Source organism: Periplaneta americana, chromosome 13 (genome assembly GCF_040183065.1).
Source record: "Periplaneta americana isolate PAMFEO1 chromosome 13, P.americana_PAMFEO1_priV1, whole genome shotgun sequence".
In the NCBI taxonomy this organism is placed as follows: Eukaryota; Metazoa; Arthropoda; class Insecta; order Blattodea; family Blattidae; genus Periplaneta; species Periplaneta americana.
This window is the reverse complement of record NC_091129.1, coordinates 43,271,860-43,416,038: the sequence shown is the minus strand read 5'-3', so window position 1 is coordinate 43,416,038 and position 144,179 is coordinate 43,271,860. Positions and strand designations below refer to the sequence as shown.

General features: G+C 35.3%; 1 protein-coding gene and 1 long non-coding RNA gene across 6 annotated transcripts; both read left to right on the top strand.

The window, feature by feature from the left end:
• The first annotated feature begins 24,058 nt into the window (after positions 1-24,058).
• Positions 24,059-103,965, top strand: LOC138711830 (kinesin-like protein KIF23). Of its 3 annotated transcripts, none has more exons than XM_069843089.1 (14): positions 24,059-24,149; positions 36,362-36,916; positions 37,736-37,897; positions 38,466-38,664; positions 46,966-47,104; positions 49,279-49,478; positions 55,010-55,117; positions 65,813-65,880; positions 66,281-66,411; positions 75,122-75,225; positions 76,894-76,998; positions 85,021-85,167; positions 91,702-91,908; positions 101,570-103,964. In XM_069843089.1, the coding sequence occupies exons 1-14, from the start codon at positions 24,136-24,138 to the stop codon at positions 101,660-101,662; spliced, it is 2,232 nt and encodes a 743-aa protein (XP_069699190.1). In that variant the 5' UTR covers positions 24,059-24,135; the 3' UTR covers positions 101,663-103,964. The 3 variants fall into 3 exon arrangements, with proteins under 3 accessions (XP_069699190.1, XP_069699192.1, XP_069699191.1); XM_069843090.1 differs by having other exon boundaries at positions 24,104-24,149; positions 36,365-36,916; positions 101,570-103,965; XM_069843091.1 differs by lacking the exon at positions 91,702-91,908 and having other exon boundaries at positions 101,570-103,965.
• Positions 103,966-132,263: 28,298 nt separating this feature from the next.
• LOC138711829 (uncharacterized) lies at positions 132,264-137,485 on the top strand. Of its 3 annotated transcripts, XR_011335484.1 has the most exons (5): positions 132,264-132,339; positions 133,304-133,811; positions 134,074-134,199; positions 134,421-134,628; positions 134,899-137,485. It is a non-coding gene; the product is annotated as an uncharacterized lncRNA (long non-coding RNA). The 3 variants fall into 3 exon arrangements; XR_011335485.1 differs by having other exon boundaries at positions 132,274-133,811; positions 134,077-134,199; XR_011335483.1 differs by having other exon boundaries at positions 132,274-133,811.
• The last annotated feature ends 6,694 nt before the right edge of the window (positions 137,486-144,179 follow it).

Here is a 144,179-nt window from a genome sequence, read left to right as displayed (position 1 = left end):
ATTCCATCCGACACTCCAGATAATATGCTTTACTCACCTAAGAAATACAAAGGATTTCGTCTTTATAAAGCAAGCTGGGAAGCTTTTCTAGAGTTTATCAACGGTTGCAAATTGCTTGCAAAGACAAACAACATATATGTTTCAAATACACGTGATTTGACCAATGAAATACAAGCAAGTCTGTATAAACTTGGATTGGTAAATATTGACTCCTCTGATCAGATAAACGTACCATCTTTACGAAAATTCCTACGAGACAAAGAATTTGAGTCCTGGTTTATTATATTAGAGTGCTTTATTTCTTCTAATCTTCATATACTTTCTTCTGTTTTATCACCTCCCTACCATTTGTTTCTTTGATTGCCAACATTTCAAACTACAAATTCTTTACGGTACTATAAAACATACTTTACTTTCGTCATTTGTTTACCGCATAGATAGTCAACTGAAAATGGCGGTTTCGCTCAAACGTTTTGAAGCTAACATTAGTGAAATAGAATTTTAGTAAGTCAATATTTTTTATTGTATTAGAGTAGTTTATTTCTTCTAATCATGTAATAGTCAATTAAATCCCACTCGAGTTTTATTTTTCTCTAGTCATATTACTGTTGATTTTATTTTAGTTGATTATTTAACGACGCTGTATTAACTACGAGTTTATTTAGCGTCGATGAGATTGGTGATAGCGAGATGAGGCCGAGGATTCGCCATAGATTACCTGGCATTCACCTTACGGTTGGGTAAAACCTCGGAAAAAACCCAACCAGGTAATCAGCCCAAGCCGGGATCGAACCCGCGCCCGAGCGCAACTTCAGACCGGCAGGCAAACGCCTTAACCGACTGAGCCACGCCGGTGGCTTTTACTGTTGATAAAGACTGCTACTACGATGACCTTTCCTACAATTTAAATTATTTATTAGGTCTAATCTATTCAATTAATTTATTTTTACTGGCAGAGTTAAGGCCACAAGATGTTTTCTTCCAATCAACCAATATAGAAATATATACGTTCTTCTTCTTCTTCTTCTTCTTCTTCTTCTTCTTCTTCTTCTTCTTCTTCTTCCATGGCGCTACATCTTATGGCTGAGATCCGGCCTCCTCACGAATGTTGAAGTTTCGTAGCATGGTTCTTTTTACGACGAGGGGTCGCTAGTCCCTCGGTCACCTTCCATCCTGGAGGGCCAGGGATCCTTCTGTTAGGGTTACCTTCCCTTAGCCGAGTAAGTCTCGTTTTAAAGCGCGAGATACTCGCTCTCACCCCTCCCCTTATAGGGCTAGGATTTGCTAGTCGTGTAGGCTGTAGGCAGGTGAAACCTGCCAACTTGAACATTTCTCGACATTTAGTAGAGGCCCTTGTTCGGCATAGGGACCTCCATCAAGACTCAATGACCAGCCATTCACCCACCCCATTTTTCTGGGCTCGGGACCGGCATAGAGTGGGACTAAAATGCCCCACTCCATGGCTGGGTTTACTTACAGTACTTACTTACAAATGGCTTTTAAGGAACCCGTAGGTTCATTGCCGCCCTCACATAAGCCCGCCATCAGCCCCTGTCCTGTGCAAGATTAATCTAGTCTCTATTATCATATCCCACCTCCCTCAAATATATTTTAATATTATCCTCCCATCTACGTCTCGGTCTCCCTAAAGGTCTTTTTCCCTCCGGCCTCCCAACTAACACCCTATATGCATTTCTGCATTCGCCAATACGTGCTACATGCCCTGCCCATCTCAAAGTCTGGTTTTAATATAAAAATACATAGCAAATATGAATAACAACAATATATAAAACAATGAAATAATAATAATAATAATAATAATAATAATAATAATAATAATAATAATAATAATAATAATAATAATGATGACAAGAGCAAAATGTAAATGTGTTCTGTTATAGTCGTGTCGCTGTTATTTCCGGTGTGACTCCTCCCCTTTGCTTACATCTTAGGAAGTGAAGGCTCTATAAAGTCTAGGTAGGTAGTATCGTTCGCCATATTTGTTCTTTCGTTGCCGAGCTACCAGATGAGGAATCTGTTTGCTTCACCGTTAAACATTGTCATGTTGTAGCTCCTATGATAATGAATCAAACGCACTGTAATTGAGCAAATAATTGAGCGGCAAATAACGTCCTCGTGTGATTTCTGCGAAAGCCAACGAAAGAGCCAAAATAGCGGGCGATTATATTAAGTATTTATCGAGCCATAGGAAATTCATTACATCATCAATAGCGAATGACAAGACGCACACGTTTAAATGTAGCCGCCCTGCAACGTGATTGGCTGCCGGAAATAAGAGCGACGGGACTATACAAGTAATTATAAGAGTTAAACAGTTACAATTTAGAGTTAAATAAGATAATTTGGACCAAAGAAACGATTAATATAATGAAGGAAAATTTGTTAGGCTATATTAAAAATAAAAATCATATTCAGCAAAAGTAATATCTGAAGACAGATCATATTCTAGAGACGAAAGCATTCTTTTTGACAGTCAGCTTTTAATGTAGTCATGTCTGACGGCTTCTTTATATTTTGTAAACTAGAATAAGCTATTTTTATATTTACATTATCGTAAAGAATGTAGGCTTACATTAATTGAATATATTTACATTATTATGTACTATTTACAAAATAAGTAGGCTATAGTATTATGAAATAAAATACCTTGCATTAAAATACGCAACACTGCACATGAGCATAATACTGTAAATCATGTTGATCAATGTCGATCTACAATCTTTATTACAGTATAAATAGTAAAAATAGCGTATTTTAGTGTACATAGTGTAAGTATTAGTGTAACTGTTAAAATGGTCCACGTTTTGTTCTGCCCAACTTCACCAAACAGAAATGCGGCAAGCAATCAGTCAAACACTTCGCTTGCGAGATGCACGCTCGTCGTCGACTTAAATACTTCAGTAATACTTAATCTTGTAGCTTCGTGGAAAAAAGTACAGTCCCTAGTAATAACTAAGGAGCGGATTCCTATGTAATTAAATATTATTTTTGCGTGTGATAAAACACAATTAACAAAGTAAAAAATTCCGTACATGAAGTTTCAAGTTTAAAACCCGAATTTTATTTCACATAAAAACACATATTTTCACAAAAAAATTATGTAAATACATATTTTTATGAAATCTATTATAAACACATAAATCTTGGAGTTTTTTACTTAAATAATTTTTTACAATAACTTTTAAACATTTTAAAACTGAAGCAATTATGTCACTCAGAAGTACGTTAACTTTTTAAGAATTCTTGGTTGCTTCGTGTTTCTAAGCGCTGTGTGGTGTATCCGTGATCCATTTTTGTAATAGTATCGCCACAAGTTCTGAGAACTGCTAGGCAGCATATCAGTGTTATTATAAGAGAATAAATTAACATGGACAAGGAGGAGGGATCTTGCAAAACATAATTAGGAATGTTGATTGTTGCTGAAGATGATTTCATTCCACGCTTTGTTTGTGAAACACAACAGATAAGAGCTCGGGTATGAACATTATTAAATGTAAACAAATCTCTCGCCTCTCGCTAATGTCCATAAGTGAGGCAATACGTCTTGTTGTGATTCCCAGTTATCGGGCTTCGTCAATCGATATCCTTCAAGATACACTGAAAAATGGTTGTTTGAAAAACGATTTGACTTTCCTATTAGCAAATCTAAGCTTTTTGTGAGACACCATAAAAAACTCGAAACATCCAAAAACCTGCTGTCTGAAACAAGGAGGTGCGTGCCGTGAAAATTAAACTAGATTCGCTGCCAGGTTCAGAAGTATAAGTACTAAGGGACAAATTCCAGAATGTGTTTGGGAAAAACAGTGGATATAAAAAAATGTGTAAATTTGCTCAAGTATTGGGGGGTGTGCCTGTAGGTGAAATTGACGTTATTCAGAGATAATCGGCATGCATTTGTGATGGAGAATTTGGAGATGACCTTTGTTGTTCACTGCAATTCTCGGCCAATTATTAGCACTCAAGTATAGTGGGTGAGTACCTAGTAACATTTTTTTTTCCAAGCTAAGTAAGGTATTTTTGTCATATTTAAAAGAAATATATATTTTTTTATTTTTAGCAAATATTTTCGTACTTTTTAGCACATAAAAAATAAATATATTTAAATTTTTTAGCACACAAAAATCCGCTCCCTAGTAATAACTATGAATTAGCTTATTTTATCGTCCTATTGTGCTCCCTCTAAGGAAATCGTTCCATCTCCGCCTATGGCAGCGGTGACCAAAACTCGAGCTGCAGTGATTACATGCGACAGACAACCTATTAAGTAAGGAGACCGAGCTAAGGTACTTGGCATGAAAACTACAACCAGTGGTTGTTCCTGTGCTAACATCTTGATCAATCCCGCCGATAAAAATGTCAAGCTTTGCTGTATCAGTAATGTCACTGCTGTCGTCAAGAGCCAGTGGATAATAAACGATTTTTCTTGCTTCTTTTTCAATCATCCTCTTGAATATAATCAGGGATTTTCTAAATTCTTCTCTCGATACTTGGTCGAGAAATTTGTAGTTTTTCAAAATTAAAAACTTCCTATGAACAGGTCATTTAAGCTATTGTAATCATTACTCTTTTGAGAAATTCTGTTCTATTAAAAGGCTTTAGTGCACGAGATATTTCATACCCCATTAGGTAGCTGATTTCCTTACATTTATTTATATCATCTTTCTCTTCCTGGCTATGATTTAAAACATGTCAGTTCCTGGCGTTTAACAGTTCATGGCACATAATATTGAATCAGTTTTTCTACAATATTATTATTAAATGAATTACTAATAAATAGTTACGCTCATCTAAAGATTAAGAAGATTAAAATTGAGATAAAACCTAATAATTTTATCCTGTTAGGGAGAAGATCTAAAAATATCAATATTCATGTACGTACAGAAGAAATCTAGAAACACATACTTAGTGGCCAGTAATAATAATAATAATAATAATAATAATAATAATAATAATAATAATAATAATAATCATACATTATTTAGCGTGGCAATTAATCTTTCTATATACTCTTAGTTGAACCGTTGAGCAAAGTAAACATATTACATTTTGTCCGACAGAACAACAAAGAAGTTCTCATTCTTTACGAAACCACCTCTTACTGCTTGTAGAGTGACATGATACCGCCACTGCTTGCCTTCAGTACGTGAATGAAACACACAGCAATATACAGAAAACTCCTCGTACCCGTTTGAATGTCTGTGATTACACGATGTAATCACGACACCCGCTTTGGTCACCGCTGGCATATGGTGAGTGATTTCTACAGCTGCGACGTACACTCTCTGCGCAAACTAGCAGAGACCTTGCAGCGTCGCCTCGGACCGATTCGTCCTGACAGATTTGTGCGAGGCTTCTGCAAATCTTTTTTATCTCAAAGATAAAGAAACAATGGTGCGTTGTAAAGAAGAGATGTAGATTAGACTTTTTTCCATTGTTCCATTTTAAATGAATTCACAACGTTTCGAAGATTTGGTTCTATCTTCGTCTTCAGGTGAGAAAAAGGCAGGATGAGAAGTACAGCCTACTTATTGGGGTCGTTACAAACAGCTGTTCTACTTGACTGTTCAACGATAGATTGCAGAGAACGGAATATAATATACGTAAAGTATTGAAGACCAATATGAGCGTTCACAAGAACGGATTATGAAGAAAATAATGAAGTATCTAGAACAGGCATGTCAATTGATGCCCACAGGAGCAAGCGCTTTAGAGCCCAGGAGAGCCTGAGCGCTTTACAGCGGAAAGGAAAGAGACAGACGAAAGAGGTGGTATATGCCGCTTGGTCGAGCTATATTCAGGGATAGCCAGCACTGATTCAATAGATAAAGGGAAGAGAACTTATTAAAACTGTATCCATGTTAATTTTTAGATTTTCCTGAGAAGCATAACTGCATTATAAGAATGTAAGTTTTAATTTTAATGCTCATTTTTTACAAGTTTGATTTTTTTATTCAAAAGAAATATTTCCTCAACTTTCGTATAGAAAAGTGAAATTTTCAGGTATAGGCCTATTTATTTAGTAGCATTACAGAATGTTTTCGTAAATCTAATATACCATATATACGTATTACTGAAGATAGTGTATTGAAAATTTTGAAAATATTCGCATGGAAATTGTTTGTAAGGAAATGAATTAACAAAGCAACTACTGTTACATCATAAGCAAAAGATACGTGCCCATGTGTTGTAAAAATGTCAGCTCTATAGCTTCAGCACATTTCGAGAAAATAATTTAATATTCTGATGATAGGAAGTTGCTGACAAATATCACCTTAAAAGCATAATGCGATAGAGTTTTGTTATGTAATATTAGTTACACTTAAAATACATACAGTACCTAGGTAACTTTTCTTTGTACTGTAATATTGTTTTGATTAGTTTATTGATTACTTTTATAAGGCTAAAGATACCATCAATATAAATTCAAACTTATCATGTCATACTCAATCTCTTTCTTTGAAATATCACTTTCTTTATGAATGATGTGTTTCATCCACTTAATACAGTATAATATTATACTACTATGGAATTTAAGTGAATATTCCTTCTTAACTCTCTATTATGTTATTAAGATTTAAAACACAAGTGCAATATTAAGAAATCAGTGTTAGTACTTTTGTTTTACAGACAATATAGATAATATTAAACAGAAAGAAGCCATATAAAAGTAACGACATAAAATTTCACGTTCCGCTTGAAGTTTGTGCACCACTGTTTTCTTAATCCAACAGGTTGCTTATTCATATACACAACCCTTCCTCTTTCCATACTTAGCGCTTGCTGCCCGCGCACGACGTCAAGGTCAGAAAAATGCGCTTGCTTTGACATCACTGATCTAGAATAATAATTAAAAAAAATAGAATTTATATACTGTACGTGGAGTAGCAAAAGACGGTCTACTGGTCGTAAATAACTTTGCATCTAGCAGTAAAACAGTAATCATTCATTCATAATTTTCTGTCCAAGAGCAGGTCTTTCACTGCAAACATAGCATTCTCCAATTTTCTCTAATTTCATCTTCATCATTAGCTTCCTCTTTCAAAAATAGCAAACAGACTGCGAGATCAATTGGTCACAACATGCTTTCAGCTGCTGATGCATGCGAACTCGCAGCGTGAGAACCCATAAGTCTCTTCTCCCACTGCGGTGGATGAGTAGTCAGATCTGAGTCCCCGTCAGGTCTGGAATGGCCTGCTTGAAACCTGGATACGCAGCAAACCTTAGTGTAGTCAGCCGTGTGGGTTTGAGAATGCACCAAGCGTGACGGTTAGCACAATAGATCGTGAAAGGTTGCAGTGCTGGATCATAGTGCCCCCGCTCGAAAATTTAATTCCATTTCATAAGCCTCGCTGTGTCATTGCGAAGATGGTACGCAGCCTAGACCGGTTTACATTAGGACAGTAAGTGGTAGATTACACTAGACTACTATTTTTTCTCCAGAAAACTCTACTCTACCACTTTTGTTAGTGGTTTGGTAGGGAGATTAACAATGGACGTTGCACGCCGTCGCACAGTCCAAGCAGCTAGCCGGCCAAAAATCATATTTCACAATCCTGTTTTTAATGCTCAGTTCTTGGATAGGCGTGTTTATAACACTCTACAACATATAATATCGAAGTGGTAAATTACTTTTTCGGAGAAATGCAACCTTCGCTCTCTTGTCAGGGTATTATATCAAATGTAAGCATTTGTCTACACTTGTACAAATAGTATCATATGCATGCAACCCTTCACAAACTCTTGACTTATGGAGAGAAGATCATAGGACACTCTATTATATACGTATCGCAAGTACGGATTACCGACGGAAGGAATGCGAATCAAACACTGCGATAGGGAAGAGCGGGCGATAGGAAAGGTCACGAGATAACTTCAATGATATTCAAGATTACAGTCGACTCGGAAGAGAAATGACATCGATAGAATCAGTCTTGCGTTGTGATAGTTACATTACGACTTTTGTTTGTTCCATTGCATGTGAATTAGAGTTGAGCTTAAACGATATTTTCAAGTATCTGTGACAACTGTGACTGTGACAGTTAAATATCTGTGACTTTTATCTGTGATTTTGTCACACCGATATTTTATATCGTTAAGTAAGCACAATATGCATGAATTATACCGATATTTTGTCACACCGATAAAAATTAACAGGAAATATTGAAGAGCAGTGCAATGTGAATACGATTTCTCTGTACACGCCACACTTCAGTGGTTTATATGGGAAAATCTAACAAATAAATTATGTACATGTACCATTAACAAATAAATAGGCCTACTAATCTAACTGAACAGTAACATGTAAAAAGTTAACCTTATATACCAAGAGGTTACATCGTAGTTGATTGTAGATATGGAATCAGTTGATAATTTTTAATGTAGTTGGGTACGGAGAAATTGAGGTTATGTGATTATCCTAATCGTTTTAAAAATAGATCCTTTTTATTGTATATAATATAATCGATACATTATTTTAAGTCGTGCATTAACATTATAATATTGAGTCAGAATAAAAATTAACGAAACATAAGTATTCGGAAAAACAATAGAAAATAATTACAGAACAAGACAGTTGTTCAGACAGGATTTTACACAAGATAAAGTATTGGTAACCAATGGTATTATTATTATTATTATTATTATTATTATTATTATTATTATTATTATTATTATTATTATTATTATTATTATTTAAATCGTGTAATCACTATATCATTTATAATAAGATGGTGAAACTAGCGCTGAAGTAGTTTCGGCAATTTCGGATGTGAAAATCATTGCATTTATAAGGAATTTTTTTGTGGAGAGACAGTTCCTTAGGTTAAACTAGCGCTGAGGTAGTTTCGGTAATTTCGGAAATGAAAATCGTTGAATTTGATTGTTTGTGGAGATGCAGTTGATCGTATATCCAAGGCATAAAAAACCTAAACTAACCAAACCTAACCTGTCACAGATTCGTATATGCAAGGTGTATAAGGGGAATATGAAGGAAACTACCTCAAGGTTAGTTTAGCCAAATAAGTTTTATCTCGTTCGGTTTTAATTCTATAGGTGCTGTTGTCGGCTTGTGAGAAATGCTTCGAAAGTTCGGAAGAGCATAACGTTCAGTGACACGGAGTGAACTAACATGATTTACGTTTGATACCCCTTATTTTCAAATGTAATTAATTATCCCATTTATGTGTAAGTGTAGGTCTATTTTAAAAGTGTGCAAGGGCAATGAGAACGATTTGTTGGAGCAGTGTCTGCTAGATGTCAGATCTTTTTGGAATTTATAAAATTGACAATTTTTGCTAACTACCCCATATTATTATATTTAAAAGTTGAAAATTACTTACAAGTTGATGATTTTAACAATATCTAGATAAATATAACTAAATATCAAGTTTAGAACACTGATTAGGCCTATCAATTGTGTGAAATAACACCCCACACGAGTACCAATGTTAGAAAGCACTGTGCGATTTCCTAAGAGTTAATAACCATAAACAACATACCGGTAATGAACTTATTACAAATAATTTTATTTTAAGTTTAATTATTTTAATTAATACTACCCTGCACTGTTCGTGTCAGAGCTGTACATTAAAACTGGATCATACATAAATTAGAAAAGTACATGTGAAGTTATTAAAATAATGTAGGCTCCTGTAACTATTCTGTTTGTAATTAATAGTATAACTAAAAAAAATATTGTTACTGCGTAAAAATTGAGTGGAAAATACTTATACATTAATATATATTCACAGTAATATGAAAATGTGAAGATCTCGGGTGGATATATAAAATATTTATAAAACATATATTCAGACTTAATATGAAAACAAAATGTCAGGTTCATGATTATATTATTATAATGCCGCTAATAACTTTGCAACACATCATCACTTTGAAAAAAATAATATTGAACAAAATATCACGAAAAAATAATCAAATACCACCGCCCGATTGCTGTTATTGTCGCCCGATTGCTGTTATTGTATCATGCGCATGCGCAAACCCACGACGTAGAGGAGAAAATATCAGTCGCAGACGTTGCAACAGTCACAGAGTACTGAATACGGAGCAGATTTCGATAGCGATATTTTGTCACAGATATTTCGCGTCATCAGTCACAGGTTTATCTGTGACAAAAAAACACCTGTGACAAAATATCGGTTTGTGAAATATCGGCCATCTCTAATGTGAATACGTGTCTTGTATCGCACGGTATTATTATTATTTCATTCGTGCCATTAGGAAAGTTCAGGATAACAGGCAGGGTTTGGAATTGAACGGGTTACATCAGCTTCTTGTCTATGCGGATGACGTGAATATGTTAGGAGAAAATCCACAAACGATTAGGGAAAACACGGAAATTTTACTTGAAGCAAGTAGAGCGATCGGTTTGGAAGTAAATCCCGAAAAGACAAAGTATATGATTATGTCTCGTGACCAGAATATTGTACGAAATGAAAATATAAAAATTGGAGATTTATCCTTCGAAGAGGTGGAAAAATTCAAATATCTTGGAGCAACAGCAACAAATATAAATGACACTCGGGAGGAAATTAAACGCAGAATAAATATGGGAAATGCCTGTTATTATTCGGTTGAGAAGCTCTTATCATCCAGTCTGCTATCCAAAAATCTGAAAGTTAGAATTTATAAAACAGTTATATTACCGGTTCTTCTGTATGGTTGTGAAACTTGGACTCTCACTTTGAGAGAGGAACATAGGTTAAGGGTGTTTGAGAATAAGGTGCTTAGGAAAATATTTGGGGCTAAGTGGGATGAAGTTACAGGAGAATGGAGAAAGTTACACAACACAGAACTGCACGCATTGTATTCTTCACCTGACATAATTAGGAACATTAAATCCAGACGTTTGAGATGGGCAGGGCATGTAGCACGTATGGGCGAATCCAGAAATGCATATAGAGTGTTAGTTGGGAGACCGGTGGGAAAAAGACCTTTAGGGAGCCGAGACGTAGATGGGAGGATAATATTAAAATGGATTTGAGGGAGGTGGGGTATGATGATAGAGACTGGATTAATCTTGCACAGGATAGGGACCGCTGGCAGGCTTATGTGAGGGCGGCAATGAACCTTCGGGTTCCTTAAAAGCCATTTGTAAGTAAGTAAACATATGTTGCGCGTTTAATTAGCTTCGAATTTTTCTCTTGCTACGTTCTTTATTTCCACAGCGATGTCCTCATATGTTCATCTTCAGAGAAGAAACAGTACTTCCATCGGCCCGTATCTCTCCCCCCTCGGCGTGCCTACATACACACGTCAAAACAGACAGCAACGCCATCATTGCTTTTCGGTACGTAATCGTTTCTTGCGCGAGCTATACCTACTGGACAACTACATATTATCTGAGAAAACCCAGAAGACGAGAAACAAAAATAATAGATGTTTCAGAGAAGTCTTCACAAGAAAACATCAAGAAAGACACAAATACCGATATTTTCCATAGGCTACTTATTTCTTCGGACCCTTATATCACAAACTTATGGAAATTAAGGGGACAAAATCGCGGTCGATTTCAAGAAGAGCAACAATTTACTCTCCCAGCCTGCATTACCCCGTGCTGCCGAACGAGAAACTGACAGCGAGGATTCAGATTCTGATGGCGATGCATGTGACTTCTGAACGAGTATGGTAGCCTACATAGGAGTATTCCTTCCTCTTACTCTTTCAATTTTAGGTGCATACCCCATTATGAATAGTAATTTATTTTTTCATTCAAATCGAAAAAAATATATCTATTCTTTTACAATAATTGCTATTTTTTTGTAGAATCAATTGTTATTTTGTTTAAAAACTTTACTCACTGTCATTAATTTAGAAGCTGCACACCAAATTTTATGAAAATTGAGCAATTAGTTTTAGAGAAATGACTTTTGGCCGGCTAGACTCTCTAAATACACTGTGCGTCATCGTACAGCTGTATTGTTCTGAGTATTAACCGGAGATTATACTTTTTATCCATAAAACGAGTCCCTCAGTGCAAACCACTATATGCTGGGAACGTACTGCATATAACAGCCGAGCCACTCCCAGACTTATTGGCTGTATTTTTTTTTTTTTCATTTGTAAAACCTCTTCGTAATAAGTGCACCTCATTTTTTTTATTTATATTTCAGTTCAGCAACACTAAAGTCTTTTTTTGTCATCTATTAACGTGAAACGTTTTATGTGCTTGACATTCGAGAAATCTGGTCACACCACAGTATAATTTCTTCCTTTGATGTTATTTGAAGTCCAGAGTGTATCAGGATAAACCATAGGCGGAGTTATGGGGGAGGGGGCATAGGGGGGCATAGCCCCCCCCAAACTTGTCTTAACTCCTTTGTTTTCTAGGAAATATTGAATTCAAAAGATTTTTCTTGCTTTTCTTTATAATTAAGTTTCTGTCTGGACTGTAATAGGCCTACTGTATTTATTTTAAATTTCTGAATGTGTGAGAATTTCTGTACTCATTTGAGAAATGGAAGCACTGCAATGTGTTTTTTTTTAAACAGACTATAATCAACAAGTGTTACAAGTCTGTAGGTGTTCAGGCCGCCACTTGGAGAAATATGAATGACATACTGCAGAACAATGAATACGAAAAACGTTAGTTCGCTGATCATCCACCGGAAGCCCGCGCTAAGAATGTCTATGAATATGACCCTTAGAGTTTACAGTAGCTTCAGATAAAAAAGTTTCTGTTAGCACTGTTACATTGTGTTATTGATGTAGCCATACAAGTTTTTGTTTATGAGAGAGAAAAATAGGGAGACTGCTTTAAATTATACTCTATTATAATTTGTAGTAGACCTACAGTTCAAGCCTTGTACAACTCGCTCCAAAACATCGCGAATATGGCTGTCACACTGTAAGAGATATGCCCCTCGAAAATACCTTTATTAAATGATTATATTCCGATATACTGTACCACGGTCAAGCTATAACGGGGGGAGAAGATAAATAATGACCCCCATAACCTTGTTATATCGGGATTCTATGGTTTTGCTTTGTTCCTCTCTCAAAGGAAACTGTTCTCTCTTCGCCTATGGGATAAACGAAAAAATACTGAAGATCTAAAGGAATAATTATATATGAGATGGAATATGTGAGTCATATAACTCTGACAATGGACTATTTTCGTGATAGACATTGTTTGGCTGTGAATGATTCTCATTTTCAGTATCTCTTGCAAAGTTTGGTTAATGATCGTGTTTTGTTTAGTTTTATGGACGACTCAACATGATTTTGCATACTTAAATTTGTCTCAAGTTTATTGACCATGAAACAAGTAAATGAGTAAAATTTATACATATTCTTACGTAAAATTTAATGGAGATTTGTAATATGCAAATCTTAAAATAGAGTACCATTTAAAAAAATAAAGTTTACTGTCACATTCTGTATGCCTGAATAACTTTTCTCGAACACTTGTATCATATTCTATGGTTTATCTCCAACGGCTTTTGTATAACACAAATAAAATTTAAGAAGTTATGAGTGATATTCCATACTTATTGAACACTCTGTATAAAAATGATATTCTTTATGAAATTCATTGATACGAGTAGCCATTCTCCTCTTTGTATAGCGAAAAAATATAAACTATTCTTTATTTTTGCAAACATAATATCTATGTCAGGTTCCAAATATTAAAGTCTGTATAAATTTTGTTCTTGACCGGCGCGACGGCAGATATTTCATATCAATAAATGCAACAGGCGATAATTATATCAAATTAATCCTCATGCAGTCGACTCAAACTCGACACCGCTATAATGTCGGCGCGTTATAAAATACTTCCATTGTTGAACATACTTTGATATAACCGCGGCGTACATAAAACCTAGAGCTCAAGATGATAAATTATAACTTGCATGGTAAGTGTACTCACGATATAGATTTCCAAAGCATCTTTTTCCCCTTTAAAAATATATTTCTTTCATATTGTAAGCCAACGACATGCTGAATGAAAAATAAACCTAGTCTAAATGGGACGAATTAATCGTTAATTTTATTTTAATTGTAGATCAACATTATTCTTTCTTTCTTTCCCTTAGTTTAGCCTCTCCCTTTTATAGTCGCGACGCTGTTATTCCCGGCGTGACTCCTCCTCTTTGCTTACGTCTTAGGAAGTGAAGTCTCTATAAAGTCTAGGTAGGTAGTATCGTTCGCCATTTTTGTTCTTTTGTTGCCGAGCTACCATACGACGAATCTATTTGCCACGCCGTTAAACATTATCATGCCGTAGCTCCTATGATAATAAATCAAATGCACTGTAATTGAGCAAATAAATTGAGCGGCAAATAACGTCTTCGTGTGCTTTCTGCGAACGCCAACGAAAGAGCCAAAATGGCGGGCGATTATATTAAGTATTTATCTAGCCTTAACAAATGAATAACGTCTTCATAAGCGAATCACAAGACGCACACATTTAAATGTAGCCGACCTGCAACGCGATTGGCTGCCGGAAATTAGAGCGACGGGACAATAGGTTCATTTACACGACCCACGCCACACGGGCCTTACAGGGCCGCGACCTGCCGGGAGAGGAATTAATCTATTGGATCACATACATACTTTTTTGACCACACAAGGACATGGAGGGCCTCCCCGGACGAGGGATCATCTCAATGCCAGGGCCACCTCCGATACAACACAAACATTTAAGACATTACACATCATTCACTCACACATATGAAAGGATTAAGGGAAGGATCGCCGTCCATGGCCGGACTTTCAAGGGGTACAATCCCGGCATTTGCCTGGAAATAACTGAGGAAACCATGAAAAACCTCAGTTAGGATTACCGGCCACTGGAATCGAACTCCGGACCTCCCGAATACAAGGCCAGCCCTCTACCACACCGCTAGCCCGCTCGGTGGCCAACATTATAAGTTCCAAAATAATATCTTCCATAGGCGCTGATTTGAGAGGACAAGGCACTTTCTGTCCCCTCAACTTTTATAAAACCAGGGGCGTTGCCCCCATTGATATTAATAGAGGGGTCTCGCCCCTCAAAATAATAATTGGAAGAGAGATTCTTCATTTAAAAAATAATTAACTTGTTTGAAAGATAAACTAATACATAAGCCAAAAATGGTTATTTAAAATCCATAGAGAGGACCAGCTATCGCAGTGAACATGTTAGTGACGAAACTCACATTGCTCCTTCCTTTCTTTCTTCCTGCATTTGGATAAGCTAAATGCTAAATGCTATGTTTTATTTAACGACGCTCGCAACTGCAGAGGTTATATCAGCGTCGCCGGATGTGCCGGAATTTTGTCCCGCAGGAGTTCTTTTACATGCCAGTAAATCTACTGACATGAGCCTGTCGCATTTAAGCACATTTAAATACCATCGACCTAGCCCGGGATCGAACCCGCAACCTTGGGCATAGAAGGCCAGCGCTATACCAACTCGCCAACCAGGTCGACTGCATTTGGATAAGTGAATCCCCACAAGATGCAATGGTGCCCTCATTTCTTTGTCTATGATTATCATTAAAGTCTCATAGCGTACTCCCAGACTACCAAGAAAGGTTACATAATTGATCCTACCATAAGGATTGAAACGGGGAGCAGCCAGCCGGAGGATATCAGTCAAGAAAAGATCAACATTTATCTGCCAACAGTTGATTACTTCAAAGCAAAATACCAGCTTGAAAACATTGAGGTGATTGGTCTTCTTATTGGAGCTCGTGGTGTGATTCCCAAGTTCTTTGAAAGCTTCAGGAAGACTTTTGAACTACCACTGACACTACTGACATCATAACTTCAGTTTTGAAACGGTCTTGCCAAATTCTGAGTCATCACATTCGCTCTGTTTAATTTCTCTTTCTTCACTTTATAATTCATATATGTTTATTTTAATTTTCTGTCAACAAATTTATGTAAACATTTAATATTTTAAAATTCATGTAGGAGAGTATACGGAGTTCTTCTGGGCTACCTCTAATGGGAGGCAGTTAATTTTTTTTGACATACGAAATAATTCTACACAATATAGTCTAGGCCTATACAACAGAGTATTATTGTAACAAAAGATCTCCAAATATTATATGACAACAAAAACTTAAAAACAAAATTTAAAACAAACACAAAATTCTATAGAATTGCAGGAGATCTTTATATTTTGGTTTTTGTGTAATATACATTTGATGATCATGTTGTAGTGTTTCCAATTAAACATTTCTTCCCTTTATTAGAAAATGCTTTTATATAGAAAAACTCCTATCAACCTCAAAAATTAGCTGGTACAAACTAAAAATGTGGAATATCAGATAATTATGTCTCTATCCTTATACTATTAGATGGCGATGTTCCGCGGTAACATGACCTACGAATCTCCCAGTTACATCTGTTGTTTCGTATGGCGAAACCCATATTTTCTTATCTGTCATAACGTTATTTATGTGAGTTAAAACATTTTTATAGCAGAGAGCGAAATGTTTACGCACTGTTATTGCACAAGGAGGTTTTCTTTTAGAGTGCTTCTGTAAATATATTAAAATTACGATTTTCGACTTCTTAAAATGAAATATTAGCTAAAACATCATGTTACACAAGTCCTTATAAAGGGACATCATTTTATTTTTACTTCAATTTTTATTGTACCGGTACCTGAGTTTCTGAATGTACTTCACTCCCACCCTTCTACTAGTAAACTTCCACTAAGGCCGCATATGCAGTCAAAGTCGCCTTACGGTCACAGTATACAGTACTGAATGAGTATAGTACTTCCAGAAATATGGTCGCATTTTCCAGTGAATAAAGTGCATTCATTATTGAATCATATTTTCGCACAGGTACTATGTCCGTTTGGTTACGTCGCTTCCCAGTTTCCTCCACACGTTTCTGCTGGCCCCTTTGTAGAGCTAGTGGCTGGGCTGTTAGCTCTTTTCTGAAAACATTTGCTGTCAGGAATAGGACGTCTACGTAATAGTATACAGTTGTTTGAAATAATTTAAATAAAAGGGCCTCGTTAAGTAACTGTCACGTAATTTCCCCCCTTTCTACGACCCTGCGACGTAACTACTTGGACGGACAGTACATAGCAATCTGAGTAAATTTATCTGTGCGAATCGGACAGAAGTGAAGATTGAATTTACAATAGCCTACGTAAGTTAGGTACTCTGTTATAGAGTAGGTACAGAATTATTTCAAGAGGTACAGGTTTATGGTCCCCCATGTCCACTGATGCTTTGCATTAGTATTTCTTGGGGTTACTGTAAAACAATTGTGTTTGTTAAACATCCTACAACAATAAAAGAATTAAAGAATTACATTCCAGAAACAATACGTACATTCAATTTCAGAAGATATGCTTAAAAACGTTTTCGATAATATGTACACAAAAGAACTGAAGCCCGTATAGAAATGAACGGCTATCATTTTCAACAATTTGTTTAAATATCCAGATTTTGATTATTTTTCAATTTAAATGCACTGTCTATATTGTATGCTAATGTGCTGTAGACAGTGTACTGTACATTGCATAATGAATATGTCCGCCTGGATAGTTCAGTTACTGAGTAAAACACTTATTAATTATAATTAATAATTAATTGATAATTAACAATACTGTACTGTATTTTGAGTAAATAAAAACCTAACGAAAATTATCAAACTGAAAATCGTAATAGTTTCTAGTTTATGTAAATGGATGCACTACTTTTCTTTCCTCCTATACCTAGTAAAGTGATTTGTTTATATTTTACACTAGCGTCATCAAACTCCGGTCATGGAAGGGGGTAACGTAGTGTTTGCTGTTCTCAACCGTTAATCGAAAGGTATAGCCAGGTTAATATTAGAAATGTTAGTAAAAACAAAATGACGACCCGGTAGAATATTGACAGTGTAGCAGCAAAATATGAAAGGAAAAAAGTCTGTTTTGAGTCTCCTTGAGAAGTACCTACTACTTTTGTGCGGGGTTTTCAGTGCTTCTGTGTAAAATATCGTTTTTCTGCTGTAATTTCAGAATGTGAACTGTTGTTAACCCTTTCGAACTAAAATATTGATTCTAAACTCTTCTATCAGCGAGTTAACTTCCAAATGTTTAGGATTCTTACTTTCTGAATAGTCACTATCTTATTTGCTGATATGCAATTCTGAACTGATTGTAAGTTGGAATGAGTAGATGGTTGTTTATGAAGTAATTTGATAATAGTACGATTAAATTTGTCATAGATATCCACAGCTTCAATAAGTCTGAGAATCGGTTAGCTTTAGCATAAACGAAACGCACAGAAAACGCTACTCGGCTATCAAGATACTATCATACTTCACTATACTGTATCAGAAACTGACTGTACTGACTCTGCAGCCTGTATACTTTGTACACAGCTAATCGGGCTCTGTGACCAAACGCTGGGCTCTACTCATGAGTGATGCCTTCTCGGTGTTTCGAGGTTCAAATCTGTCTTCGAACAGTTGACTATTGCGATCGAACAGTAACGGTCGTATTACCAAGCGAAAATATTGCGTAATTAATAATTAAATTACCTCTGATTGAGATTCTGACTGATATGTACATCTATTATCACTTATCAGGTTATCAGTATGGTTCGGATGAAGTATCTGCATCAGGATAGATACTGCACTCCAACCAGGAGAAAGTCTCAGGGAAATGAGACGCAGCGGAGTAATGCTGTGAATGAATGTTGACGTCATAAGATGTCATAAGGTCACACACGTGGGTATACGCATCTCCATTGGCTAACTCTCAAAGCATAAACGATACACACATACGTCTTATACTACCCTAGTTACAAAATTGTATCACGGTTAATCTCCTGGTTATGGTTTGTGCTTTGAGAGTTACTCAGATTCATTATATTAATATTGTTTTTATATTATGTATGTATGTATTTATTCACACTGCAATGGGTATATACCCGATGGCAGTGGTAACTAATTACACTCAATAATGGAAATAATAAACTTATTAATTAAAAATATAATTAATAATAATACTAATAATTAATACTAATAATAATAATAATAATAATAATAATAATAATAATAACAACAACAACAACAGGGAATATACTAAATTAAATGAAACGATCACTTAAAATAACATTTGAAATATTCTAATTTGTATCTTAAAACTAAGATCGAACTAAAACCCACGAGTATATGTTCATATCTGCAAAAGTCCTTTCAACATTACACTCATTTCGCTATCAACTCACTCACTACACTGGAACTACGACACATTTCCCTGATTCTATCCTGATTTCACTAACACTTCAAAAACATTTCACTGTTCAAATTCTTTGCACTGCCACTATAAACTATAAAGCTTCACTGACAGGAACACGTTTCACTTACACAGCACACTTCACTGACAGGACATACTTCTTCACTGATACAACACACTTCACTGACACAACATAATTCTTCACTGATACAACACTTCAATAACAACATATCATTTACACCCTTTAAATACTGTGTATAATTACCGTCTATTAGTAAGGTCCTTAAGCCTATTTTTAAATGCATTTTTGGTTGTTGGTAAAGCCTTTAGTAAGTCTGCAGCTAAAGCATTCCAGTCCCTGATAGTACGATTGAGAAAAGAAAACTTTCCAGTGTCCGTCCTCTGCCTTCTTTCCCTCAATTTATATGAGTGGTCGTTCCAGGAAGAGTAATTTGGCGGCTGCAACCTATTTTTTTATTTCTCTCCAGGCAGGCTCACCTCTGTATGTTTTGAACAGTGCGCATAATCGAATTCGCGTTCTCCTGTCCGTGAGTGTGTCCCATTTTAATGGTGAATTTTTCCGACAACACTTAAGAGCCCGTTTTTTAATCTTTTCCAGTGTCTTAATATGTTCTAATCTGTAAGGATCCCAACATGCAGCACCATATTCCATTACTGGACGTACTAGTGATTGATATGCAATCTCTTTGGATTTATCAGAACCTTTTCTTAGTACCCTCATCACAAAGTGTAACGCTCTCCATGCTTTTCCCGCTGTGTCTGTAACGTGTTCCCCCCAGCCGAGATCGCTGCTAAATGTTATTCCGAGGTATTTACATTTGTTAACTTCCGGAATGGTTTCACCCCCTAACGTATACGATGCGACTATTTTATTTCTTTTCCTTGTAAAGCTGATGGCTTTGCTCTTTAGAGAATTTATTTTCATTTTGTTGGCTATTGCCCAATCGTTTATTCCATTGAGGTCATTCTGGAGAAGAGTAGTATCTTCATGACTTTTTATTTCCCTATATACCATACAATCATTCGCGAATAAGCGAACCCTAGACAAGATATTAACTTCAGATCATTTACAAAAGCCAAGAATAGAAGAGGCCCCAAGACACTCCCCTGCGGGACCCCGGAAGTAATTTCAATTGGGTTCGATAATTCCTCCCCTACCCGTACTCTCTGAGTGCGACAAGTTAAAAATTCCTTGATCCACTGAAGCGCTCTGAAGTCAATCCCCGTTGATTGTAGTTTAACCAACAATATATCGTGTGGGACTACATCGAATGCGCGTGAAAAGTCAATAATCACTGCATCTACTTGGCTATTGGAATCTATTCCGTCTTCTAAATCCTGATATACCGTTACTAATTGACTCTCACATGAATAGCCCCCCCGAAATCCATGCTGACAGTTATGTAACCAATTTGAGTCATCCCAATGCTGCCTTAGATAAGCTGAAATCAAGTGTTCCATCTGTTTGCAAACCGCAGAGGTGAGGCTGACCGGTCTGTAATTTTTTGTATCTGAGCGAGACCCTGACTTATAAATTGGCACCACTATTGCATCTTTCCAATCTCGCGGGACAGTACCATTGTTAATTGATATTTCAAATATACGCACTAGATAGGGAATCATGGCTTCCCCTCCCAATTTTAGTACGTCTCCGGCGATACCATTAGGTCCTACTGATTTATGAGTTTTCAATTTAGAGATCCTTCTCCTTATGTCCCTAGGCTTGATAGAAAACTGACCCGTATTTCCCACAGAAGCTAAGTGTGGTACTATTGTCCTCATCCCAAAAACAGTGGCATAATAGGAAATTAATTTTTCTGCTTTTTCGCTGTCCTGTACAATAAATTGATTGCGGTCATTTTTTAGGGGGAGGCTCGTATGGTTTTCCTTGCGTCGTCTCTTCACATATTTATAAAATTCCCCCCACCCGTTTTGTTCACCTTTGAAAAGTTTATTTAGATAATTTTCCTGCGCTATCTTCTTCGCATTAAGCAGTTCTTTCGATAGTTGTGTGAATTTTGTTTGTTTTGCAAGGCTTTCCTTGCGCTGTCTGTAGGATTTCCTTAGTTTTCTTTTCAGTTTCCGTATGTATTTAGTATAATATTCCGGATCGGGATTGTTTGATAAGCGTTTAACCGGGATAAATTTCTGTATTCCTGTTAATATAATCTGCTTGAACTCCGCCCAGCATTCTTCTACACTACTGCCCTTTATTATATTATATTATATATTATACCACTCTTTTAATCCTTCCATACAGAAAATAACATATGCAGGAGAGCGTACGGTATGTTTTTTTAAACTGACGTTATAACAGTAATATTATCTATCTACTTCGCTCCAATAGATGACGCAATAGTAAACACATTCCATTCACGGTCAATCTCCTGGTTGGAGAACAGCATCCTTGGTCCGTGCGTTTTGTTTACAAACATTGACTATAGTTGTCCGTGTCCCCCAGACAGTTCACTGAAGTTTTAGCTAGGGGGTGGGGGAGGGCTTTTCCCAGAAGGTAGAGTTTTAGTTAGTGGAAGGGGTAGTGTTCTGAAGACCCTATCCTATACAGCTATACAGCCTATCCTGATACAGCTACTTTATACGAACCTTAGTTATCATTGACGATATGTGTCAGAGGAAGAACAATATTGTTTGTATACATCTAAAGTCTGATTAGTGTAATATGTAGCTAGTCGGCGTTGTATGCAATGGAGGGGGAAAGGAACTGGCCACACTACCCCATTATCTCCAGGCCTAGTTGCCTCATAAGTGGTGTCTTCTTGGTATCACTTGTGAGATTCAGACCTGTCTTCGGACAGTTCACTAAACAACTACTGTATAGTTCAATAATATTAACAGTGTATTTGACTGTAATAACAAATTATTATTGTTTAGCCAACTGTCTGAAGACAGGTTTGAACCTCATAAGTGACACCAAAAGGTCATCATTCATGAGGCAACTAGGCCAGGAGATAATGGGGTAGGGTGGCCAGTTCCTTTCCCCCTCCATTGCATACATCGCCGACTACCTACATATTACACTAATCAGACTTCAGATGCATACAAACAAATTTGTTCTTCCTCTGACACATATCGTCAAGTGAGATGTACTACTGATAACAGATAAAATTACTATTAATGTCCAATATTTTTCATAAACAAATTTGTTACAAAATTTAATAGTAACTGTTATTAACATTCAGTTTTAGTGACCTTTTCTTATGATGATCGTAGTTTGTGTGTATTTGTTAAGTGATTAGCGATTGATATATAACTATTGATAATAGATCTAATTGATAAATACCCCAAAAAAAAACTGCTCAAAATAAAACTGCAGTAAACGGGAACAGAATCATAAATTGGGGTTGTAGTAGTGACAATGAAACCCCTGATCACACACACACACGCACGCACGCAACAGTATGATCAGATAGCTCATGTTTATCATCGCTGCAAGGATCAACGAAGGATAAATGAAGTAGTGAAAGGGAAAAAGTATCGCAGTTTTCAACTCGCCATCTTTTTTTTTAAGTTATCTTTGTTTTCTGTTTTCATTTGTTTCCTTTGTTTTTACTTACACTAATACAAACACAACACCCATGCCCGAGGCGGGACTCGAACCCATAGCCCTTCGGACCAAGCGATAGAGACATTCCGTGCCCCTATCGCTTGAGCCATCCGGGCCGGCATCTATCTCGGTTTAAGCAATTTCCATGGATATTATATGAAAAATCATACAATGTTATTTTCTGTAGTCCACACCTGTGGAGTAACGGTTAGTGCGTCTAGTTACTTGGTTGAGGGTTTTTCCGGGGTTTTCCCTCAACCCAATATGAGCAAATGCTGGGTAATTTTCGGTGTTGGACCCCGGACTCATTTCACCGGCATTATCACCTTCATCTCATTCAGACGCTAAATAACCTAAGATGTTGATAAAGCGTCGTAAAATAACCTACTAAAATAAACTTTCTGTAAAATATATAAGGACTTTTTTTTTAGCGGGGCCGTTCGGCTACCCAATAATTCACAGAATAGGAGTGGTAAGCACAATAAGCCTCAGGCTGCAGTGTAAGCCTTCGGGTCGCTCCTCCGTAAAGAGTGGGGAAAAAGCAGTCATATCCCCCCCCCCAAATATTTCAAAGCAGTCAATAATATTTGAATGTGATTGTATTCAGTTATTATCGAAGAACTCCGTTATTTTTTTTCTACTGGTTTAACTGTTTGTTATTCATTTCGCCTATTTTATAATACTTTGTCAATAATAATAATAATAATAATCATAATTATGTAGCTTTCAGGAGTTAGGCCACTGTTGACCTGATCCGATCTCAAATCAGATGTCGAGGAGTCTCTTCAATGGTCTTCCTTGGTTTCTTGTGCCTGATGGGGTGTAGTTTTTAAGTAATCTAGGCAATCTATTGCGTGGCATGTCAATAATAATTGAATGTGATTGCATTCAATTATTATTGAAGAACTCTGTTATATTTTTTTCTACTGGTTTAACTGTTTGTTATTCATTTCGTTTATTTTATTATACTTTATGTGGCGAGTTTATTGCGTATATTTATAATTTTAATTACTTGTTCTGTATTTAATTATAAATGGATTTCTTTCAGTAAATAGACGTATAAAATTGCGTAGAGTTCGGTGTGTGTGGCAAGCCTGATTTTGCTACAATGTAAAAAACTCTCTCATTCCTGGTCTGCTTTAAGCTTCTCTGCCGACAACAAATGCGGTCTCCTATTGGCTGTTAGGAGAGCGTAATTATTGAATACTTCATAGTTATTGGTCCATTTTGAAACGGATACTTCAAATGCGCAATGGCGATAGCGGGAATTGTTCTGCTTCTCAGTCTGTAATAAATCGTTGTGTGGAATACTTTGGGTAATAAGCCAGTAATGACAGCAATGATGTAAGTAAGAACAATAGTGCAACTTATTTTGATTGTACAGTTTTCAGATATAAATCCTATGAACATAATTTCTGTTGAGTTTCGGAAGGTTATTAAATAAAGAGTAAAACTTTTACGTCTAAATGTTTTACATTAGTAGGCCTACTTGTCCGTAGTGAATTTCAAAATCCTAATAAAGTAATAACCATCCTATTGATGTGTTATTAGTATTTTTTCATTACATTTATAAAATGATTCGGACAAATTTAACAGATTCTTATTTAATAAACATTGCAATAAAACAAATTAATACAAATATTATTATAAAAAACCCTCGAACGCATGCGTTAAATTGAAAGAAACTGAAGTAAGCCTATAATAAAACAGACGTTTTAAAAGTGCCTTAGTTTTAAGCAAGTATTTATTGTATTTAATATGTGTTATATACATTAATAGGTCTGTTGTTGAAAGTTTCGCAATGCTAATTTTATAAATGTACAATGTTTAATTTTCTCTCATCTTCTTTGATATCCTTCATCTGCTAGCAGAATTTTTAAGAGTAGGCTAGGCCTATAGGCATACATTTACTCCTAACATGCGCCCGGATTTTTAGACATTAAGATTTACTACGTTTTCATGCAGTATTCATTTCGATCTGAATACGATCCCTGTTTTCATGCAATTTTCGATACGTATTGAAAACGATCTGAGTACGGAAGCTGAAGCTTCGAAAGTAGTTACGTTGGTTAACATATCCTCGACATATTAGCGTGTTGGTCACTCTGTAGACATTAGCTATAAACAGTGTTGTGTTTCCCAAATGAGACGCATGGAAACTTAATAATCTGGTTGTTGATGAATAATGGTAATATTGACTTTTAGGAAAACACGAAATATTATGTTTTACAACTCTTTTTCAACATAAATACCTGCAGTGCTTGGGAAAAGTGACGTGTCAGTTTTCACAAATCTTTTTTGATAATTTATTGACAACTTACGGAACATCTGCTCGCTTGGAAAAAAATTACATAAGTAGGCCTATTTCTCCCATTACAATAATTCATACAGAAAAAAAAATAAAATCGACATAAACCAGTGTAAGTCAATAAATTATCAAAAATGGTTTGTGGAAACTGACTTATGTCACTTTTCCCAAGCACTGCAGATATGTCCCTCGCTGTTGGTTAAACAGCTGACACATCAAACAAATGACGATCACGCGCTTAGCGTATTGAGATCGAACTGAATACGATCCGATCCCACTTTTTAGGTGTATCGACCTTGAGACTCAGATCGAACTGAATCCCCGTTTTCATGAAGATTTCAATACGGTAAGTGTATTCAGTTCGATCTGAATACTCCATGAAAACGTAATTAAGTCATAGTTTTAAGCGTTTCGTATGTCAGAGATGCACCAACATAAAATGTTCTTTATTAATACTTACGGCATAAAGATTGGCTTTAGATAGGTCTATTTTAAACAGTTAAATTAGTTTATTTTAATTATAACATGTTTCCTTGCTATTAAACGACACTTGCAAACCTGAAGAGTATTTATACTGCTTCCTCTAGCTCTACAGCAATCTATCAAGGCACATTGAAAAATGAAATATAGCTACACTACAAATGAGTATGAAACTGAAATAATCTTTCACAGACCTCGGTCTATCACTTAGCTATCTCTATTTAAATCCACTCTAACCTTGTCAAAAACTTCGACGGAGAGCAGAACAATGTTACCTTTCATTGCATAGGTTATTGAAGTGGTATGACATTTGTGTTAAGATGTGGTGATATTCAATATCCAATCCAGTTTGTTACTGTTTAATTTGCCTAACTACAGTGCTTGATTCCTATAAAAAAATTAAACTTGAAATCTTTTCATCGTCGTTATTTCGTACGGACGTAAGTACTAGCGCCAGTTTGCAAACATATAGGCCTAGGTTGAACAATTAGAAAAACTTAAAACAATACGGAAAAATCAGAATAAGGGAAAATCTAAACAATAGAGGAAAATCAAAACAACAGGGAAAAAACCAAAACAAACTTCAAATTTTGCCAATAAAATAGTTTAAATGTACAGTAGAACCTCGTTAATCTGAACTAATTGGGATCAGTAGTAGTTTGGATTATCAAATACACATCACTGCTGGTAGAGAGATCTTCATTGAGTCTTTTTCCCCAACATTCGTTTTCTGTACTTTCCGGTATTGTACGAACATTCAGTAGTGCGCCTAAGCCTACTAATGTAACAGTAGTAAAGCGACGCAAGGATAAGGACACCGAGTAAATCAATCAAATTAAGTTGGTCAACCACCGTGCTCTCCTGAGTTGATTATAGTTTACGATGCGCACACTAAGTCATTTGTGCCTAGATACTACAACAATTTATGAAACCCTGGGTTGAAAAGCGAAGGCATGTATGTGAGAATATTGCGTGCACGTAGCCTATGTGGTAGTGTAATTTTTTAAAATAAAGTAAGACTGTATTCAGTTTAAAAAAATAGTTTAATTCGGTAGAAAACTTAAGTCAATATGACATCAAAGGCATCGAGGATCAGTGACAGGTTAAGTTTGGTTTGTTGAGGTTTTTGGTTTGCATTGCATATTTGGGTAGGCGTACCAAAAACCTGAACAAACCAAATCTAACCTATCACGGATCCTCGATGTCCGCCATACAAATAGGCGGAGTTATGGAGGGGGCAGTGCCCCCCCCCCAAACTTGGCCGAACTTTTTTTTTTTTTTATTAACGTTACAAAATATTGAATTCAAAATATTTTTCTTGCTTTTGTTTATGATTAAGTTTCTGTGCTTAAATTGACGAATTAATGTCTTCAGATCATGTGCCTGGACTATAATATTTATTTTAAATTTCTGAATGTATAAGAATTTCTATACCTCATCTGAGGAATGGAATCACTGTAATGTTTCTTTTGTAACAGCCTTTACTCATGTGTTAGAACTCTGCAGGTGTTCAGGCCGCCTCTTGGAGAATATGAATAACATACTGCAGAACAATGCAGAAAAAAGAAAAGTGATCCCGGTATAATGTGTAAACTTGACGAGATTAAATAAAATAATTAGAGTTCCTAGTAAATCTTGCTAATAAATAAATAAATTATTGGCCCACCGCTGTGGAGTATTGGTTAGCACGTCTGGTCATGAAAAGAGTGGGCCCATGTTCAAATCCTGGTTGGTACAAATTACTTGGTTGGGGTTTTCCTCAACCAATTGAAGCAGAATTGCTGGATAATTTTCGGTGTTGGACCTCATTTCGCCATCATTAATTCACATATCATCATCCATACAAAAGCCTGGGTTAAGTTCACGATGCGGCGTGCTGTACTTGTACAAGAGCACGGCCGTTCGGCTACCCAGTCATTCACAGAATAGCAGTGTAAGCACAATAAGCCTCAGTGCAAGCCTTCGGGTCCCTCCTCCGTACAAGAGGGGGGGGGGGAAGTAAAATGGTCTGTATATTTTGTTACAATTTTACTTTATTTTATAATACCTTTATTAAATGATCATATTGCGATATACTGTATCAAGGTCAAGCTATAACGGGGGGAGAAGATAAATGATGTCCCCCATAATCTCGTTATATCGGGTTTCTATGGATTTGCTTTGCCTCCCCCCCCCCTCCAAGGTAACGGTTCTCTGTCCGCCTATGCCGCCATATTAACTAACGTTTTCTACCGAATTACCAAAAATAGCTCTCAAAATGTGAAACAAAACCAAAACCGTATGTCAGAATCAATGCTTTAAGTTATTTAGAAATAACTGTTTGTCATTTTAGATAACACTAGTGGCTTGTGCAGCAAATGCTGCTGCAAACTAAGTTCGTTAAACGTTCAAATAAAAATTTTTCAGATTTATTTTCAATGAAGAATACTTGTCTTTTTGATAGTTATTTGCTTCCATAATAATGAAACATACTACCTCTCAATTGATTTTTTTAGGCCAAATACTTTTTCTTGAACCTGTCCAACTTCAGTTTTTGAGTTTCAACGCTAAAACGCAAGTATCAATGTCGGGACGATAGCAGTAGCTATTTCAGGTCATTGTGGATGTAGGCAAAAGTTTAAAAAAATGTCAGGTTTGCTAAGCTTTCGAACAATAGCATTTTCGTATAACTGCTGCATGTAGAACTTGAAATGTAGAGCGTAAAATCATTTTATCCTACTAAGAGATCTTGCTGAAATGATCTGGAGACTACAAAATTTTCTAGGCCTCTTATTTTATCAGTAAGTAATACCTTTTTATCTTTCCTTAAGAACTGTAATTTTTAGCGCTCTCTCTAGAGCTAATACTGAAGACAATAACACATATCAATATCTACACTACACCGCCATTAAGTATATGAAAAAGACCCAACCCCACTGGTTTAATAAGTATAAAAATATTTGATTTTTAATAACAATATTATTATCTTAAGTTTTGTAGTTATATATAGCAGTCACTCAGTAAATTATAGAAATTAAGATCTAAATTAAGATATTCTCTACATTTACTTACATAACCTCAAAATGTTTCTCTTTCATGTCATCAATATAGCATCAATATTATGTACAATTAATGAAGAATAGACGCATCATGATATTAACTATAATAATATTTAATTTCTAATGATAATAATGTCATCAAACCACCTCAAGTTTCGTAGATTTGAATATCCAATACACAGCTGTACTCAGAAAATTATACACTGCAGAATCAGTTTTTAATAACAAATTGAATTGAGCTCTAAATATGTGGGCAATCCTGCAGGTCATAGCCTTCGTGTAATAGCCTATTGTTGATTGTAGTGTGTGTTTTGTTCTGAAATTCAATCAAGTCGGCCGTGATTCAATACAATTAGTTCTCAAAACTGACAACAGGTGGATTTTGGAAAATAGGAAAATTATGTAGGAAAATTGACATTTCACTGAAAACTACTACTTTTCCGAAAATCTTTGGATGCTAGGCATGAAAATGAGGGGTCACTCATTAAAATCCGTTCAGCCGTTTTCCCATAATTTCCATTACCAGTTCAAATTATTTATATAGATATTCTCATGTTTTGATCAACCGTCAAAGTCGATTATTTAGGTCACTAGTTCCCAAGCTAACAACTGCAGACCCTCTGTTAAAAATATAAAATAGATGCCATGCTAGACTTTAGTAAAAATGTGTAAAAATTTCGTAGCTATTTACCTGAGCACATTTTTTAAAGAAAATGTGCGGTAGCTCTTAAGTGAAAAGAAGGTAAAATGTAAATGAGACAAATTTAATTTTATTAACTTCTATTACAAATTAACAAAATGTGGCTTGTCCAGCATTCACTCCATCTAAATATGAAGAGACAAATTGTCTCTTTTTGTCCCGAACAATCACTTTCGTATTCAGTTCAGTCTGTCTCCAATCTGGATCAACATCGAATCAATTTCTGTGTTCGTTCTTCATATAAATAATTTTGAGAATATTGATTTGTTCACAAGATATGTTGAATAACAGGACCCTACAGGTTTCAAGATTCTACACAAAATTTCATTCAGGAAAACCTTTAATTCAAAATTAGTCTAGTGTACAGTACATTATTTTTAAAATGTTTTATTCCTCACTACGTTCATTTATGGCTAAATAGGTTAACTTTTCAACTTTCCTGTTAGTCCATGATAGAATGAGCATTGATAATGCGAATAAAGCCAACTCGTTAAATAGGGGTTTTCCTCATGCATCCCTATATTGTGTTTACTTCATATTGTTACTTATTGTTCCATTTAGTGACAATATTTATTCCATCGCAGTTGAGTGGAATCTGTCGGAAGTACCCATAATACTCCAACAATGATATCAGATGTTCTTTCATTCTGTTCAGATTGTGTTTCACAGACATAAGAAAAAATAACTTCTACATTGTCTGGCCCGACGCGTGGCAGTGGTTGTTTCAATAAATTTCATTATCAGTAATGCTGTTATGAAATTAACATTGCGTTCCCTGATCAGCTGATTTTTGTTATCTTTTCCGGAATGTATTTAACATGCAGCCGTAATAAAAATTGTTCAACAATTTTTCGAAGATGTAGTGTAAATAATAGAGCTTCGAATCTAAATAATCTATTAGCCTACATTATCTTTAAATCTATATCTACAGTGTAGGTAGGCCTATACTAGTAATAAAATTGTAACCAAAATTTCTCTAGTATTTTTTTTTTAATTGATGTTAACATGTATAATATATTGACTATCCTGAGACCGAAAACAATTTTTGAAATTTTTGTTTGTTTATTACCTTTTCACGCGATAACGGCTGAACCGATTTCCATGAAATTAAGTTAGGTACCACTTAGAATTTAGGCTATTTGGCATTCAAAATACTTCCTTTAAAGAGAGATTATACGGGGGACTGAACCGAGCGAGGTGGAGCGTTCCTCATGAGACTTGCATTTCGAAGGTCCGTGGTTCGATTCCCGTACCGATCAATCTGACTGGTTTTCTGTGGTTTTCCACAGTTATTTAGGCAAATGCCGGGTTGGAATTTTCATTGTCATGGTCCATTTCCCTTCCCCTCCTGTTTAGGAAAAGAATTTAGATTTCATATCATTCGTCTCTTCATCTCATTCCATAGACATAGGCCTATTCAGGTCAAGACGCATGTCTTCGTCTGCTTACGAGGAGGGCGTACTCTCCGCAACCGTCCCTGGGTTCCAAGCCTTCAGCAATATCTCTGTCAGTCGACCTGGTTGGCGAGTTGGTATAGCGCTGGCCTTCTATGCCCAAGGTTGCGGGTTCGATCCCGGGCCAGGTCGAAGGCATTTAAGTGTGCTTAAATGCGACAGGCTCATGTCAGTAGATTTACTGGCATGTAAAAACTCCTGCGGGACAAAATTCCGGCACGTCCGGCGACGCTGATATAACCTCTGCAGTTGCGAGCGTCGTTAAATAAAACATAACATTTAACAATATCTCTGCCAGGATTCATTCGTCAAGAGCACTTCCAAGAGCGCTTCGACACCTTGGAAGGGCCGTTGGAATAGATTCCTGTGCTGCTTGGTCACTTTGGCGGTATGAACACAGTAGGGGGGGGAGATAGGGGGCCCTCATTGGGTGAGGGGTCACATGCGGCCAATGTGCTGGTACACCTCATCCTCATTCAGTCCATAAATTCGGGGTGCACATTCCGGCACACCGGCGACGCTGATATAACCTCGGCAGTTGCGAACGTCGTTAAATAAACCATAATTTAATTTTTAATAGGCCTCAGTATGGTGGACGTGCAAAGGGTCGTCCCTAACGCGCCCCTAGCCACTGTTACCTAACCTAACCTAAGGGGTCTGAATTAAATAAATCGAAATATATCAATATTTTATTGTATTACAAATGTAAGTCAGAATTTAAAAACTGGAACTGTACTGAATGGAAATCGGCTGTATACTAATGCTCTAAGCTTGACGTTCCTTCAGCTTATTTCCACACAGCGCAACACTTCCTATGCTCGATACAGGAGAAATGTACAAATTACCGATATTTCTTCAGAAGTATAACAGTAAAAGACCAATGGAATTTACCAGAAAGGAAACCTGTTTCCAGGTAAAAGTTCTATTATATAAATCTGACCTTAAATTGGTTTGCAGCACCAACACTTACGAATGTAACTGTTTAAACTTTTTAGTTTACTATAAAAACTTTTCAAAAGTCTGTTACGAAATGTACAGGGTGTTTTTCATTTTTGCTTGGGCAGCCCAAATCACAGTCGAGACATGTGGGAGGTATTTAATGATTTCGTGGGCGGAATCAGGGGTGGGTATAACGTTTACCGACATGACCACGTGAATGTTACGAATATTAGTCTTTGTATGATAATTTTATGTTAAACACATGCTATCAATCTGTTATGTTAATTTTCTTTTTCCTTTCCAACGCTTATTCCTGTCTTGGATAATGTTTTATCGAGTCATTTGCTCTCCTATGGTTCCTATAACATCATTTTCTTATACTCTAGTTATATCCAATCCTTCAAATTAATTTGTTTTGTTTCATTCGGAATAAGCAACGTATCTTTAATGAATAACAGCGCAGAATTTTAAAATGGTGTATTAATTTATTTCAATATATTTTGAATGTCACGGCTAGTGACACTACCGTGAGAACGTCGAAACCTGGGTAAAAAACCTGCAGGAAAAGTTGGATTCAGATCGTGACAAGCCAGTGGTCTAAGACATACGAGATCGATAACAACCGCATTTAGATGGACGTTGTTGACGTAGTTTGCTTGCTGGAACATCTTGTAATATTTAATTCTTTTTCCGCTTCTTTCACTTTTGCTGTTACGAGCTTTAGATATTCAAACCGTGAATGATTACCGACGGTAGAATTCGAGCTTTTATAGCTACTGCTCTGGATCATTCTGGGTCACATAATATTGCGATGGATTGCATATTTCCATTTTGAAGTAGTATTAATTAGAATCTTATAGAATCACTTGGAATCGAAGTTCGAAATTAAAAAGTACAAAAGGAAGAACCGGATTTCGAATCCTCTGACAGTCGAAACATTCTTATGAACACATCACTCTAGCTAAGGGCCATGAACTATCCTCGAGAGGTCCGCGTATTTTAAATGTTTTTTTCTTTACTCAGACGCATCGTATGAATTAATAATTAATGTATCAATTAGTCCACCGAACCTATGTCTGTTTATTATTTTAGCCGTTCTCAATCGTTACTGAAACTGAAATAAAAGCGCTGCGAGTTACAGAATTTCAACGACGAAAAGTATAGTGTGTCTAACCCTAGTCGTGTTGTGCATGATGCCTAAAACATTATTTATGAACGGCTTGAGTCAGACACACTGTACGTACTGTACGAACAAAATACTTAATATGATCAATAGGCTCCGTATTCCAGCTACGTATAAACTGGAATGAAGTTGCCTGATTCAAAGTATATGTGACGTCACAGCGCAGATACAAGTACGTTGGTATACAAAATAGTTACGCATCCTCTGCCCTCTTCCTCTAGAACAGGTATGCTCATTCTCTGACTCCCGATTACGTTCTGTAATCACAACCTTCCAGTGTAGAGCGTGCTGTTCCTCGTTCGAAGCTCGACGGATGACTGCGGAAGGCAATTCAAGTACTTAGTAAACGCACGAACAGTGCGGGACAATGACACAGTCAAAACCTTCTGTAAGCAAACTATCATTCCGTACAGTGTGGGAGGAAGACTATTTTTGTTGTGCTTTCGGTGAAAACGTAAAGTGTTTACTATGTTGTAAAGTACTGTCAGGAATACTACTGAGCAACATAAAACAACATTATAGACTCTGCCACCCAGAACATGCCGACGTAACAGAGAAGCTGTTTTCTGTAATATGTATTCATATACCAACGTTATTATTATTATTATTATTATTATTATTATTATTATTATTAATATTATTATTATTATTATTATTATTATTATTATTATTATTATTATTATTATTATTATTATTATTATTATTGTCATTATTGTAGTGATTCTATTCCAGCAGAAATACATGTTTTGATAAAATAATTTTTCAGGGGTGCAACGTGCACAATTATTATTATTAGTGATATTAAGCCCTTACATATAAATAATAGTAACAGTGTAACTGCAGATAGATTTAATTTTGGAGATGGTGTCTTTAAGATATGTTAATATCTTTGGATTTTTTTATTCTTTTCTTCTACAGGTTTAACTTTTGTTATTCTTTTCGTTTATTTTATTATAGTTTATGTGGTAATTTTAATATATTGAGTATATTACAGCTTCAAGAATTGAAAGCACTCAATGCAAGGTCAAACATTGAAGAGAGTCGAACAATTCAGAGTCTGTGTTTAGGAGCAAGTTATGTAGTATGTTGGGAATTAGCTAAGGCACTAAAACCCTTCACGGATGGTGAACTTGTAAAGAGATGTATGGTGCCTGATCAAAATATAGTTAATTATATCTCTGTAGCCTACTGGAACAGCTCAAATGTGAATTCACAGAATATAGATTTAGTGATTTTGAAGTATGGAGAGTGTCTTTTTGTTAATCTTTTCATAGTAAATTTAGTACAGTCCGTGAGAGTGCAGTTCCAGGACGAGTTAATTGATCTACAAAGTAACGCAGAATTATTCTGAACTAAATGCAGAGAATATGACTTGACAAGCATAGGATTGTTTAAAAAATGAACAAAACGAAATATTCCAAGATGAGCTTATTCGCTGCAACTATATTAGCTACCTTCGCCTCGACATATGTTTGCAAACAACTGTTTTCGAGAATGAAGGTTGCTAAATCGAAACATAGATCCCGATTAACAGACGAGCATCTTTTGAGCTAGCTGCGCATTGCAGTAAATTCTTTGGAAATAGATTTTCGATTATTTGCAGAAAAAAATGCACATGTTGAATAGACCGCAATGTATGGTGCAATATGAAAATAACATTATCTATGATATAATAATACCATAACTATATTAAATACTGTGTAATAAATAATGTAATAACTGAATATTACAATGTATACTCTTTCCTTCTTCAAATTCAGTCTATTATCCGTATTTGTAAGAGTGTAAGAACTATGCCACTGGCGGTGCTGCAATGTACAGTACAGTACGATGCAATGTAGTTGCGGAGCCCAGTCCCTACACTGTGTGTGTTTTGCAGTGCAGCATCATCCGTGTAATCGGCGCTTTTACAATTTTGAGCATACCTGCTCTAGAAAGTCAAAATCGGGAAGCAGTCATAGTGAGTAGTCTTATTGATCACTGCCCTTACTAATCGCATTAGGGCTATTTAAATAACTACACCTTTGTGGCTGATTGAAGGTTCATTGCAGACAGTGACGTCGTTAGGATCAGAGCAAGGGGGGTGCGGATGGGGTGCGAGCTGTAAAAATGTGGTACATAAAAAATCCAAAATATTATTTCATACACTTGCGCGTATACTATACATCTGTTTATCATTATTATTATTATTATTATTATTATTATTATTATTATTATTATTATTATTATTATTATTATTATTATTATTGCTCATCACATCCATTACGATACACTATGAAACGTAGTTTTTTCACATCCAAGAAATTGTTCGTTTGTTTTTTGTTCTTCAAAATAATTTATGCCTAGTATTTTGTTAATAAATTGCCCTTTGGGGTATGGAAAGGGGTGCTCCGATTTTTATGGGGTGCTTACGCACCCTTTTGCACCCCCCTAGCGACGTCTCTGATTGCAGAGCGGGGCATAGTTGAGGATATTTGAACTAATATTTTTACTGTCAATATAGAGAGCATTACATATAAATTGTGTAAAATAAACGTAAAAGTGACAAAAAAAAAACAGTGCACTGAAAGACACTGAAATACCAGAAGTATTAGAAAGTGTGTTAAACGTAATAAAAAAGAACCAGCACCATAAAAATCTCAAAATTATGAAGATATTAACTCGACGTTTAGCATGGATTTGTGTAGCTCAATGCACACATCTCAATTAATAAATTAAATAATCTCCATTTTAGGGAATTTCTAGAAAAGTACATAGAAAATTCAGTGATGAACGAGATGCAATGTCCTAATGAAACACGAAAAAAGATCATACAATAGGAATATCTTGTACTACATCATGCACCAATAACGTCAGGTGCTATTGAAAGAATTTCTTGCGATATAAAATTATTTCAAGTAATATCCGCATATGTTCAAGTTCCGTAACTTACGAATGCACGTTATTAGGCCTATTCACTGTAAAGATCACGACGAAAATGAACATCACGGCTCAAGCATGTGTTTACTAGTATAGCTTCAGAATGTCGGGAGTTGACTGTACCCCACGAACACGCAGCGACGATGTGTTTTTTTATATCCTTATCCGTTGAATCATCTGTGTTCGACGTACTATATACCCAATGTGTCTTCAACTTTAGCCTTTAGATAGCTGGAATACGAAGCCTAATGATAAAGTTAGGGTACTGCATTACTCGGTATTACTCATGGGAATATACCGTATCCATCATAAATACTTTTGCTTAAGCAATATTCTAAGCTCTAGCTTTTAACTTAGAGCTACCATATTTCATGCCTGCATGCAATAAAACAGAATATAATGAGTTGTAGATTATGAACTATGTGTTAGCAGTACAATACACATGGTTATAGACGAACTTTAAAGGTTAGTAAAAATACTTCGTGCTCCATGCAAGCAATAAAACAAACCTAATACACATTTCAATTTATTCCAGTAGGAAGACTCCTGACATGAAAAATGTTGAACATCTCCGACAAGCAGAAGAGAAAGATGTGGTGAAAGTATTTTGTCGAATTAGATCACCACAAGATGAAAATTACACTTCTTGTCTAAGAATTTTATCTGACAAAGAAGTTTCTCTTATATCACACAATGCTGCTAGTTCCCGAGCAGGACCCAAGGAATTACACTGTACTTTTCGCCAAGTGTTCAAAGGAGATGACAGCCAGCAGACTGTTTTCAAACAAGTGGCTTTACCTCTCATCAAGAATCTCTTCAGCGGTAGGAATGGTCTTCTGTTTGCATATGGAATTACTGGAAGTGGGAAGACCTACACGATGACAGGGGATTCTCAGGATAGTGGTATAATCCCCCGTTCACTTGATGTTATATTCAATAATATCACTCATCTCCAGGCAGATAAATATATTTTCAAGCCTGACAAAATGAATGGATTTGAGATACAGAGTGATAGAGACGCCTCGAAGGACCGTCACCGTGAGTTACAAACATATTTGAAATCTGCCAGATCACAAAAAACTCCGAAGAAGTGAGTATTAGAAGATCATATTAGTTTCTTGTTAAATTTACAGTTTGGGTAATAAAAAAAATACAGGACAGAATACATTTTGCCATCTGTTTCAGTATATCTCACCACCGTGCGCGCGCACACAGGTTTTGTGTGTGTTTTTGTATTTGTGTGTATGTGTGTATGTGTGTGTATGTGTGTGTGTTTGTGTATGTGTGTGTGTTTGTGTATGTGTGTGTGTTTGTGTATGTGTGTGTGTTTGTGTATGTGTGTGTGTTTGTGTATGTGTGTGTGTTTGTGTATGTGTGTGTGTTTGTGTATGTGTGTGTGTTTGTGTATGTGTGTGTGTTTGTGTGTGTGTGTTTGTGTTTGTGTGTGTGTGTGTGTGTGTGTTTGTGTATGTGTGTGTGTGTTTGTGTGTGTGTGTGTGTGTGTGTGTTTGTGTGTGTGTGTGTGTGTTTGTGTGTGTGTGTGTTTGTGTGTGTGTGTGTGTTTGTGTGTGTGTGTGTGTTTGTGTGTGTGTGTGTGTTTTTGTGTGTGTGTGTGTTTTTGTGTGTGTGTGTGTTTTTGTGTGTGTGTGTGTTTTTGTGTGTGTGTGTGTTTTTGTGTGTGTGTGTTTTTGTGTGTGTGTGTTTTTTTGTGTGTGTGTGTGTGTTTTTGTGTGTGTGTGTTTTTGTGTGTGTGTGTTTTTTTGTGTGTGTGTGTGTGTTTGTGTGTGTTTGTGTATGTATTGTGTGTGTGTGTGTGTGTGTGTGTGTGTGTGTGTGTGTGTGTGTGTGTGTGTGTGTGTGTGTGTGTGTGTGTGTGTGTGGGCGCGTACGCATATTGTTTTTGTTTCAGGAAGGATGATATAGATGAATTCAAGAATATTCCAGAATACATACAACTCGAAGATGTGGATGAAGACAACAGTTACGCAGTTTTTGTCAGTTACATAGAAATTTACAAGAATACCGTCTATGACTTGTTGGATAGTAACATAAATGATGCAGGCAGATCTAGGTGAGAGAGCAGTATTTACATCGTGTAGCCTGTAACATTTCTCCCTGTACTCTAATAATGAAGTTCAGTTTATGAACTGGACGAAGTTTGCAAAAAACTATTTTTGTATGAAATTAATCCATGCTTTGTTGGCGATGTGTAGGGGACAGGTGTTGATGAAATGTCATTCATTATTTTTCTTTTAACTTTACAACCGTGCCCTTGAATGGAGTAATTTATTTTATGATATTATAAAACAAATACATTATTGTATAGCCTAATGAGCCACTGACGTAGCTCAGGCGGTAGTGCGTTTACTCACTAACGTGGTACTATGCATTGGCACGGGTTCGAATCCCGCTTGGACTGATTACCTTATTGGCTATTTTCCGAGGTTTTCCCCAATTGTAAGACAAATTTCAGGTAATCCCATGATGATTTCTTCAATCATCTCGCAAAATATAATTTTGATATCAACTCCGTCAAATTTAAACAACTACACAGCTGATACAGCGTAGTTAAATAACATTAGAAATTGAAAAAAAAAATCCCCTTTTTTAATTGATACATAAGAAATTTTTGCTTACAGAAACCTACAGGCAAAAATAGTTCGGGAGGATAGCGCTCACAACATGTACGTCCACGGAGTGGTGGAGGTTGAGGTGAAGTCTAGTAAGGAAGCATGTGAGGTGTTATACAGTGGCATGCGCAGGAAGCGCGTTGCAGTTACCTTACTCAATTCTGGCTCCAGTCGCGGACATGCAGTCTTTACCATTCGTCTCGTTCAGGTTGGTGAGGAATTTCATTCTCCTTAAAATTACTTTTTTTAAGTGTAAATGAAATTTGTTGACTTATCTTTAAACTTGTAGATTTTTTAAAGATATAGCCTATGTACAAAGGGATGGACAAATCCTGGCTGCCAGGTTACCATGGCGCCTAAGTTTTTTTTTTTATAATCAGAATTGTTTAAGTTTTTAAGACTTCGATTTCTTTTATGTTGCTGCGACTAATGTCATAACGTTCACAAAAGTGATCGCAGGAAGAAATTCGAGTATGCTTTTTAGATTAATAAATTGTTATATTTTACATCTTGATTACACAACTTTTAACACTGTATCACTTCGGAATATGTATGATAAGAACTTTCTTGTGTTAAATTTTAACGTACCTCTCAACACACAAACAACACAAACAAACAAATACAACCACACAGGCGTATACAAACTCAAATGTAACACCTGCAATAACTTCTATATAGGACAGATAGGCAGATCATTTCAAACACGTTACAAAGAACACATCACAGCCATAACAAAATTACAAAACACCTCCACATATGCAGAACACATCACAAATGCCAACCACACCTACAGAGACATCAACGCAGACATGGAAATACTGCACATCCAACCAAAAAGCCAGAAACTCAACACACTAGAACAATATGAAATATACAGACACACGAAAACACACCCCAACGATATTCTCAACACACAACTCAATTTCAAAACACACACTCTTTGACTCTACACTACGAACGCACCCACACAGGAAACAAGAGGCGCCAAGACCAACAACGACCAGTTCCGAAGATGACCGAAAATAGGTCGAAATATGTTAACAAGGTACGTTAAAATTTAACACAAAGTTCTTATCATACATATTCCGATGTTACATTTTCTTGCGCATTTCAAGATAATTGTCACTATATAGCTTCAGTGAAGAGCGCAGAGCGTCTCTGAGAGCGTGGTTTGCATTACATATGTAGATATTTAATATTGTTTAATACAGCATTTCTCAAACTATGATCCGCGGACCATCTGTGGTCCTCGAGTTCTGTCCTTGTGGTCCTTCAAATACAGAAAAAATAAAATTCAAACGAATTACGTATCACACTATAGCTGAAAATCTCAGACTTTGGAAATTACACATGGCAATCGCCTTTCACTTTTTCTACTAATAAGCTATGAAATTTCTTACGCTACCCGTCTACCTACTCCCACTCTACTCTCAACAACAAAAGAGGGATTTAAAGCACTATGAACGTGGCGTTTCGCGCCATCTTTTCCCTGCATATCTGGTGCCAAGCCTGTAACTCAGCCAGGGACCACCCGAATTCATAACAGAGGACCAAAGTACCGAACCTTTTCATGTATTGATGACTTTCTTAATAGTTTTGCCGACACCCAGTCTGCACATTGAAATGGGCACGTACTGTAGGTCGTACACCAATAATAGAACATGCCAAATTACATCTTTACTTGTTGAAAATCGGACATGTTTCTGCATTAATTATTTATTTGATTTTCCAGATGACGATGTAAAAAATTTTATACTCCGCCTATTTTAAAATCCGAAAGGTTTACTTTTTACACTTGTTGTGTTTCGTTTGTAAGTGCAGTTTCAATTTCGCGGGTTTCATACACTCATTTGACAGCATTTCGTAATAAACAACGCACCGAGGTTCTGGTTCACTCTCATTGCCACACCAAGTAAATCCAAGTTTCAAATAATTATTGTCATATATATGAAAGTATTTTTTCTTTGAATAGCTACCACTAGGACTAGATATTTCTTTAATGGCACTATAATTAATATATTTCTTCACACACAGCTTCTGAACTATTAGCATTGCCTAAATGAAGCTTATCATTATGTTCCTTTCTTTTCAAAGATCCGGATCAAAGTCAGTTTTCCATTATTTATAATGGGCACTATTTAACAGAGACATCGACAACTACTAGCGTGTACCACATAAGAAGAATAATTTCAAACAACTAACTGCTAACATGCAAGCGATGAATCAACAATGCACAGAATTTGTTATAAGTTACATGTGATTGGTTATAAAATATAATTACAAAAGTATTATAATTAATTAATTCTATTTTAAAATATAAGTATACTGATATTAAAATATGCTACAAAAAATGATAAATTTGTTTTGGAAGGAAACAAGAGTAAGGTGGTCCGCGGAACTGTTCTGACTTAAAAAAGTGGTCCGCACTTCAAAAAAGTTTGAGAAACTCTGGTTTGATATATTTCAGTAAATAGAATGATAAAGTCCTAAACCACACAGACAAAATTTCACAGGAGAGCTATTAGGTGCAGTATTATTAATTTCTTCGGCGTATACTTACGTCATTCGTTGAGTAATTTTTATAATATTTTACTAGTAGTTTTCCCATATGTGTAAGAAATTAACTCTCACAAAAAACACATTTTTGTTAAAAATGTGGCTTTGGACTATCTCATTCTAATCCCTTCATATATTTATCTTTGTTCGAATATATTCTCATTGCATGTGTTGGTAAAATATGCTGACTCCTGAATATTTTGGAGTTTCGTCTATCCCTGTCGTCTGTGTATGTGCTTGCTTGCAGTGTTCAATAACCGTATTTGCATTCAATTTTGGTACCTTTCTTTGCCAATATATGAGCTGTTTCATTGCCATTTATTCTCCAGGATTGTTTCAAAGATACAAATTTGCTAATTAAAATGATTGAAAACTACTAATGATAGTTCTGTTACAGTATTAAACTTTAATTGTCACATATTAATAAAATAAAAAAAAATAGTGATTTATGTAACTAGTGTATAATTTTGGTAATTATGACACGAGTGAATGTTCAGTGCGTGAGCGTAAACGAGCGTGCTAATTTTCACGAGTGTTTATAATGAAAATTATACATTTGTTACATACAACGCTTTATGCTATTCTAAGCATTAAAATACTCGTATGTAAATAACTGTTATGAATTTATAAAATGTAATGTTATGACATAGTATACACGAATACTGGATGTGACGTAATATATTGCATGGTTACTAAATAACTGTTTCTAAAACAGTTATTTTGTTGTTTTCAAGCTTTTTCTTACAGGTACGTTGTACAGAATATCCGTGAAATAAGTAACTATTTTCATGAAGTAACTAAGTCCATGTTATTTATATTCATAATACGATTGTACACTACAAACTCACTCATACACACTCATTGGTTCCTTTCCACATGTCGTCCATTGATGTCCGTGCACAATTCCCATCTGGACACGGTTTCACGGAATGCATTTCGCAGAAACTGTGGTGTGATTAGTGACACTGCATCACGAATTCTTTGTTTCAGTTCATCGTTACACACTTTTCTTGTGTAGACTTGGATGCCCTAAATCTGTACGTTGTCTTTCGCGTCTATTGCAAATTCCGAAATCAACAGTGTTCAAAGTGCTGAAGTTCACCTTGAAGCGTGCATATCATTTGCAAGTGTTACACCAGTTGCATGAAGACGACCTTGCAGAACGGATGGCGATGTGCATAGATTTGCTGGATTCTGTGGAGACTGATGATTTAATGTCACACGTGTTCAGTGATGAGGCAACATTCCATGTAAGTGGACAAGTGAACCGGCATTACTGTCTGATTTGGGCCGACAAACCTCCAACGGATTTCATTGAGCATATCAGAGACAGTCCAAAGACCAATGCAGACAAAGTTCTATGGATCATTTTTTTTTTTTTTTCAGAGAGAAGACCATTACTGGTGCCTGTGTCCAGATGGGTACTGTGCAGGGACATCAATGGACGACATGTCGAAAGGAATCAATGAGTGTGTATGAGTGAGTTTGTAGTGTACAATCGTCTTATTAATATAAATATCATGAACTATATCGTTTTCATGAAAATAGTTACTTATTTTATGGACACCCTGTATAAAATTGTGTTGTGAAGGCGGTGATGACGTCAATTGCTAGATACCTAACCTTTTCTGGCACCAGTGCCAGAATTGGGCCAATTTTGCACGATTTATATTGTCATAACAAGCGGTTTTTAATGCTAGGATTGTATAAAATGTATTTTCAAATACAATGTGTGTCTTGTATTTGAAATTACTATTAATTGTGTAGATGTTAATATGATGTATAATTAGGTGTGCAGATGTTCCAAGCTTCTGAAACATCTATACTAATAATAAATCTGTAGCCGAAATTTTTCTGGTAATTTTCGATTTTCCAAAAATAATTGGTCCTAACATATATAATTAACCACCCTGAAACCGAAAATCGCATTTTTGAAATTTTTGTTTGTATGTCTGTCTGTATGTTTACCCTTTCCCGCGATAATGGCTGAACCGATTTATATGAAAATTGGAATATAAATTAAGTTCGTTGTAACTTAGATTGTAGGCTATATGGCATTCAAAATACTTTATTTAAAAGGGGGGTTATAAGGGGGCCTAAATTAAATAAATCGAAATATCTCGCTTATTGATTTTTGTGAAAAATGTTACATAACAAACGTTTCTTTAAAAATGATTTCCGATAAGTTTTATTCTTTACAAAATTTTGATAGGACTGATATTTAATGAGATAAATGAGTTTTGAAATTAAAATAACGCCATCTAAGATGGTGCAATGAAATAACAAATGACTTCGTCTATAAGGGGCCTTGGACAACAACAATCGAAAAAGGGGCCTTGGACAGCAATAATCGAAAGCTATTAAACTTAGCCTACAGACAATGTTTCTGTGTTTGTATGAAGTAATATCGGAAGCTAAATTAACCGATTTGTATAATTAATTATTATTTCACCATTGGAAAGTGTAGTTTCTCTAGATGGACATGCTGCTATAATTTTATTACAGTAACTTCTTAGTAAATCGAGGACAGGTAAGATTAAAATAGCTTCCTATGCACAGAAAATTTGATAGGCTTTTTTGTACATTCGTTTTCTGTATTTCTTAAAATAATATTTATGTAGACACTCATTTTAATCTCAGAGAATTAACGAACAACGAGTGTGTATTGATTTAGTATGCAGTAATAGTACGTTAGCTTAGCAATCCATTATTTTATAATTCAAATTTTAACTATGCTCAATCGAATCGTGTTAAAATACATAAAATAGACTATATATGCAATAAATGCAATGCAAAAAAAAATTGGGTAATGAGCCAAGCAGATTATGTTGCGCTGTTGTAAAAGTTTTGCTTCTGAGATTCAAGAGCCTCCACAACAAATTAAAAACTTTCTTATCGGTGTACATCCGTAATAAACGCACTTTTAATATAATATAATATAATGTAATGTAATGTAATGTAATATATATTAATAATAAATATGTAGCCGAAAATTTTCTGGTAATTTTCGCTTTTCCAAAAATAATTTGTGTTAACATGTATAATGATTCATCCTGAGACCGAAAATCGCTTTTTTGACATTTTTGTTTGTATGTCTGTCTGTCTGGATGTTTGTTACCTTTTCACGCGATAATGGCTGAACGGATTTCGATGAAAATTGAAATATAAATTAAGTTCGTTGTAATTTAGATTTTAGGCTATATGGCATTCAAAATACTTCATTTAACGGGGCCTGAATTAAATCGAAATATCTCGCTTATTGTTGCTTTTTTGTGAAAAATGTTACATAAGAAAAGTTTCTTTAAAAATGATTTCCGATAAGTTTTATTCTATGCAAAATTTGGTAGGTCTGATAGACTTTTAAAATAACAATACAATACGCTTTCACCGCCACCTCATATTGTAGCGTTGTTGTTTCTGCAGTAATTCCCATGTGCAAAATATAAAATTTTTGAGTAGGAAGAAAAAACACATTTACTCATTCCATGGCAATGGTACATAGGAGATCGTGAATTCTTACATTTTCGAAAGAAAGAAATATAATTACATATCACTGTTTATGCTGTATCACTATTTAAGTTATTTGAAGGTTTCAGAACCATAGTGGGCCAAGCGCCATTTATTGAAGACGTAAAAAACAAGGGTTAAAATTACGTTATTACCATAATTCAATGGAACCATATAGCAAGTAATATAAAGTTTACACATTAAAACTAAATGATATGTCAATCTTCATTAAACTATAGTTGCGTGTAATAACAAATAAGAAACATGTTAAAGGAATTGTCATTGCACCAAATGAGTACTCTCTGAACCAAAATGATCGCAATTTAATTGTTTAAATACAATTTCAATTAAATAACATATTAAACGATTTATCCTTCTAACAAACACGAATGTTCCCTGGATCAAACGTCCTATTTTAATTATGTAATTACTTTATATTTATTTCTAACAGGTGCAGCTGAGCGCACGGGTACGGCTAGTTTAAAATAATTATTTTAATAAATAAAGCCTCCTGAAAGAAACAAAGTTTTCGAAACATAATAGCGCAACATGCTATTATAAGTAAGAATAACAATTATAGTGAACTATGTACGGGATGAACTTTTTATTACACTGTAGTAGCAAAACCGATCAGGTTAAGTGACCCATTCCACCGCTTAAATGTACCGTGTTCCATACCATTAAAAGCACAAAAGAAGCTGTCATTTGATTTTACTTTATTGTGTTCTCGGTATGATCCGAAACGTTTAATGTAATCAGAAAAAGTAGTGTAAATGTTAACATATTAACCATGGCCACAAGACTGTACGATTGAATACGAATTGCTGCTCGATTGGATGTGTGTGGCAGTCCTCAATTATGGTGCAGAGATGGTGGAGAATGGTGAAAAGAAGAAATGCGACACTGGACTATAAGACCATCAAGCGACTTCACACCAACTTGATTCGCACTGGCTCAATTACGCAATAGAAGGGTGCTGGACGACCAAAAACAGTGATTACAGAGGGTGTCAAAGCAGCAAATACTGAGACCTTCCAGAGAAGTCCTAAGAAATCCATTCGACAGTACCAGCAGGAATCTGGTGTATCCTGTGGGTCCGTGCAGCAGTTGCTAAAGGAAATGAATTGGCCATGGTTTATGCAAGCTCTGTCGTATGAGAACTGTGATATCAGAATGGAGTTTGTGGAGTCTCTACTAGCATGGATTCAAGAGGAACGTAACCTTTTGCGACACATTCTATGGTCAGACGAGAGGAGTGTGGCCAGGTGCCAAATGAAATACTTGTGAGAGCCGTACAGAACGTTCAGCCACGTCTGGAAAAATATGCAGCAAATGCTGATGCTTACATCGAATTTTAATATTTGTGAAATTTTAAGCAATCCTAATCACTGGACTATTAGTTCATGCTACTTTGATCCTTTTATGTTAATTCAATTACTTGTGATAAGTGAATAAAAAGTTGGACATAAATATGGGTAAGTTATATACAGGATGTTTCCGAGGTGGTGTTACAAACTTCCAGGGATGATGGCGAAGGGCACATGTATCAATTTGAGATAAGGAACCATGGTCCAGAAATGCCCTGAGTCGAAAGTTGTAAGCAAAAATAGTTGTGTGGAAATGGAATTGTAATTTGGCACCACGTGTCCTTCTTCCCTTAACTTTTGGAACAGTCGTGGGAAAATGATATGGGCTGGATGTCTCCTATGTGGGTACTTGGTCCGATATAATCTGTGAACTTGTCTACTGTTCCCATTGGCTCATCCGTATTCGAAAATCAGGTCTGCTTATTCCACTCTCGTGTACTCCTCCATTTCACTAGGACTGGTCGACTGGACACTGCAACTTGTACACATACACTGCTGTCTACAGACGTGCATATCAGGACCGACCATGTCTGTTACACATTACGCTATCTGCATTGCTTTAGTGTAGTTTCCTGTCCCCATCCCTCAGATAGCGCATTGAATGGAATACTGTAAGTAGACAACGTAAACAACGTCAGATGAATACAGTATGTGTAAGATGTACAGATAAATACACATAAACAAGATGTACAGAGGAATAAAATTATTTCATTTCCACAGAACTATTTTTGCTTGTAACTTTTGACTCGGTCATTTCTGGACCATGGTTCCTTATCTCAAATTGATACATGTGCCCTTCGCCATCATCCGTGAAAGTTTGTAATACCACCTCGGAAACACCCTGTATAGATTGAAATTATATAACTAATTGGAAATAAGAGATTACAGTGTGAGTGAAGTATAGCTAGATTGAAATTATACAAAAAATTAACAAAGATTATAAACAAGAAACTACTCGTGGAGTGAAATTATACAAAAAAATTAGGAACAGAGATTACAGTAACCATTAAAATTCACCTACTAAATCTACATCAAATTGTAAGAAATAATCCAATTAAATTAAACATATTCAATTGCAGGCCCCATTGGATCGATATGGAGAGTTTCCGATTCATGATAAACAAATTATTCACGTAAGTCAGCTTTGCTTGGTGGACTTGGCAGGCAGTGAGAGATCTAACCGCACTAAGAACTGTGGGCAGAGACTAATGGAGTCAGGTAATTTTGTGTAAGAAAAGTGAAAATGTTTGGATGTTGGCTACTATCTTCACATATTGCAAAGAGCATACTAGCACTGTCTACTATATACAGTCACGAAGCTTGAGTTTTGAGGGTGCTAGAAACAATAGACTGTGCCGATACTATATTGCATTGCCTGTAATGAGGCGATATTAGCGATCCTAGTGGTGAGCAACTATCTAATGTTTGCATATTTACTACGTATTGAGCTTCGTGACTGTATATACTAGACTGTGATACTAGTATAGAATACAGATACATTTACTTTAAATTATCTTATTACCATCTCACAGTAATAAATTCTATTCAGGTTGTTTCTAAATAAATATTTTCTCACACCTTTCCTATTGTAAATATACAAATATATTGTTCTTTACTGTATTAATTATGAGTGAGATACGGTTTTTTCTTGGATAGTTATATTTTCTTTTATTTTTATTTAGGAACAAGGGCCGATGAATTTGGTTCATGTCATAACTCGGTAACATCTCGCACACAAAATCAATTTTTCACATTTCATTTCCTATTGCCATTTGTTACAGCAACTATTAAAATCCACCTACAATAGGCCTATCTATTCGTACATTAAATTGTAAGAAATAATACAATTGGATTAAACAAATAGAAGTAGTGATAAAATTTAATTTCATCTTTTTTTCAAGTAGGTAGGTTAGTTTATGGTTTCTCGCCAATGGGGCTGTCACTTGAGCGCACATACATGAGATTTGTTACTGAACAAAAGAGATTGCGAGCAAGATTTTTTCTAATAATTCGCCTTCCATTGCTCTTGGCACTATAAACCTCACATTACCTTAAAGGGTCATTAAAAATAGATATACTTGATAGCCGTCCCAACCAGGGTTTATAATAGGCCTTCTAATCAGTTCTCAATGAATATTTGTATTTAATTGAATTCTTTTTTGTGTGTTTTTTTTTTGTTTTGAAAACAATAGAAACCCTAGTCAGGTAGGCTATCATTGAAAAAATTATTGAAAATACAACAGACAGTTTACAATACAAATTATATTTTATAACGAATATAAATAATGGTTAATTATGGAAATTTGAATACTATCTATAAAAAATAATTTTCAGCTTTATCTATTAAAAACTATAAAAATTTTTCTATCAGGAAATGGTATCAATTTACCTGATCCTCTCTTTTTTAAGTGCCTTGACGGACATTTTAAAAATATATGCGCATTGTTAAAGATTTACCTCCTTTGCTATTTTCTCAATTTCGAAATGTTTCAGAATTTCAATATGTTTTAAATGCTCTTTACAACAGTTATTATCCAGGTCAGGTGAAAATGTCTAAGAATGTTTTACTAGAAATATAAGTATTAAAACTTTCTATGGATTCTCATGTCCATTGAGTTTTATTATAAATTTTCATAAGTTGAATTATAATAACAATGTAAAATCAAAATAATAAAAAGAAAAGTTTTCAAATTTGTGGACATTAAAATATACATACGATATTAAAAGTCGAACAATTTGTTTACATATGTGTAAGGTATATTTTAACTAACCTAGCACTGAGGTATTTCTCTTCTTACTCCGCTAATACACCTTGCATTATATGAATCTGTAACAAGTTAGGTTTGGTTAGTTTAAAATTTTTTGTTATGCCTTGCTATACGCGATGATAAACTGCATCTCCACAAAAAATTCCTTAAAAATTCAACGATTTTATTTCTGAAATCACTGGAAGTAACTCAGCGCTAGTTTTTTCTTAAAGATTTTAGCTCTGTCTGATTAAAACTGTTACAAGGGAATTTTGTATCGACACATAATTAAAAGTAATAAATGCTAATAACTTTAGAACTAATGAATCCACATAATCCAAATTCCGTACAACATATAGGCCCTATTGATAAGTACATGAACTTGTGGTAGATGTCATCATGATAACTTCAAAGCAGTAAAAGTTTAAACATTCAGTTATGAGTCATGCTCTCCAATGAACCAGTAACTCTATGATATATCTATTTATTTATTTATTTAGCTATTTCGGGAGAAAAGCGACTTCATTTTTCAGTTCTAAAGGGAGTTACGAATAAACTTTTAGCTACCATAATGCTAAATTGTTTGCTTGTATTTTAAAATTATGTGGTTAGCAGTAATTGTAACAATTTCTTTTTTTCCTCCAGGAAATATCAACAACTCTCTAATGACACTGAAATCCTGTCTAGAAATACTACGGGAAAACCAGTTACAAGGAACAAAGAAATTAGTACCTTACCGTGACTCAAAACTTACTTATCTTCTCAAAAACTACTTCGAAGGAAAGAGTCAAATTCATGCTCTTATTTGTGTGAATCCAACTGCTGATGATTTTGATGAGACAATAGTAAGTACTGTACATATTATCATTTTTTTAATGGAGGAGGACCTGAGGCTTGTTGTTTACCACTCCGATTTGTGAGAATGATTGCTTAAGTCTGAATAGTCACTTTCCTGCAGGTATCGTGAATCAATCAGTTATGTGATGCCATGGATCAAGTTTAGCCATGTAGACTCAGGGTCGAGTGAAGTCCCTCTACAGCATCCCATGTAGAGTACTATGCCTCCTCAGTCGACGGCATCTGTATACTAACGACAATACTAGATGCTATTGAAAAGATAATTTATTTATGTCTCTAATAGGGCAAAGCCCCAATTACAATAGACAGTACAGATATTTAAGTAATTGATTAACTAGCGGACTTACTCGTGTTAATTATGTAAGTCTGTGTGGCTTACAGCTGTTTCGGTGTTTCATCACACCATCCTCAGAGCCTACTAGATCTCGGCGTCATCTCGAACTTCTCTGACTGTTATGTGGGTGCAGTTGATTGTTGAAAGGTGTTGAAAAGTGGTGTCGAATAGTGTGTGTGTACTGAAATTGATCTGTGTGTTGAGAATTTGATCGAGGTGTGTTTTAGTCTGCTTGTATATTTCGTATTGTTCTAGTGTCTTGAGTTTTTGGTTCTTGGGTTGTATGTGTAGGATTTCCATGTCCGCATTTATGTTATTGTATGTATGGTTAGCATTGGTTATGTGATCGGCGTATGTAGATGTATTGTGTCCTCTGGTTATTGCTTTAATGTGTTCTTTGTAGCGTGTTTGGAAAGATCTGCCTGTCTGTCCAATGTAGAACTTGTCGCAACTATTACATGTGAGTTTATATACACCTTTATGGTCGTATTTATTTGTTTGTGTTTTTTGTGTGTTGAGATGTTTTGCAGTGTGTTTTCTGTTATGTATGCTATGTTGTATTTCTGCTTTCTGAATGAAGATGCGATCTTATGTGTGCTTTTGTTTTCATATGTTAGTGTGATGTATTTCTTGTGTTCTTGTGTTTGTGTTGTGTTTTGCGTGTTTTTGTGTTTGTTAAGTTTTTGTTTTGTCTTTCTTATGATGTTGTCTATTATGTTTGGATTGTAACCGTTTTCTTGTGCTATGTACAGTATTTGATTGTGTTCACTTCTTCATTGTAGTGTTGTTGGCTCATGGGCAACATGAGTAAGTCCGCTAGTTAATCAATTACTTATATTCAAGTGTTAGAAGTAGTGTACACAAGATTCAAAATGGAATATACAGATATTTGTTTAAAAAACATAGAATTGCATATACATAACATGAAAAAAGAGATAAAACAGATACAAATGCAAGATACATGTGTTTTTACAAATTAAAAATAAAAAAAAAAATAGATACTACCTAAATAAAAGACACAGATATAGATATAAATGAAAAATACCAAATAAAAATAAATAAAAAATAGTTAAGTATAGATATCATAGTCAAAAATGTAAAATGTAGCTATAATTGGCAATTTACAGAGTAAAAACACTATGTTAATAAATTCAATATACAGTATTATATAGTAGGCCTAACGGACAGTGACAGTGGAGTGATGGAAACGGGAGAGCCCCGAGAAAACCACTCAGGAATTTTGGCTTTGTTTATCATAAATACGACTCTGCATATGCCGGGATTTGAACTTGGGTCTGTAGTCATCGTAAGTCAAGGCTCTGCCAACGCTCCATAATTTTCCTATAAATGCATTTCATATTTGATCTGTCTCCTAAGACAGCGTGTCCATTTAGTGTAGTGGCGAGTGGTGACATTTTTCAGGGGGGACCAGCAGTAATGGATCTGTCATGACACTATTTAACAGTACACAGAAGAAATATAAAAAAAAATGTGAGCTGGTACATATTACAACGAAAATAAGACTTATAAGTTACCACTTTCATGTGTACATCAACGGAATCCTCCTTTCTCCTTTTTGGGCAAATTTTTCTATGACATCATCGTAAATATGTCTTTGGCTTTGAATTTTGTTCAGTAGAGCCTTTTCGATAGTTAACAGTGAAAGCCACGAAAGCCTGTCTTCACACTTAGTGTTTCATACGTAACTCTTCACGTGTTTTAAACAGGAAAACAGGAGGTGCTCATTGGAATTGTAGTTTTTAGGCAGCATATTTTATAAACTTCTGGAAATGCTTCTTCTCCTAACTCGGTGTCCTTAAAAAACTTTGCTATCTCAGTCACTGTCCTGCCTGAAAAGTCTGACAACCTATAAACAGCCACTAACTCACTTCGCAAATTTTCGAAATGAAACCAATTTTTGTAGCCTGATTTTAGGGACGTTAACAAAATTTCGAGAAATCTGGTTTTGAAAGATTCAAAACTTTTTCGAATCAATTAGATTGATAAATTTTAGTTCTTCTAAGTCATGAAATCTGTTTTCCATTTAGCTAACTATCGTGTTAATTATCTCGTTGTAAAGACGCAAATATCTCATTCTGGGATCGTCCAATTCACCTTAGCAGAGTAATTAATATTTTTTAAAATAAAGGAAATCTTAGGCCTCATAGAATGCTTTAAAAACTTCAAATTGCAGGTCATTCCACTTTGCAAGTAGTTACAGGGATTCTACGTGTGTTGGACAACCAGGACTTCAAATTTTTGCTTGCATTTTCCCATCATTTTACTGTGATGTTCCGAAGTAGATATGATGTTTCCGTGCAGGAATTCTGAATTACCATATGGTAAAGAATAGGTATAATGGAGAATTCTACTGGCACCGGGATTCGAATCCGGGTTTTCAGCTCTATGTAATTAGGCCTACTGACGCTTTATCCACTAAGCCATACTGGATTCAAACTCCGATGCCGGATTGAATCCATCTCAGTTTAAGTTCTATGTCTTTGTTCCCCTTTGGTGGCCTACTTTCATGTACTGGGTCACAGAATATCAGATTGTCTCATTTGGATATTATACAACCAGCAGCAGCATCGTAATACCAACTCCACTAGTGTCTATATTTCTTGAGGGAGATCGGGAAAGAATGAAACAGACTTTCTTCCTCACCCAACAACACGAATTTTCCTCCCGTGAAGAAAATGAAAGGAGACTTTGCATTGTCTTAACTTTACAAAATAGGTGTGTATATCATTTGTCAGGCAGAAGTAGGTTTCAGTGCACATCTGTCTGCAGCAGAATTCCTTGTAAAGCGTGAGACGGTTCCTCGTATAGGATGAGGAGATTTTCATTAGATTAGTATTTCGTGTTAATATTCTTATATGGATAGGATGCGCGGACGTGTAAGTTAGTTTCAAAATCTGAGACGGAAGTAACAGGTGGACAGGAAGACCGAACCCAAGCTAGGGGGACAGGAAACATGTGTCCAGGCGTGGAGTTGACTGATGAGGGAATGTATGGACTTTGCCTGCGGGTGGTCAGTAAGATGACGCCAAGCCAGGTTCCAAAAGAGATGATCTGGTATATGTCAGAGAATTGTCAGGACGCCGGAAGTAGGAGATGTTCTAGTTAACGAACAATTTTTGAAGAACGCGTCTTAAGTGACGTAAGTGTAATCATGGCCAATCAGGATTCTTAATAGAGACACGTGATATATAGATAGGAGGGCGAAATTCTATGTTTGGTGGTTGAAAGTAGAGGGTAGATTTCGCAGATAGACAGAAGGCATATAGAACGCGTACGGAGAAGTTGCACTCCACATATTCTCGGCAAACCTAACTCGGAAGTATAACAATTTACGGACTTAGAATTTTTTAGTGGGTGTAGTAAGAAGTCGTGTGTTGCATTATTATTATAAGTCTGAATTCTTTCCTCTCATCACGTTATCAACTGTCCGTTATATTACTGGTGTTTTATAGTACAAAAGATATAATTACGTGAACTCAGAAATTAGTATACCAACTTGCGGGAAGTGAGAGCGAGATATTATACACTTGGACGCGCATTTCTGCTAACCTGAAACGAACACTTAATAATAATAATAAACGTTTTCATAGTTCTTACCAACAACTTCTGGTGTGCGCCTACATCATTTCAACCTACGAGCACGTCTCCCAAACCCCATGTCCCGACCGTTTTTGCAGCTGACCTGGGAATCTCATACCTCTACCGGAGTAATCTCGAGGAGGCTGGCGCCCAAATTAATCAGTGTATATAATTAATTATTGACATCGACGTGCCATCCTCGAGATACTTTCCATATTTCGGAGCTGGCAGCCGAGGGCGACGACGACCAACAACGACGACGACGACCGCATCAAGCGTAGCCATTTTCAACTGTGTGCCGCCAGTGATCCTCTGGTGTGCTGGCAGAGGATGAAATAGTGATGGTTGTCATAGTAAAAATTAGGAAAATAAAAGTGAAAAGAATAGTAAGTAAAAGTGAGCCCACAAAAGTTAGCTTTTTGTGAACACGACACTGTCAACATTCAGTACACACAGTGAAGGTGTGCAAGCGGCAAAGACGAGAATGACTGACGTGCAGCCACGGTTGCCAGATCAGTAATATTAGAATATCGTACCAACCTTGAATTGAATTTTGATGTACTACGATCCATCACTGCAATCTGATTAAATCTATTGAGTTGATCCTCAAGCTATGTGTATTTTCAACCCCCACTAGCAGACCACACTAAGGTTTGCTGCTTACCCAGGTTTCGAGCAGGCAACCTCACTCTTCCCTAGGCCAGTCCCCTCCTTACGTCACCAGCAGGCATTTGGGGAATGCTACAAAATTATGACGGAATAGAGAGATGTTGACGAAATGATGTAGATGCCTAATATGGGAAAATAGTCACTATGAACCAATTTTAAAAAATCGTATTTTACATGTTTTTATGAACCATTCATGTATAGATTTATGAGCTTGCTGCGGAATTTTAAATTACAACTTCAGTGTACCATGTGTTGAAAGAGGTTGAAAAATGCTGGTATAGCGTTTCGTAACTTTAGTCATAGTATAAAAATAAATATAATCTTCAACACTATCAGCACCAACAAAAAGTGCACCAAAGATTCGTTATAGTTTTAATTTCAATAGAGGTAAATTGCTCTGTGATATTTGATAATAATTTTATAGAATGAAATTTCTAGTCCAGCCCTACCAAACAAAAATCTTAAGAGCAGCTGCTACTGGTTGGGATCCTGATCCAAAGCTCACATAATCTAGAAGAAGACTTTATTTTTGGGTTGCCTTCCTGTTGACTAGTTTCTTCATTATCGGTATGACTTCAGTCCTAACTCAAATAAGGATTTTGACTAGTCTGCTGAGACCGGAATTCTTCATAAAGAGAGTTCATCAGCTCATCCTCCTGCTCCCTGGAACCATGTAGACCTGAGATTTACTTAACAAACATTTTCCTTTCATTTTATATTAATTCAAGTTACTAGCTCGATCTCTTGGCCTATGTGTTGGCTTTTGCCTGTAAACATAAGCAGTTCGGGAATTATTGCTGTAGTTCTATAATTAACTTTTAAATAAATTTTAATTGTATTTTTTATATTTTCATACCGACTCTGATTTACTGGAAACACTTTCATTGTTTTTAAGATATCGGTGCTTGGTTTCAGCATGTTATGAAGTTTGCAGACGTGACCAAAGAAGTGCAAGTTACACAGCAGGTGGATTCTGCAAAGCATAACCTGAATTTTCCAGTGGGCAGAAGGAAAGATAATCAAGTAAGCCATTTTTTGTTCATTTCTCATAACCTTGTGCTGTCTCTAAAGCAACCACACGTACAATTTTTCTTGCATATTATTCTGTTCTATAATTAAGGAATATACATTTTGAGTAAACTTTACTCACCAGCCAAAATAGTCTCAGATTATACAAGGTGTTTCATAATTCTACCAAAAAATTTAGAGGATTCTGGAGGGGTCCTAAGTAAGTGTTTTGAGACAGGAAACGGGGTATGCCGGTTTGAACTTGCATGTAATGGCGTGAAATATTTTTTGGGGCAGTATGCCACTGATTGAATTTGCATGTGGCATAGCGGTAGATTTGGAAATGTGTCTGATACAATATTGCTATGTCTCTGTAGCATAATCGGTAAACATGTAGATTGTTTCTGAGGCCAAATGTTCAAACTTCAGCAGGTACTTTTATTTTTACTTAAGGTATGTTACTTAAAACTTGTATCGTAACATTAAAATGCCAGCTATAGTTATTTTGTAATATAATGACAATAATTTTGTTTAGGAGAGTGAAGAAATAATGTAGTTGGAGAAATTCATATCCATTACACTAGACAAGTTTCAATGTGTTTATCAATTAACTTGTAATTGTGCATACCGGTATCAGTTACATGTTTAATAGAAAATATAACAACAAAATGGATAATCCATGTTGAAGCTTTCGTATACTACTTTTAACACTTGAATATAAATAATTGATTAAATGGCGATCTTACTCGTGTTAATTATGTAAGCATGTGTGGCTTACAGCTGTTTCGATGTTATTTGACACCATCCTCAGAGCCTACTAGATCTCGGCGCTATCTCAACTTTGCTGCCTGTTGTGTGGGTGCATTCGTGTGATGAAGAGTTGTGTCAAATAGTGTGTGTGTTCAATAACATAAATACAGACATGGAAATCCTACACATACAACCCAAAAACCAAAAACTGAACACACTAGAACAATATGAAATACGAGTATACATACACACTAAAACACACCCTAATCAAATTCTCAACACACAGATCAATTTCAGAACACACACACTATTTGACACAACTCTTCATCACATGAACGCACCCACACAACAGGCAGCGAAATTGAGATAGCGCTGAGATCTAGTAGGCTCTGAGGATGGTGTCAAGTAACACCGAAACAGCTGTAAGCCGCACATGCTTACATAATTAACACAAGTAAGATCGCCATTTAATCAATTATTTAAAATGGATAAATGAGAAAAGAAAGAAAATTTTTCTTTTCGTCTTTCTTAGAGCAAGTAAGCAATAAAATACTGGTAAGAGGTTGTTGTTGTTTAATCATCTGTGTCCACACCTGTGGAGTAACGGTCAGCGCGTCTGGCCGCGAAACCAGGTGGCCCGGGTTCGAATCCCGGTCGGGGCAAGTTACCTGGTTGAGGTTTTTTCTGGGGTTTTCCCTCAACCCAATACGGACAAATGCTGGGTAACTTTTGGTGCTGGACCCCGGACTCATTTCACCGGCATTATCACCTTCATTTCATTCAGACGCTAAATAACCTAGATGTTGATATAGCGTCGTAAAATAACCCATTAAATAATTTAATCATCTGTCCGAAGACAGGTTTGAATCTCATAAGTAACACCAATAAGGCATCACTCATGAGGCAACTAGGCCAGGAGATAATGGGTTAGGGTGGCCACTTCCTTTCCCCCTTGGAAAGAGGTATTGGGATTAAAAGAAAACTATACTAAGATGGTGGGACTAGAACATACTACCTTTTGAGATCCAACTCTTTATCCATATACCACAGCTTCACGCCGATAATTTTCTTTAAAATAGGTACAGTAACGAAAGTAAATGAGGGTGAAACAAAAAGCAGTGCAGTGGTGTACTGTCCCATTATTTACCTGCAATTTTACAGATTCTGTAAAAGCTTAATTTTGAAAACACAGTTAGTTAGTTCTTAACAGTTGGTCTTCATTTAATTCCTAATAAATTCCGAAACTATTCCATATTCTTATTTCATTATAATATGTACCAGTACTGGATTATGATTTTTTTAAATATGTAAACTATTTTAACAGCTGGTCATTTGATAACTCAGATATTTTTCTATTTTTCGTCGGAGACTCTGAGTTCCCTATCTGAAATTGCTTGTCTACAACCCCTCTATAACCAGATAAATTTCTTCAGTTGAATTCTGAAACATCCCATATATTTTTCTAAATTATAGACGTCAGCTCAAAGAATTTGAGTGACGACAAGGGTCCTGAATACAGTAAACGTGTACAATAATATGTGATGTGATACATTAAAGAAAAAAAAAAAAGAAAGTTAATTGTTGAAGGCAAATATAAGTGGATTAATTGAAATAGAGATGATGATGTAATACTTGAAGAGAATCCTTGATAATATTTATAAGGACAGACATTACATAATCAAAAGGAATTTGAAGTTCCTTAAGATAATTCCATGTGAATTTTCGTAATTAAACCTCTACTGCCAAACAGCAAACCAATGACAGACCATTGTTTAAAAGGGACGTTGTACTTTTGAGAAAGATACGGCAGACAAGGTTCATATATATCTCAGACAAGTATCTATAAAAAAATAAGATCCCAGCCAGTCACAGTTGGAAGCATGATGACACTCAAATGGGCCAGTTCCAATGAAGTACAGGGATATTGATTATAAGTAGTTATAAAAGACTGATTCCTTATTGGATTGGCTTCCTATTCATTGCAGTGGGATAATAGCTGAAATTTTAATAGTTGAAATTTTAAATGTCACTGCGACATACGTTCTATAGATCTGCTTCACTATTTCTAATATATGGTCTAACGAAAGAAAGCTTTAAAAATCAATGTAGAGTAAAATAAAAGGGGAAAAAAAACCTGGAGAAGTGCCTAAAATGAAATTGTTCTTGTGTTGTGCATTGGTCATGATTAGAGGGCGGATCTGTGTGCGGTTAGAAAAGAAACAATGTATGAATGAATGAATGAATGAATGAATGAATGAAGTGCATTTATTGATACACAATTATACAAACGCATGTACATAAGATCCTTCGCACGAGCCTGTATGGCCATTCGAGCTGTAACTGTGCCCAGTTTGCAAACAAAAGGATACTACTAATAATAAAATAGTAAAACAACAATTATTGTTATCATTTCTACTGTTACCATTAATTATCACAATAATAACTAACCTAATTTCATACCAAATTTCACAAAAATAATCTTCTTCGTCTTCTTCTTCTTCTTCTTCTTCCTTTCAAGTATTAGGCCAAATGGCCTGTTATGATCTCACAGTTGAATTTTCAATTCAGCGCTTCTTTGGACGACTGAGAGATCTCTTCCCGTTTGGACGATAGTGGAGCATGACTTTTGGGATTCTATCTCTACGCATGCGATGCAGATGATTTACCTAGTTGTTCTGATAATGTTTCACGTGATTAATTACAGGTTCTAGTTGTAATTCTTCCATTACATCTTCATTGCGTTTGTGATCCCATTTCGTATATTCCGCTGTATATCTCATAAATTTTACCCTATCAAATGCTTTTTCCAAATCAATGAAAGCAATATGTGTTTCTAAGTTGAATTCCCGGTGTTTTTCCATCAATAATTTTAATGTAAAATATCCATCGTAACATGATCTTCCCTTTCGGAAGCCATTTTGTTCTTTTCCGAAAAGTGTTTCATAATGTTTATACAATTTGTTCTTGATTATCCTGTATTTAATAGACTGATCCCTCTGTAGTTGTCATACGATTTTACGTCTCCTCTTTTGAATATAGGAACTATTATTGATTTTGTCCAACTTGTTGGTATATCATCTCCTGTCCATATCTTATTTAGAAATTGAAAGAGTCTATTTATAAATGTCTGTCTTGCATATTTAAACAATTCAGCATTCAGTAAATCCTCTCCTAGGGCTTTATTGTTCTTCATTTTCTTTAAAACTTGAACTAGTTCAAATTTGGAGATAGGTTCAATTTCAGTATTAGCAGAAACTGGTAATTCAAGAGGTTCAACAATTTGGGACCATAATTTCTGAAAATATTGTAACCAATTTTCTAACTGAAAAACATTTACCCTAACATTTTCTTTCACTTCGTTGTTTAAATTCTTAAGGATTTTGTATCACAAAAATAATAAAAATAAAATAAATATAAAAACGAAACAGGTTAGATGCGATGCGAGCAGTAGCAAAATAGTCCATGCATACTAAACTTCAGGGACAACACACACAGATCCGCCCTCTAGTCATGATTGTCTTGTCTCATATTTCCATTGTATTTAAATTTTTTACCTATACAAACTGTTCTGTTTGCAATTAACACAACACAGTGACCACTCTTCTGCTTAATTCTTACGAGTAAATCATTGTGCGAACAAAACAGAGCAAGTGAATATTTATTTTCACATTATTTTCTCTTCAGAATTGAAGTACCAATATTATGTACTTATGTTTGAGCTGTAACAATGTCAGGTTTCTTACCCTGCAAAAGAAATAATGCCCCTCTTTTAGTAAAAGAAACGCTACTACTTTCCACTGGTGGTTTCTCAGAATTATTGAAGTCTCTACATTAATACGGATATTACCACAGAGATTTTGTTCTGTGGAATATCAATACGATTACCGATACCTGAAATTTGAAAATCTCCATTCACGATGTGTGTTGATGTCCATTGTAATATACAAGTCAGCAGGAACGTCGCCAGCTTCCAAGGTGGGGATGGGGCACATTAAGATTTTAAAGAGCTTACAGGAAAAGATGCAGACATAATAAACTATAAACATTTGTATTGATAAGAAAATAATTGATATTTAATTCATTTTTATTTTATTAATAGAATAGGAAATACAATACAATACAATACAATACAATACAATATTAAACAATGAAAAATTCACAATACAGAAGAGTTGCAAATAATTTATAGTTATTGAAAAAGTAATTTTCTTGGGTTCATGGCAAATTTTTCAACTATTATTTGAATAAAGTAATTGTAGTTTTCAAATACAAATTTTTACGTACACTCATCACAGCCAGTCCATTTAATTGGTCCTCTCCCATAGTGCTTCATAGTCATGTCTTGATCCTTCGCAGACTGCTGAAAGAGCTCTATACTGTACTGGTGGTGCATGGCTGGGCGAGAATATCAGCAGAGCCTTTTTCGTCGCCCGAAAGAAAGGTTCAGGCTCTTTTAGACTTGGGAGACTACAAGGTCTTTTAGTTCTTCACTTCTCAATTTCTTGTCCTTCCATATTTTGTACAAAAATTCCAATTCTTCTTCTAGGCCCTCCAAATGGTAAAAACTATAGAATGAATCTGCCTTTTCATGAGTAACATGTGCGAAGGATATGTTGTTGTTGTTTTCTAATGCCAGGTGTTTGATGATAGTCATTTGACCTCTTGCACTCTAATATTTTTCAAAGATATTATCATGGTCAGCCACTGAAGCACAGATTTTGAGGTGTTACGAATCCATTTCTTGGTTTGAGTTGCACAATGGGCAGTTAGGGAACTGATTTATTCCAATTCTATGCAGGTGTTTGGCCAAATAATCATGGCCTGTTGTCAATCTAAATGCAGCTACAGACGATTTTCGTGGTAAATCGGGAATTAACTGTAGATTATGACGCAGAGAGTTCAATTTTTTCCCTTGAGATTGTGTTATCAAATTTTGTTTGTTGAAGTCTAAGCATGTAGATTTAATAAATATTTTCACAGAGTAATACGTAGATTTAGTAACAGGTCTGTAAGTAGCAGTGCTGCCCTTCTTTGCTAAAGCATCTGCATTCTCGTTTCCCAGGATTCCACAATGGGATGGTATCCATTGGAATACAATTCTTTTATTGAGTGATATTAATTGAGAGAGCATTTTAGTTATTTCTGCTGTTTGAGATGAAGGTGTGTGTTTAGAGAATATTGATAGAATAGCTGCTTTGGAGTCTGGCAATATAACTGCATTCTTAAATTTATTGATGTGAAATAGAAGATTCTTGAGACTTTCACTTATTGCAACGATTTCTCCATCAAAACTTGTTGTTCCATATCCAAGAGATCTATAAAGTGAGAAGAGACAGCACGTAACACCTGCACCGGCACCTTGTTCTCTGGAGATCAAGGATCCGTCGGTGTATAAATGAAGCCAGTTTTGTGGAGGGTACCTAACATTAATTGTCTCTAAAGACAATTGTTTTATTATTTCAGTGTTTACTTCTGATTTCAGTATTTCTCCTGTTAAATTTAGATCATATTCTATATTTAATAGAATTAAAGGGTTTGGTTGAATTTGTAAGTTTTCTTTTAAATTCGGGATATTGATTTTCTGTTTTAATTCTTGGATATGAAACTTTTTTGAGTTTTCAATCTACAGAGGGGACTGTATGAATGCCAATTGTTTCCTGGTAATCTGACAAGTTTTTCATATTGAATCAGTGCTTTTTCTTCTATTATCATTTTGAAGGATATAGATGTCAATTCAAAGACAGGTGTAGAAAACCGTAATTCTAAAGAAGAAATAATAGAATTCATGTTGCTGCGGTGCTGCTGCCTACCAAAAATTCGTGGTATATTCAAATCAAGTCTCAGTTGCTCGAAGATTTGATTGCATTCTTTTAACTCTTCATCGGCGATTTTCTTCTTGATCCTCGCGATGGTGCCTAACAATTTCCACAATGCGTCAAAAAATGTGCTGCAGGTTTTGACGATATCCAAGATCTTGGATTGGAAAGCAATCACTACTGGTTCTAACACTGTAGAGTACTTCGCGATCAAAATGACAGCCATGATGAATAACGACTTACAAGCCACTGAATGCAAATGAAAGGCGCTTTTTCTTGTGGCGGCATTTTCTTCGATGGAAAGGGTTTCTAATGACTGCATTATTTGTACCAAGTACTTCTTAACCACACTGATGCCAGTGGCGGCTGATTGGCTGAGGCAAGTGAGGCCGGGCCTCAGTCACTTTGCTTCCTTAAACTCAAAATTTTAGTGGTGTTTAGTCGTATATAACATATTATATTAGTTATTTCAATGAAGCGTATAGAGTTATAGAAGTAGAAAACTTTGTGATGTATATAGACCTGTCTTGCAGTAAAATTTGTTCCTTAGACCAGAATCACTTGTGCCGGGTCTGACTTTTGCATTTCGTATGTTTCCACAGGTTTTAAGGTTGCACTCGGAAAGCTGAAACTGAGGCACATTTGTTGTGGCCTAACAGGTTTTCCCCCACCCATCAGCCTTCACTTCTCCCATTCAGAACCCGGTCTTTTGTCAATGCCGGTCTCAAGTGTCGGTTAGGATGAGAATAACAGTGGTGAATCGTCATGTGATCCACTGTTATATGTTTCGGGAAAATAGAAATCGAAAGAAATGCGAGAAATAATTATGATAATAATAAATTCATTGTTAGAGTATTGTTATCGGTAGGAAATAATATTGAAAAAAAGGAAAGTTTTAAATTAAGACTGACCTACGCCGTCACTGACAATTTTTCAGAAAGATAATCTTAAAACGCGAGCTTTCAATGCATCCTGGTGTGAGTAACATAAATGGGTCTTTGGTAATGTGGTGGGAAATAAACTTTTCTGTTGGTCGTGCTTGCATAGTATAGTATATATTAGCTGTCGTTATAGCAAAAGCTAATGACATTGTCAAATTACGCTGTCAAAAAAAAAAAAAAAAAAAAAACAGTGTGTCTACTGAAACTTCAGCAACTGAAAAATATTTCCAGGGGAATTTCAACACATGCTTTTTTAGTTGAGCATAATATTCGTTGCTTTATAAAAATTAAATAGTTAAGACTTCTGAAATCAACTCACAGCATAGCCATTTATTTGAAGATTGACATATTATTTTTCAATAATAATAATAATGATGATGATAATGATAATAATAATAATAATAATAATAATCTTCTTCTTCTTCTGCCAATACACAGTTTTGGGTTGTTATCCGTCTGTGAACTACAAATGGAATTGGTCCGTCCAACTTCGTTGAGGTCTGCCTAAATCTCTTCGTCCTCGTGGATGGTAATGCAAAAGTCTCTTTGGTAAACGATTTTCAGGCATCCTAAGAAGATAGTTTCTCCATTTACGTTGATAATGTTGGATGTCTGCGGTCATCTCCTCAACTTCCCACTGATTTCTTATGTCTTCGCTCCTAATGCGGTCCCGCAAGGTAACTTCTGTCAGTGATCGTAGAAATCTCATTTGTGATGCGTTGATTCTATTTATTTCCTTTTGCCGCAGTGTCCAACATTCACTGCCCTATAACAGAGCTGGTTTTGATATTATGTTGTGAAATCAGATTTGGACCTCTTTTCGCATTTGTTTTCCAAAGTTCCTTCTCAAGATACCATTTAATTGATTATATTTCAATATATTTTTATTTATGTCTTTTTGATAATTATACGAAGAAATATGACTTCCTAAATATACAAAATCTGTCACTTGTTCTATTATTTTGTTATCAACCACTATTTTTGCTCGTATAAGATTTTTGCCAGAAACTGCAATAATAATAATAATAATAATAATAATAATAATAGTAATAATAATATAGTAATAATGTCAATCATAATAAAGTATCATCAATAATAGACATTTTATACGGAAGGTAGACTGCTTAAACTACTTACTACAGGCCTCACAGAGGATTTCGGTCACCAACCGCTACTTCTGATGCACTTGTTTTTCAAGCAATCTGGTCTCTCATAGGTGTGGGATGTTTGGTATCAATTTTCTTCTCAATACCGACTCGCGGAAAACGTAATAATGTCCTTATGGTTCCTACAGCATTGCAGATTTCCGGTATTGTGTTCAGATCATTTACGATCAGATTTAGTTTGTGTGAAGAGCAATGAAAGAACAATGCGTTTTAATACTTTTCCCGTCATATTGCTTGGACCCCCACATTCTTTATCAGACATCATAGAACAGCCATCAAAACCCGAGCCCACGGATTTCTCGGGATCCAGTTCTTAGTTTGTGACAAATTGTTTTTGCATCAAGCACTTCCAGTTCAAGAAAGTCAACAAATTCCTCTTTGATTTCATCAGCCTCTTTGTCAAAATATCGCAACCCTATGGATAACTGCTTCTTTTCCGAAATATCTGCTGTTTCATCTGCTAATAAGCTATACATACACGCTTCTTTCACTTTAATGACGATGCTCTCTCCTTTGTAGTAGTACCACATAAAGAAACGATTTGATTCTGAATGTGAAGTGGCATTTTTCAATGATTGGTCTATTCGTGAACAGCATACATCTTTCAGCACTCTCTCGTCATTATGCTTATCCCAAAGCAGTAAATCGTTCTCCATTTTTGTTTTTCCTTCCATTTTTTTTTTTATCATTAAGTTGTCTAGGAGGACAGCTGCCCCCTTCTCTCTGGTCCCTTCTCTGTGATGACGCCCTTGCGGATCAATTCAGATAATCCATGTTGAATCTTTCGTACACTACATTTTAACACTTGAATATAAATAATTGATTAAATGGCAATCTTACTCGTGTTAATTATGTAAGCATGTGTGGCTTACAGCTATTTCGGTGCTACTTGACACCATCCTCAGATTCTACTAGATCTCGGCGCTATGTGGCTTACAGCTGTTTCGGTGCTACTTGACACCATCCTCCGAGTCTACTAGATCTCTGCCCAACACACAGATCAATTTCAGAACACACACACTATTTGACACAACTCTTCATCACACGAACGCGCCCATACAACAGGCAGCGGAGTTGAGATAGCGCTGATATCTAGTAGGCTCTGAGGATGGTGTCAAGTAGCACCAAAACAGTTGTAAGCCACACATGCTTACATAATTAACACGAGTAAGACTGCCATTTAATCAATTATTTAAATTCAGATAAATTTGCTAATGTTGCAATTGATACAAAGAGTTTGAAATAACATTACAGTGGATACCTAGTCATTGTGGTATACCTTGAAACGAGAAAGTCGATAATATTGCAAAATAGGCAACATGTTTGCAACCAAGACCTCTTCAAGTGATATCTCTATCCAGTGCTTTTGCTTCAGTAAAGTCTCTTTTACAAACCTGTGGATCGACAATTGGCTCTCTTCTGACAAAGGAAAAATTTTACAGTCTGTACAAAAGAAACCAAATGACCTGAACATGTACAAAATCTTGCCCAGACATGTTCATACATTTTTAACAAGAGCCAAAACAGGTCACATTGTCACACATTGTACCTACACCGATTTCACATTTCTGATAATCCTACTTGTCTGTGGTGCAGTAATCATGATGAAGATCTGGAACACATTTTTCTATACTGTCCATCCATAAACCACAAAAGAAGTAAATTAAAATCATCAGTACCAGTTGCAGAAGACACACCCCTGCAGTATTTTGTTCGGTGTTCATTCATGTTGAATCTTTCATACACTACTTTTAACACTTGAATATAAATAATTGATTAAATGGCGATCTTACTCGTGTTAATTGTGTAAGCATGTGCGGCTTACAGCTGTTTCGGTGCTTCTTCACACCATCCTCAGAGTCAATTATTTATATTCAAGTGTTGAAAGTAGTGTACGAAAGATTCAACATGAATGAACACCGAACAAAATACCCCTCATTTCTCGTGAAAAACAACTGAATTAGACTACAGTGGACTTATGTTGTCAGCAGCTGGATACATTGAGAAGATTGATACAAATAGTTTGTAATATTTCAGATGCATGTGGAGGAATTTCGAAAGGCAAATCAACACATACAAGAAAGGAGCACTGATGAAGAATGCAGGTACATTGTCAAATACTGTTTATTACAATAGAGGAATAAATTTAACATAACATATAAAATTAATGAATACTAGCTTAGTACAGTATTAAGCACATATTAGAAGATAAGAGTATTACAGGCGTTGCAAAGAAAATGTTTTAAGGGTACAAATTGTATCTGTATATTTTTTTCTTCTTTGAAAGGAGGACTTAAATGAGTTGCTTTTTCTTTAAATATGTTGTTGACATATTGTTAACTGACTCTGTTCTTATATCAATATCTGCTTAAGGAGGAATCAATAACTTCGAAAATTAACTATATAACAATGACTACAATAAAACCGCTATGATCACTTCAAATCATCACAACTTAATGTGTTGTTTCATTAAGTCCTGTAATTTAATTTTTTTGTATATTTCAGTGTGGATGCAGCCTTCCCTTCTTTAGAAATGAAAGAGCCAGGAAATAATAATTTGATTCCTGATTTGTTAAATTTTCTGGAATTAAGGAAAACTCAGTATCAATCAGTGAAGAACAACTCTGAATCCAAAGGTAAAGGTTATTCAATTATTTTATATGATGTTTTATTTAATTCTGACTTCATAAAATATTTTAAGCAATGCTGCATTGAATGTAACCATTTTTTAAACTTAAAGTTTTTTATACTTAATTATATGTTCATCTTAAATTTAACTGATGAGTACAATGGAGTACAGTATCTTACGTTTGTTTACAGCAATACTAGAGGTCCATATTGGATAATAAATGAGATTTAAAATTACTCCTGTACCTAATAGTTTGAAAGTTTTGAACAACGGTCACTTTCCTTCCTTCTATTTCATATTGATCTTCTACTACGGTAATTCTTAGAGGAATATGTCATAAATATCTTGAAGGTGCTAATTTTATGCTAAATTTCTTAAAAGACTAAGAATACACACTATTATGAATTCATTCAACAAGTAGAAAAATATAGTATATAAAATTCTAAAATACAGCTAAAAAGTTACATTTTTCTATACAGTATATTAAATATGATGAAAGATTAAAATTCCTTAAACTAACAACTTTTAAGGCCTACATACTGTACTGTGTTAGTTGTTGAAGCTTATGAGATGCAAGTGAAAACATTCGAAATCTCACTTTTAATTTTATCCAAGTAATACAAATAAAATGACATACTGTAAGTTTTTTTTTAAAAAGTTGTATAAAGTACAACAATTTAAAATATTCCATTTTTAACTTCGTCATAGTAAAAATAATGTAGTGTACTGGTAATATTTTTATGTATAAAAAACTATAAAGACATATTTTAATTATAAAGAAACAAGTTAGAATTTATAAAACAATTATATTACAGGTTGTTTTGTATGGTTGTGAAACTTGGACTTTCACTTTGAGAAAAGAACACAGATTAAGGGTGTTTGAGAATAAGGTTCCTAGGAAAATATTTAGGGCTAAGAGGGATGAAGTTACAGGAGAATGGAGAAAGTTACACAAAGCAGAACTGCACGCATTGTATTCTTCACCTGACAATTCTTCTTCTTTGGTTCTACAGTCGGGTTCCAGCCTTGACCACCCCAACGATGCTTTTCCATATCCTTCGATCTAACACCTTTGTTTTCCATCCTCTAACACCTGCTGCTATTATATCCTTCTCCACTTCATCCAGCCATCTTAGCTGAGGTCACCCTACTTTTCTGGTGCGAAAATGTATAGTGAGAGTCAATTTCTTGCAAGGATCATTTTCATCCTTCCTACAGATATGGCCCAGCCACCTGACTCTCCTAGCTTTAATTTCTCTGCAAACATCTGGTTCTTCAAAACGTTGGTATAATTCATAATTATATCTTTTCCTCCAACTGCCCTCATCATTTACTGGTCCGTATATTGTCCTCAAAACCTTTCTCTCAAATATACTCAGCCTACAATTGTCGGCACTGCCAACTGCCCAGGTTTCAGATTCATAAAGCAAGACTGGTCTTATTAATGTTTTATATAATTTGCACTTAGTGTTGAGGCTGATATCATGTGATCTTAACTGCTCCTGACATAATTAGGAACATTAAATCCAGACGTTTGATATGGGCAGGGCATGTAGCACGTATGGGCAAATCCAGAAATGCATATAGAGTGTTAGTTGGGAAACCAGAGGGAAAAAGACCTTTGGGGAGGCCGAGACTTAGATGGGAGGATAATATTAAAATGGATTTGAGGGAGGTGGGATGTGATGGTAGAAACTGGATTAATCTTGCACAGGATAGGGACCGATGGCGGGCTTGTGAGGGTGGCAATGAACCTGTGGGTTCTTCAAAAGTCATTTGTAAAGTAACACAGTACCAAGAACAGTTTTTTAATAATATGTCATTTAGGACAGGTTCCTCTGGAAGCAGGACTCTGCGGAGACATTCTTGTTTTACTCCTGATTTGTTTATTACCATATTGCCCCTCGTTAGTAAATTGTCTGTACTTATTCTAGCATATTTTGGTAAAGGCTTTGGCTTGCTTTATCATGTAGCTAGGAAATCTACTATTTATCATTATTGACCACAACTTATTATGTAATACTTCGTCAAATGTCTTTTCGGAATCCACAAATAACATGAAAATATGTACCGGTATGTTTAGTAGAGTCCGAAGACTGATTGTAACCTTGTAGTTACAAGTTAAGGTCACAAGTGATACCATCGATTGTTGAATAATGAATATACTGTACAACCATAACAAGAACAACCTCTTCTGAACTCGTGTTCTAATATTTGTTTGATATATGTTTGCTAATACTGTAATATATAATCTTCGCATTATGATCCTTGTATGTATTTTGTATGACGCATTTAACAAACTAAAGCCCCCTTAATTCACTGGTCAACAGCCAAAATGTGAAACCAAAGAACTTCGACTAATTTTAGTTGCTAAACATTAAAAATGACTTTAATTTTGTATGATTGATTTGCATTTCAAAGATATTTATACAAAGCGGTTTTGCTCAATTTTTGTTATTGTAATAGACTGTATACTTCTAAAAGAGCTGATTACAGCCTCCACAAGCGTGGAGAAAGTTTTATTGCTTCCTGTAGAGCTAGTCATCATCTTTCATCAGGTAACTGTTAAATAATATATTTAACAGTGTTGCCAAGTCTCCTGATTTTGCAGGAGATTTCCCGGCTTTTATCCAAGTCTACTCCTCTACTGATAAATTAAAAGTTTTCGGCATTTCTCCATCTTTTTATAAAATTCTATATTCCCAGTTTTTATTATTAATCTTTATTTAATTTTTTAAAGACATTTGCAATAGACTACCTCTATTAGATTTCATACTTGTACGAACCTGTATATTCTACTGCTGTAACAGTTTCGGTCATAGACCTGATATTTTTAATTGTTTGAGGATTTGAGCTCATGTATGGTTGGTCCCTATCACTACAGGTAGCGGATAGAGGAGACGGCCTCCAGATATGGAGTAGCTACGAATATATTAAACAGTCACAGACAGCCGGTAAGAGGTGGTCCTCCAGCTTGGGGGTGGAGCGAAGGGCTAACAACCAATCACCGTAAAAAATAAGGTTGTTACGAAACCACAACATAAGTCCCGGAATGTGACTGATTCATTGGCACGACCACAGTAAAGGAATAAGGTTATGAGATTTGGTACTTGGAATGTTGCAAGTCTATATAGAACAGGAGGGGTAACATTAGTAGCAAAGGAATTAGCAGGGGCGTATTTTGCGGGCTACCGGGGCTACCAGCGGTAGCCCAAGGAAATTACAAAAGAAAAAGCTTATAATATAACATAATGTAATAATTTTGTATTATTAGTTTTACCATAGTAATTAAAATTAAAGTAATTGTTAGATATATTTTGTGTAATAATAGGGTCAGCGGTAGCCCAAACCCTTTAACCAGTATACGCCACTGCTAGATATAGAATAGACTTCATGGGAGTACAAGAGGTTAGATTACATGGGAATGACATATCACAAATAGGAGATTACTTGGTGTATTATAGGGAAGGAAACAATAATCACCAATTAGGAATAGGATTCTTTATCCATAAAAGAATAAAAACAGCAGTAGAAAAGGTCGAATTTATCAGTGACACGTTATCATACTTGGTACTTAAGTGTGTGTGTGTGTGTCTAATGCTCAATATTTAACAGTAAAGTCATTCTCCTCCTTGCTTCCCAATATTTAGATGTAGATCCATAAAATTTTCCAGAGATTCACAGATTTTTAGATTTTCCATGTCCATGACCTCTTCTTTATTGCACAATAAACATTCAGCAGAGTCCGATAAGCTGATTCGATGTAGATGTTTTGTAAGATAGTCATGAGCAGTAATCAGTCTGACCAGTATTTAAGGATAGATGGTGCGATATCACAGTTATAAATGCCCACGCCCCTACAGAAGAGAAGAACGACCATAAAAAGGATAGCTTCTATGAGGAATTGGCGTGGTTTCCCTTGAGCAATAAGACAAATGTCGGGATGAGCCCTAAAAGAAATGGGCCACGGACCACTTCCCTTCCCCCACTCTTTCTCTTCTACTATCACAAAGAACTTGCTAATTTCTTAGATACCAACCCTGAATTATGATAATAGGGGAACATAAATATATTGTAAGTTCACAGGGCTAACGGCTTCGAAGCTGGGTACCTGGTTCTAATGAAGTGCACTGGTAGCAATCTAAAACATGGGGGCATGAGATAGTTACTCTGCCTGCCATTAAAAATTCACTTCACTAAATCCCCAAGGTAAAAAAAAAAGGAATTGGAACACACTTTTGATCAGTTATCTATATATCACATGAAAATTTTATTGGGACATTTCAATGCTAAAGTAGGATGGGAGGATATTTTTAAACCAACTATTGGAAAAAAAGTCTACACGTAACTAGTAATGACAATGGAGTTAGGATAGTCAACTTTGCCACATCAAAAAATTTAATTGTCAAACGTACAACATTTCCCCATAAGAATATACATAAATATACTTGGACTTCTCCAGATGGATTGACACACAACCAAATAGATCACATCTTGATAGATAAACGGAAACATATTAGTATAGTAGACATTCGAACTTTCAGGGCGGCATAGTGTATTCTGACCATTATTTGGTAATTGGAGAATTAAGAGAAAGACTATCAGTAGCCAAGCGAGTAGAGCAACAAGTTACTAGTAAATTCAATATTCTGAAATTAAAGGACGAGGAAACTAAGTGACATTATCAGATCGAAATTTCGAATAGGTTTGCCACTTTAGGAAGTTCCGACGATGTTGAGGTAGAGTTAGATGTTAATAGCATGTGGGAAAATATCAGAGATAGTATCAAAATTGCAGCTGAGCAGAGCATAGGTTATTGCGAAACTAATAAAAAGAAGCCGTGGTTTGATGAAGATTGTTGCATGGTAATAGAAAGAAGGAAACAGGCAAAATTGAAATTCTTACAGGATCCAGTTGAGGAGAATAGAGATAATTATTCCAATGAAAGACTGGAAGCAAGTCGTACACTTAGGAATAAAAAGAGAGGTTACTTGAAGGAAAAACTGAATGAGGTAGAAACAAATAGTAAGAATAAAAACATTGAAGATTAATATAAAGGAATTTAAGAACAGATATCAGACAAGGATAAATGTGATCAAGGATGAGAATGGAGACTTGCTTGCAGACATTCATTCAATCCTTAACAGATGGAAAAACTATTTTGGGCAACTACTAAATGTACATAGGCCAAATAGAAATGATTGGGAAGAAATTCAAATACAAACTGCTGAGCCATTTATACCCAAACTCACACTTTCTGAAGTCGAGATTGCGATAGAAAATTTGAAAACTTACAATTCTCCAGGTACTGATCAAATTGAATTAATACAAGAGGGTGGGAGCGCCTTATCTAGCGAAATTTATAAGCTTGTACTTACTATTTAAAAAAGGAAATAGTACCAGAACAATAGGAGTCCATAAGTGTACCTATCTTTAAGAAGGGAGAAGTGCCTAACTGTAGTAAATTTCGAGGAATATCACTTTTATTGACGTTGTACAAAATTTTGTCCAATATTCCTTTGAGAAGATTAACTCCATATGTAGATGAAATTATTGGGGATAATTCATTGCAGTTTTAGGCGTAATAGATCGACTATTGATCAGATATTTTTGTATTTGACAGATAGACCTATTCGAGGGAAAATGGGAGTATAAGGGTACAGTACATTAGTTATTCAAAGATTTCAAAAAGACATATGACTCAGTTAACCCTTGAGAGCTCACTCACGGTCTTTTCGACTGGGTGTGATAAACGTTTAGCTTCTGCTTCAAGGTCACTTGAGTTCTGCCGCTCACCCCTTCAGTACCTTTCATTCGACTCTTCCAGAATAAGATGTGATTGTTGTCATGCACTTTGCTATTGGTCAATTTGATTTGAAACTGTTGTTATACAGACCTGGTCGTTTCAACTGTGTGCGAGTCATTACGCAACTTCGTATTGTTTCACTTGGTGTATATGTATAATGTAGTTTTTTCTTGTATTTATAACTTTTCACATATACGTACGTTTTTGTCAGTGTAATACTTTATTTTCACTACTGATCCCCGTACATTGCCGTGTAGAAATATGGATGAAGAGGGAGAAAGGATAAGGAACCTTATTGATAGTGTAGAAAAGGAAATGGCCCGGGAAGAAGAAACAAGAAGGGAAGCTGGTGCAGTCAGAAGACAATTGTTCCGTGAAGAAGAAATTATCAGACCAATTGATAGCATTGAATCGGACGTTGAAGAAGAAGATATGGTTGAAGAAATCGATCATAACACAGACTCTGCTCAATCAGCAGATGAGGAAGTAGACCTTGTTCCAGGTCCAATTTATACAGAGAAAGATGGAGTAACAACATAGGAAATGCACTGTGCACCACGTAACAGACGTGTTGGCGAACGAAATATAGTAAGGTTTATGCCTGGTGTAAAACAGGTAGCAAGGAGCGCATCGACTCCATTCCAGTGTTGGAAGTTATTTTTTACTGACACTATCATTGATGAAATTGTTAGACATACAAATGAAAAAAATTGAAAAAGTGCGTCCAAATTACAGCCGCCCAAGAGATGCACACAATACAACGAGAACTGAAATGGAAGCTTTTATAGGACTTCTTTATATGGCTGGAGTTTTGAGAGCATCTCATCTGAACCTGTTCGACCTTTGGTCTGCTGATGGGACAGCTGTTCCTTATTTCAGAACTTGTATGAACCGGATACAATTCAAGTTCCTGGTGACAGTTTTAAGATTTGATGATTCAAATACTCGACAAGAGCGCAGAAGTGTTGATAAGCTTACTCCTATTCGATCTCTCTTTGAGCAAATTGTTCAAAAATGCTCCGAGAATTTTACTGTTAGTGAATACGTCACTATCGACGAGATGTTGGAATCTTTTAGGGGAAGGTGCAGTTTCAAACAATTCATAAAAACAAAACCGGCAAGATATGGAATAAAGGTATTCTCTCTGGCATGTGCAAAAACCTTTTATACACTGAATATGGAAGTCTACGCTGGTAAGCAGCCTGAAGGGCCCTACCAAGTTGATAACTCTGCTAAATGTGTTGTGAACAGGATGGTGCAGCCAATCAGTGGATCCAGGAGAAACATCACCACTGACAACTGGTTCACTTCAGTGCCGCTTGCTGATGAACTTCTAACAACTCACAAGTTAACATTAGTTGGAACGCTGAGAAAAAATAAGAGGGAGGTGCCCCCTTTATTTTTGCAAAGTTGTTCAATGGAAAATAGGACAAGACCCTTCTGTCCTACTGTCCGAAAAAGAAGGTGGTGTTGCTGTTATCCACCATGCATCATACCGATGAAATTGATCCAGACCCTGAAGAATCTAGAAAACCTTACATGTTGACGTTTTATAATTCAACGAAAGGAGGGGTGGACATGGTGGACGAGTACAAGGCTAGGTATTCAGTTGCAAGAACCAGTAACCGCTGGCCTCTAACTCTGTTCTTTACACTACTGAACATTGCAGGCATCAATAGCTTCATTATACTGAAACACAATATTCGCCAATTTGACATTTCGAAGAAAATTCCTACAAACACTCGGCAAGGAGTTGTCTAGAAATTATCTACTTGAAAGACTGCAACTAGAAAATCTGCCACGTAAACTGAAGAGAAACATCAGAGAAATTACTGGAACTGCCGAAGAAAGAAATCCACCTCCATCTGGAGAAGATGAGGGTCCAGGAAGGTGCCATCTCTGCAATTGGAAGAAAAATCGTAAGTCTAAGACGAGGTGTAATGTATGCCGCCACTTCATCTGCAAAGAACATACACAGTCAACTTGCACTTTTTGTGCTAATCCTGAAGAAAGTGCCTATGGTGATAGTGATGAAGATATATAATACGTGTGAGGTCATGTGACTAAGTGAGTTCATCTTCTAATACTATTTTCTTCCGTGTTTGTTGAATTTAGGCCTATTTCACACCGATAATGACTATAATGAATAGGACAAGTAGAAATACCGTTATATTTTTGTGTTACTCATATACCAGGCCATGACGATGATGAAAATATTTAACATATAATGTGATTTATACATTTTTCACAGTATAAACAACACTCAAGGTTACTTGGATATTGGCATGTTCATCTTCTTTTTAATACATAATAACAGTGATGTTAATGAATAAAATACAGTTAAATAATGTTTTTGTAACTTTTGTGCTAACTCGACCGTGCGTGAGCCACGACGTAAAGTTTCCAGGCTTGAGCTCTCTAGGGTTAAGGAAGAAGTTTTATATAATATTCCTATTGAATTTGGTATTCCCAAGAAACTAGTTCGATTAATTAAAATGTCTTAGTGAAGTGTACAGCAGAGTCCGTATAGGCAGTTTCTATCGGATACTTTTCCAATTCACTGTGGGCTAAAGCAAGAAGATGCACTATCACCTTTACTTTTTAACTTCACTCTAGAATATGCCATTAGGAAAGTCCAGGAAAACGGATAGGTTTTTGGAATTAAATGGGTTACAGCAACTGCTTGTCTACGCTAATGATGTGAATATGTTAGGAGAAAATCCAGAAACGATGGTGGAAAACACTATTCTTCTATAGCTTATAAATTTCCGTAATTTTTGTATATTGCACCTTATAAGGTTAGGATAGGGCTCAGTTATATTAACAAATTTGCTGTATTTTAAAATGTAGAATAATTTTAAATGAACCAGTAAATAAAATGTTTATGGTCCTTTCCTTAATCTAATTGCAGAGAAAGAATTCAGTGATAGGTTGAAGTTGTTAATTGAAGAAAATATTTTACTTCTGCAAGAGAGTGCCAATTTGAAAGATACTTATTACCATGAAAAGAAAAAGGTAATTTCTATTTCCACATTTCTTTTTTTTCTCTAATTATGAGGCGCATCCAGAAAGTAAGTTTCCTGATTTTTTTCCCCTTGAAAATAAACGTAATTAGCCGTGTCAATTGCGCATGTGTAACAGATCTATGACGTATCAATCATATGCCAGCCGGACAGGTCCCGCCTGGTGCCAGTAGCATGGCAGCAGTGGCCGAAATGGAAGCTCTTATTCCTTCTCCCGTCGCCTGCGAGGTTCGGTCGGTGATAAAGTTCTTTAATGCACAAAGCATTGCGCCAATTGAAATTCATCAGCAGCTCTGTCAGGTCTATGGGCCGAACATCATGAGTAAGCAGATGGTGCGTCGCTGGTTTAGGCAGTTTTCCGAAGGTCGTCAAAGTGTCCATGATGAAGAGCGCAGTGGGCGACCATTCCTCATCAATGATGATCGTGTTGAGCTGGTGCGGCAGTGCATCATGGAGAACCGTCGCTTCACGATTACAGAGCTGAGCAACCATTTTCCGCAGATATCGCGATCCTTGTTGCATGAGATTGTCACTAATCACCTGCTGTTGAAAAAAGTGTGTGCTAGGTGGGTGCCGAAAAACCTGACACCCGAACACAAAATGCAACGTTTAGGAGCAGCACTGACATTTCTGCAACAGTATCACGATGACGGCGACGAGTTCCTCGACAGGATCGTCACGGGTGATGAGACTTGGATTTTGCACTTCACCCAGGAAACCAAGCAGCAGTCAATGCATTGGCGGCATAGTGGCTGTCCGGTCAGGATGAAATTCAAACAGACGCTGTCGGTACGGAAAGTGATGTGCACGGTGTTCTGGGACAGGAAGGGCATTCTGCTCATTGAATTCCTTCCAAGAGGTGAAACAGTGAACGCTGACCGTTACTGTGAAACACTGCGAAAATTGCGACATGCCATTCAAAACAAGAGGCGTGGAATGCTTACTGCAGGTGTTGTGCTCCTCCATGACAATGCTCGTCCACATATGGCTCGGCGCACAGCAGCTGTTTTGACGGAATTTGGCTGGGAGTTGTTTGATCATACACCCTACGGTCCTGATCTTGCTCCCAGCGATTTTCACGTTTTCTTGCACCTCAAGAAATTCCTGTCCTCCGGTGAGCATTTTGGTAATGACGGAGAGCTGAAGATGTCTGTCACACGCTGGTTCCATTCACAGGCGGCAGAGTTCTACGACAGAGGGATACGAAAGTTGATCCCACGATAAGACAAGTGTCTCAATTCTGATGGTGGCTATGTTGAAAAATAACTGAAACATTGCTGTACCTGTTGCCAATAAATGTTTTCCTGAAAGTGTGTGTTCTTTTCTTTTTAAAAATAGGGAAACTTACTTTCTGGATGCGCCTCGTACTATGTGAAGGTGTTGATGAAAGTAAGGCACTTGAAAGCAAGTGTTGTCTAAATATTAAGCAGTATGAGCAATGAACTCGTGTTTAATTATTGGAATGAAACACGGATGTTGCACAAAAAGAAATAGAAATAAGGGTGCATATAGAATAGTTATGTGATATTTGTTCAGATCTTGTTTTTAGTGACATAAATGGAATAACATTAAATGACGCTTTACTCTTAATTCTTATGAATTATGATAGCGAGACATAGGTACGTTAAGTACAGCTTGTGATTGAGATATGTGTTTCTAGAGGATTAATCTGGAATTGAAACTATGCAGAGTGGATTCACGCATTCAGGAGCTCCAGCAGACCATCAAAGATCAGAACGAGGATATAAAAGCTACAGAACAAAAGGTAAGACTTCTCTCTGTGTACACAAAGGAAAATGTAGAATGATCTGTAAAGAGTGGATTGAAAACTGCAAGTACTGCCCGTGTCTCACTTCCTGAGTTGTTTCTTTGAGGGGCGATACGCAGAGGGAGAGAGTGGGAGGTTCTGGGTACCGCATGTGCCTACTACCCTACGTTCAACACATCGGCCTTTTCAGGATTGCTGTCGTCAGCTATGGAGCAAATTCAGTCATGGACAAGTGAATGTATAGGCTATCCCCTCACAAAACAAATTATGTCCTTTTCATAAATTCCTGTAACTAAACACTAATACTAGTGGTAGACTTCAGTCTCTACTCGAGATTATCGACCTAATCGCGATCACGGTTGTCATGTGTACACATCCGTAAACTCTTTCCTCTATGGCATTCTTTCTCAAGCTTTTTCCACCGCGAAACCCCTTTTAATCTAAGTGTAACTGCGGAATCCTTGTAATATTTTATTAGTATTTAATAATTAACAGACAAGTGAAAGCTAGTATCTCAATAATTCTGTTCAGTGGGACGCATGTATTTGCTTTTAAGCCTGCAATCTGGTTTTATGGCGAAAAGTTCTCTCATTTCTACTGTACTTCTGCATTTTGTCTTTTCGGTATTTTGTTTTAGTGAACATATACGCAGAGAATCCAGTGATGAAAGTGATAAGTATTATGGGTATTTTCCGTTTTAGATGTTCATTAAACATATTATTACGCATATTCTTGGAATAATAATAATAATAATAATAATAATAATAATAATAATAATAATAATAATAATATCATCATCATCATCATCATCATCATTGGTGGTTTCATGTTATTATTGATTCATATTTTCGTAACATTTATATATTTTTATAGTATCCACTATGTATAAAATAGCCATTGGAGCAGCCCAGTCGGGTAAGGAGCTTGCCTATCGATCCAGAGCTGCGCTCGGGCCCGGGTTCGATTCCCGCTTGGGCTGATTACCTGGTTGGATTTTTTCTGAGTTATTCCCCAACCGTAAGGCGAATGTCAGGTAATTTTTGGCGAATGCCCGACCTCATTTCGCCAAATACAATTTCGCTATCATCAATCCCATCGATTCAAAATAACCTAGTAATTGATACAATGTCGTTAAATAACCAAGTAAAAATGTATAAAATAACATTTAAAATCATATAGGGCTCACGGAACCCCAGAACATACTTTGAGAAATGCTCCTCTATGGTAATTCAGCAGTTGTCCAGACTGAACGAAGAGTGGCCTAGTGTGTACAGCTGTCAAAAAAAAAAAAGTGGCCGCACTCGTGAACAGCGAATATTTTCAAAGTCCACTTCGGGTCGCGGCGATGTTACACAATGCATGTGCTTGTACAAGCAGTTCCCGAACTATGAAAGTGTTCCATGTCTGCGCCTCGTAGGCCAGCGGTAGAGTGCTTGTTTAATGATTCACAGGTTGTGGGTTCGGGCCTTCTTCAAGTTTTAATTTTATTTTTTAATCGTTCTTTAGTGATGTAAATGCTATTCAAAATTATCATTTATATCCAGTTATCGTTCTTTATGGATATCACGTTATTTATATTTTGTTATCGTTCTTTAGAGATATGAATAAAATTCAAGTCATCATTTGTATTCTGCTATCGTTTTATAACGATATGAATAACAATTATTATTATTATTATTATTATTATTGTATCTCCAATGGTGGTTAGCCCTATTTTACATATGTATGTTAGGGCTATAGTTTCATACACAAAAAAGATAAGCATAAAGAGAAATAGAAAAGAAAATTAAATTAGCTTACGCGATGTAAACAAAACATAAACAAACCGTAAATTAGGCATTGCGATTGCAAAATAAATATCAGGTATCAATTTGAAACATACAAAAACATTAACAACACACATACGTAACACTTCTATAACACAAATACGCAGCTTTCCGTACCATACATCATAAATTAATACACAATAGTCACACAATCAAACTATAATTACGACATTGCGACGACATCAAGCATCACATAACTGACTCACATACATAACAAATCAAGCATCCGTTACAACACATACACTTCAACATAGTAACCACACTTTTAAAAGTTACAAATTTGGCTCCAAGAAGAATAAATAGGACACTGTTACTAATTACTATTCTTCTACAATTTCTTAAATACATCTGTAATAAATCTGTGAAATTCCGATATGAATAATATTCACGTTTTTTATATTGTTATCGTTCTTTAGCGATATAGATAATATTCAAGTTATTTATATTCTGTTTTCCTTCATTAGCATTATAAAATAATATTCAAGTTATTTATATTGTTATTGTTCTTTCGCAATATAAATAATCTGTATTTTATGTAAGTAATTATTATAACACAAATAACCATCTTTCTTTGTAAAATAGGTTATTTTATTTAGATAATTAAATAAGTATTATATAATATCTTATATTAATTAAACAAACTGATATTTATCATTTATATTGTTATCGTTCTTTAGTGATACTGTATAAATAATATTCAAGTTATTTATATTGTAATCGTTCTTTAGCGATATAAATAACATAAATTTAATTTAGGTTTGGAAAAATCCAGTTGCATAATACTGCTATTAGTTTTTTCTTTTTGTATTATTACATTATACTATCTTGAACCACAATAAAATGAAAAGGAGTAACGAGGAATTGAACCTGAGACGTTGACATCTAAATTTCGACGTTCGTCCACTGAGCTACGAGGGCAAAAGTGTGGAAACATTTTCGGAAAAATTGGCCCAATCACACTCTAAGATTTTCTGATGATTCGTAGAAGCTAGTCCAGGATGCGGGGGGCAAAGGCTAATTGAGATTTCCCGGTCTCTGATCGGGTCAAACATCCTGATAGAATCACCCTTGCCGTGACTTTCGGTGAAGTCCGGAGGGCCCAATTAGTCAAATCCACTCTCCTCATCTCCACGCTTGGGTCCCCTGGAATTTAATAAGATGCGAAAGAGATAGTGGTATGCGGAAAGCAACGGGATGTCACCGCATTTAGGCCTATCCTTCCCAAGAAAAACTGCAAACATGAACAAAGGAAGCTTTTAATAGAAGAAGGATATTCTGCGGACCTCTGGAAAAGAACTAAGGAAGAGACCAGTGAAGTGCTTTGTGTGGAGTGTGGCATTGTATGGGGAAGGAACATTGACATTACGACGAAATGAAGAGAAACGAATTGAAGCATTTGAAATGTGGATGTGGTGAAGAACGGTGCGTGTGAAGTGGACAGACAGAATAAGAAATAAAATTGTGTTTGAAAAAGTGAGTGAAGAAAGAATGATGCTGAAACTGATTAGAAAGAGAAAAAGGAATTGGTTGGGTCTCTGGTTGAAAAGAATAATAGACGACATTAGGATATGTGGATCATATGCGGAGATTAAGAGGAAGGCAGAAAATAGGAAAGATTGGAGATTGCTGGGTTTGCAATGAAAGACCTGCCCATGGACAGAACACTTATGTATGTGGGTATGTTCAGAATGCCTGGAATATCGTGTCTAAGAACAGTCGCTATTTGCAAAGACTAGTCGATTCCATGCCCACTCGACTGCAAGATGATCGAGATAAGAGGAAGATAGACTAAATATTGAATTGTGGCTTTTTGTTTTGTTTTTTGAACGCTTAATTGTTTGAATGTTTTAAGGCCGACGCCAGTAAATTTGTTTTGTTTATGCCACGAAAGATATTTTTATTGAGAATAAAATCTTGTTTCTTTCCATTTGCAGCCACAATATCATAATGATAGTCATGGCATAATATACAGTATTAATGAACCTGATGTTAATTACTAAAATAATCGTAAAGGAGAAAGGAGCCATTATGTATAGTTTGTCTCTCTCAAAAACCTAACAAAAAAGAACATAAAAAGCACGAGGTTGTAGTCGAACATAGGACCTCATGAATAAGAGGCCTGAACGCTACCATTACGCTATCGAATCACAGAGGGAATACTTCAATTATAACTGTAGATATCAGGCAATGTGGTCCAACAACATGTAACATCGCCTGTCTCCGAATTATAGCGAAGATACCGAAGGGAACATTGTTTCAGGAGAGCGGCCACTTTTTCTTTTGACAGCTGTACATACATTTTAGGAAATCGCCGTCAGAGATAATAGCGATAGTTGTAACCACGATTAGAGTCTCCAGTATTATAACCAGTAAAGATCCCTGCGATTGCATAGGATAATGTTTTCAGCACTCTCGGCTCAGGACGTGAGACACGGGCAGTAAGGCGTCTTGAACACAGATACCTGCATAAATAAGTTACGTATCGCTATTTGTAACTTATTCTAAATGCTTCATATTACAAGATTTGTACTGCTCTTATTAACCCATTAATGCCCGTAATTCCCTGTGTGAGATTTTGGCGTCATATTTCTGTTATGTGATCCTGGAAGAACCCTAATCACTATAATTTTATTTCATTCATGTACCTACAACCAAAAAGTCCATTTTAGGCTGGCAACTTTAGTTGCCACTGGGCACTTGCGTGTCTGATATTTGTTATTGTGAAATAAATGCATCTTACTTCACTAAAAAGCTTTTGCTTTATTTAGCACTTACAAATTTACACACTCTACATAACTTTAGACTATTACTTTACACTCTGTCCATAATTTTTGTGTCAGATATAAGGGAAAAGTCGATTTTATTCAATACCAAATAGTCCTTATGCATCATGAAATGTTCTGAAACACTAATCAGGATGAAGCGCAGCATCACTCTTATTGCAAACGAATTTTGTACGAGAACCACATACACGACATCTTAGACACTTGGATAGATCTTTCTCGACTATATGGCCTTTATCATCCTTAAGCACTTCATCCAGCACTGCGGAAAATGATAAGGAGCGATGGATTCCTAGCGAGTTTGTTGTATAACCATATGACTTCAGGAGATGAATGACGCATTGAAGTTTGTATTCAAGAAGAGAGACGTCATTCCCAAATCTACGATACAGAAGCCATCCTTGAACACATGTTAGTTCTTAGTATGGATGCTGTAATGTAAGTAGCTATAAACTGATCACCAATATCAACACCACCCATGTTGTTATTATACTGCGCTACAGGTCCTGGAACGTTGACAGAAATTTTCTTCCTATCAGCTCTGGAATATCTGCTTGACTTTCTCATGGGATCAACAGGATGATAGTTTGTGAGAACTGTAACGACACTTGATATTCCATTGGACTACCAGCAAATCGTTGCAAGTAGAGGATGCCATTTCACCTCGGGATACTTTCTTCCAGCTTTTTTTTATCAGGCAGATTCATTGAATCAGTGATTCTGTTTTCCCGTAGAGTTCCAATGGCTCCGAACCTTCTGTTAGTAAGTCCTTGCATCAGTCCAACAGTTGTGAAGAGATTATCGAAGTAGAGCTATATTCCTTGTGGTAACTGCACATGAGCAACCATTCCCAAAGGAACATTACTTCCTTGGCCAAGACCTGTTTCAGGAAGGCGAGTTGAACTTCCACAATATGGTTCAGCATGAAAGATAAATCCAGATGGATCAGCAGCAACCCACAATTCGAATCCGAAGCGCACAGGCATTTCCCTTATGAATTGACGTCCATAATATGGAATCATACTTCATCAATGCTTACACATTTTCCAGGAGACACCTGTTTGAAGGAAGCGTTCAGTATATAGAAGAGTTGTCTCACTTTACAGAGAGAATCAGGACCGTCTAATCCGTCATTATTGGTCAGGTGAAGGAATCTCAGTAGTTCATCAAATCGGTTGCGTCGCATAAATTCTGACATTATTGGCACATGAACATCCGGTTTGCTTCTACAGTAAGGCCTTCTTTATGGCAGTTTGTGGTACTCAGACAGAAGTAGAATACCGATTAGAGTAAGAATCTCTTCTCTTGAGGCATTCAAATTATGCATAAAATGCTGAGCCACATCTATTGGTTTCCATAACTATTAATAAGCTCAAATAATTCTGTAGAGAAAAAGGTTCTGAGAGCATCTAAAGGAGACTTTACTGTTTCTCTAAGTAGATCTTAGTTAGCAATGGTAAAATTTTGAAGAATATGTAAAATGAATAAACAAATAATCGTAAGTGCCCACTGGCAACTAAAGTTGCCATACAAATTCAAACCACTCTAATGAAATTGTGGTAAGTTGTAAATTAAAAACCTGTTAGTATAATAAAATTGCACATATTCTTATTAGATTTATGTAATTGAAATTGTTGTGCAGCAATTTTTAGATATAATTTTACTTACATTATTGAAGGAATGTGTAGCAGTCCAGAATTTAGTGTGTGCACTACTTATTAATTTCTTCTGTACCGGTACTGACGACGTAACGAACGGATGCGATAAAACTCAACTCGAACTAGAGGAAGATAGTTGAATATTTACACCAATTGTTGTGAACAATGAACAAATTTAAAACTGACCAATCAATAAAGCTTTATTGCCTTGGGAACTTTAGTTGCCACTGGGATATAATGGGTTAATTTGTTGTTCGTAGCAAAATAAAAATACTCTTCATTCAATGCTACCACACTCACGTTCACATTTTTCTACACATTTGAGCGAACACTAATGCATGTTCTATAGGAGGGACATGACACTCTACATTTGATTTCATGATAGGAAACAGTCCAAATATACAGGGTGATTCAGACCACTCATAAGTCACTTATTTCGGAAAAAAGTGCATGAAAATTTTCGAGACAAAAATATTTATAACTAAACCATATGTGAACTTTCACTTGAGCTTGATTTCAGCAATCAGCTCTAACAGGAAGTAGGCTGATTGATGTATCACTTTAAAATGGAGTCGGGTCAAATAAGGTAAGTTGTTTGTTTTGAAGAGCTCTATCAAATGGTATCCTATTTGACCCGACTTCCATTTCAAATTTTAAAGTGATACTTCCTGTTAAGGCCAATTCATGAAATCAAGCTCAAGTGAAAGTTCACATATGGTTTAGTTATAAATATTTTTGTCTCGAAAATTTTAATGCACTAGTTTCCGAAATAAATGACTTAAGGGTGGTTTGAATCACCCATTGCCTTGTCATACGTTTTCTCATTGAAAGAGTACGAATTAATAAAAACGTTTCCTATGAAAGTTGTTCGTTTTGAAAAGCTATATAAAATGGTGCCCTATTTGACCCCGATTCCCATTTGAAACTTTAAAGTGATACGCCACTGACCCTACTTCCTGTTAGAGCTGATTGGTGAAATTTAGCTCAAGTGAAAGTTCACATGTGGTTTAGTCATACATATTTTTGTCTCGAAAAATTTCATGTACTAGTTTCCGAAATAAATGACTGTTGCAGGTGGTCTGAATCACTCTGTATATCTAAACGATATTGTTATTTCCATTTGTTAAGAGTAGACATCGATGGTTCGTTCATACGAATTTCGTGTTTTTGTTACTGGTTAGATTATTTATTTAAGTTGTCTTTTGTTTTTAGTTACTTCATTATGTCAAACTCGTATTTGTGATATAAACGCTAACTATTGGATACTGTAAATGGTAAAGTTTATATTACTTTGCTTTAGAGTTGTCAGGTCCCATGTTTTCCCCTAACTTTTGCTTTTTCTCCTAATTTTACCGTACGGCTTATGTTTTCATTTTGACTATAATAATTTATTTTCTTTCACACCCGTTCATAGAAACATTTAAACTCGTGACTTTGATGAAAGATAAAGTTGAACAAAGAGTAACAGATTATTTCTTCGGAAATGCGGACAAAAAAATTTTGAAATCTGTCGCAACTCTCATAATAAAATTGTCAATGAATTTTGCCAATTTACTCTGTCTATTAGTAAAATTCCAAGAGCTAGTCTACAGGACTGGATACCAAACATACGTAATACAGTTTCCATTTTCATTGCTTCCCCAGACATTTGTGCCTAGGTCTGAAACATTGAGTTTCATAATGTAGGCCTATCATACAGGCTAAAATTTCTAAAAACTTCACATTACACTTGTACCTTGTTTGCTGTTTCAGCTTGCAGAAATAAATATGCAAATAAATCAGCAGCAGTTGGATACCAAAGTATTAACACAGAAATACAAGAAGAAGTTTCTAGCGGAGGTAGAAAAAGGTGAACGCGAAATGAAATATATGTTACATAAGCAAGAGGCTGAGCTGAAGGTTAGTAAATACGGTACCTGTAATATCTCCACTTATGAGAAAAAAGAATTGAAACGTAGGTATCCAGTAAAGGAAAGGATGGAGAGTCCTTACACATGTATATATATATCTCTATTTGTAACGAACAACATAGTTTTTTCAGAGAAGAGAGATTAAGCAGCTTTTTTTTGTCTGGATAGCCATCTGAAATATACGATGGCAACATCCAATTTAATAACAATTTGTATATACATCTTGATTACACAACTTTTAACACTGTATCTCTTCGGAATATGTAAAGAACTTTCTTGTGTTAAATTTAACACAAAGTTTTTATCATACATATTGCGAAACCATTTGTACTTGAGTCATTGAAACCTCAACTTTCACTAGGTGCCGTACCTAAGTCTGGATTTTGACTCCTTCAGAAATGAAAAGTTATTCTTGAATTTTTTTAACGTTGCAGTTGATTGTTAGGTTGGTAATATTAAATCATTTATTGAAAATGAATCGGGAGTAACTTATTTTATAATTAACATTATAAGGAATGTAAAACACTTGGAAACATTTCTTAATTTCTAATACTTTCAATAATCCTATAGCATTATTTCCATAATATTCGAGACAGATAATTAATATTCTCATTAATTATGCTTTTATTAGTTTGTCAACAAGGTGATGCTAGATTTAACATTGTTAAGAATATGTTCGTGAATGAGTCAAGAAACTGAATAAAGCAAGTCGTCATAGATTATTTTCTAAAATCGTAATGAATTATTCCCGAACAGCTGAAGCTTAGTCTTGCTAAAATTTATTATGCCCATGTCGAATCTTTCGTACACTACTTTTAACACTTGAATAAAATAATTGATTACATGGCGATCTTACTCGTGTTAATTATGTAAGCATGTGCGGCTTACAGCTGTTTCGGTGCTACTTGACACCATCCTCAGAGCCTTCTGTGTCTCGGCGCCATCTCAACTTCGCTGCCTGTTGTGTGGGTGCGTTCATGTGGCGAAGAGTTGTGTCAAATAGTGTGTGTGTTCTGAAATTGATCTGTGTATTGAGAATTTGATTAGGGTGAGTTTTGTGTTTTTGGGTTGTATGTGTAGGATTTTCACGTCTGTATTTATGTTATTGTATGTGTGGTTAGCATTAGTTATGTCCATTTTGAATCTTGCATACACTACTTTTAACACTTATCAATTAATCAATTAATTAGTTATGTGTTTGGCATTTTGACATATGTAGATGTATTGTGTCCTCTGGTTATACATAAATACAGACATGGAAATCCTATACATACAACCCAAAAACCAAAAACTCAACACACTAGAACAATATGAAATATACGGACACACTAAAACACACCCTAATCAAATTCTCAACACACAGATCAATTTCAGAACACACACACTATGACACAACTCTTCACCACATGAACGGACCCACACAACAGGCAGCGAAGTTGAGATGGTGCCGAGACACAGAAGGCTCTGAGGATGGTGTCAAGTAGCACCGAAATAGCTGTAAGCCGCACATGCTTACATAATTAACACGGATAAGATCACCATTTAATCAATTATTTAATTTATTACGATAAAGAAATTGGACAGGTGATCTAAACGTATTTAGATATCCCACAATATATTCATTCAACTATTGCTCCATTATCTCCATTTTATTGTTACAATGAAAACAATACTTAAGAAATGGATTGGGCAATAGTAGTTAGTGATATAAAAAAGAAAAGGACCATTGTCACAATGGTGAGATAGATTAATCGTGTATTATTGTCAATGCAGTGTTTAGTCTGTACAGTGTTGTCAACTGTATCTTATATTGCACTCATTTTTCGAGATATCGGTTTGAAATAATTCTTTTTGTAAGGATTAATTTTACCTCTCTTAGGCAAAAAGGGCGTGAGCTCCACTCACTCCTTTCCTGCATCCACCTCAATCATCATGCAAGAACTCCTACTACAAAAAAATTACACTGATGAAAGATCATAGGATTTAATTAGAATTGACGATTACTGTATGAGCGATATGGTGGTTATAGATATACATATAGAAATGACACATTTACTATGTAACGGTACAGGAAAAATGCACGCTTAATTCCATTTTAATATAATTAATATATCGAAAGACAGCATTTAAAAAAAAAAAGTTCTTGATGAGGTGGGGTCAATTTTTCGTGAGTCATTCCTTGAATCCATAACTTTGCATTGTTCCCTCTAGACTCTAGAATGATTATGTAATAGGCTACGAAAGTTTTTTTTTGTCTGTACAAATGCCATAATCTTCTGAAACGTCGAAAATAAAATTATTATTGTTGATATATAATCTTCTGGAACGTCGAAAATAAGATTATTATTAATAATAGATTAAAATGGCGATCTTATTCGTGTTAATTATGTAAGGATGTGTGGCAATATGAAATATATAGACACACTAAAACACACCATACAAATTCTCAACACACAGATCAATTTCAGAACACACACACTATTTGACTCAACTCTTCATCACATGAACGCAACCACAAACACGGGCAGCGAAGTTGAGATGACGCCGAGACACAGAAGGCTCTGAGGATGGTGTCAAATAGCACCGAAACAGCTGTAAGCCACACATGGTTACATAGTGTTGGCGAGTAAGATCGCCATTTAATCAATTATTTATATTCAAGTGTTAAAAGTAGTGTATGAAAGATTCAACATGGATTATCAAGATTATTATTGTTGATAATATGTTAATGTTGTTACATTATTATCATTTTTATTGTTATTGTTGTTATTGTCATCATTATTTTTCATCATCATCATCATCATCATCATCCTTAATAGCAGAGTTGCAAAATACAAACAAGAATATAGGCCTACACTTCAGGGGATCCCCCCACACTGTGGAATTGAGGGGAGTGAATTAGCTGATCAACTAACAAAAAGGGTGTTCAGATAATAGCTATACCTAAGCAACCCCAAGCATTCCACAATGTGAAGCTGTTTATCAATAGAAAATTTAAAGAAGTGCATCGAGATCTTATTAACCGAAGCAAAGACACTATTGCCAACCAAACAAGGAAGGAATCTGTAGCAGCATTCTGCATAGCAACAGTCTACGATCTTTTAGCAGAGCATCTTCATTGACTCTCTATTCTTTCCTCACAAACATGTGTTCTGTGTAAAGATTCCAACGGTGGCATGAGCTGGGATCATTCAGGGTTGTTTCCGATCTCTGATAACGAATTTGAATGACATGTGCCTCAGGAATCACCAGTGGCGTAGCATGAAATTTTGAGCAGGGGAAGCTAACTCAAGTTGTCTTTCATGTACATATGAGAAAATGTATTACAAAAATATAGTCTTAAAATAAATAGTAGTCAATGTCAAGCCAGCAGTCCGAAGATTGGTTGGAACCTCGTAAGTAACACCAGTAAGGCATGACCTCAAATGGTATGTAGTAAAATATGATTTCATGGTTTACACATATCTCTAACAAATAGACACGGTCATTTGTTTTTTAAATCACACTTTTGTTCGTAAGTCAGTCTTGATAACAGAATTGTCCTAAAAATTCAAGTAAATTGGTGTCAGGAACTGTTATTTCATTCATTATTTATTATATCAGCCACAATGCACACTAACACTTCAACTGAACACATGTCACGAAAGGGATAACTCGGAAACTAAATTATTTGCGATGTCTTGCGAGCCTTGCGACCAGGGTAGTTTAGTTAGAAAGGGATGGAAAATCTGCGGGGTGGGTTACACAGAAGAATGAGTGTAAGAAACCAGTCTGCTTGGAAGCTGGTGTGTGCAGGCTTCTTGTTTACTGCTGCATCACAAATCGTCCTGAGCTGTCGCATCACAATATTTAACGCATAAATATAAATTAATATTATGGAAATTAATATTGAAAAAATGAAATTCCCTGTACCAAGTAAAATCTGTTTGAATAATAAAATAATAGAAAGAGTAAATACCTTTACTTATCTTGGCTATACACTATCACCTTATGATAAAGTAGATATTGCTGAAAAAATATGTAAATATAATAAAACCATGGGGATCATTAATAAAATCATGAAACCTTCACTAGTACATACACACAAGAATAGGCTTGTATAAAACCTTAGCACAGCCAGTATTAAGCTATGGTAGTGAAGCGTGGACTGTGAAGAATAAAGATGTCGGTAGAATAACAGCAAGTGAGATGAGGTTTATGAGAGCAACAGCTGGATATACTCGCTGGGATCATAAAAAAAAATGAGGACATAATGCAAGAACTTCAAATAGAACCCATTATGCAGTTCATCAGCAAATATCACCTTCAGTGGAAGGGTCATCTCGAACGAATGAATCTATGCAGAATTCCAAAAGCACTGTTTCATTACCATCCGTATGGCAAAAGATCTCTAGGCCGTCCAAAGAAGAGATGGACTGAAAATTCTAGTTTGAGATCGTAACAGGCCACTTGGCCTAATACTTGTTAGGAAGACGACGACGACGATATAAATTCTATTAAAATTAATAAATAACTTTGTTCATAAATTGCAGGTTTATTATGAAATTATTATTAACTGGGGAAGCTGAGCTTTTTAGCTTACATTGACGCTACGCCACTGGGAATCACACAGACACCTGAATTGTGACGAGAGATGACAGACCAGTACCAGTAGTGAGTGATTTTATAATTAGGGTGCACAGTGTATCACAGTAGCAATGCCCGAGAAAATCAAGTCTTTTTGAGAGGGGTACATAACAACTCTTTCTGATACATACAGTTACGTGAAAATCATATGAGCCTATAAAAAACGTGGTTTTGTTATTTCCAAGAAAGGCATCTTGTGTGTACCTAATAAGACTGGCAAAGCTCGGGGTGGGATTAATTCCAGAGAGGAAAAAGCAAGCAAATCCACCCCCTGTCACAAGTCACCGCACCCCATGAGATGATACAAATTAATAAAATTGCATTCGAGCTTTACCAATCTTATTAAGGACACGATGCCTTTCTTGGAAATAACGAAACCTCGTTTATTGCAGGCAGTGGCGGTGCGTCAATAAGAGCACAAGAGCACGTGAACACCTTGTTTCCATTAATGCACGACTAGTTTTATTATTTAATACTGTATTGAAGTAGTGGGAATGTATATCATCAGAATCGAGTATTTTAAACTTCCCGCATTTTGCATAAACTTCTTATGTAAACTTGGCAACATCCGTTCACGTACAAGCCGTGCTCTTTCCAAGAAGGTTACAGGAATTTCACGCATGCACGGGAGAAAATTGTCTTTCGCTGGCCGCTTATGACTCGTCAAGAGCACGAAGTGTTAAAGTGAATAGTGAATCTATCCTACAGATGTCAGGTGCATCGATGCTGTTGTTCACTTGCTATATCTCGAGGAAGAAATTTAATAGTATGTATTCTAGCCTGTAGGTGTCAGCATGTCACTGTCGGAACATTTACTTTATGTGGATGTGTGTACAGTGCTGCTGCAAGAGTGTAGTTTGTGAATTACTATACATCAGTGTCAGCATAATAGCATAGTTTAGCTTTCAAACACGTGTTGACTGAATGTAGTGGTGGAATGAATTTAAGTACCTGTATGGTAGTGTATAATATTTAAGAATAATATTTACTGGCATGTATTTATAGTAATCAATCTATGCGAATGGGATTACAGTACTGGTATAGGCTATAGTGCATCAGTGTGTTGTGAACCAAAATATATTACTGAACACACGCTTTTGTAAATAACGGCATTGTGGTATGTATTCATTTTTAACAAATGTAAACAATGAACTCTGTTCAAGTAATTTGGAACAGTAAAGAACTGGGTAAACTGGCTTACCAGAAAAAATTGGAAATAAGAAGACTGGGTTTCATCATTATTATTGTTATTATTATTATTATTATTATTATTATTATTATTATTATTATTATTATTATTATTATTATTATGTAATATGTTCTTTTGAATTTATATACGGTTTTTTCGATAGTCAAACATTGGAATCATGACATTTTATATTAGGCTAAATGTACGATTTAAAATTCTCTTCGATTTTGGAACACAAAATTGTGAACACATAATATTTTATCACGAGCCGCCACTGATTGCAGGCTTCTTTTATTTTCACTTAACTGTGCTTGGCATCTGAAAGGGTCGTAATGTACCCCTTCCAAAAAGGTTGGATTTTCTTGGGAATTTCTGCTGAGTTGCCGTGAACTCTGAGATAACTCACTACTGGTCTGTCACCTCGCGCCACAGTTCAGCTGTCGTGTGACTCCTGACGCACATGATGTCATTCAAATTCGTTATCAGAGATCGGAAACAACCCTGTATTAAACGTGTAGTGGTATGATGAACTTTAAATACAAGCCTACTGAAGAATTGTAGTGGGAAGTACAAAGCTGAATGGTCTTATGTCAAGTGTGTGGGCAATAAATTAAATAATAATAATCATAATAATAATTTATTATTATTATTATTATTATTTATTATTTATTATTGTTGTTTATATCATCTGATACTAATTGCTTTCAGGAATTGGCAAAGGAGACTTTGAAACCACTTTCAAAGTTGAAACGCATTCTAAATAATGGGTCTGCATTCTCTTCTACAAGCTCATCTGATAGTGACTTGTACCAACATGGCCAAGGAACAGTTATTCGGTCCATATCTCCCATATCTCCTCGAGCCCTTTCCACAGTCCTCAAACAGTCTTCTTCTTCTTCTGAGGAATTACTGAAGGTAAATTTGTGATACAAGTTTTTGCATAAACATTATATTGCATGAATAATCCAATTACTCGCTATTGTCTATATCAGTTTGTCTTCCGCATACCTCCAGTTGTTGGTGCAGAATTGAAGTTGTGCGGAATTACATTTAAAATAAATTACTAATAAATCCAAACTAACTTATTAATTCATAAGTTTTAAATGACAACTGATCTAAATGACATTGAAATTGAAGACCTGAGAATGAAAAGTGGATAAAGACCATTTTCTATGAAATTGAGATTTTAATGCCAAACGCAACTACTGGGTGTTCAGTTCAAAGTGTGTCATGGCTCGCTGTATGCCGTCATCTGGCTAGTCGATGAGCCTAGAGAATTCAATCTTCCTACACTTCCGCAGAGGTGTATAACCTATGTGTCAGAGAAGTTGCCTAGCAAGTACGACGTTCATTCTGAAGAATATGTATGGTAACGCCGGTAGTGGCAGGAATGTGAACTGTTTGGAAACATGTACTGAGGTGGGTTTTTATCCTTACTGTCAGGATATGGGGAGAGAGTTAAGATGATTAGGGTACGTACACGTTGGAGCAACGATAAACGATAAAATAAACTACATAGCGACTCTTTGGTATTATCAAAGAATCAAGTGTTCATATCGGAGCAACGAGGATGCGGGAAGCGAACATTTTGATTTATCAATAGAAAATATTCTATGCATCCACTTAATGAAAGAAGATTATAGGAAATACCAGCTGCTAAGTTCAAGGTTAATATAACTTAAATACGTATAAAATTAAATCAGTTTCTCATCTCAAAGATAGTATAAATTCGTTGTGTTGTGATTGGTTCTTGTGATCACATAACATATGACGAATAAATACACAACTGATTAATTTGCCAATATCTACAATAATTAATTTAATATGCCGAAATAATAATAAATTGATTAATATTCGGATATATTGATAACTACCGGTAATTATACAGATTAATATTATCTTAATCAGAGATCATATGAATGACAAGAGCGAAGAAAATGAAACTTTTCTTTTTCGTCGCTTTTATCGTGTATCTTCACTTTTATTGTTACTCCAATATGCACACCTCAATGACAATGCATGCTTCAATTCTCTCTGATATAGCAGCGCTGCTTCTTTTATCTTTTATCGTCGCTCCAACGTGTACGTACCCTTACTTACGTATTTGTTGACATTAACTTCGACGGACCACATGGACACTGAGCATTTGATTTGTGTTGTGGAATGTTGCCGTACGCAACCGATGATAACAAATACCCTGCGTACGACTTGCCCGCGCAAAACACAGTTCGAAAGAGATTATGGTAGCACACAGACCATACAGACCACCATCTGTTGCTACGACGTTCAAGTTATACCGTCCACGTTCTTAAGTTCAGATTGAACGCCTTGATTAATAAGCAACTTCTCTGACATAAAAGCTGAAACTCGCTTCAGATCGCTGACTCACAACAGTGACGACATGACACATTTTGAAATGAACACCCAGTATAGCCCTTACTCCATCTACTGGCGTGAAATGATAGTCATATACTTTGACAAAGAGAACTACATGGCTCTGAATGTTATCATTTTCTAGATTTCTACTTTTATTGAGAAGGAGAAGTGGACAAAGACCAGACTTATCCTGTTCTCTCTCTCAATGTGACAGCAGAGTAGCGTAGTATGTACAACAGGCTTGTCTAATGTATGGCAATTTCTCTGAAATTTCGTGATTTTTCGGATGACCTTGTTGTTGATCCAAATTATGTTGTGACAGACTCAACTGATAATGATGATAATGTTGTTCAGGAATCTCTCGTAAAGTTCAAGAAGCGATCTAAAACTATGGAAAATGGAAAATGAAAAGAAAACTTAACATCAATAGTGGACAAGCATGCATGTCCACCAGTGGAAAATTAGTTCCAAAACGTAACTCTGAGGACTGCAAATGCAATACACAGAAGTTTCCTGTAGATATAAAGAAGAGTATTCTCGACAGTTTTAATGACTTAAAAGACAAAAATGTACAAAATGCATGCTTGTTAGGTATGAGTTCAATGCTATATAGGGCAAGGTATGATATAATGTTATACACTTCTACTATCTGAGTCAGCCTGGATGGCACAGTCAGTAGACTGCTGACCTGCTGTGCCCGAGGTTGTGGGTTCGATCCCAGCCCAGATTTATGGCATTTAAGTGTGCTTAAATGCGACAGGCTCTTGTCACTAGATTTACTGGCAAGTAAAAGAACTCCTGCGGGACAAAATTCCGACACATCGGCGATGCTGATATAACCTCGGCAGTTACAAACATCGTTAAATAATAGTACATTATGCAACGAGCCTATAATGATAGTAATTAAGACGCGAGGATGTTTGTTTATGAAACGAGCGCAAGCGAGTTTCATAATTTTCATACGAGCGTCTTAATTACTATTATAGGCGAGTTTCATACGACTTTTTACGCTCGACCATATTTCTAACTTGAAATTATTCAGAAGTATTCATTTTATTTGTGTCTAACTGAAGAGCGGAATTGACCTTGTGCAATACCTCGTGAATTGTGAGATGTGCGCAGACGCGAAAGTATTGATTTTCTCCAAGGAACAGATCTCCACATTGACCTTGATAGCCTATAATCTACAGAGTAAACTAAATATTAACCTTGATATGACATTGAAATTAAATTAGATATTGAAAAACAAGATGGGAAATTGAATTTATTTGAATATTATTTACAATTAATGCTAATTATTATAGTAACAGAACATAACCTTCTACGACAATATTGGATTTCCAGCCTCCGTGACGTTTCCCTCGTCTTTCGATTGCATATCCGAGAATAATCGAAAACCTGAACTTTAATGAATAGGTGTACTTTAATGAGGTGCATTAAAGGTCTACTACCAGGTGTATAATTACTACATTTCGGCATGGTCGAGCATAAAATATAATTTACAATTTTACAATTTTTTCTACTATTTGAGTTGTAGAATATGTAAAATCTTTGTATATTCAAGTGAAAATATTGCATTTTCTGAGACACAACATGCTCATATCCAATACTTTTGTTGCTATGAAGAAATGAGTGCACGTGGATGAAATTAATTTGGATTTAGCTGGAAATTTGTACGAATCGTCATTACCAAGAAATCAGACAAAAAAAAAAAAAGAAATGCGTGATATTTTGAATCTTAAGAAGTTCATTCCTTCAGTGTATAAACTGTGGTATAATCATATTCGTGAGTAGGTATGGATATTAATAAAAATGACATAGATATGGACACAGTCAAAATACTAACATATAAATATATGTTTCCTATTCTTTTAACCAACTGCAGACATTATTATTTTGGCGAATAGTATTTACATTTACATACACATTTTGTCTTGAAATAATTTGAATTCTTTCTTGGAGTATGAGAACTGGATACGTTATTCTTATATTTGTTGAAAATAATATAAAGGGAATTATTTTATTTTTACTATAATGGCATAAAATGATTACTCTTTTAATGTTAAAACATATTTTAAGTGGAGTTATTCATGTAGCTAGTGTTTAATTTCGCATTTTTGTCATTTTGTATTGAAAGAAATTAGAATTTTCATTGAGAGTGAGAACTGGATAACTCCATTTTCCTTTTTTTTTTTTTTTTATTAATTGTTCATTGGAGATTGAATTAATGTTTACTGTAATTGTATAAAATGTTAAAAGAAGTCCGAAACTTTTCAGTGACTATTAAAAAATTTATTGAATGCTGAAAAAAAAATGATGAAAATGGTTTTTCTCGATTATTTAAAAACTACTGTCTTGGTCTTTATCCACTTATCATTCTCAGGTCTTCAATTAAAACTATCATTTCATTCGTTCATGATGAGTTATTGTTACTGTCACGTAGAGTTAGTGCAGATATTTGTACTGAATCACTGCTGTATAAATTTGTCGAATTTTTTGTATCTTATTTATTCCAATTAGCATCTTTCTCTTCGTTTTTTTATAAGAATTTGTGGCTCATCAAAAAGTGGCTTAAATTTTACTTAATATAATATCAAATAGTGACACGACTGTAAAAATGAACTGCTCTATTGCTCTCTTGTTTCTGAAAGAATTCACCACTTACACTTGAAACTCATGATGAATTAATAAGTACATACTTTCCTGTTACATAAGCCTACCAGCCATTTACAACCGGTGTGCCACGAGAAAATGAAAATAGTAAAGGTTGTCGTAAAAAAAAAATTGGAAAAGTAAAAGTGAAAAAGGCAATCCACAAAAGTTAACTTTCAGTGAACATGGCACAGGTTTGTAAACATTTATTACACTAGTGTAGGTGTGCGATCGGCAGAGAAGAGAATGACTGACTCACTGCCAGGATTTCCAGTTCAGTAAAGTTAGAATATCGTACCAACCTTGAATTGAATTTGAATTTGAGGGAAGGGGCACTACAATCCACCACAGCGACCTTATTAGATCTATTGTGCTGATCCTCAAGCTAAGCACATTCCCAAACACACACTGGTTGACCACCCTAAGGTTCGCTGCATGCCCAGGTTCTGAGCAGACAATCCCATTCGTCCCTAGGTTAGCCCCTCCCCCCCCCCCCATGCGTTGCCAGCCGGTGTTCGGGAAATTCTATGACTGACGACGGAATGAAGAAATGTTGATGGAATGATTTAGAATAGAGTGTATCGAATTTTTCTTTTTTTCGAAAAGTGAAAGTGGCTATTGCGGAAAAGTTCCAACTTGTGACAGAAAGACCGCAGAAAAAAAGAAAATAGTAATTCGACAATATCCCGTGTCTCCGCATCAGCTCTAAAGTTTCGAGAGCCTAATGCTCTATGTGTGTTTTCAGTTTTTTTTTTTTTTTGTGCAGCTCTTCAATTTTATCTTTAAATTTACACTCAGAAATAACCCAATTCTCACCACGAGGAGGTGACTGCACTCAGTGTTGCCATACCTACTGATTTAGCAGGAGATTTCCTGTTTTTCCATTGAATCTACTGCTCTACTGATTTTTTTGTCAAAAGTCCGAATTTTTCCTGCCTTTTTGGCAAGCTGCAGTCACCTAGTTCTACGCCCGGATTTTCAATTCATTAGTTTAGTACACATATAATTATTATGTCACCATGTCTTATTTTTGCATCTTATACACAAGTCAAATAATGTTTGCATTTATCTCCCTGCTCCTAACTCGTTAGCGTCGCCACAATGATGCTTGCAAGAAGCAAGGTGTCGCTTCTCGGTTGGAGTCAAGCGGCAGATTATATCACCACACAGCACACTGCAGATAAAGACCATGTTTTATATACTTGGCTCAGAGTTATGTCCCTCTCCAATCCACTTGATAGTTTAAACATAATTACAAAATGATATTAGAGAACGAATGTTTGAAACCTTACCACGAAAGGATGCACACCCTCCTCCAAACACACACACTCAGGTATATAATCTTCATGTAACATAAGCATGTGATATAAGTTATTTCATTATTGTTTTGGGGAACAAGGAAACAGAGGAAAAACGAAACTTATTCAGTAGTGAAATTTGTTCCTGATTGTATGCACGTGAAATAGTGAGAGAGTGAAGTGTAGGTAATTATGTTACATATCTTGCACAGTGATCTTTTAAAATGAGTGAAAGTGTCCCAGCAAGAAAGAAAAGTAAATACTCCCAGAATATTATAAATCAGAGTGGGAAAATGATGAACGGTTTAAAGGGTAGTTATGCAAAAGCAAGAAAAGGGATAATTTCTTGTCTGTTACAGTTGCAGCTAATGCAGTACTGTATTTAATATCACCTTTAAAATAAATCTTGTTCTATCGAAAATCGTTTGTGAATATACGAAAACCTCCTGATTCATACATTTTAATGCGAAACATTGTCAATAAGACATTACTACGTAAAAACAAAATAGCATATGCTGAGTAGAGATGACAGTAATTAGGCCTATATTTAGCAAAATTGTTCCATGTCATTGGTTAGGGATGTGCTATATAGTAATACAACATATCATCTTTCTTACAGTACACGGTTTTGTAAGTAATAATATAATACAAAGAGGAAATTCATGTTTATTAATCTACTGTAATCTCCTGTTTTTTTCGATGATTTTCTCCTGTTTTTCGTGAGTAGGTCGTGGCAACACTGACTGCACTTCCAGCTCCATTCCTTCCACCCACCCTTAGTAGTTTACTGCGGTGTAAAATGTCAGTTTCACACTGCATAGTCTGGGTTCGTTTCGAAGCATGGCATTTCTTTTCTTGATTGCAGTCTTGCTCGAATGTAGCGATCTGTAGCTTCTTGTCCAAACACCGATTTACCTGCATCAGTTACCACTTTTATACATCTTTCAACGACCTGAGTGTGACATGACAGATCTGTAACTTCTGCCCCAGGTTTCTCCTAGACACGCCTGTCCTGAAGGTAATTTTGATAGAGACAAGCGAGCCTAAGCAGCAGAAGTCTTCGATTTGAAGTCAGAATCCGCACTGCTTCACTGCTGTTCCGAGTGGCCGAAGGCGAAGACTCAGAACTGTAACTGACGTCTGTTTTTCTCTTCCTCGGAATCAAAGTTGCATTTCTTCAGGTCGTTGGCGAATGAGCCTCTTCCCTTTTCTTTCTTTCCTTTTAAGTAGTGTCTTGGTCGTCATAATGTTGATATTGCCAATCATCATATTTTATACATCTTGATTACACAACTTTTAACACTGTATCACTTCGGAATATGTATGATAACTAACATACGAAAACAAAAACACATATAAAATTGCAACCTCATTCAAGAAATTAAATTACAACATCGCATACAGAACAAATAACACTCTACAAAAACATCTCAACACACAAACAAACAAATACAACCACACAGGCGTATACAAACTCAAATGTAACACCTGCAAAAACTTCTACATAGGACAGACAGGCAGATCATTTCAAACACGTTACAAAGAACATATCACAGCCATAAGAAAATTACAAAACACCTCCACATATGCAGAACACATCACAAATGCCAACCACACCTACAGAGACATCAACACAGACATGGAAATACTGCACATCCTACCAAAAAGCCAGAAACTCAACACACTAGAACAATATGAAATATACAGATACATGAAAACACAACCCAACGATATTCTCAACACACAACTCAATTTCAAAACACATACACTCTTTGACTCTACACTATGAACGCACCCACACAGGAAACAAGAGGCGCCAACACCAACAACGACCAGTTCTGAAGATGACCAAAAAAAAAAAAAAAAAAAAAAGGTCGAAACATGTTAACAAGGTACGTTAAAATTTAACACAAGAAAGACTTATCATCAAAGCCCGGGACTTCAGCAGGTAAACAATGCTTACAAGTTAAGTATGAAAGGAGGTTTATTGAACCCTGATGCTCGTTACACACAGTGAGTATTTGATACGTACATGGGTGTTTTAGTACAGACTAGGACAAAAATAACTCCTCGCCCAAACTTTAGCGTAAAACAAAAGGATTACGTTACGTTCGACAAAGTGAACTGCAAAATAGTACAGGAATAACCTTTTCCCCGTGTTATGTGGATTGAGTATGCCAACAACAACATTTACTATCACTGGTTTCATCTACAGAAACCCAAATGTTATCAGATATTTCTTCTCGAATGCTATGCAGAACATTTCGTAACATGACATTAAATATCCTTTACGTAGAGTAGTTTCAGATAGGGCAATTCTACCTGTACAACTCTCTATAAAATTCCTAAAGTGGGAGTTTTCCAACTTGTTAAAAGGAATGTTGGCACTCACCATCATTTCACATAAATTCTGGAAAAAATCATTGTGTCTATCAGAATTTGAAACAAGGTGCGCTTGCTTCCTTCTCGTTACGTATGAATAATTGTAAATGAGCTTCATGTCTTTGAGTTTTGATACGCTCTTCTATGTATTTGGAACTCTCGCCCCTTATTACAGTGTGGCACATGTTACATTTCATATTAATATTATCTGTACAAATGTTCTTACTTCCGTATAGTTCCACAAGTTACTTTAATTTATCTTCTTTTTCAGTGAAACTTTCGGCATAGTAATTGTGCACTGTAGACTTGTACTCGCCTGTACTCTTGGAATGCTAGCTATCAACTATCAGACAACCGATCACTAGTATGAAGTCGAATGGGTAGTCTTTCGGGATTAGGTGGAGGACATTTCTTTACAAACACAACCGGCAATACATACTTTGTGTATTATTAACCTGTCTTTAAACTGCTGAACTCCCTAGGCTTGCTTATCATACATATTCCGACATCATATTTTGTTCATTTCTCTGGCCTATTAAAAAGGATAGTCTATCGATGGAACTTTCCTATTTCACCTACATTCACAGAGGCTTTCCGAGTCCGAATACTTAAAAGTGCATATATCAAACAGATTTCGAGCTTTATTAATAAAATCCTGCTCATGCGCCCTTGGGGTTGAGCCACTTCGTTTGTGCGATTTGAGAATATTCTGATATTTACTATGGTACAATTTTATCATTTGCACTACTCTACGCTTGCTGATGGCAGACAAGTTGCTTTCCAAACTTCAGTAAGTTTGACGGCAATTGCATGAGCGATGTCTTTTACTGGAGGGTGTTTTCCACCTAGTTCATTTGTCTTTAACTCTCTGATCCAAACAAAATGTGTTATCACATCTTTATAGGTTGGAAGTTGTGACTATCTTATCGGTCCTGATGTAGCGAACAAAGTATTCTCATTAACACGGCGAGTACGGAATTATTATTTTTTTTCCCCACACATGACAATGCGGGCATAAAAGCTATTACATCTACACTAAACCACTGATATGATACACTATTTCACAGGAACAACAGCCATACAAACCTGGCCAGCATAGCTTAAAAATTACGACTACTGGGCAGACTCTACCCTGACTGCCAGCATTCCTCTCTTCTCTCACTTAACCCTATTGGCAGCAAAAACATACTGGGCCAGATGCTTCCCTTCTGTACTCTATTAGCTTACTTTTAAAAGATCTGGCTGATGGGGTTAGCTGTATAGGTATGCAGACTGTCGTAATAAGTTTTACAAGTGTGCATTATAAATTCGAATCTTCAATATTGATGCGGAGACATAAGATACTGACTAAATTTAATTTTCTTCCTCCTGTAGTCTTCCTGCCACAAGTCGCAACTTTTCCGCACTAGCCACCTCCAGTATAAAAAAAAAAAAAAAGGTGCTACATTAATATAGAAACCAAATATGGAGAAAATGGAGAATCCCGAGATAAACCCCAACCTTTTTCGCCACAAGTGTCATTAAAGACCAAGCTTAAAAATGTTATTTTACTTTTTTTTATGATAATAAATCTCTAGTTAGGAACAAACTGGTTTAGATTATGCCACGGGATTTTAAATTACAACTTTAGTATGCCACATGTTGAGAAAGATTGAAAAACGCTGCTATATACTAGTGCTACTTTTGTTATTATTGGTACTACTACTTAATATTATTAGGATTACCAGTGTTAGTATTATCTGTATTATTATTATTATTATTATTATTATTATTATTACCATCATCATCACTATTATTATTATTATTATTATTATTACTATTATTATTACTATTATCACTATTATTATTATCAATATTACTATTTGCAGGCTGAAACTCATCGTTCGCCAGCACAGCAACAGTCACTGAAGTCTCCAAAACTTCTGCCTCAAAGAGGTAGTACAACAAATGCTGTAGCTTAAACAATTCTGTGGTAAAGTCATTCGTTCATTTCCCTCCATTAATGGATCTGTTAGAAATTACATTACAAATACTGGGTTCGGTACTTGATTGATAGTAAGTTGCTGTAAATTGGGGTGAATAGGACAGCATTCCTATTCACCCCATTTTACGGCAACTTACTGTTTTAAGTAATGCTATTTTTATTGTGAATACAACTTAGTAAATTTTAAAAATACTTAAAACTACTATTTCTAATAATGTTTGGTTTTTGCAACGAAGTTTTTATGAACAACCTATAAGTTTGAAGACGTCATAGACACTTCAATTTTTCATTGGATTTTTATACAGGGTGAATCATAAGTATGTTTGGAAAACGCGTGAGCGTGCTCCTGGATAAAAAAAAATAAGAACAATTTCTTATATGAAAATTTGACAGAAAATGCTTATTTATTGGAGAAATGTTTTGTTCCCTTATTGTTGTGTCACAAGTACATGTTTGGAAACGTGTCATTTAACGTTTACAAAAGGTGCTCAATGTGTCCCCCTCTACTGTTTACACATGCCTGAGCATGATGTACACGTGACTGGCGAGTTTGCTCAAACACCATGTTGTCATCACGGATCAATTGGCATGCATTTTCAACACGTTGCAATAGCTCTTCTGCATCATTTACTGGTGTAGCATAGACGACAGCCTTCAAGTTACTCCAAAGGTAAAAATCTAATGAGGTGAGGTCGGGTGATCTGGGTGGCCAAGGCACTGGACCACTGCGACCAATCAAAACAAAAACACAGTAATATGGTACAAAATCAAAACAAAAGCAATACAATAATATGAACAGATACTTATGAAAACAAAAGCCACTATTACTATTTTTTCCAATAAATAAGCATTCTCCATCAAATTTTCGTATAAGGAATTGTTCTTATTTTTGATCCAGGAGCACTCTCACGCGTTTTTCAAACATACTTATGACTCATCCTGTATACTGGTACCAATAATTTGGAAGTATACACAGAAAATGGCACACAGTGTACTTTAAAGTTTTCAGTTTTTTTAAATTCAAAGTTCTTAATTGTTATGAACAATTTTAATTTCAAATTATTGACATTTTAAGTTACATCTTTTCATATATATGTAGCTTAATTTCAGTAATTTAACTCAGTGATTCAGTATTCAAATTATTTATTGTACCGATAATTCACATCTTAAAATTCCCACATAATAAAGATTGTAACAGACGTGCTGGACGCAGTGCGTTTATTACCAAGAAATGTATAGAGATCTATGAACCAAGTGTAACAAATTCAAGTTTAAAAAAGATTGAAGTGCTGGAAACACTTTAATAAAACTTGTAGAAATTCGTACTATACTGGTACCAGTACATATTGGTACTTTATGTTTGTGAGATGTTTCGTGGAGCTGTTCTCTGAATTGACCTTTGTATAATCACAGTCAAAGGTACTGGTACCTGTAATAAATTTGTCATATTTTATCACAACTTACAGCTTTGTTTATTTATAATCCAATATATCACCTGGAAAATAAATTAAACTTGCTTACATAAGAATTTAACATTCATTATTACAGTTTTCTTACACTGTAATATTCGCAATGAAGCTACATTTGCTTATTGTATTTATACAAAATGTTTTGATATTAGAAATAATGTTAGTTTCACCCTAGATCATATATGTAACAGATTGCTCATTCCTATGTTAAAATCGGCAGCACTTTGAAGAGAACAACTGTCAGGATCGCCACCTGTCCACCGTAAATGAACACGAGATGGCAGTACAATCGCTAATGCACTTCAAAAGTTGAGTTTTAAGATGTTTTTTATTAAAAGTACCAGGTCTCTTGGACCCTTGTCTTTTACAAAAATATGATTATACAAATTGAAATATAATTAGATAATTAAAGAAAATTGATTAATAAGACTGTCAAAGACGGAGGTATTTGTTTCAATTTGTTACGTCTCTTAGTATTGCAATTCAAATGGGAGTTATGACGTGACTCCTATGTAACAATAGATGGCAGCATAGTAAACCTGACAAAAGTTATTAGGTACTGTCGAAGGCTATAAGGCTGAGCAATCTGGGTAAGTATATATGATCTAGGGTTTCACACAGGTAGATCTGTATCATGTAAAATGTTAAAATGTGTTACACGTCTGTTGATACAATTTTGTACTAGTTTTAAAAATATGCACTATGTATAATATAAGGGTATAATTTACTAGTACATTTTCTTCTATTTTTATTTGTAAATATCTGTCGACATAATTTTGACTATTAATTCAGTCCTTAGATTATATGTAATTATCAATGGATACCTACTTAAAAATTATATTAAATAAATCATAAGTTATATTGCAACAGACCTCCATGGTCTAATTGTAGAATAAAAAAGAAGAGAGAATCTTCAATTCATACTTGGGACTAGGAACATAGTAGTCGAGAAGACATAATGCAGAGATTCCTTGAATAAATTATTCAAATCTGCTTTACAGGGTGCTTTACCTGAAAGACTAGATTTGCAGAGATTCCTTGTTCCTAAATTTTCGGAGAAAAATGTTGTTTTTAATTTGCGTATCTAGATTTATATAGGTGTCTGCTAGTCTGGCAGTGTTCAATTTCATTTCTGAGATAGGAACAAGCATAATGTGGAATTGAGAACCGTTTTTGCAAAACTTGCTAACCGAAAAAACTAAATTTTACAGGAGAGACAAAACACTATAGTAAGCAAGTTTTGCTGTATCTCTCACTTATAGCAGAAAGCAAGTTTTGAAAAAACGATCACACTTTGACACACTACAATGAAGACAAATAACCCAATTTTACTAAGACGCTTTGAACATCATGTAGAGGCCTGCCTGATGTTAACGAATCCATCAAAATCTCAATTTTGCAAATTTTGCAGTTAGAAAGTTATGCAAAAACTGTCCTCAATTCTGTGGTCTTAGTGATATGATGATATATATGAGATTCGGTTCGATACGATGCGATGGGATAGGCTAGGATATGATAAGATATATGATTTATTGTTCCACAACATATTTGGTTCTGCTAGTCCTTCACATTATCGTATACGGCCAACATTTCCTTTCATTACGGTACTTTAACATTTTTACACGTTACATGACCAAAATTGCTCCTATTTTCTCTTATTCACAGACTAATCTACTATGTCCTCTCACTTTCATATCATTTCTTTTACCATATATTTCTATATTTCCTATATATCCTGTGTCTCCATCATTCTATTCTTTCACCTTCTACTCCTACTCATAGTTTTCTCTCATATTCATTTTATCCTCCATTTAATTCTTTCTCCATTTTCTATTTTATTTCTATCATTTACAATTACTAACTCTTAAATGATTTACTCTTACCGTATATTTCAATTTATTGTATTATTTCCATGTCCCCCACCCCTAGCCTTCTCCTTCTTTATTCCTTGCTTCCTAAACATCATCATCATCCCTCATCTTGACTATTTCTTACTCCGTCACTTCACTGTTTAAATATCTCAACATTATACAAATATTCTTCACGAGTCTTACAAGGGAACCATCCCAGATCATGATGATTGAATTTAATGAAAATGCAAATTTAAGCTAATTTTCGTTCGTTAAAAAGCGTGGTGATATTCGGTTGTTTCACTTTTTCCTCGTTTATGAAATATATTGACTTGAAAGTCGTTCTTGCGTCCGCGACACCGTATCACATCTCTCGCATGAATGCTCTAAGAAAAACACACTACTACTTTAGAATTCCGGAGTGGTCAGATAAATGATCTCACCGTGCGTTTTGAAACTGCAGTTGAACAACCCATAGCAGTACATGAAGAAAAGACCATCTACTCGTATGACCCTACAATTGAATACTTTAGGGATTATTATCATATACAAGGACAGATTGAAGTATTTAGATTATTGTTCGGAGCAAGGGGAACAATTCCAAAATTCTCAGTTGAATGTTAAGTCTTTTGGAATTCCTTTAAAAATTTTGAAAATTATTGCTGTAGACGTAATGAAATATTCTTCGGAAAATGTATAATATGTCTTTCACGTGTTAAATTTTATTACCTGTTAACATATTTAACACGTGAAATACACATTATATGTTTGTTATCTATGAAAACATTCGAGACAAAAGTTGTGTAATCAAGATGTATAATGAAGAAAAGACGAAATATTCTGTTCAGATTTTACGCAATCATCTGTACACCTAAATTTCTTTATATTCTATCTGATTACTAATAATTATTGAATAAACATACTTTCCCAAGGGTAGCTTCCATTTGAAAATAATAATCATAACACAAATGTTTATTTTTATTTTTATTTTTATTTGTTTAGTATGCTGTGTCTTTTGGGAACCCTTACTGAAGGCAGCTACCCTTGTTGGATTTATATATATACTGACGAAGTGAATAATACTTTACATGGTAAGACAATTGAAACAAAAAATTATCTCTCCAAAAACCACAAGATTTGTGCAGCCCTTGAATGTGTATTTTTTTTAGGCAATATAAAATTGTAATTCGAAGGGAAAATGAGTATTTCAGACATAAAATTATCTATGGAAACATTCGAGACAAATTCCACGATAAGGGCTTCATAATGACATTACATTCCATTTTGTATTACAAATTTCATTCATCTGTCCTTGAAGACATGCTAATATACGCGTGGCAGAGGTGTGACGGAGAAACACGTGAGAAAGTTCGATAACTTTCTTGCAACAATGTTGCATGTTGTAAAAAATTTGTGTGTGTTACAGAAGAGTGTGAAAAAATAGCCTACATAAAGTGTTTGTACTGTTCAATTTTTTTTTTAATTTATTTTGTTGAGTTATTTTACGATGCTGTATCAACATCTAGGTTATTTAGCGTCTGAATGAAATGAAGGTGATAATGCCGGTGAAATGAGTCCGGGGTCCAGCACCGAAAGTTACCCAGCATTTGCTCGTATTGGGTTGAGAGAAAACCCCGGAAAAAACCTCAACCAGGTAACTTGCCCTGACCGGGATTCGAACCCGGGCCACCTGGTTTCGCGGCCAGACGTGCTGACCATTACTCCACAGGTGTGGACTACTGTTCAATGGCTCTTTGTTCCGAATACTTCTTTTCGAATCCACATTATCATAATTATGAAGAGTCCACTGCAAGAATTATGGATGTCGTTTGGAATACATTTTTCAGGAGAAGCAATTGAAAGTTTGAAATGCTTAGCGCTCAAAGCTTAACTGTGATTTTCCGATCATTACTGGACAATGACTATCAGTGTTAATGCCATATAATTCTCTATGTAGCTTACATTCTATATGTCTTAAGCTATGCATTGATAGTCTTGGTTCATGTTTGACAAGAAAGTGACATCCATCGTTCTTGCAGTGGACTCTTCATATTTAAGTTGAGTCACAAAGTTAATACATATTAAAATCCAAATTGACTTATTTTAGCAAGAGTACTGTATTAATGTAAGTTAAGAGAAAAAGAAAATAAACTAGAGCATTAATACAAGAGCTGTGATACTGAGTCGCGGAATTACATGGATCGGAATGTGCGCAAGATGCAGCATAAATAACATCTATTTTCAAGTCATATTTCGTAAACGAGGAAAAAGAGAAATGAAAGACTATCAAAATGTTTCTTAACGAACGAAAATTAGCTTAAATATGCATTTCCATTGAAATAATTCAGCACCATGACCTGGGACAGTTCCCTTGTTAGTGATGGTGATAAAGACTATTTGCACAGTTGAATTTTGATGTATGCTAAGAACGGACAGTAAATTGTCCGAAATTCTCCCATTTGAGGACAGGATTATTGCAAAGGAAACAATGTTAAGGATTTCTATCAACAGTAATCTCTTTAGAAGTTTTGATTTATCCAGAGAAAATCAAAACTCGAGTGGGATTTAATTGACTGTTACATGATTAGAAGAAAGTATATAAGATTAGAAGACAAAGTACTCTAATACAATAAAATAAGCATTAATTGACTCACTAAAATTCTATTTCACAAATGTTAGCTTCACCAAAACATTTGAACGAAGCCGCCATTTTCATTTGACCTTCTATGCGGGAAACAAATGACGATCGCAAAGCATGTTTTATAGTACCGTAAAGTATTTGCAGTTTGAAATGTTGGCAAACAAACAAATGCTAGGGAAGTGATAAAATTGTAGCGATAAACAGTGATGATTGGTTGATACACGTCCTTTCGTAGAGCTTGATCTCAAACTCGTGGCACCTGCACGAAAGACGAACTGGCATCCACTTACATGGACTCACCCAAGAGTCTTGCTGGTGGGGTGTTTGAACAGTAGGCTCTGAGTAAGCAGTCGCCCACACACATAGAACTCCCCCCCACTCTGAAGCCTCTGAAAGAAGCTCGCGCATATTGGTGCCACGAATTTACAATCGGGCTTTACCATTTTATTGGTCAAAAGTAGTATGACGTAGTAAAAGTGCAATAGTCATTTAAAAATTGATAAGATATCGGTATTAAATACACGAGCCACTGCACATTAGTCCCAAATGTGAATTTACTAAGACAAAAGATATTTGCAACTAAACTGACAGACTTTTAATATAAAAAAAGAAAATGTCCAGTGTTAACTGGAGCATGGGCTTTCCCTACAGAAGTTACAAATCGAAGGTTCACCATGGATCGAACCCGTGTCTACAGGAGTCCAGTGTTCTAGCCACTAGACACCGTGGTGGCATTCACACGAAATGAATAAAACATAATATAGTAGGTCTAATATATCGATAGCTAAGAAGTGATATCTCGTACCTGCAAAAATGGTAATTTAGTTTAACTGCACTATTATTTATATGAACTACGTTATTGTTATGTTCACGAAATTGGATAGTTAACTAATATTTTGTCTTGCAAAATAGAAACATATGTAAAAATTGGATTTAATTTTAGAAAAAAATTAAAATATTGTTTAATTTACTTGCAAATTTACAAACACGAGATATCACTTCTTAGCCATCAATATAATACATCAATAAATACAATATTAACGTCTTTAATTCTTTAAAAAAATCCCTGCATATAATGCGTCTCCTTCAAACAGAAATGTTAATCAAAGACAAAAGTAGAGCTTGTGATGTGGTGTTCGTGTTGAAAGTTTCAATTCTTTTCACAACCAATATACATACTGCAGGAATAGTCCCCACTACAAACGAGAACAACTCTGTACGATATAGTGCTCCAACTTATAAAAATTTCCCGCCTTTAACCTTCATTAATGGTCCTTTGATCCTTCTCGTAAGAAGTAGTTCAATTCCCGGTCAGGGCAAGTTACCTGGTTGAGGTTTTTTCCGGGGTTTTCCCTCAATCCAATATGAGCAAATGCTGGGTAACTTTCGGTGCTGGACCCCGGACTCATTTCACCGGCATTATCACCTTCATCTCATTCAGACGCTAAATAACCTAAGATGTTGACAAAGCGTCGTAAAATAACCTACTAAAAGAAAAAAAATAAGAAGTAATGTTAAAATACTCTGCGTTTAAGGCTTCACTTTTGATTCTTTCCCATTTACAGCATTCTATTTCTCCGGTCCTGGGCAATGATTTTTGTTGTATGTAGGTAGCGCTCTTTGCCAACGAAACTTGCTGTTGTTTATAGCCTTCACCAATGAGATTTAAATACGTAGCATCAAGAGTAGTGACTTCACTTCAGTATCAGGAGGAGAGAATGTTGCAGGAAAGTGTCAGCATCGACTTCAGTGACTTCGTAGAAGTTGATGATGATCTCGTTACTATAGAAGGAGAAGCTGTTGCACCCAGGGACAGTTTTTTAAATTTTTGTATAAGCTTTTATAAATTTGTATTATTAACAACAGTATCTTTGAAGTGTAAAGTATCTTAGAAAAAAAAGAAGGTTTCAATTAAATAATTTTTGTATAGATTTTTTAAATTTTCCTAAAGTGCTACATGCTGTCCCTAGGTACATAACATTGATGTATCTTGGGACACAGGGTGATGTACCTTGGGACATAGACTGACATACCTTGGAACATGGTTCAACATAATATTAATATAACTAATATTTTATTAAGTTTATATTGCTACAAAATACAGACAATTTACTACTTTCTAATTATTATTAATGATAAATTTTGCCTTTAAATATAATGCTATAACAATAGTGGTAATGTTGCTAAGTTTTAAAATAATTCTCAAATTTCTTGACAGGAAACAATATTAGGCTTTCCAATTAAATTAATTTCTTATTATCCAAGTGCGTATCCTTCAAATTACATTTTGAAAACCTATTTCTTAGTGCCCCTTAGGCTTGAATCTTTTCTTTGAGAAGGTGGGGAATTTTGAACACAATTACCTCTGAAGGAAGGTCAACAATTTCTGATCGCTCATCATGTAAAAAAAATAAGTTGTCTTATTTAGTAAATTCTTTAGATACTGAACTTCAAATTCTGTTTCACAAATTATCTTACAAATTCTACCGACAAAAAATTTATAATTAGTCTCTCTTTCCTGCCACACGAATGAGAACAAAATTGCCTTTTCTTATTTCTTCTAAATTCGCTCAAGCAGTGTAATTTACAGTTTATATGGAATCTTCATCATCATTATCATTAGAACTAACACATTTCTCGGCTCATCTGCAGTCTCTTCTGAATTATCTTCTGGAAACAGAACTTGTGGCTTCAACTTCTTCCATTTCTGAATTTTATTCATCGTATTTCTCTTCTCACTCAACTTTCTTTTTCTTTCTTCTATTTCGGTTTTCTCTGGCGTATCTGTTAAAGTGCTTGTCTTTCCTTTTTTTAGAATTATGAGTTATTCTTTTCTTGGGAGGAGAATAATTTAGCTTTGTCGGGGTTTGTCTCTTGATTTTTAATTTGCTGCGTGGCATTTCCACTAAAGCTGAAACCTCATAAAAGTCATTACTAAATACTGTTTTTGATTACTCATCATAAGAGTAACTTATTTACAAAAATGTTTACAAAATGAGGTCCACCGTCCCTAGGTACATCAGGAATCAGTAAAATATAGTTCAGCAAGTTTTCAAGACTGAGGTACTGAAAACAAGCCAATAACCACATGGATTCGTTTAAAAATATAAATTTAAGTTTTTAATCTTGTATCTAAAGAATCAATTAAAAATAATTAATTAATTTGACAATTACTTACTTTTTAGGTTCAAAAACAATTTTTTAAAATAAAATCTCTCCAGGTTGCTTCAACAAAAAGTAAATCATTCACAGAACAGCTGAATGATGAATATAATAATAAATTTAGCTTCCCTTATGAAAAGGTTGCCAGATTTGACAAAGCGTATTACATATAATTTGGAAACACACCTAAAAGATAAAATGATATACATTTGAAACTGTTAGGGAATCGAATATGCAAAATGTCAGAAAAATTTACACCTAAGTAGCGTTTGTGCTCATTTACAGTTAAGAAAGGCGGGGGGGGGGATATCATCAGATATGTTAGAATGATTTGAATGCCATATACTGCGAGAAAAATAATAGTACGGATTGACTGGCATTGATATCTAAACCAGTCAACAGCCATCGGTTAAGATAACTTGAAATTTCCATTATCACTCCCATACAAATGATTTCTCAATATCTGAACCTTTGAGGGCATTAATGGCTTTCACAATGCTGTGTGTTAGGCCCAGGTTTTTACATTTGTTGGCAAAGAAGGAGGGTATGGTACCTCGTGCTCCCACCATCAGACCTATTACATCAATGTGGGACAGGCTATATTTATCTTTATAGAATGGGATTGTTGGTTCATAGATCAGTTTCTTTTCACTGTCCACCTCATGCGGTTGATCTGCATGTGTCTCAAATCTGATGGTGGGATCGAGAATGTATGCCGAGTTGTTCTTAATGGCAATGATATCAATTTGCCGAACACTTCCTTGTGTGGCTAGTCCCTGCACCTCTTGATGGACAGTAAACCCTACTTCCTTCAGTGTCTCGGCCAGCATAGAACGGACAGCATAGTGACGGATGTTGCGAAGGGCCCACTATAGGGGCAGAAGCCAAGGATATGGGGAAGAGTTTCAATCTCGCTGAGACAGCGGGTACCATCCGACTTCTACCTGGAAACTGCGAAAACAAAAATTCCACCACATAACCTTGAAAATAAACGAAGTGTCCCAAGGTACAACAGCTTCCCCAACAACAGACATTATCTGACATCATTGCCAACCATACCGACAGCCAGGAACAAAGTGACGACAGCAATGACGATGTGCAACGTCACCAATGAAGTCAAAGTTACCCTGGTTATCTGAGGATTCTTCTTCTTTATGGCCTGTTAATGCTAAGCCTTGTCTAATAAGAAAAAGTAATGTTTCAAACAAGATCTTGAGATGCTTGCGGTTTTTTCACCTTTGTGGTGGGAAGTACTCATTTCTGCTGCCCTTTATTTATACTTTAAAACCTTTTTGCCAGCGTTGCAAGGAGCTCAGATGAGAGGAACGTTTATGTTGGAAATGTTGAGTTGCCTTTTCTAATTTTCAACCCATTACTAATAAGTAGACCGCGGATTTTTAGACCCTAAAAATGTGTTTTAGGTGCGAAAAATAAGCTCTTTCAGTACTGTACCTGATTTAGGCTTCATAAAACATAAAATAGGCTCTAAAAGTATAGGATAGAAAAACAGTATAGATATTAAAAAAATTAGTACCATTTTAACAAATTAGCAGACTTATTGACAAAGACAAAGAAACCAATATTATCTTATACATAAAGTTATAAACTATAGGAAATAGTACCTGAATGTCCAAATTGTGTATATGTAAGATTAAACTTTGTCAAAGGTGCTGGTAGTGTCATTTAAAATGATATGTAGGCCTATATACATAAATGCATTTAAAACTACAAAACAATTGTTTCAACTGTTTATTTATTTATTTATTTACTTACTTACTTATTTATTTATTTTTTAACATAACAGGCAAAGCCCAATTTTATTACAGTGTTCAAGACTGACAAAGTAATTTATAAAACATAAATAAGGAAAAGGAAACATACTCTTATTAAAAAAATGAAACAAAATAGAAAAGAGAGAAAGGAAAAAAAGAGAAATTGAAAATAACGTGTGAAAGTAGCTTGAAATTAACTAACAACAATATTCTGTAAAATATAACAAATAATTCTGTATTTAGAAAAATTTATATTGAAAATATCAACATTCGGATGAGGATGTAATTTATTGTATAATTGTTACATTTGGAAAAGTGGAGAATTTTTGTGCAATTAAGTATTTGCGCCTGATATGAAAAATATTAAGCTTAGGTGCGTATAATGTTACATAATAAAATAAACCAACGCAGACCAACTTATTGTTAATAATTTTATAAATAAAGTTTAAAGATTGACAATTTCGTCTTATTTGCAAGCTAGTAAAATGGAAATGTTGAAGCATTGTAGCATAACTCTCATAAGTTTAGTAGGATAATATATTATTATGTCTATAATATAATCATTTTAGAAATTTATTTTGAATTTCTTCTAGTAACAGAATAGCCTATATTTGTTAGTAACTGGGTTCCAGATAACCGCAGTATACTCTAATTTAGATCGAACAATGGAATTATACAAAATTATTACAGTTTTGACTTTAAATTTAAAAGAATTTCTCATAACAAAATCCAAACTTTTATAGGACAAATTTATAATATTATTAATATGACTATGAAATGTAAAATAATAACTTATACCTAAATCTTTATGTTCATTTTCTGCTGGTAAAACTTGTGCCTTATTTTATGTAAAATTTAATTATATTTTTCAATCTAGAAAAGGTCATATGTATACAGTTATTAATATTAAATAATTTATTATTAATACTCCAAATATTTAAGTGTGTAATATCTTTTTGAAGTAGCTTACAATCTGATATAGTTTTGATTTCTTTATATAATTTAATATCATTTGCCAGTAATAAGTTAAAATCATAGTTGGCTTCGCAATAAATCACTAAAACCTTCTCTAAGTTTTCTAGAGAAAAAGTTTAGTGCTTGTCGGTGTGAATCGGTTTATAACCAGAAAAAGAATGTTCTACATCAACAGACATGATGGGGACATACTTCAATTTCAGCACATGTTCAAGTGGAATGTTACAATCAACATTAACGTACAGTGTATATAGCGTGCACGTATATGAACTGAATCTCACATCCCAAACACAGCATGGATGACTTGACAGCGGACAAAAGTGATGTAAGTGTGACATATGTTGCAGTGGATAGAGAAAGTGGTTGTAACTGTTGACTTGAAAAACTACGTAAGGACTCTTTCTCTTCGTTATCTTTCGAACAAAAATTGAAAATTGTTAAAAATGGCCCACCAAAGCCAATTCTTTGTCTAAAAACAAAAACCAAAGCATTTACTCGACATTTTAACGAGCGCATTTGTGACTCTATTCCAGGACTGCGTAGTTGCAAACAATCAAATAAATCGGGCATGCCAAAACCCTGCACATTGTGCAGTTGTCTCTGTGCAATGTGCAGTTCCTATTCCCCTACCTTGAGGGTGTGAATCAGGTTGGAGGGGAGCGCGTCAGGGCTATACAGTATCTGCAGCAGACCAGTATTTGTTTCAGTAACACAGATCAGTATGGGTGCTGATTGAGCTGTGACTGTGAATGAGTTATGAAAAATAAAGTGAGGAGTCCACAGATATAACGAAGAAGAGGAATCACGAATCATATAACGTAATTGTTATGTTTTCCTCAGCCAAGAATAATTATTTTAAAATGAAAGGCTTTCATCAGCCTATGTCGAGGTAACAGCCTTGTGACAGTTTAGATCAGATTAGTATAGTTCTCAAAATATGATATTGCCAGCCCTTATTTCTTAATCAGTACTCTCACGGCAAAACGAAATTGACAATGGCGTTGTTTTGGAGTCTGTACTAACACAGGCATCAAGAATTAGGCGACTGACGACTTTTATTTCATAAGCTGCTAAATGATGAGAATATAGTGAGGAATATATGTGAGGCTCTTGAGGTTGTAAGGAGCGAAGAAAGCAACTGTTTGCAAGGTGGAAAAAGTTTCTGGAAAAATATATAATGAAAAATTTTCCATCTATATTATGTTAATATACTTACATTAATAAATCTTTAAACCTGACACAAAGAGAATGTCATTGCGTCACAGCTTGTGAACTACACTTTTAATTTCTTTCAGTAACGCTCCCAACTTGTGAATTTAAATTCTAAGCTTAATTTATATTATTTATTAATATTATTGTTAATTTATATTGACATACAGCAAGGAAATGATTTCAGTGTCAAAACTTCACAATGTTCTACTGCATGTAATTAATTGGAAATATAATATGTTCTTCAACATTTGTGTACCAATGGTCCCAAAAAATAATAAAGCTTGAGGAACAATGAAAGAGTATGGTCTGTTACTTTAAAATAATTAGTACCTACTACGTAAAATGAAATACCTGTTCTTTTTTGTTTCTAAATTACTGCAATATTTTTTTCTTCAAATACTATATAAAAATCATGTTAATAAATTATGCTTTACAAACCACTACTTTATAAAGTATAACTGAGTAAGCCTAAAGTTTCTTGTATTACAAATATCAAATGTAGACACTGATAATAACTGTGTTTTTTTTTCTTCTGCTAAGTGTGTGTGTGATGTCCAAATGCCTATTTAATCCAACACTAGAAGCACCGAATAGATTATTGTACCCCCTCCAGCTAAGAATGGGTAAGAGCAACGCCTGAATGATGCAGTCCGCACAGACCGGCGATCAGCACACATAAATGCATAATCAATGCCTCATTTCTGGCATGCCTGAAATAAATTGATTGTATTGCTGGCGCTGTATCTTATTTTCTTAAAAAAAAAAAAAAAAAAAAAAAAAGGAACATGTGGAACATTCATGGATATGATGACTTAAATAATATTTATAAAGCAGACAAATGACATAGAAGTGTTCCTTCAATCATATTGTTTGTCTAAAACAGCTCCAGTTGTTTGGTAAAAACAGACTAGGCCTAATTGAGTTTTAATATTAGAGGAGAAAAATTCCAAGTTCGACATGCATGTTGACATTTTTATATTAAGTCAACTGCCTTTATACAAGGAGCGCACTCAATTGAGTGACTTGGTGGCCGGAATTCCACAGTAATATGTACTGTTGGGGGAAGAATCTACGTAAAGATTAATTTTTTTTGCTCCTACAGAATACATCTGTTACGGTAACAATTAAAATTAGAGGAGAAAAATTTGCTCCAGCTGAATTTGGAGTTGGGCCGCAAAGGGAAAAACACTGGAGGAGAGGGATTCGATCCGGTGCTGTGGATTGAACTTCGGAGTAGCTTAATGGTTAGAGCGCTTGGTACGTAGAACCAAGGACCCGGTTCGATCCCCGGCACCAGAGCGAATTTTTCTCCTTTAATATTAATTGTTACTGTAACATATGTATTCTGTAGGACCAAAAAATAATATTTACGTAGCTAGTTGAGTTTTGTTTAAGTGAGCAGCATAAAATTGCGATGAAAAGTTCAGTGAAACTGTTAAACAGAACACAAATTATTATGTGTCACCTGATAACAGCAGTTTACTTTTTATGCTCTCAGGGACTCTCTTTTAGGGGTCAGTATGAAAACAGTCTATTATTGAACCGAGGTGATTATGTTCAGTTTTTAAACATGTTGGCACGTTATGACAATCAGCTTCGGACCCACTTGAAAACTCAATAATTTTTCATGGTTTTTCGCCCGATATACAGAATGACTTAATAGTGTGTGTCTCTGAGATGATGACCCCTGAAATACGAAATATCAGAAGCAAGATTTGTTGCCTTACTACTGGACGAAACTTCTGATATATCCATGAACTGTAGATTATCTTCAGTTCTTAGTTATGTAAGTAAGACTGGTAACAAAGAAGAACGATTTCTTTACTTCAGAGATGTAAGTTAAGATAGATCAGCTAGTTCCCTCTATCAACATGCTGTTTCAATACCTACTGAATTACTTCAACTGCGGTTCCACACTTGTAGTCAAGACTTATGATGGTGCTGCTGTTATAGCAGGAGAGCATGCAGGTCTTCAAGCAAAGATTTTTAGCCAGTACAAGCAAGCCATTTTTGTGCACAAATCAAATTTGGTTCTATCTCAGTCCACCGGTTTTCATCAAACTAGTTAGTCGTTTTTGTTTCTCTGCCTGCTTTTGAAATTTCTTTTCCAAAAAAAGAACTAAGGCTTTAGATTCACAGGTGAAAAGAGGTTTCCATCTGTCGCACTGACTAGATGGCAATATCAAAGCCGGTTAGTAGAGATTGTTCATGCCTAAAAAATCTGATATTCAGTGCCTTCTTGGTTCAATTATTGAAATGCCGGATGAGTGGGATGCAGACACAATTTCTTCTGCCCGTGTCCCATAATTCACTTTCTTGCTGGAGGTATTTTCATCAATATTTCCTTTTTATGATACACTTTTCAAAGTCATAGCCAAATACTATAGACATTTGCTTTAGCAACAAAAAAAAATGAATTTAAAGCTCATTTATAGAAGCTTAGAGGCAATTTAAGACCAGTTCTGATCTGAAGTAGAAGAGATGTCTACAGATTTTAGTTTCCTTGGTTCCACCTAAATGGCCACGTATTGACTCAGTTACTGGTGAAGATAGGAATTCGTTATACAGACGCCTGTTTTATGAAATTATAGACGTCATTTCAATTAATATTTCAATCAGATTCTGTAATATACAGAAACTTCAGATTTTGAACCTTCTTGAAAGCAAATACAATATAGGGACACATTTCCAGAATCGCCATTTTCTTGCTTGAAGGAAAACTATGATATGATGTGATCATAATTATGTCTAAAAGGTAAACTGAATGTTGTTTACTCTGATCCAGACATGGAAAAGGAGAGTGTGTTTAGCCTGTACCAGTACATAAGGTCATTAGAATTAACAAATGTTTTCTCAGAAACTTATAAATTGTGTGAGCTAATGCTGACCATCCCAGCAACAAGTGCAGCGGAAGAACGCTCATTCTTGGCATTAAAGGTAATTAAAAATGATCTGCGAAACTCTCGGGACGAGATAGGCTTTCATCTCTTGCACTGTTAAACTTAAAGAAGTCACTCCTGCAGAAACTGGGATCTAAACCAATATCGGAGGACGACATTATCGATAGTTTCACCACCAAGAACCAGAGAATTGATCTAGTCTACAAGAAGTAGGGTAAGCTTGTGCATTAATAATTTTAAATTACTGTGTTAATTTTACGAATAATCATAAATTAGTCATAACTTGACAGCTTCTCCTAATAAAAAAAAAAAAACTCACGCTATGCCACACTATCAAAACTGATCAAGTAACTAAGACAAATTTTTCAGTATTCAGCACAAAGCTCCAGAAACGAACTGATGATAATTAAAAAAAGTTTTTTTTTTTTTTCCATTGTTACTTAGTTAATTGTCATATATTTAGTTTCCCCTTCATATTTAAAATCTATTTCTTAATTCGAGGTCTTAAGGCCACCACACACAGAATAAACGGGGGGGATATAAGAACAAAGAAACAGAAGAGCGCAAGGAATGTGCAGCGGGGCAGAAAATAAAGACTGGCGGATATAAGAACAAAGAAACAGAAGAGCGCAAGGAATGTGCAGCGGGGCAGAAAATAAAGACGGGCGGATATAAGAAGAAAGGAAGAGAAGAGTGCAAGGAGTTTGCAGCGGGGCAGATAATAATGACGGGCGGATATAAGAACAAAGAAACAAAAGAGCGCTAGGAATGTGCAGTGGGGCAGAAAATAAAGACGGGCGGACATAAGAAGAAAGGAAGAGAAGAGTGCAAGAAATTTGCAGCGGGGCAGATAATAATGACGGGCGGATATAAGAACAAAGAAACAGAAGAGCGGAAGGAATGTGCAGCGGGGAAGAAATAAAGACGAGCGGATATAAGAACAAAAGGAAAGCAGAGCGGTAGGAAGGCAGCTGGCCCACCCGCTCTATATTAGCAGGCCTGTACAGCTTCACGTTGAGATGCAGGCCCATGTCTAGTGAGCAGGATGACATCGGACCTGGACCAAGTTCCGACTCGCGGCCCTCATATGAGAACATAGTGGGCCATGGCGACAAGGGGTGCTGCAGGCTGGAGTGCTTGGCAGCAAGGGGTGTACCAACAGCAGCAGCACGTACAGCGCTAAAGGACTAAGCCACATTTCTGTACGATTAACCGCACAGTGACTATTATTTCTTACTTACTTACAAATGGCTTTTAAGGAACTCGAAGGTTCATTGCCGCCCTCACATAAGCCCGCCAGCGGTCCCTATCCTGTGCAAGATTAATCCAGTCTCTATCATCATACCCCACCTCCCTCAAATCCATTTTAATATTATCCTCCCATCTACGTCTCGGCCTCCCTAAAGGTCTTTTTCCCTCCGGTCTCCCAACTAACACTCTATATGCATTTCTGGATTCGCCCATACGTGCTACATGCCCTGCCCATCTCAAACGTCTCGATTTTATGTTCCTAATTATGTCAGGTGAAGAATACAATGCGTGCAGTTCTGTGTTGTGTAACTTTCTCCATTCTCCTGTAACTTCATCCCGCTTAGCCCCAAATATTTTCCTTAGCACCTTATTCTCAAACACCCTGAACCTATGTTCCTCTCTCAGAGTGAGAGTCCAAGTTTCACAACCATACAGAAGAACCGGTAATATAACTGTTTTATAAATTCTAACTTTCAGATTTTTGGACAGCAGACTGGATGATAAGAGCTTCTCAACCGAATAATAACACGCATTTCCCATATTTATTCTGCGTTTAATTTCCTCCCGAGTGTCATTTATATTTGTTACTGTTGCTCCAAGATATTTGAATTTTTCCACCTCTTCGAAGGATAAATCTCCAATTTTTATATTTCCATTTCGTACAATATTCTGGTCACGAGACATAATCATATACTTTCTCTTTTCGGGATTTACTTCCAAACCGATCGCTCTACTTGCTTCAAGTAAAATTTCCGTGTTTTCCGTAATCGTTTGTGTATTTTCTCCTAACATATTCACGTCATCCGCATAGACAAGAAGCTGATGTAACCCGTTCAATTCCAAACCCTGCCTGTTATCCTGAACTTTCCTAATGGCATATTCTAGAGCGAAGTTAAAAAGTAAAGGTGATAGTGCATCTCCCTGCTTTAGCCCGCAGTGAATTGGAAAAGCATCAGATAGAAACTGACCTATACGGACTCTGCTGTATGTTTCACTGAGACACATTTTAATTAATCGAACTAGTTTCTTGGGAATACCAAATTCAATAAGAATATCATATAATACTTCCCTCTTAACCGAGTCATAAGCCTTTTTGAAATCTATGAATAACTGATGTACTGTACCCTTATACTCCCATTTTTTCTCCATTATCTGTCGAATACAAAAAATCTGATCAATAGTCGATCTATTACGCCTAAAACCGCACTGATGATCCCCAATAATTTCATCTACGTACGGAGTTAATCTTCTCAAAAGAATATTGGACAAAATTTTGTACTACGTCAACAAAAGTGATATTCCTCGAAAGTTACCACATTTGGTTTTGTCCCCCTTTTTAAAAATAGGTACAATTATGGACTCCTTCCATTGTTCTGGTACAATTTCCTTTTCCCAAATAGCAAGTACAAGTTTATAAATTTCGCTATATAATGCACTCCCACCCTCTTGTATTAATTCTGCTGGAATTTGATCGATACCTGGAGACTTGTACTTTTTCAGATTTTCTATCGCAATTTCGACTTCTGAAAGCGTGGGTTCGGGTATAAATGGCTCAGCAGTTTGTATTTCAATTTCGTCCCGATCATTTCTATTTGGCCTATGTACATTTAGTAGTTGCGCAAAATAGTTTTTCTATCTGTTTAGGACTGATGGAGAGTCTGCAAGCAAGTCACCATTCTCATCCTTGATCACGTTTACCCTTGGCTGATATCCGTTCTTAAATTCCTTTATACCCTTATATAAATCTCGAATGTTTTTATTCTTACTATTTGTTTCTACCTCATTCAGTTTTTCCTTCAAGTAACCTCTCTTTTTAATCCTAAGTGTACGACTTGCTTCCCGTCTTTCATTGAAATAATTATCTCTCTTCTCCTCAACTGGATCCTGTAAGAATTTCAATTTTGCCTGTTTATTTCTCTTTAAATAATTTTATTAATACTTTAAAATTATTGTCTATAATTAAAGTTATTCTTTATAAATAATATTGTACTATCTTCATAAATGTTTGTCTCGCGTATATAAAAATTGAAGTAGAGAATAAATAAGAATAAGAAAAAGAAATGTATCAAGAAATAAGGGTAATTTGCTAGGAGACGTCATTGCACATAGGCCAGTTTTACACTAATCCTAAACATCTTATCAAATATTGAACAAGTTCGGAATTATAACCTAAAATAAGACACTTTCCCCGATACTTATTCATAATAAGGTAAAACGAGCAACGCATCTTGAAAATACTTCATTTAACCGTGGACTATATGCAACGACGTCTCCTAGCAAATAACCGAAATAAGAAAGGAAGACCATATATATATATATATATATATATATATATATATATATATATATATATATACACATACATACATACATACATATGTACGTACGTACGTACGTACAAACGTCCATACATACATACATACTACATACATATATTTTGTGTTCACCTCGTATGTCAAAACATATCGACTTTACAAAAGAGCGAAAAAAAACTTTAATATCATAATAACAAACAAATACCTAACATAAGGGGGTCCACACCTGTGGAGTAACGGCTAGCGCGTCTGTCTGCGATACCAGGTGGCCCGGGTTCGATTCCCAGTCTGGACAAGTTACCTGTTTGAGGTTTTTTCCGGGGTCTTCCCTCAACCCAATATGAGCAAATGCTGGCTGACTTTCGGTGTTGAACCCCGGGCTCATTTCACCGGCATTATCACCTTAATTCCATTCAGAAGCTAAATAACCAAAGATGTTGATAAAGCGTTGTAAAATAGCCTCTTACATAAAACATAAGGGGACATGTACATATTATCTTTAAATATCTTCTTGTAAAGTTTGTATACATACCTTTGATATAAGATTTGTTTGCAGAAAATTCGGGAAGACGTTTTGATAGGAATGAAATTGAATCTCATTTTATTCTTATTTTTGTTTACATGGTCAACACCATCGATATACAGAATGGAAGGAATATAACTGTGTAGATTTTAATGGCATGCGCCATATTCCTTCGATATAATAATAATAATAATAATAATAATAATAATAATAATAATAATAATTATTATTATTATTATTATTACTACTATTAAGCTTTGATTACGTTCATCTATTATCAGGCAGTACATCTTACTAGACGATAGGAGCTGGACTGTTTGTCTTTTTCCTGACGATATTATTTGCTGGGACAAGTGTTATGCCGGCTAAGGAATGCTGTACGGAATTGAAAGTCTACGTAATGTTCTATAACTGTTTAAAATAGTGTTTTCACATTATACTCTTTTTGCATACTTACCATCATTGTTACATGCAATGTGACTTGAAGTTACAACACGTTCAATGGTTACTACGGAAACGCTGGAAACAACAGTGCAGTAAGAAGAGCTCGATTCAACGATCTTGGCCCTTGTCCATGCTTGTTTAGCTAGTGAGCGAGCTGCGTGTTGCGTCATAAGAAAGAAATTTAATCACGAATGTGCATAGGAGGACAAGAGGGAAGAGGAAGAATGAAAATAATATTTATTGTCGTAGCTGAGCGATACTCCATGTCAAGAAAATATGTCAACATGTCATTGTTTAGTCAACAGACGTAGTGGTTAGTAACGGGACGTATGGAAGAATATTGTAAGACGGAGTGTACCGCGACATAAGAAGGAAATGTTAGGTGATATGACTGTGTGGCCTGATCTGTGCGACCCAGCTCGCCAGTAGTGATAAATAACTCGCTCTTAATCTATCTAATTTTTTGTTGCAAGAGCCAAAATCCCTGAATCAAGCGGTACATTACATAAAACACAGCTGTGTTGTAAGTAAATTCTCTACAAACTTGAGATAAAGTCAGTTGTAAATTAAAAAAAGAACAAGAACTCTTAAAGTACAAGCTGTAACTTAATTTATTTACACTAAAATTGAATGTGAAAGTTGAAGAATTATTAAAACAGTGTTAGGGATTAAGACTGTCATTCAATTTCGTATATTGCGATATATAGCGTTTTATTTATCTGAACAATGCATACACATAAAAGACAGTCGTATCCAACAAATAAAACAAAAGAATAAAAATCACGGTTAACTAGAAAATTACACTTTGCTATTAACACGTTAAACGTCCAGTTCAAAATTAATAAATAACTAAGATATATAATAAATAAAATAAAGATATAAATTATGATTAGAGCCCGGATTGTATGTAATTACACATTTTGTTCCTATATAGGGGAGAGTTGGGTTATATCGGACATCGGGTAATATCGGACAGTGCGTTTGTTTCATCTACCACCAGATGGAAGTACCTGAATAACATGGTTACGTTTCTGTATGCAACATCACAGAAACGTAACAATGTCATTCAGGTACTATCATCTGGTGGTAGATGAAAGAAACGCAATGTCCGATATTACCCGATGTCCGATATAACCCAACTCTCCCCTATGTAGCTATAAGAGAAAGTAAAATGTCGGCGTTTCAATCCAAATGGGATCATTATTCCGAAGTCTTAACCTACATATTTTTATATATTTTGATGCATAATAAATATTCTGGCATATATTACATATTTTAAATATTTTGAAGAATAATTGCATATTTTGAAAGAATACACATTTTTTTCACCAATGTTCCCTCGACTTGACTCATAGATTATACGTTTGAAAATTGTTTGTAAAGCTTGTCTCTTCGTCTCTAATGCATAAAAATAATTTATTAATTGAAAATAATAACGTACATTCTGTCAAAAAAAAGAATCTCTTTGCCATGCTAATATTTTGTTCATCCCTTAAGAAATAACGGTAAAATACGAACAAACACCAATATGAAGGATGAGTCATTGTACTGCTACCGCTGTATGAAAATTACCCTGTAGGTATTACCATTTGGCACAAACACTCTCAATCAGTTGCTCAGAAAGAAAACAGCAGTTCTTTCAGTTTTCTTGGGAAGTTTATTCTGACTTCAGGTGATACAGCTATCTAGCCTGCTTCTAGTGCGCCAGTCGCATCCAAGTTAAAAGATTGGATTTCAATTGACGATGCCTTTATTAGTGACAGCAAAATAGTGCTGTGCAAAGTGTGTGACAAACGTATTTAAAAACTGAACTTCATGTCACAAATAAAAAAACGTGCTACGTCGAAAAAAACAAGCTCTTCTTACACAAGTGGTGATGGAACCTTGTTTGTCTTCTATCAGTGAATTTAATACAGATTTGAGCTTGGCAATGGTTGCTGCAAACTTACCATGGTATAAACTTGGACTGCCAGAGTTTCAAGCATTCCCTCGCAAATACTGCAACTTCAATATTCCGGATGAATCAACACTCCGGAAAAATTATTTGAACTCCTGCTACACTGACACAATGGAAACGATTAGAGCTTAACTTCGCGATTCCTACGTATTTGTTGCCGTTACGAGACAATAATAATAATAATAATAATAATAATAATAATAATAATAATAATAATAATAATAATAATAATAATTCTTTATTTACACTGGCAGAGTTAAGGCCATAGGGCCTTCTCTTACACTATACCAGGTCACAAAGTATACAAGCAGTTAAAATTTAACAAAAAGTTAAAGAACAGAATACTAACATATTACAAAAAATAATAATAATAATAATAACATAAAAAATCAACAGTAAGCAACATGAAAATAATACCATAATAGAAAAAAAGAAAGTAAAATACATTGGAATATAGTGAAAGCAACTCATTTAGCACAATTGGTTAATATGGAAAAACGTAAGAAGAATATATCAAAATGGAATGTAATAAAATAATAATAAAAAAGAAAAGAAATTCGAAAATTAAATAAAATTCACGATACAAAGGCTATGATAATAAATTCATCGGCTGATAAAGAGAACAAAAAGGGGAAAGGAAGGAAAAAGAAATATATAGCCTATATTTTTACAAAACAATGGCAGAGAAAAGGGCTTATAACTGAAAGGAATCTAATTCAAAAAGTGCAATTTAAATTTATTTTTGAAACTAGACAATGTCCGACAGTCTCTGACATGTTGTGGTAGAGAGTTCCAGAGATGAGCTGCAGAGACGGTGAAAGATGAAGAGTAGAAGGATGTTCTGTGTTTAGGAATGAAGAGTGTGAAATGGTGTTGTGAGCGAGTATCTATTTCGTGATATGAGGACAAATGTTGAAAACGAGAAGCTAGGTAGCTAGGGTTAGAGGTTTGAAGAATATTGAAGAGTAAAGTGAGAGAGTGAATAGTTCTTCGCTCTTTGAGACGGACCCAGGACAGCATATTTAGTGAAGGTGTGATACGGTCAGATCTACGGACGTTGCAAATAAATCGAACGCATGCATTATGAACACGCTGTAGTCTGTCTGTCTCATGTTAAGGTCAGTGTAGAGAGTGTCACAGTAATCAAAATGCGGCATCAAGAGCGACTGCACTAAATTCTTCTTGAGAAGCAAGGGAAGGAAATTTCGAATTCTTTTTAGTGTGTGAATTTTCATAAAAAATATTTTACATATGTGTGTGAGTTGAGTATTCCAACTTAAGTTTTTGTCCATATAAATTCCTAGATTTTTTACTCTATCACTTTAAGGGATAATCAATGACCGCAGAAAATAAGGAAAATTATTTAATTATTAATTGCGCCTCCAAACAATAATTAAACTTTAATTTTTTATCAGTGTGCAAAAATACATCTAATAAAGCTTAGATTCTAAGTTATATATTTTTTATTTATTACATATTTACCTACATATTTTGCCATTTTTAGCTACATATTTTGTCAGTTTTAGATAAATATTTTTTGTTTGCATATTACATAAAATCCGGGCCCTAATTATGATTGTGCAAGAAATAATATGCAATACAAGGACCATAAGTGCTTAACACAGTCTCAAGAATTATAGATTGCATAAAGTTCTGTGGTGTTTTTGAACTGGCATTGCGCGGCCACGATGAAACAGAAAGTTCCGAAAATCCGGGAATATTTCGTGGTCTTGTTGACTTTGTCGGTAGCATTGACAGTGCTGTGAAGGAACACATGGAGAGCAGTACTGTATTTAAAGGCACCTCTAAAATTATTCAGAACGAGCTGTTGGAATGCATGTTAGAAGTGTGTCATGACAAAATCAAGAAAGAACTGCATCAATCTGACTTCATAGCTCTCATGGCAGATGACACTACGGACGTTTCTGAGCACTTACAGACAGTTTTAGTGTTCAGATACGAACTCGAAGGAAAAGTATACGAGCGATTTTGGGTTTTTTTCAATCCTGAAGGCCAAGGAGCCACAGAAATTTCTGAATGCATCCTTAAGGAATTAAAAGTTTTGACACCGATGCCGACTGTAATAAAATAATTGCTCAGACATATGATGGAGCATCAGTTATGCGGGGTTTAGTTAATGGAGTGCAGTCCAAAATAAACGAACATTTTCCTTTGGCACATTATGTCCACTGTTACGCTCACCAATTCAACTTGTTAATGGAAAGAGCTGCGTCACAAAACCAGTTGGCAAGAATATTTTTTTGCAATCTCTCTGCATTCCCAGCTTTTTTCTCACGGTCGCCACAACGTGTAGCTGCATTAGAAAATGTGACATCGCGACGCATACGAGGTAGTTCGGCTACTAGATGGAATTTCAAGTCGAGAACCGACAATTCTGTGTATGAGAATTTGGAACCATTGAAGGAGTGTTTTTCTGAGCTAGAAAAATCCTACTCCTAGAACACAGTTGAGGCCTTGCAAACCCAAAGGTGCTAAGTGACAAATTTTTCAAAACTGAGTTTTGTACACCTAAGTAATCTATGAACCAGCGCTAGTGCTGCTCATCGGAGTGACTACTACCGCGGAGGAATCGGAGATTACGAATAAAGCTCTCCACCGGTGATCTCCGGTACTATAGTAAGTGGAACAGGAACATACGGAGGTATGCGGTGGTTCGGAGCGAAGCGAAGGTGGAGGACGTAGAGCTCAAGGACGACCGGCGCATACGGACTGAGGGTAGTTGTGAGTGGAATAAAATGGCACCAAATCGTATATCCGTCGCATGGAAATTCTTTAATTTAGTTGGAGATAATAATGAAGTCGCACGCTGTGAACTTTGTGGGCGAATTTACTCTAAGGGTGGGTGGTACTTCGAATTTGTTAGACCATTTGAAGCGATCGCACAATCGCGAACTCGAAGAAACTAAGTAAGTAAATTTAACTATTAAAAACACATTTGAACTCTTAAAAAGTGTGTTTACTTTGATTTATATATAAAAGTTCTAATAAATAATTTCGTGGTTTTGTGTGCAGACAGAGTAACATTGTGAATGAAAAACTGAAAGGCAGAAGAATTTCAGCAAAAAAGGACCCTCTAAGATTGATCCAGCATATTGTTACGAGATGAGCCGCTTACTTGAAATGACATATGAGTTGGTGATTGTGTTGCCAGAAAAGCCAAACGCTCCTAGGACGCTAACAGGTCCGTATTTGGAAATCTCTATGGCGTGGACCAGGTTAGATAGATTCTTTGAGTAGGTTTAAATTTTAAAATGTAGGTATGTAAGTGTTTAGGCTAACATTAAGAGCCGCGGTTGTGGTACTCGTACTTGCTGTCAAAAATAAATTATTACCATTCAGATACATATTGACGGTTAATTAGTGATATCATCGTTTTCGTAGTTTTAAAATTACGCAAAACATTTCATACAATTTTTAACTGCTTTAGTGCTATTGTTCCAAAGGTCCACAGTCTAGAAAAAAAATCTTGAAATTTCTATAAAACGTAACTTTCGAGGCAATAAAAATCATACATAATTATGGAATATTTAAAAGGCAACTTGAGTTATCAAAAAAAAATATTGAGTTTCATTCTGAAACTAAAGAAACGTGTGGTAATAATATAATTACAATTATCCTTAAGTTGATATCCGCTTATATTTTTTATTACAGAGGAAGAGAGACGTGTTTTAGAAGAGACAGTTCAAATACTGACACCCTTTAACACAATGATCACAGTCCTGTCTGGTGAAGAATCTTAATAAATTATTTTGGACAGTAAACTTTAACCCATTGATACCACACGTTTCTTTTGTTCCATTCTGAAACTCCCTTAATATATTTTACGTGAAATTAAACCGATTAGAATAATAATTGACAAAAACTGTTGTGAATAAACGAGTGTTTACAGGAAAATTATAAATGTTTACATTAGCTACTGAAAAGCTTTACTTCTGCGTTAGTTTTCAGTTAATTTTAATGTCATTAATTTGATCAATGACATAAAACTAATACGCCTTTCCACATAGAGGCCTACTATGAATTTCAAAACTAGAAAAAAAAATCTGTCAGCTAACATAGTACTTCAGGCAAAACAAGAAAAAAAGAAGAGCCGAAGAGAGAGAGAGAGAGAGAGAGAGAGAGAGAGAGAGAGAGAGGAAAATAAAAAAGAGAAAATAAACAACAAAAAATTACGCACTTATTATAAAAGATACGCGGACGTCAGCGGACTCCAATCACTACCTGAACCGATTAAAGGAATGCTCAGCAGAAAGTGTATGTCTGCGCCACAGCACATATACAACCTGGGCGGCATCAATCGGAGGTAACCGGAGGTGTCCGAATGAAAGCGCACAAACAACCGCTCCGGAGAAAAACCTTATCATAAGCAGCACTAACCAGCGCCAATGCACAGCTAAAAGAGATATGTTCTTAACCAGTTTCTAGTAGTACCAACAGTGACCAAAAAATGACACAGGATTTATGTCAAGACCCCTTTGCAATTCTAAAGGAGCTATGTGCAGCTGATTCTATTCTGTGGAAGGCGGACTAGTGACTGTTTTGTTGTATTTTTGGCGTACGTTTTGCTAATAATGATCGAGGAACCTGCTGCATTTAATGACGAAACACAAATAAAAGTTTCCCGTAAGAAGTTAATGCACAAAGCACGTGTGAGTGGGAACTCTTATGTAACTGGAAGTGATAAACATATTCTAGAAAACACTTTCAAGTAAACAGGTAAGATCAGGCAACATAATTTCATATTATATTTATTTGATATGTCTTTATTTTATATTCCAAATATATTATTATATCTACTGGTTCATTGATCCACATTCAAGATACTTCAGATGCTGTCATGTGTCTCTGGTAGAGGAAATCAGATGGCATCGTGTTTACTGCGTGCAATCAAAGGATTTCATCACGTCCAAGAAGAAGATGGTGATTTGGAGTGACAACTGTTGCGGTCAGTTTAAAAACCGCATGATGATATTTCTGTACCTTTATCTCATTGCCATGGGAATGATTGATAAGATGGAACACAAATTTCTCATGGTAGGTCACACTTTTGGTTCTGCAGATTGTGATTTCGCTGTAATAGAACAACGTTGGAAGGTTACAAGTAACAATCAAGTTCTGGAACACGTTGTTACAGGCATTGAAGAAGCGAGACCATCTAGACCATTCAAGACATTCCGCATGGGAGGAAAATTCTTTGACATCGATGAAGCAGCGTCTCTGACAATCAACACACCTAAATTGAAAATCTCTAAGACTACTTGGATTATGGTAGAGAAATCAGCACTGGGTGTTGTGGAAATCAGAGAGAGTTTCAATGAAATCTCTGATTTGAAGTCGTACAAAGTTCTGAAGCCAGGAGTCACAATGGAAAACATCGCCAAGATACAAATTCAAGCTCTTCCGGCAACAGCTGCTCTGTCTGCTATGAAGAAAGAAAACTTACAGAAAACGCTTCCTTACATAGACCAAGAAAATCGAGAATTTTTTCTGCACCTTTTCGCCTAAGTTGAAGGTTCTACCATGGTTTGTATGCCTACTGCCATCAATGTTCATGACCTAAGAACATTAATACACGGTTGTTTCCGAACTCTGATAACGAATTTCAATGACCTCATGTGCTTCAGGAATCACACTGACAGCTGAATTGCGCCGAGAGGTGACAGACCAGTAGTGAGTGATTTCATAATCAGAGTGCATGGTGTATCACAATAGCAATGCCCAAGAAAATCGAGACTTTTTGGGAGGGGTACATAACTCTTTCCGATGCCAAGTATAGATACATGAAAATCATAGGAGCCTGCAAAAAAACGTGGTTTCGTTATTTCCAAGAAAGGCATTTTGCATGTACCTAATAAGACTGGCAAAGCTCGGAGGGATTAATTCCAGAGTGGAAAAAGCAACAAAATCCACCCCACGTCACAAGTCGCTGCACCCCATAAGATGATACAAATTATTCCATTACAGCTTTACCAAACTTATTAAGTACACAGAAGATGTCTTTCTTGCAAATAACGAATCCTCGTTTATTGCAGGCTTCTTTTATTTTCAAGTAATTGGAATGGGTTGTTATGTACCCCTCTCAAAAAGGCTCGATTTTCTTGGGCATTGCTACTGTGATACATAGTACACTCTAATTATGAAATCACTCACTACTGGTCTGTCACCTCGCGCCATAGTTCAGCTGTCGTGTGACTCCTGACGCACATGATGATATTCAAATTCGTTATCAGAGATCGGAAACAATCCTGTAGCACTGATAACATTAATTTTTCTTTATTTTTCACTTCTTTCTAATACCAGCCAAACTTTAATCTGCATGGTTTCGAAAGATAGCACGATACTTATAGGGAAGACCAGGTAACTTGATACCCTAAGGGTGAAACCTAACCATTTTTCCCCCATTACTACAAATGCTAGTGGATTATGGTGATTTTCTAGTTTGAAGGTTGAATTTTCTTTTGCCAACTTCGTTTCGAATTTCGATACTGACAAATACTATAAATGGTAGTGATATTTGCTGGTACTGGAGTTCCATGAAATTAAAATTGTACTAGATTTCTCAGCCGGTTACTGGAAGATAGTGAAATTCGAACTTATTAATAATTAATTAATATTAGTATTAATATTAATACATAATAGTTATTTTATTTGTTGCGTTGTGGTTATAATTCAAGAATAGTCAGATAAGTACGAATAAATATAATATACTTGGGCGTGATAATGCACGTGGGTAATGGATAGAAATATTATTTCAAATTTTAATGAATTTCTTTCGTGTTTAGATTTTTATTACTATGTCAAAAAAATGAAATAGTGTTGCAGTGACTCCTCCAAGGAAGAAAATGTGTGGCATTCAGAGTACGCTTCTAGCGTTGGGCGAAATAGTTCATTGTCAAGAGCTAGTTCGTTCGTTCCCGCACATGAACTTGAGTCGTTCAAATGAACTAGTTCGTTCATTTTACAAATGAACTAATAGGAACTAAGTAGTTCAATATCGCACAAAACGCACATTCGTTGCCAGTATCACAAAGTAGTGAATGAAATCGTCAACAGATGGCATAGCAATGTGTTCTGACCTAAAGCTATAGTGAGTAGGATAGCGAACATAACCTTCTTTCTCTCATTTCCTCCCTGTCCCTTCATATAAAGCGGACAACTAGGACAAAAAAAAGTCTCCTTGAAACACAACTTCTCCCTTCCTTATTGCAGATAAATAACATACCAACCGACCTTTTCTTGCAAGATAATATTTTAATCGATTATTTTATGAAATATTAAGACAGAACATCTACACAGTGTTGCCAGTTCACTGCTGATTCTGACAGATTTGAATTTCATAAAAGCTGGAAAATAGCTTGTATGCAGTGAATTGTAATTGTATACGTTAATTCATGCACAAAACAGGTATTTGTCCCATATGTGTTAAAATAGAAGAGGGATTCATCTGCTGGCTGAATGCTGTGTGAATTATGTCAACGTTCTAAGTTTTTTTACAATACATATTGACTCAAGTGGATTAATTCTTCACAGTAAACATAGTTATAAAATTAAATACACAACATTATTTCCTGGCAGATTTTCGCATCAGTTTAGGAGATTCTATATTAGAGAGATTATAGTAGTTAGTCGGAACCTATCTGGTAGAGTTGGCTGCACTGCATCTACAGCACACCACACAACTGACACAGCACAGCCCGAATGAACGAATCGTGAATCGTGTGTTAACTTGGTGAAGAGAAATGTGAACGGTATCATTGAGCGCTATTAAAGTTATAAAACACGAATGTGCGCATTTCCCCAATTTATTATAAAAAATTCTGTTAATCACTCAGTACGCAAGCGCAAAACAACTCAAAGTCACTTTACACGTATGTATTCAACTACAGTTCGTAATTCAGTCCATTCAGTGTTCGTTCGTTCGTTCAATTGTGCGGCACACGTGAACTGTATGTGAACTATTAGTTCAAAAATAATGAACGAACTATGAGCAGTTCGTTTGAACGAGTCGTTCAAATGAACTAGTTCGTTCATGAACGACCCATCGCTATACGCTTCAGAAATCTGTAGTTCACGTGCATAATGAGTTGAAGAAAGAAGATAACGAAGAAGGAATTATGCTAACGGAGACAGCAATTACAACCAGAATAGGAAAATTATTAGGAGTAAGTATTCTTAAGCATACATTTCAAAGTGGTATTCAGTTTTAGGAGTTTGCACTAATAATTTCATGATTGTGGTCAAACAAAACAAATTTTTAAGTTAGGCCTAGATGTTTAATCAAGTCAGTGATTTTCATATTGCCAAACTAAATACATTTAAGATACTGTAATACTGCAGTAGGTGATAGCTTAAATACATTTACAAATTAGACGAACAAATAATCAAACAGCACGAAAGTAAATTTCCAGTTTTCTCTTTTAGTATTAAATTAACCGTTCAGATCACAATTTAAATGCCACATCGGCCGAAGAAAATACAAGTCATATTGTAATTATTAACTTGATATTGCAGCAAATATTACATGAATGTTGGCCTGTTATGGTGCTTAAAAATAATTCAGTTTTATATAATAACTATATAACATACTCTATAAAGCATAGGAACGTTGACTCTGGCTGAATAATTTATTCATGACTGGTCTAAGTAATATTAAATATGGTGTTTCTTCAGAAAAGCTACCCCACCCAAAGTACTTGTTAAGATATAACACTCGAGAGGACGAGGACGCACTACTGGGAAACTAACCATTTCTCTTCGTCATGGACCTCTCGCATGTTATATTGGTAATTAGTAACAAGTTTGAGGGAGGGACTACAACAATGCATTAGAATATACAGGTAAGTGTCAAAGGATTTTTGTGCTGAAAGTATTTGTGGCTGTGCACTAAAACCACGTGTTCATCACTATGTAAATATCACAGAAATCAATTAAACAAAATAAAATTATGCCTTCTTTGATGTAGCTTTTCTGGAGAATTACCTAAATATTAGCCTACTTAAACCTATCGTAGACCCAACCTAACATATTGATCATTTTCTATTCATATAGCTGCAAATGTTGGTATCATGCATGAATTTTATGATATAACAATTTTTAGAAGTGTTATGTTATTGTTTGTTATTACAGCTTGGCTTTACTACAGCCACGAATGTGATAAATTCACAGAAGGGGACCCCACTTGTGACACCAGGAAAACATAGACTACGTAAACATCCAGTGACTGATGCTGATGATTTTACGAAAGATGCAATTGCGAGATTTATTTATGATAAGTTACATAAAGGTAGGGAAGTTACAGGAATTATTGTGTTGATTTATGCAATGTAATTCTGATATTAGTCATATGTATAAAAATATGGCATAATTTTCATTTACTGTTACAGGGGAAGTACTAACAGCAGCAAACGTTCTGGAACATATGAATGATGATTATGAAACATATTTATTTAGAGTATCCTTATCATCGATGAAAAAAATTTTGAAAGAGATGAAATTTCTATGGAGCAAAGGGGATCCTTATACACATGTACGAGAAAGTGATGTTATTCGTTTTTAAGAGAATATATAAGAAATGTGGAGCGTGAGAACCCTAAACCCGTAGTATTCTTGGATGAGACTTGGATTTTTATGAATGGTAAATTTCAATGTATTGTGAGAGATTGAGTTATTGAATTTTTTACTAACAAATAGGTTAACACTTATGTGGAATATGAAATTGCAATTAATATAGGCTACTAGTAATGAATTCAGGTGGGAACAACATGTTTTGCAATTAATAGTTTCATATTATAACTAGAGGTTAGTTATAAAATTCTTGAACGGTTTTCCTGTCTTTAAAATTTTTGTGTCTCTTAGAGTGTCAATGTGAATTGCTTGTCTCTCTCTGTTTTTTTAAGTAGGATCACCCACTTATTCATGAAATAAACCAAGTGAAGTTTCCAGTGACATGAATGGTGTTATTCATAGACCAACAAATGAGGGTGGAAGATTAGATGCCGGAACGAAAGGTGGATTTATACTCGGTAAGTTATATTGATTTATATTTTACATAAATTTGGCAAGAGTAATTTTTTAAATCAGGGTACAAAAATATAAAAATTGGTGACTAAATAAAAACGTGGGAAAGCCTTTCACCAAAGAGGATCTCATGTCGTGTTATGTTATGTTATGTTTTATTTTCTTTATTTAAATGCTGTGAATTCATGTGACGTAATTATATGCCCAGGTATAATTTTTATTGCAGGTGCTGATTTAATTTTTTCATGCAATTGAAAGAAAAGTCAGGACTACCATAGTGCTATGAATAGCCCTGTAGTTGAGAAGTGGGTGCAAACACAGTTGTTGACCTAAGAACATTAGGGCAATGCGTTATTGTCATGGATAGTGCTGCATATCATAGCAGACTTGTGAAAAATCAGCCAACAACAAAATGGAGGAAAGAACAGCTACTGGTGATTGCAACTGAATATAATAGATTTGTTGTACTAAATGATAAGAGTTGATGGTGTGAAATCACCTTTTGATATTATATTTCAATATTAATATCCATACTTTGCAGTTATTATTATTATTATTATTATTATTATTATTATTATTATTATTATTATTATTATTATTATTATCATTACTACTACTACTACTACTACTACTACTACTATTGCAACCGTTTCTCTTATTTCTCATAATTAGGCATACTTATAGATGCTACTTTTTTCTTTCAGGTGAAATTGAATCTACATAAGAATCCTAAAACAACAGAGCCTTGCCAATTACTGTTCTGAAGCGGCCTTGTCTTATGTGTTGTGTCTATATACAATTAATTCTTTCAGTTTTTTTTTCCCCCTTTAATCTAATGAAGTTGTTGGTTGATTGATACCAAGTGTTCAGCAGTTGATGTCATTTGTTATCTTGCACTCCAATATTTAACCAGATGATTGAAAGCTGTGTAAAGTTAAACAGTCAAGACAATGATCCATATCTTCATTGAGATTTCAGAAATGGCATGGGGAGATTCTGAAATATCAGTTCTTTGTAAATATTTGAGACAATCATGGCCTGTGATAATATGAGTACTGCCACTGTAGATTTTCATAGAAGTTCAGTTATTAAATTAGGTGTATTATTTTTACTATGTATTGTACTATATTTTTGTTTCGCTTAATTGATGAATTATATATGCTGTAAATTCAATAGTAGACTGTAGGCCTATAGCTTAACTGATGAATTGTATGTGCTATAAATTAAATAGTAGGCTGTATACCACAAGTGATGAATTGTTTATGCTTGTAATGTGAAGTAATTTGCATGATATTTATTATCAATTTCTGTATATTTCAACTGATTGAATTGTTTATACTTTTAAATTGAATTAACTTGCTTGCTATGTATTATATTTTATAGCTTAACTGATGAATAATTGTTTAGGTTTGTCAATTTAATAATCTGAGTGCCATGTACTTCATATTTTTAGTGGAGCCACCAATGTAGCTTAGTCGGTAGACTCGTTGGCCTGCAAATTCAGAGCTGCACTCGAGGGTAGTTTGGATCCCCCATTTGGTCTGATTAGTTGGTTTCTTCTGAGGATTTTCCTCCATCGTGGAGCGGATGCCGGATGGCCTATTGCAATTTTTTCATTTGCTTTAGAATCATTCCGATTTTTGTTACCACATTGTCACGTTCTGATCTTGTTATTCTTTTAACAGTGTGGTAAGATGCAGGTATAGATAACCTTACAGTAATTTTGCTACCTTTCAACTACCTCATTACCTCCCACTCCATAAAGTTCATGGATCCACAGAAGTACCAGTCGTCGATGTAATTCGACCATTTTGCTTAAAATATTAAAACACTGTAAAATATTGAGATTTCATGCTGTTACGTCCAATACTGCAGCAAGAATATCTGATTTTGAATCTGATAGTATGACAGTCTTCTCAGATTTATGAAGTTGATACTGGAGATTTTGTAAGCTTAAAAGTGTATCTAAATTTTCACTATCAAAATTAGTCAGTGTTTGAAGTTAGTTAGTTAGTTAGTTAGTTAGTGGCGTTTAAAAAGGGCGCGTCAGCTACCATGGCTATTTGCACCCTTATCTAAAATCTTTCACTAAACACAAACACAATACAATAACCAGAAAGTTTAAAAAACTAAAAAGCGTTGTCACGGTTAAAATGGGGCAAACAAGTGTTTGAATATAATTCCCTGTAAAAGGGAATATACTGGTATTGTACTACAACACCACTACATCTATGGCTTGGTAAACAGGATCCATCTATAAAAAATACTGTATGTAGTCACTCACTGACCAGATCATTTATCGTTTCTAATGATTTTTAAAATGTCTGGAGAAGTATCACATTTCTTAACATCATCTGTTAAAGTTAACTTATATACTATTCATTTTGAAATAACTTGGGATTGTGTTTTATTAGTAAAGTTTCCCTTGATTGAGCAAGTTTGAGTTCTCCAAGTAGAGTCAAAAAGTCTGTTGGGATTTTGGCTCAGTTTATTAATATTTGTGGACTGTGATTTTTTGTTCTAGACAACCATATTATCTGCAAATGATGAGATTATCATAAGACCTATTTCTTTAGTTAGACCATCGACATTAATATTGGAAAATGTATTCCTGAAAACAACAATGTGGGAAGCCCAGATGAATCTGTCTCTATTTACATATTTGTGACAATGAATCAAATAATCAAGTCACTGACCCAGTGTAACACTTTATCATGGACACCCTAAGTTTGCAATTTCTTAAGTGATTTATATTTACAGAGCCATATGATCCTTGAAAATAAATTAAAATTGCTAAGGTGTTTTGTTTTCTGTTTAAAATATCTTTAATATCTTGACTGAAATTTAAAATCTGTCCATTTGTTGAATGTAATTTTCTAAAGTCAACTCAATAAGATGAAAGTTAGTTACTAGATTCCAGGAACCAATTCAATCTATGAAATCATCTCTTCCATAATTTTGGCTATCATACTGGTAAGTGGTATCTGTCGATAACTCGAAGAGATATTAGTTGAATAATTGCTTTTCAAAATTGATGTTGTGATAGATTTTCTCCAGACAGATATTGTATTTTAGTTGAGATTACAAGATAAAAGTAGTGAGTTTGCTTGTTTTCCAACATATTTAAGAAAATCAGCATGTGTATTGTCTGGACTTGGAGATGTTTTGGGTCTTATGTTATTAAATGAATAGTAATATTCAGTTCTTGATTAAATATTGTTATATAAAGTAGATTGTAGATTTAATATTTCTTTCAGTTTTTCCTTAATAGTCTGACGTACACAGATAAAACTAACACCCACACCACCAACTAATCTAATAGAAATTAAAATATAATTAAATGTAGAAAAAGTAATTAAAATTATAAATACACGTAATAAACCATACCCCCTAATTTCAACAATATACTATTTTATTCCCTTTTACAGCTTGTAGATAATTATTAATTATAGTTATTACTTATTAGCATAATATTTATTGAACTTATTGGCTATTTCACTTCGTTTGAAAGATGTTATTGTGTACAAAAAGCATTTTTTGATGATCGTTTCATGAAAGAAAGAAAGAAAGAAAGAAAGAAAGAAAGAAAAGAAATATATAATACGCTGGCTGTGTGTGCTGCATATAACTGCAATAGCAGAAGAATGTGTCATATTTCAGCTAAATTTTATTAAATTATTCAAGTCAGCTTTACCTGACAGCCAGATTTGTATAATAGACATAACTGTTCGTTAATAGACAACCATAAATTTAAGTCAAACAGAAACTGTGTACTTAATGTTGGGTCTCTGGCGTCTTGTCAACCCACTTGGGGTATGTGGATAAAAAGGAATAATTGTGCCGGGGTCTAGTTGAGTTCCTGGGTAGCTCAATCGGTAGAGCGTTGGCGCGCTCAACCAACCGGATTCGGTGTTCGGCCCCGGAATAATTTTTCCCTTGAAATTATTTAAGTCAGGTTTACCTATATCTAAGTTATATCTAAGTCAGATTTGTAAATGAAGGCATAGTTTAGCTAATTAGCAGCATTTTGTTGCATGCGTAAATTTGTAACAAAGTTCAACATACACTACTGCACAGTATGTACAGTACTTCTTTTTATTCGGGATCGCTTTGAAAAATAAGGAACTGATAAAACAGTGGGTAATAAATATGTAACTAAACAAACGATATTCCACTGAGAATAGCGTTTTGTGTTCACGACACTTCGAAAATAAATATATATTGAACTATGACAGAAGCCGCCCATTCCCAGAGCAGTATCTACAACTTTTTAATTTCCTGCTCATCTTCATTAAAAACAATACCCTAGACCTTCGCCTTATAGGCCTATGCTTTTGAGTGCTTTATTAATGAACAAGATTGTGTAATGTCCTTTATTTATGCTCCTTATGTCGTTGCTGCTTAGAGAAGACGACAGTAAGCTATAGCTTATAAAAAAAAGTAGATCTATTTCGGAGACAAATAAATGGTTCACAAACGATTGACTTAAACTAAATACATATAAAACCATTATAATTCCATTTGAAACCCAGTTAAAACCTAATAGCAATACAATATTAAAGTACTGTAGTATTTCGACATTGGCATCCAAATTGGCCATATTGTTAACATATTTTTAAAAGTTGTCAGCAAATCCATTCAACAACATTTTATTATATACATGTTAAGGTGCGTACACACTTAGCGAACGAACAACGAACGAATGATGAAGCAAAACTTCGTTGTTCGTTCGCTGTTTGAAGCGACGTACAAATCATCAGCAAATTGTCAGAAAACATTCACATTCGCTGATTATCCGCTATAAAGGCAGACGAAAATATAATTATAGCAAGTGCAGGCCTGTTTCATAAACACAGTAATAATATTAATTAATAGTATTGCAGTCATGAAAACAATTTTATTAACCGACTAAATTCTGTTTCATAAACGTTTTGCACGAGTCATAAAATACGTACAGTAGCCAGATGAGTTGAGGTTAAGGCTGACAAACATAACCAAGTTGGTCTGCACTCTACAGCTATTTATATTATTCTCTCTGTTAACAGTTGTTGAATGAAATAAGTTTTGAAGTACAGTAAGCTTACTATCTTTAATAGCAACAACAGAGTAAATCGTAATATGTGTGAAGGTTTGGGAGACAATTTATTTAAGATAAGATTGTAAATCACTGCAACTCGAAGTTATTGTTTCTGTTATTTGATTCAGTTGATTTACGAGTAAAAGAAACAATATGATAAATCTAAAATATTGTGAACAGATATTTATCATTCCTAATTGTTCACGTCTCTGCTGTTGTAAAGTTTGCAATTCCAAAAACAGTGTATCAGTGACAGAAGCGTGTGTGTGCGCGCGCGTGTGTGTAAAACTTGGACCTCGTTATCTAAAGAAGTACCATATGAAAATGTTAAGCAGTGAAAACTTTTGATGACAATATTGTACCAGCCTTAAGGACAGTGTTAACGACAGGGTTAGTGGACCCTGCAAAGCGTCTTATGTAAGATATTTCAAGTTCCGTTATAATTCGGAATACTGCGCAAGTACTTATATAAAAAGACTTAAAAATTATTGGTGCAAGCGTAAATAAATACACATAAAAATTACTCTTTTACCAAAAATAAATAAGTAATGCAATAACGACATAAGTACTTACGCGGTGAAGTCGTTCCTAGAAAATATAGTGTGAGTTTGAAGGTGTGGATGTTGTAGAAGATTAATGTTATGACGAAATTAATAAAAATACTGAAATTGTCTTAATGGGTTTTTATTGCTGATTATGTTGTAAGTAGTATTTTCAAGAAGTTACCTGACTATACAAAGTGCAAATACATATGTTCTAATTAGAGATTGTGATGTGGAATTGTGGATACGGTGCCTATAAATCTCGTAAGTTAATTTTAGTTTATGCCCTCAATAGGGGTGGTTTAAAGTAGTCCACATATTTTGTAATAGATCTACTTGTTGATATATGTCTGCAAACGATTTTGGCTCACCAAGATCTTCACAATGTTAATTAGGGAAGAGTATATAGATTCAGGTTGTCACAAGTATACACTGAAAAAACATTTCAATAGGTACAGAAAATATTAATATTACTGTATTTTGTGATGTAGATGTCCCATAGGCATATATTTCTGAACAATTATTATAATTTAAAAAATGACGAGAAAGGAGGGAAAAACGTTAAGTTCAATCATTCAAATAACATAAAATAATGTAAAATATACAGTAATTACTTTCTAACAGTTCTATACTGTAATTGAATTTAATTTAGGTTTCATCCTTTCCAATTGTTCCTCTTTTACAATTAGATAAGATAGTTTTCAATTTCAGCCTGGTCCACCTACATTGGCGCCTATGACAGTTTGTAAGTATGGAGAGGGACTTTGTTAGTCATTCATTTTGTCTCTTATGCTTTTTAAAATGGGGAAAAGACGTGAAAATAACTTGAAGGAACAGAGTTTTTTGCGAAAAGTTCTCGAATTGAAAGGTCAACTATTTCATTATATTCGTAACTTTCTTGCATATGGTTGTAGGATATTCGTTGTCTAAAATTTCTTGGACGTCGGACAAACACTCCCTCTTCATCACTATTTGAGTCAGAATTATCCATTTCAAATGGTTTCATGGTTTTATCTTCAAAATCTAACCCTACATTGGCATTTACTTTTTACAAATTATTAAACTATTACTTAAAATACAGTCATGGAACTAACGTTAATATTATTAATAAATTTAATTATCTTTGCTGCTTTATGAAACACTTTAGTAATATTATTATTTATTTTAGTAATAATATGAGCGTTTACAGTAATAAATAATATTATTAAATATTACTTTTATGAAACAGAACAGTAATAATATTACTTAATGTTATTACTAGACATCGGATTTTTAGGCACTAAAAATTGCAGTTTTAGGCGCCTAAAATAAGCACAACATTTGTAAAATTAGGCTCAATTTTAATGAAAATAGGCATTTTAGGCACATCAAGGCATCATACTTATTTCTTTCGCTGAAATTTTTAGTTATACACTAAAATACGCACAAAAAAGTATGTTTAAACATTAAAAAAGAATACTATATTATATTTATAAACAGAGCTGCACAAATTTAATATATTGAAACTAATGAAATAATGATTATTGATATCAAGATTACTCATGTTAAGTTATTGAAATTCAGTTCCATGCTCAGACTTTATTATAACTATCTGCACAGTACACCACCAGAATTTTTTCTAAATTCTCCACAGTTAACCTTTGCCTTTTGTCACTGAGAATCATTTTGAAAGCAGAAAAACTTCTTTCAACTGAAACTGATGTGAGAGGCGCAAATTTTAAATTAGGTACAATAGAAACATCAATACTTACTGGAACATTTACACTTTCCCCTGATATCACTCTTAATACTTTTTCCAACAATGAAAATCCTACATTCTTATTTAATACGTTGTCCCACTTATTTTTAACTTTTTTCCCAGTTTCGCCCAAAGCAGAATGTATGTTCACTTGAGCTTCCTTTACTATTGCTATTTGGCTACAAAGAGATTGTTTTTCACGTTCTAATTGTTCAATGCTTGCAGGTATGAAAGAAAAGTTTGATGTTATGTAGGCAATATCGTTTTTCACTCGTGAGTCATTCAGACAATCTCATTTGCGATAGATTAATTAGTTTAGGAAATTGTATATTTATTATGTAGAACTACATTTGTATATAGATCTTTTGTTAAATTATTAAGTTTTGTACTTTTGTGAACAATATCAATAAAGCTATCTATCTATCATTCAGACAATCTTTCACTGCTTTCACACACGCTGCACTATCAGTTTCAGGTAATTTATCAATAACTGTGACCACTTCTTTAAAATACTTAGAATAATACACCACTGACTGAATCCAGGTTCCCCATCGTGTAACAACCGGCTGAGGTGGGAGTGGGATATCTGGAAAGTTCTCTCTGAATATTGAAATCCTGGATGGGGCTTTACAAAAACATTTTTTTGTATTAGAAATAAACGAATTGACAAGAGGAAATTCATTCCGGATTGTTTCAGAAACCCTGTGAAGGCCATGTGCTAGACAGGTTACATGCGTGAGGTTAGGATAAAATGTTTTAAGAAGTGGAGCTGCAGCAACCATGTATGAGGCAGCATCAGTACAAAACAACAGAACTTTAGAATCGTCTATATTACCTGAGTATAAAGACTGTAGGCCTTTATTTACAAAATAAGCAATGGCTTGGCTATTCACTTTCGAAAGTTCCTTAACACATACGAGGTGTGGAATCGAAGGTCCATCAGGACTAAGTTTTCCTACTACCATATTTGCTATATACCTATTCATAGGATCTGAGGTTTCATCCACAGAGACCCATATGTAAGAATCACCTATATCCTCCCGAATGGAAGCTAAAGTTTCATTGTATATTCTGTCTACGTAATTTTTTCTTAGGGTCGACTCAGATGGGATATTTTGTTTGCAGTATTTTTGTAAAAACTGTCTTAAAACCGGATTTTCAATTGCATTCCAGGGAATGTTAGCAGCAACAAACGCTCTGGTTAAATCAGCATAGAAATTGCTGCTGAGATTGGATGAAGTAGGCTGTGTTAGTAAAGTTTGTTGCAGTTGATTTTTCTGCTGAGCTTTAGCCTTATGAGCCGCTCCTTGCACATGCTGCTTTAGGTGGCACTTCTTTTCTTGCGAAATCTAAAAATGTAAAGTAAACTGAATTAAAATAAAATCCTAATTGTTGTATTGCCGTATTTCTATCACAAAGTTAGTGGGTTCGAACAATCAAAATTTTAATGACCTGCAAATACTTTAACTATCTGAATTTAAAAGGTTAAAGTGTAGTGGTCTTAAAAAGAATTATACCTCAGGATAGCTCAGTCAATGTATAAATATTATAGGCCTACTCATTAAAATTAATAGAATTTATATATTTCAACTATTGTTACATACCTGTTTGCTACAAATCTTGCAGAATATTATTTTTCCATCATAAGTGAATTCTGAATATTCTGTTAGCCATTGCCGGATCAATGTAGATTTTGCACTTATATTTTTCGGCATTATCGCATTAAACTTCACAGGAAAACGTCCTACCGCTCAAAACTTCTCAACACAAATAAGGTGAGGGAAAGAGAAACTGTTAACGAGCATTCAAATGAACCGTTGTTATTGAGATTCAATTGGACAAAAATACAAAGTTCCACTTATTGTTGCATTTCCTGGTAGTGTTAACACTAGGAGGGCCATTCTTTTAAATATTTTGTAACGGTTTACCCTACTAATTCGCAGTTTTACGACTTTTCATAAATATTTCAAAAACACTCTTTCTCCAAAAATTGTGATTTTATGACACTCTGAAGGGCAGTACAGCTAATCGGTTTCAGACCGAAAACAGTCATTTTTATAGTATAGTATATCTCTGAATCGGTAGCAGCACATGTTGTGATTGTTGCCTGCTTCAAAACTAAGGTTGGTTCTTTGTCGGCATTTATGCCTCCAAACATGTTAAATTCGGTGAAATCTATTGCGAGTGTCGTGAGATTCAAAACATTTTGTTTCCTTTATCAATGGTTTCATGGCCGGTGTGAAGCAAACTTTCCACTTTTTAAATGCCTTAAATTTCGCAGTGAATGCATGTATAAATTATAAAAAGTAAGAGTAAAATGCGAAACTTTACAGTGAGTTAGGCATTTTTAGGCGAATATTAACAAATTAGGCTCTAATAACCGTTTTAGGGAATTTTAGGGCACTATAAAACTCTTTGAATACCTTTCAATTTCCATGAAACACAAATATTAATAATTATTTTTACTTTTCTCCTAAAGAAACAAAATAGGCATTTTCCCTAGAATCCGATGTCTGGTTATTACCTTTTTAGTAATGGTATTAAATTATTACTTTTATGAAATAGGCCCCAGGGGAAAGTTTCAGTACACGGATACCTCACTGACAATAATTATCTTAAAATATTAAA

What these genes read in the sequence shown, in the direction of transcription:
- LOC138711830 (XM_069843089.1), top strand. An exon ending in ATGATTTTGATGAGACAATA is followed by an intron (nt 49,479 to 55,009) that starts GTAAGTACTGTA and finishes GCTTGGTTTCAG; the next exon opens with CATGTTATGAAGTTTGCAGA. An exon ending in CTTCTGAGGAATTACTGAAG is followed by an intron (nt 91,909 to 101,569) that starts GTAAATTTGTGA and finishes TACTATTTGCAG; the next exon opens with GCTGAAACTCATCGTTCGCC.